At 43.9% G+C, this 122366-nt stretch overlaps 6 protein-coding genes across 12 annotated transcripts; 2 read left to right on the top strand and 4 right to left on the bottom strand.

Annotated features, from left to right (window-relative positions):
* Positions 1–17351: 17351 nt before the first annotated feature.
* Positions 17352–24332, bottom strand: PSMB1 (proteasome 20S subunit beta 1). The gene is made up of 6 exons (XM_010200202.2): positions 24042–24332; positions 22421–22528; positions 21081–21162; positions 20521–20650; positions 18983–19089; positions 17352–17628 (listed from the first exon to the last, which is right to left on the bottom strand). The coding sequence occupies exons 1-6, from the start codon at positions 24143–24145 to the stop codon at positions 17443–17445; spliced, it is 717 nt and encodes a 238-aa protein (XP_010198504.1). The 5' UTR covers positions 24146–24332; the 3' UTR covers positions 17352–17442.
* A 1439-nt stretch (positions 24333–25771) lies between these two features.
* TBP (TATA-box binding protein) lies at positions 25772–35964 on the top strand. 3 transcript variants are annotated; one of them, XM_061990920.1, is made up of 8 exons: positions 25772–25871; positions 27481–27722; positions 28364–28704; positions 30520–30607; positions 32620–32711; positions 33868–34035; positions 34305–34399; positions 34748–35964. In XM_061990920.1, exons 2-8 carry the CDS (start codon positions 27669–27671, stop codon positions 34825–34827), a joined length of 918 nt encoding a protein of 305 aa, XP_061846904.1. In that variant the 5' UTR covers positions 25772–25871; positions 27481–27668; the 3' UTR covers positions 34828–35964. The 3 variants fall into 3 exon arrangements, with proteins under 3 accessions (XP_061846904.1, XP_061846905.1, XP_061846907.1); XM_061990921.1 differs by lacking the exon at positions 25772–25871 and adding an exon at positions 26018–26149; XM_061990923.1 differs by lacking the exon at positions 25772–25871 and adding an exon at positions 26291–26415.
* Positions 35965–37212: 1248 nt separating this feature from the next.
* PDCD2 (programmed cell death 2) lies at positions 37213–43211 on the bottom strand. 2 transcript variants are annotated; one of them, XM_061990919.1, is made up of 6 exons: positions 42899–43211; positions 42553–42810; positions 41181–41318; positions 39632–39747; positions 38317–38433; positions 37213–37637 (listed from the first exon to the last, which is right to left on the bottom strand). In XM_061990919.1, the coding sequence occupies exons 1-6, from the start codon at positions 43194–43196 to the stop codon at positions 37458–37460; spliced, it is 1107 nt and encodes a 368-aa protein (XP_061846903.1). In that variant the 5' UTR covers positions 43197–43211; the 3' UTR covers positions 37213–37457. The 2 variants fall into 2 exon arrangements, with proteins under 2 accessions (XP_061846903.1, XP_061846902.1); XM_061990918.1 differs by having other exon boundaries at positions 41181–41366.
* Positions 43212–43404: 193 nt separating this feature from the next.
* Positions 43405–65366, bottom strand: GNPAT (glyceronephosphate O-acyltransferase). Of its 3 annotated transcripts, XM_061990926.1 has the most exons (16): positions 65023–65363; positions 61859–62050; positions 59137–59313; positions 58174–58303; positions 55556–55683; positions 55038–55113; positions 54294–54445; positions 54071–54201; positions 53199–53422; positions 50379–50624; positions 49596–49675; positions 47339–47479; positions 46391–46490; positions 46204–46297; positions 44936–44997; positions 43760–43895 (listed from the first exon to the last, which is right to left on the bottom strand). In XM_061990926.1, the coding sequence occupies exons 1-16, from the start codon at positions 65242–65244 to the stop codon at positions 43852–43854; spliced, it is 2199 nt and encodes a 732-aa protein (XP_061846910.1). In that variant the 5' UTR covers positions 65245–65363; the 3' UTR covers positions 43760–43851. The 3 variants fall into 3 exon arrangements, with proteins under 3 accessions (XP_061846908.1, XP_061846909.1, XP_061846910.1); XM_061990924.1 differs by lacking the exon at positions 44936–44997 and having other exon boundaries at positions 43405–43895; positions 65023–65366; XM_061990925.1 differs by lacking the exon at positions 44936–44997 and having other exon boundaries at positions 43405–43895; positions 61859–62047; positions 65023–65365.
* Positions 65177–72491, top strand: C2H1orf131 (chromosome 2 C1orf131 homolog). The gene is made up of 7 exons (XM_061990927.1): positions 65177–65384; positions 65559–65851; positions 67401–67457; positions 68572–68667; positions 69342–69428; positions 70408–70457; positions 71326–72491. The coding sequence occupies exons 1-7, from the start codon at positions 65231–65233 to the stop codon at positions 71453–71455; spliced, it is 867 nt and encodes a 288-aa protein (XP_061846911.1). The 5' UTR covers positions 65177–65230; the 3' UTR covers positions 71456–72491.
* An 8573-nt stretch (positions 72492–81064) lies between these two features.
* Positions 81065–115098, bottom strand: TRIM67 (tripartite motif containing 67). 2 transcript variants are annotated; one of them, XM_061989917.1, is made up of 10 exons: positions 114184–115098; positions 107631–107726; positions 103675–103797; positions 102275–102385; positions 99924–100077; positions 92452–92597; positions 89445–89583; positions 87655–87958; positions 81579–81741; positions 81065–81130 (listed from the first exon to the last, which is right to left on the bottom strand). In XM_061989917.1, the coding sequence occupies exons 1-10, from the start codon at positions 115096–115098 to the stop codon at positions 81065–81067; spliced, it is 2217 nt and encodes a 738-aa protein (XP_061845901.1). The 2 variants fall into 2 exon arrangements, with proteins under 2 accessions (XP_061845901.1, XP_061845900.1); XM_061989916.1 differs by having other exon boundaries at positions 99918–100077.
* Positions 115099–122366: the final 7268 nt, after the last annotated feature.

The raw sequence follows: 122366 nt of genomic DNA on the forward strand, positions 1-122366 counted from the left end.
TTAACTGGAAATCCTCACTAATTAATTGTTCTGCAAATCCTGCTCCTGCACATCATAAGTCTGAAGGGCTTGCACGTTTCTCCAGTGCTGACTGCATGTGTTCCTTGCCTTTGCTGTGCAAAGCCAAATAAAAAGTATTAAGGAGATAGATGAGTGAGAGAACTGGGGGATTTTATGAGATTTTTAAAAGCTCCTGCAATTCCAGTAAGTCAAAGTATAGGCCTATGTGCTACAGATAACCAAACAAAATGTCCAGTAAGAGTTATCCATTATTTATCCTATTTTTTAAAGCAATTCTAGGCTTTATCTTGAATTCATGTTAGCAAACTCAGCAACCTGGGGGCTTTTCATAGCACCTTAGGCAGACTAAAGCAGAGCTGATGAATAATCAGTGATGGAACAGCTGTTATCCAGAGATAACAGAGGACTTCAGGCTGCAGATGTGCATGGGGTCAAGGGAGACAATGTTCTGCATGAAAAAGTCATACAATGGAGTTCTGTGTATTTTCTTCAGATTTGAAGAACAAAGAAGCAATGACCTTTTGTCTGCTGCTGTCATTCTCTGATTCACCATTAAGGTAGTTTTCTTCTCTTGTCCTTTTTCCTTAATGGGAGGTATTTTGAAACACACCCCTGTCAATCATGCCCTGAAAAAGATGAGCCTGTCCATGAGCTGAATCCTTTTAAAGGAAAAGTTTAAATATTCTGGATGTCAAAACATGTGGTGATCAGGTTAACACAGCGCTTTGGCTACCTGTGATTTAGATATATTTGCTTCAAAGACAGGTTCTTTTTCAATCATTAAATATGATTGAAAGTTTCAAAGCACAAATGAAAAACAGAAGAAAACAAGACTGTACTTTTGGGTTCAGTAAAGAACTTAACAGCCTCCAACAGTGGCCAATAGTGCTGTGTAAGACTAGGGCTTAGCAAAGAGAGAGGATTCTTTTTGTGTATCCTCCTGATATCTGGCAGTCTGTGATTTAGGGACTTCTGAGCTGAGGTTATGTCTATGTCTTTGTATTGAATTGTATTTATGGACTGTTCTTATATAGATTTGGTTTGGATCTTTTTGTTGTTGTTGTTGTTGTTCATTCATTCATCATGTAATCAACTTATAATTGATACTTTATGAGAAGGAACTTTGTCTGTTTGCTTTGACCTTGCTGTCACATCATTTCAGGTGAAACCTGTTAATATTTTTATTGTGAGAAATGGCAAATAACCTTTCCCTTGATGCCTCTCCTTATCTCCATATCTGACTCCACTGGAGTCTTCATCTACTTAATCTCTCCTTCCTCAAAAATAACTTCTTGCTTTTACGTGTCTTTGTGCAACTGCCCCACCTCTCCCCAGCAGACTGCAACTTGTCCCACATGCCCACCACCCTGCCATGGGAGCATTATTTATTCCTAACCCAAGAGCCTTGATAAACTAATTATGTTCTAACTGTTAGGATTATTCTTTTTTTTTTTTTAAGGAAGGTGAGTGCTCCCAGATCCTTTCCCCAGGTTGGCAGGGGTGTACTCACCCTCTGTGGAGCATCTCTTGCCTTCAATAGAGAAAGTTGTGTTGGGTTTAGTTGAGAAATGTGAGTGAGAGCACACAGTGGTTACGTTCCCAGCCCAGCTTGTTATTTTTTATGGTTCCCACCCCCAACAGAGGACAATGGCTTCTGTTGCTTTTACAGTCCATGGGAAGCTGGTGTTTGACAGTACACTCCCAACACTTCTGGTTTGTTTTTCAGTTTGGGTTTTTATTTTACCATTGAAGTTAGGATTTTAGTTCTTTGTTGTTGTTGGGGGGAGGGGGTGTTTAATTGCTTTGTGCCCTCCTCCATGCCTCCATTCTTTTGGCACAGGACTGCCACTCACCAGCTGTTAACAATTCCTTCACCCCTTCTGTTTTTCAGTACCACACTACCAAAGGACTTGAGTCCTCCTTGCAGGAGGCTGCCCACACCCATTGAATACATTTAATAAAAATACTTTTCTCTCTCTTTCCTATATTGGAGGAAAGTTGTTGTATCTGTACTCCACACATAACTTAGACTGACCAAGCTATCATCCTCAAATTTCCTGAGTTTGATTTCTCGACTGTTTTTAGATCACCCACATGTGATGACACTGTGCATATTCAATAATTACTTTTCAACAAAAAGTTCATGCATCGCCTCATAAATCTGATCTCCTTTCCCTTGCCCTTTCCATTTCGTTTTATGCAATTGGCATTTTGTTTTGTAGGCCAAAACTTGACCAAAAATCAGTGCATTCCCACATAACAGCAAATGATACCCCAAAGGCAAACTGGAATGACATTGTGAAGCAATCGGTTACAGCAGAGTCACCTGCTGAAGGGAGAGAGAACAGCTATTGCTCCGTTGAGGTGCAGAGTAAGGCAGCTCCCTCCCACTGTTGCTAATGGGAGGAGAGGCTGCTGAGCTTCTCTCACAAATGCACTGCTTTAATTTCTAATTGAGTTATTTGTTCACTTGTTAAACGACTCATCTCTTAAGGCAGTGACTCTCAAAGACAATAATAGTGGCTGCACACAGTCACCGGGGAATTGATTGCAGCCACAAGACAAACACTTACTCTGCTTGTTCAGTTCTGTTTTGACTTAAACTGTCAAAACTGTGGCCACCGTTAATTTACTGTGATGGCACATGTCACAGCTGCTTGCCTGAGAGTCACTGGTTAGTCCCATCTCTCATTTAGGCACTTGGAGCAGGAGTTCCCAAGTTGCGATCTAATAGACTATATCAAGCAGCCTGCAAAGCTGTACTAACATCCCACATTGGCATTGTCTCTCTAATGTTTCAGTTTAAAAATGCTTTGAGAAGTGTAAGAGGCTGTAGGAAACACCAGGCACTCTGTGGCTCCAGAGAAAGTGGGGACCATCAAGCTGACAGGTGAGGTTTGCTCTCAGAACATGCCTCTGCCAGTCTTCACTCTTAGGTGACTAGTGCCTTCTGCTGGCTAGGCTCCCCACCCCTGGCTTACATCATCTAAATCCATCCTTTTCCAGTGGAGCAACCTCACAGACATCAAGGCAACACCAAAACCTGGTTTTCTAAGAAACCGGCCACCACGGACTTTGTGTGCAAAAAAAGACCCCTCCAAAGACTCCTCATCCAAGAGCCTCTCACAGATGGATTGACTCAAAATCAATATTCTCAAAAAAGAAAAGATCCTGCTGTTGACATGGCTTCTCTTTCATTGCTGCTAGACAAGGCCAAAATTAAGCCCATCAAACATACTTAAGTTTCTAAAAGCAAAGTTGCAACACATGGCATGAAAGATATATGTTTATCCACTAATTTTACTACCTTCCGTTCTTATTTTCTCCTTTGGTCTATATCCAGCTTCTGGAAGAGCCATTGTCCAGGGAGAATGAAGAGTAGATTTCTGTGACAGGAAGTAAAGGACAGTCTTCCCTGTTTTACTGCACAATGCACTATACTGTTCTCTTACTGTAAAACTTTTTATGAGGATACTTTCTCATATGAAACAATAACTGATCAGCTTTGTATTAATTTTTATTATTTATCCACGTAACTTCAAACCCCTTATTTGAACTCATCCTAAAGCCCAGCTTTATAGAAGTATTTGCTTTGTGTGCCATAGGATAGTAAATGCATGTGCTTTGAGGCTTGCAGAAAAAAAAAAAAAGCCCAAAATCTCAAAAGAGCAAAAGAAAAGTGCTTTGGCTTTAGGGAAAAACACTGACTATGGACAAATATTAGCAATATCCTAACTGTGAGATAAGAAGGTATTGATTTGCTATTGATGGCCTGTATGAGAACTGCTTACAAAAGGTAAACAGGAGACCCCTGAAATTCCTGAGACATGACCAAGCAGTCTGTTAGAAATTCTTCCTACAGAACACCGCAGCCCAGGCAGAGCAGAAAGGCTGCAGGTGAGCTGAGGAACCGCTGACCAAGGAAAGTCATAAACAACCCAGGTAGGTCAAGAGCAGCAGTGGGAAGGAGATTCTGCCCCTGGGTTTGGGTGCCTTCCCAGGGGAAGGCTGAGCTTGGTGCCCTGTAGCCCTGCAGAAAAGTTGGCAACTTGAGACTGGTGAAACTTGGATAAGGAGATGCCAAAGGCTGGTGTATGAGTTACTTTATTTTAGAAATTGAACTTTCTGGCCTTGTGAGCTCTTTCAATATGTGGAGAGACAGTCTGGATATGTGTGCATGATTTGTGTAGGACACATGAAGGGGGCTGGATATGGTCTCTGAGCACAGACCCGCAGTGTAGCATGTAGACTATGTCTGTAGCTGCTTGAATCTCTTTTTGTCTTCTCCATGAATCCTGGGGAGTCTCCAGGGGTATGTGTGGTGAAGGTACCTGGGTCTGCAGCATCTGCAGTGGCTGGTGGAAGTTATTGTCTTGCCTATGGGAAAAAGAGGTGCTGTGTCTATGGCAGATGCCCATGTTTGCCAGTGATGGAGGAACATATGCTCTTGGCACCAGGCAGCTGTGCCTGTCTCTGGCTGCTGACAGAGCCTCTCATTGCTGCCTCTTGTTCCTCCCAGGTGGATGATAATGTGAGCACAATACACAGGTGGCATAAGTCCCTTGAAGCCTCCCTGGCATGTAGAGGCCGAGTTCAAGAGGTCCAGGAAGCTACCTGTGGCCAGCTGGGACTGAGAGCCTAGGGCCTTTCCAGGAATGAGGAAGATAGTCCTTCCTTCAACTTCTCTCTCCCAAGCAAAACAAAAAACAAGGCTTACTCTTTTTTTCTTTTCAGGGTCATTCTGGAGCTCTGATTGAGGTGGTTGACCCAGTTGAGTCTGGCACCATAAATAAGGCAAAGGAAACCTAGGAACTTCTAAGATAAGGCAGCAGCTAAGTGTGTGTTTTGGGGTGGGTTTCTTTCAGTCATTACTTTTAGATTTTTTTAACACAGGTGTCTGCTTTCCATAAGACAAAACTGCTTCCAGTTCACATCCCTCCCTCACCCCAACACAATGGGATAAAATGAAGGTGGCTCAAAATAGCTGTGTGATACTCTCTAAAATGCCATTAAGACCCCATGTCTTCTATGGCAAGTCACTTTCAAGGCTGAGATGTGTATATGTTTTGCAGGATACTGTGGGCTGGCATTTGACTGACGGGTGCATCCATGGGCACAGAGCTGCAAGGTCAGAGTGAAAAATCTTCAACTAAGTGACTTCACCTTTATCCAGAAGCAGCTGAAAAACTGTTGAAGAAAATCCAAAACCTAAAGCTTTTCTTTTCCCTAATAAAACTTGAGTTTGAAAATGCACCAAGCCGACGGTGGCATAAGGGCATAGAGCAGCAGCACACAAATGCAACGCAGAGAGTTCTCAACTGTGAAATGATTCAGAGGACAGAAGCCTTCTCTTTCAGAGAGGATGAAGGTTTCTGATATTTTAAGCCTGAATCTGATTTTACTTAAACTGGTTCATCCCAAATTCACTCTTTCACATCTATTTCTAGCACATACATGACAGGCCAATCGGAAGAGACAGCTGTGCTGGAGAGGCCAAGCTGCAAAGGAACCATGTCCACCATCTAACACCGAGCACGAGGGAGAGGCATGGCAACTTGTTTCTGAGCTTATCCTAAACCCTTCACTCCCCTAGGAGTGTCAAGGGCTTGTGCATGAAGCCAGGCTCCCTGCAGATGAGGAGTGTGTCACGGGGCAGGGCTGGCTCTGCTAACTCCCCAGTGTTCACCCATGTGAGAGAAAGCTGTGTGGTGACTCTGCCCTTCCATGCCAGGGAGGGAGCTGGAGGGCCACAGCCTTGGTGCTTGTGAATCCCTAGCTGTGTACCAGTATTTCGTGCTTCTGTGACATGTCTGGTATCATTCGTTTTGTTTTCAAGTACTGCTGTGGAGTTTTGTCATCAATTTCTTCGTCACGTCATCTGCCGTCCTACTCCCCTCTCTTGTCCTCCACCCCCTTAGGGGTGCCTCCTTCACCTTCCTCCTGCTTGATCACTCTCAAGGCAGTCTGAATTTTCCATATCTACTTTTTTTTCTCCACCCCCCCCCTCCACCCTTTTGTCTTCTGGTAACAGCGTTTGGCATTTCCCGGACAGCCCGTACTCCATAAGGCCTCAGTGTCTGAATACGAGGACGGCTTGAACGTTGCCTGCTGAGACTGAAGAAGAACTTGAGTGAAAATAATCCTCTCTTTTGTTCCGCTTGGGTTGCTTTTTGTTTGCCTGACAGATGTTCGGCCCCTGTGTGTGTGCACAGAGCGGCTCCTCTGCCGGGCCCTCTGATCCGCCAGCTTATTGATTTCTGCCTATCTGTGCGGCTTGTCTCCGGCCCTTACAGATGCGAGGGCCGCGGCCCGCGCAGCAGCCCTTCTCCTTTGCACACTAATAGGGCAGCCCTCTATTGTGAGGGGGCCGGCAGAGGAGAGAAGGCCTCTCTCCCTCTTGAACCACCATGACGAAGTCAGGCAGGTTTTGAGGGGGCAGAGTGGGGACGTGCATCGAGCACCAGGCTGCAGTGCTGTGTTTTGATGTATCACAACACACCATTGCACAGGTGCCTGAGTAAAAAGGAAAGAAGAGGCTAGAGGCAGAGAGGCCTTGGAGCTTTGCGCGGTGCCTGTGTGTTATCTCAAGTTCATATTTCAGTCACTTGACTGATGGATGCAGGGATGAAAGCTGTCACCAGGGAAAGCCTTGTAAACTTGCTGTTTGGAACATCTCTGATATGAGGAACGACTGTGGGACCTGGGCCTTTTCAGCCTGGAGAAGACTGAGGGGTGACCTCATTAATACTTAACAAGTACTTAAAGGGTGGGTGTCAGGAGACATGGGGAGACATCTTTTTCTGTTGTCTCCAGGGAGAAGACTAGGGGTAACAGACATAAGCTGCAACACAAAAAGTTCCACTTGAACACAAGGAGAAACTTCTTTGGTGTTGAGGTGAGGGAGCCCTGGCACAGGCTGCCCAGGGAGGGTGTGGAGGCTGCTTCTCTGGAGGTTTCCAAACCCACCTAGACACGTTCCTGTGTGACCTGATGAAGGGGAACCTGCTTCAGCAGGGGATTGGACTGGATGATCTCTAGAGGTCCCTTCCAATCCCTACCATTCTGTGATTCTATTGCCCTGCTCCTCCTCCGTGACTTTGCTGTTTGGTGCTCCAGATTCCACTGACTGGCCTAACCATGCAGCCACTGTGGCTGAGACTACTTTCATGTTGCAACTAACAGACTTGCAAGCCACTTGTAAGGCTTTTTTCCCGTCTTGCTTTTTTTTGTTTGTCCTGATTTTCTGCTTCCTGAGTACTAGTGCAAAGACTTTGTCAGCATAGAGGTGTGGGAGTGCTCTGTGAGGGAGGCATACTGCAAACATGCATCCACATTTTGGTGTTCAGTTGTAGGTTTGCCTTGCTTTTGGGAGCAGTTTGGCTTTTGTTTAACCCATGTTAAACATCTGCAGAGGTCTGACTCACCACCGTCTCTAGTGCTTTGGGTGGAGTGTGGATGATGAGGTGGTTGTTTCAGCAAAATCGACTATCTCCTTTCCATAAGCCCATGTCTCTAGAAACCTGTTGTTGTGCATGCTGCCCACCCATATCCCTCTGATGGCAACTCTTTGGTGGTGTCTGTAACACATGTGTAGAGTGAACACACTCTCAAGGTGCATGCCTTTCTCTGGGGGCTGGGATAAGGGCTATAAGGACAGCTCTGGGAGTTTCTACAAACCCATTATGGACGTGAGTTAGTGGTGGGCTTGGCAGTGCTAGGTTAGCAGTTGGAATTCATGGTCTTAAAGGTCTTTTCCACCCAAAACAATTCTGTGATTCTGTGATTACATACCTTGCACCTGCAGTGAGCTCACTGTCTGCAGACCAGCTTTTCTGCTCTGTAATATGTGGACTTGCCTTATCTCCCCTCTCCCTGATGCATAACCTGTATTGCTGTGGATGTCAGAGCCTCCAGAGCCATGACTGCATAGTGGCTAGGAGTGGGATGTCCTTTGATTTTACTGATGCTGATAGATTGTCATTTACTACCACAGTGACTGGGCACCAATTTATTGAAAATGAGCTAGCTATTTGTTAATGAACCGTTGCTTTACGGAATATTTTACCCTACAGAAAAAAATACAATCACATCTGTAGTGCTACACAGTTCAGCTGTTCTCCTCTTGAAGTGTTGCTCTTTGCTTGGAAGGGTTGAGATAACTCAATTTGGACTTAAGGCAAAACTCCCATTGATGTATTGTAGTCTGTTGGATCTTCCTGAGAGACTGTGAGAGCTGGCAGTGATACTTCACATGGTGTCAAGTGATTTACACTGGCACGAAAAGCAGGAAGGGAGTTTGCAGCCTGTGGCGGCCTATGTTGCAGCTCCAGCTGTGTTACAGTTACTGGATCTGAGACTGAAACCACAGTATGGTGCCTCCTAGTCCTCAGTGGATGCTTCCCATCGACAGCTTACTGGGATGAGGCTCAGTAAGAGCTGATGGCAAAGGGGATGTCTCTGTGTAATGCTTCTTTGAATAATGACTAGCAGTAGGCCAGGAAGAGAGACTTGGACAGCATTTGTAGGGCACAGCAGATGTTCCACTCAGCCCCACTGCCTGCATCCCTCTCAGTGTGCTACGGCAGCACTGTAGGAGCCTCCTTCACTCTCATGGGTAAGATGAACAGATGCTCCCCTCAGCATCAGCTCAAGCAGTTCAAGCAGGGTGTGTGTATGGGGTCTTTAATTTAGGGAGAGTAACACTGACAAGCCACAGCATTATCAATAGCCAGCAACTTTCACTACTAGCTTTGTTAGTCTTGGATCCTCCGTGACACATATATAAAAATGAGGAAAAAGGGCACATTTGGAAAGACGAGCTTTGTAAAATGCTGTCTGGTTTTACTAGTGGGGCCTTGCCGATCCTTCTGCTTGGCCTCTCTTTTGGTCAACAGGAAAGGACTGTACCTGCTGAGAATTGCTCAATGCACACTCTGCAAAGGGAATTTTGTTCTGGGAGTGTCACCCAAACACTCCATTAGCTGGCTTGTGGCTTGGTAACATTTAAGTTGCTGGGTTCAACCTGCTACAAACAAGTGGTTTGGGGCTCAGCATTCACAGAACTTGCCTGTAGCAAGCTGTGAGGATGGCCAGTCTCCTAATTCAAACCAGGAAGGACAGCAGGTGAACAATTCCCCACTGGAGGATGAAGCAGAGAGAAAATGTCAAAATCCAGATCCATTGATCCTCGAAGTCAGGGGATGGAGTGATAAAAAACTTCCTCTGGCTTTTGGGTAGGAAATGCCGTGTGGGTGTGGGAGGATCAGTGAATACAGCCCTGTGCATCAGTCAGCAGCTGTAGGACAGCATAACGCGCTGCCTGGCACAAGTGGGTTTGTACACCTGTAGCTTGACAAAGGCCGTGTTATAACTTTCCACAGGCACCGTTAGATCACTGCAGTGTGAGTTATGTAAAGCAGTTAGTTATATTCCATAGATGGTACCTGCAATCCAAGCTGTGCCCATGGTGAGTGCTAGGAAGGGCAAATCAGTATTTGGGTTCATTCCTTTGACTTGTCTTGTTTCTGCTTTATACTCTCAGAGCCCTTCGTCTTACTCCCCACAGCCCCGTGGGTGATGTTGTTGTTTGCAGGGCTGTGTGCGAGCTGTTCTGTGACTTTCCTTTTAAAGCAGTGCTTTGAAATGCTGCCGCTTCTGTAGTGGGGCTTGAGACCGGTTGCGTCACTGTTGTGATGGTCTGTCACGCCATCTAATTGGGTTGTCTCATTAAACCTTACAATCAGTGCTTACAAGGCAGCAAGCTGTAGTCCAATACTTCAGCTAGAGACACGCCAGCTGACCAAGGTCCCGCATGTTGCTTCGGTTGTGGGTTCAGAGGCTGACGGGAAATGGGGTCTGCTGTGAATTTATTCCACTGCTTCTAAGATGAAGCTTAAATGTATCAGACCACCTCTGACTCTACCTTCTCTGTGATGTGACCTAACTGGAGCAATTTGGTTAAAATCAACAAATAGATGGCTTTTAGTCTCCAGTTTGGTGCCAAGACTAACCCCGGGATCTCAAACTGGACACTCAAGGACCATCCATTTGTCTCTCTTGGACAGCTTGGCCTCGACCTTCTTTTTGCCAGCAAGAGCGTGCAGAGGAAACGGTGCAGGAAAAGGGCAGGTTTGTGTAGTCTCTAACAGAAACTAAACTCTTGGAGCAGCTCCAAAATGCATTTTGGCTCTGAATGGAAACAGTTTATGTAGAAATAATAGCTAAACCACGGTGAGTGTATTCACTTATGAAAGTTCATTTTTTAAACTCTGTTTTAATCTGAGCCAACTAGGCAAAAGGACCTCACTTATTTCAGGAGTCTGATTCACTGTCCTTTGTAAATTTTAACCACAGTGATGATTCCTAGCACCATAGTTACATTTATCTGGGGACACGAGTTGGAGCCCAGATTCCCCAGGTTTATGCAGAGAGCAAAAAACGAGGACAACTTTTCTGCCAACACCAGGCTTAAACTAAAAACTGCCAGAAACCTCTCCTAAATATTTGTGCAGGAGTTTTATAGGTTAAATTAGGCATGTGAGCACCTGCATATAGATGCTGCTTTGACCATGGCGACTCTCCATCTGCTCAGAGTAGCTTGGCTGTTTGGTGCTTCGCTGAGTTTGGTGCAGAATGTCCCTTTGATAGTGACTTAACAGTAGTGAGAGGAAAGGCACTGCAGCCCCTGACTCCGAAGGCTGTAGAGAGAAAAAAAATACATTTGATGGTTTAGATGGAATAGCCTGTAGTAAATCGAGAGTGTGTCTGTTCAAGGCTGTAAGCTCAGCAACTCTGCACTGAGGGCCTGGAGAAATGAGGGGGAAAACAGGTCTTCGTGTTCCTGCAGGAATGCTTTCGGCTGTGATCAAGTGCATGCTCTGGTTGAAACAGGATAGCTGCCCAGGAGACACTGGCTGCCCAGTTGATGTCTTTGGAGAGTTAAGAAGTGTTGATAAGCTTTGTTATGCATCAGCCTAACATGTGGCCCAGGCTGAACCATGTGTCACGCTGGTCTTTGCAAGAGCTTGGGTGAAATCCGTTTGGCGTCGCGTGCCATGGGCTTTTCCTTCCCCTACATCCCAAGTGATACCCATGTGGGAGGCATAGGAGAAAAATCTAAGTGTCACTGCTGAAATCTTCTTGTTTGGTTGTGTTTTCTAAAGAGCAATTTAATGTAAAAACCCAGCTAAATACCAGCTGAAAACACTTTGTGTCACCCTTTAAAACGTTTTTACTTCAAACGTGGTGGGTTAGTTCAGGGTGAGCGCTTCTCTTGGCTTTTATGAAAAAAAGCCATAAAACCACGCACTTTGTGGGCTTTTATTTTTTTAAATCACAGGATGAAAACACACTGCATGGCTCTTCCAAAGACAAATCATCTCTCATTTTTAAAAAATCTCATCTAATTGTCATTAATCAAGCCATCCCCTGTGCTAATAAGATGGAGGCGGGGAATGGAATGCCATTCCGGCTCAGGCAGCTGCTGTGGGTGTCAGCCAGTTCCAAAACGCTTGGCAAAAGTTGTAAATGCAGTTCTAATGAGATCGACTTGTCTGCAGCTCGCAAACAAATACCAGCAGCACCAACATGTTTGTTTGCCACGGGACTTAGTGGAGATTGCGGTAACCATTCTGCAGTCCAGGGTACGTGTCAAGAAAAGTTCAGAGCCAGCATAAGGCAGTGACACTGGAATGCAGCTTTCTCCAAAACGCTCACTTATATAAACCCTGAGGAAAAGCCTGACCCTTTGCTTTTTATCTTCACCCCCTCCCCTGCACCATCCAGCCTTTTCACTCGCTGCTATCTCAGTGCATGAAGTTTTTTTGCAAAGGCTGCACAAGCAAGCTGCAAACAGAAATATGTTTTGTACTGGTACATTTGAGGACGTGCTCCTGGTAGGAGACAAACTCCCAAGCCACTCTATGGCATCTCTCAGGTGCCCCCAGCTGTGTACAGCTCCATGGGCAGCCCCGATGTCACAGAATCACAGAATGGTCAGAGTTGAAAGGGACCTCTAGAGATCATCCAGTCCCAACTCCCTACTAAATCAGGTTCCTCTCCATCAGGTCACACAGGAACATGTCCAGGCAGGTTTGGAAATCTCCAGAGAAGGAGACTTCACACCCTCCCTGGGCAGCCTGTGCCAGGGCTCCCTCACCTCAACACCAAAGAAGTTTCTCTTTGTGTTTAAGTGGAATTTTTTGTGTTCCGTCATGTGTCCATTACCCCTAGTACCACTGAACACTACAGAAAGAAAGTGTCTCTCCATCCTCCTGACATCCACCCTTTAGGCACTTAAAAGTATTGATGAGGTCCCCCCTCAGTCTTCTCCAGGCTGAACAGCCCCAGGTCCCGCAGACTTTCCTCATAAGGAAGATGTTCCCGTCCCCTGAGCATCTTGGTGGCCCTGCGCTGGACTCTCTCCAGAAGTTCTCCATCTCTCTTGAACCTTACTCCAGATGAAGCCTCACCAGAGCAGAGCAGAGGAAGAGAACTTCCCCTGACCTGTTGGCCACCCCAAGATACTACTGGTCTTCTTGTCCCCAAGGTCATGTTGCTGGCTCATGTTGGCAGTGTGCCCTCGTCACCAAGAACGCCAATATGTCATGTGCCCACATCCAGGTAGGCACCAAGATGAATCAGCACATCAGTGACTTCTTGTGTCACCACCAAGGAGATCATCAAACTTGTGTGGCTGGAGGAAGCTAAGCAATGAAAATACCTACATTTCAGAGAAGTCAGGTCTCAGGCAAGCCAAAAGCACTTTACCCTAACTATGGAGTATCTATAACACTGCAGTGCAACTTGCAGTCTCTCACATTTTGTTCCTCTTCCTCAGCAAAAATGGAAATCCCAGTTTTTTACTTTCCTTTTATGGTTCTTTTATCTGAAGTGCAAAGAACTGGTTGAATTTTCAGTTCCGTGACTACTCTCTTGCCAGTACCCCTTGGATATGTGTCTTGTGCCAAAGAATATTAATTGTCGTAGGTTACAGTGGAGTCCATTCCTACCCCCGTTTGAGCCTCTGAAATGAACAGTGAGGTTAAACTTTGCCAGCAACTGTTAGGAAAAGGGCCAAGAACAGCCTAACAGGAAAGATACTGAGGAGTTTTTCTTTGTTTTTCTGTTAAACCCTGTTTTTGTAATTGTGAATATTTTGTTGAAATTGCATAGAAAAGGAAGTGCACAGAAAATGGTCCATACAATTAAACCAACCACAGAGGAGAGCTGAAAGGATATAAAGCTGGTCTCACTCCGTTGCACTTACGGAGACAAAACCCCTTCTCAAAAAGAATTTGGCTCGAGGAGGCGGATCTGCAGGCAAATCTCAGTTAACTTCAGGCCCATGTGCCATATTGTCTTGCTTATGACTGCCCCAAATGGCCTAAAAGCAAAGGACACTCATACTGAACAAAAGCCATGGCTGAAAGAGAAAGAGGAATCTGGAAGCTGTCATTTCCAAATCTCTTCTACTCAAAAGTCGGTCCCTGACTCTGGATCAGTAACCCTGAGCAAGGTGGCTATTCCTTTATGCTCCTCAAACTATCTTCTACCAGACTGGAGAGAAACAGGACTGCTTTATTTTGTTCAGATTCACACAAATGCTGCTTTAATCAACCTCCACTTGCTCCTGCCACTGCTCCCCAAGCTAAGGTTTGTCAAATCCTGAATCACTGAACTGAGGTCACTGGCCAAGGCAGGTTTTCTCTTGCTTTCCAGGATAGATGATTCCATCAATAAAAAAACAGATTTTTGAGTGTCTACTATTTTGTCTCTGAAGTAAATAAAGAATGTAAAGGAGTAATTTGCAGTAGGAGCACTTCAAACTGCGGTACTTCAAATACTGTTTTAATAGTTTCCATCTAAATGTGTTTCTCTAAGAAATGGCATCTCTCCCTGTCAAAGGAAAAATGGCATCCTCGAGTGAGAAACCTCAGTATTTGGTTCATAGACCAACGTTTTATGAGTCAGGCTTAAGAAAGTCTTGGGTTTAGTTAACAGAAAAACTTATCCTTGACTGATCTAGTGAGCTGAACTTTCAGAAGCACGTATGCAATATTTATGTCCCGCCAAGCACCTCTCTTTCCATAGTAACAAACCCCCTCCCCATACACAAAATGGATTTGAGGCATAAACAACATTGCTGGAAACACACCCCAAAATAAATCAAGGTCTACTTTATTGCCAACTTACTTTTTGAAGGCTGATTCTGACCTTGTACAGCCCCTTACCTAAGAAACAGTGTGCTGCCATTTGGCTGAGATCAAAATAAAGCGGGCTCCCCCCACCCCCCCCATGTCCTCAATAAACTGCAAAGCACGTTAGAGTGGGAAACTGGTATAGCCCGCGTGACTATTTTTACCCATCCCCTGTGTTATCGTGTTGAAGCCTGTGATAGCAACTAACTACTGCCATCTTCAGCCGGCCCTCAGTACTACTGCGAGTGAAGCCCAGACGGCTGGTGTCCATACTCTGCACTGATCCCGGTACACATAACTTGCAAGTTCCAGAACAAGGTGGTTAGAAGAGCACACTTTGAGTCAGATTCTGTGGTACAGTGCTCTTCTGAAAGACACCTAAGAAAATACGTTGCAAGATAAACATTTTCCCTCTCGTTCCTTCCTCTTACCTAAAATTATATTGAAGACATCTAATCCCTGGCAGAGGGGTCTGCCAAACCCAGACTTGTTTCCAGCAACCCTGAGTGGTACTGTTGCCCTTGTTCTGCCTAGCTCTACCTCTACAGGTAGTTCTGTAACCAGGTAGTACTCAAAGTAAGTGCTTCACAAACTATTAATGTACATTGTGGACATGGGGGGAGATGACTAGTGACCCCATTTATACATAAGAGGTACAGGCACAGAACTAAAGAGAGTTGCAGACAAGTCAGGGCACTCCTACCTGCCAGCCCTGGCTGATGATGCTCTTCGCAAAGCTACATAACTTGGTGGATTAAAAGACAACTCTCTCAGTGCTTTTTATCTGTAAGACACAGCTGTGATTTTTTATTGTTTTAATATTGCATGCACGTTTGGACATGCATTCATTTTGGATATCAAGTTTACCCTTAAATATAAAAGCATCCAAATTTCTCAATTTTGTTTTTAAGAATAATCACTGCAATTCTACATGCCTGGCATCCTGTAGGAAACATTCATTCAGCTACAAATGAGAAAGTTTCGATCTTGCATATTGCAAACAGGCTTGTCCCAAAGGCAGGCATCTCAATAGACTTTTCTTTGCAACTTAAATACTATTTAGTTTCACCAGACCCCACTAACCTTGCATAAAGCTGTAACAAGCTATCATGAAACACTTTAGCAATTCAACACAATTCTAGTATGAAAGATAGCCAAATTTAAGGTGCTTTAATTGCATTTTTCAGATGGAACAGGGCACGTTCTAATTCAGGAATGATGATTTGTACTTCAAATAGACACAAGCTTTTTGTTCTTAGCATTACCACACAGCGTGCGGTTTGCTCGGTGCAGACAGCACAACAAACGTTGTCCCTTTCAGATGACTTTTGCAAATCACTTTAAACACTCTGCTCTGGAAGCTCTGGTTTGTGGGACCAAGTGGCTCCATCCCCAGTGTTCACCTGAGGGCAGTGTGGGGCATCCCTGCCTGACTCTGCCCAACAGTGGCACCCAGAGGGCAAGTGGAACCGCCAGCACTTTGGGAAATGGCTCTTACGTTTCCACTCACTGCGTTTCCTCAGTGCAGCCCGAATCAGTTTAAACACACCAGCTGTTTCATTGATGAGGTTCAAAATGCCACCCACTATTTAAATTGTCCACAAAGCCTGAGATGATCAGCGCTGGTGAAGACTGGCCAGAGCTAGGAAAGCTGCACACACAGAAGGCAGTCAGCCATGTCCAAACAGGAGACAAGGTCACTATACAGTTGGGTTATTTAGTCTGGAGGGAAGACATGATCAGTCTCTACAACTACCTGACAGGAGGTTGTAGCCAGGTGGTGGAGTCGGTCTCCTCTCCCCAGTAATGAACAACAGGACAAGAGGAAATGGCCTCAAGATGCACCAGAGGAGGTTTATATTGGAGATTAGGAAGAACTTTTCACGAAGAGAGTTAAACACAGAAGGGGCTGCTCAGGGAGGTAGTGGACTCACCCTCCCTGAAAATACGGAGATGAGGACCTGAGGGACGTGGTTTTGTGGTGAGCTTGGCAGTGTGAGACTAGGGGTTGGACTTCATGATCTTAAAGGTCTTTTCCAAATGAAATGATTCTATGCTTCTATAGAGTCTAGCACATCAGCAAAATATTCTTTTAAAAACCAAGCACACCATCTCAAGCATCTCATTTGTCCTTTTCTAAACAGCTACAGACTGAAAGGATTCCTAAGAGTAGACTCTTTTGCCCTTGATGATGCAGCTCAGCTCTTGTAATAGTCCTAGTACCCAAGCCAATTTCCAGGAGTGCAATACTGCACATCAGACAGACTGCACTGGATGCACTTTCCCAAAAATCAAAAGCAGTAGTGGGGCTAACAAAGCCCTCAACATCAAAAGGCATTCAGGAATCTCCATACCAAGGTAATTTCTTTCAGTAGCCAAAAAAGGATGAGGCTTCAGATTTTAGGCATTAACCAATCAGAAACATGCAGAGGTGAACTCAGATGCAGAGTCCAGGACTAAACTCTGAAAGATTCCATTTAACATTCTTCCCTCTTGCACAGTTAGAATCACAGAATGGTAGGGGTTGGAAGGGACCTTTAGAGATCATCTTGTCAAACCCCCCTGCAGAAGCAGGGTCACCTAGATCAGGTCGCATAAGACCCGCACAGTGAAATAGTTTTTCTTTTATTTAAGTGGAACTTTTTGTGTTCCAGCTTCATCCCATTACCCCTTGTCCTGTTACTAGCTACTATAGAAAAAAGGGATGGCCCAACCTCCAGTTGGTAAGTTATTTACAGACCATAAACATGAGTCACGAGAAAACAAGTACAGAGAGGTCAAGTGTCAGGATAGCATGCGAGAGAAAGGAAAGGGAGAGGAAAAGCAAGCAATGAAGTGCAGAGGAGGCAGCACAAACAGAACAAAGGATTTTTTCACTAAGCCAAGGCTGAACCAAAAGCATTACTGGAAAGGTCTGTGAACCTAAATGTTAAGAAGTTTAAAGTGCCCCACACTGTAGCACAAGGGATTGTGAACAAGGGATAAACTGCCATCGGAATTAGATTGATCAACAGATTGCGATGAATGAAACAGACCGGTAACTCTTAGCCACTTCCTCAGCATGAACTGCTCCGGCTTCTGAAAAACACTATCCCATCTATCTGAGAGAGAAAATATTCAGTGTTACAGTGGTTGAACTTCATGAAAAAGTTTAATAAGACAAATGTCTTCATAATACAGGTAAATGGTACATAACAGATTACGTGTTGACAAGTGAACTGAATTAATCTTTTCGTAACGGGATGGTTTCCTCTTTAATGCCCTCTTTTGTGACAATGCAAATCTGAAGTGCATCCCCAGTGTACACATCTCTCTCGGCAGCAGAAATAAAGACATCTTTAACCAGCTGCAAAGCCTTTTCCAGGGACAGAGGTACATGTTCCACATTTTGCATGTTCTTGAAGCCAATCTAAGAAAAGATGAAAACACATTTTAAGGGGAGCAAGATCCATGAAAGCTGTTTCAGTCTCTGTACTAGAACTAGCAGATTTGGACAACTTCAGAAATGGTCTGCGTTAGAAACCCAGAGCTGCCAAAAATATTCCTCCACACTGTTTACAGCTGCTGATGCTGATACTCTTACAAAACTAACGAGAAGCAGATGCAGCAAGCACAGCTCCTCCCGCACACTCAGTGTATCACAATCAACACTCGGATCTGAACACATCTAATTCTTCAGAAACTTCTCACTGGGTTAGCAGTATCAGAACTGCACACAAACCTCTTCTCTAGTCATTTGTAGGTAGGAACATTTCTTAAAAGCAACTATTCCTCAACATACCCAGAAATCAGAAGAAATAGTCTCTGTTGTAGCATAACCAGTCTGATCAAATAGTGTGTTTTAACTGGTAAGTGTCCACTTAAGCATCAGAATGGGAAAAGGAGGGGAAGAGTCACTTCATCTCAGACTCATAAGCAATAAGAAGGTACTTATAACAAGCGATTTTATTTTCTTTGTTTTCTGCAGAAGGTATTTTATTTTCTTCAGTTCAAAGCTAAGTCAAAGCTGAGAACCTTGAGTTGTTTATTTTTTTAAACAAAAGGAAAGATTCCGTTCCTTTCTCAGCTAATAGGAGAGCTTATTGGTTTTTTAAGCACAAAAGTTGTGTTGACATCAAGCTCAACTGACTAAATACCAATACCAATGCCAGAGAATAAAATGAGTAAAACATGCTCTGGCATTTTTCTCATTCAACAATTAACAGCTTCAATTACATATGAAAATATTCTCCAAGTATTTTTAGACAGATTTAACTGAATATGTTTACAGCTGGTTTATTTAATAACATTCTTAGAAAAGTGTCTGAGTTGTATAAAACTTAAGACTTTAAAACAAGTGTATGTGGAGTGATTACATGTGCTATACACACCTACTACCTCTATCTTCTTAATTTACTAATATTTCGTGCTGAGTAACAGGCATATTATGTTATCGGCTAGCTAAAAAAACCAGGAAAACCTCCCAAACATCTCCTGTGGGAAACACAACTCTTCAATTAAAACATTTACCTGTATTTTACACAAGCAGTCCACTGTTGGTAACACATTAAAAACCTAACAGATTCTAAAGCAAAACAGTGATTTCTCCTGGAGAAGGTAAAGTTGTACAACTTAGGAATGTATGGATTAACAGCCCTATCCGTGGTACATTAAAAACTTCTCTCAAAGAATAATATTCCCTGGAAGTGATGGTACATTAATTGGAATGTCACAAATGTTTACTGAGATCCTAGGAAGGGAAAAGAAACCAAACCCTGTATTACCTGATTATCAAGCAAAGGTTGCAGCATGGCACTTGCTGATCCACCTGCTTTGAAAGAATCTCTCTGGTATGAGCCCACTGGATCAAAGCTATACACTGCTCCTTTCCCTGAAGAGAAAGCATCCAAAAGTATGTAATCACAATCCAGAAAAAATTCTCAATGCTGCTAAGTATTTGAATCAGAAACTAGCTCTGCCCACAAGCAGTCTCAGCAAACTTTTACCAAATAGTACTGCAGTATGTCCAGACAATGCTTTATGCAGTAGGCTCACTACAGCTGTGGCTTGGTACTACACACAAGATTATTTTCAATAGTTAAGCTATAAACCATGCTCTAACAGACATCCTCTACAGTAATTACCACAAAAAAAGGGCTGATGCAGAATAACCAAAGCAGGAGAATGTGCTGCAGCACAGCGCTGCACAAAACGCACAAAGAGGCAGTTTAGCCACTGCTCCTGAATTACCCCCAGAGAACATGCTTGGGTGCCTCTGCACCAGGGATGATGCTCTGGCCTTGCAGGCACTCCCCCCTGGAGCCAGGCCAGGTTGTGCAAAGCTTATTTGCTGGCACTGCCACCAGAGGTGCAGACAAGCTGTAGCTCTGAAGCATCAGGGTCTACTGAGGATGTGCCAGTCCCAAGGCAGCAGCTGGCCAAGCTCAGCCTTTCTGTTCAGACAGGTTGCATCTGATATAATAAAGTGGCCATTTCACGTGGCAGCGCAGTACAGGCAGCTGAACAGCCCTGAGAAAGCTAGCAGGGATCCAGAAAGTAGCACTAAATCAAAACAAATCAAGCTTACTAGACCCAAATTAAGCCCACGTGCACAAACCTGCACTCTGGTTCTTAGCAATTGCTACAGCACTCTCATAATCTGAGATTTACCATTACACAGAGCAGACTGATCCCTGTCGACATCCCATGCAGACAAGTCTCAGCAAGACTGGGAAAGCAGTGTAACTTAATGGTAACAACAAACTGGGGAATGGCTGAAACTATCCAGAGGATATCACCTCTGAGCTCCTGCTCAAAGCCAGAGAACACCAAATCACTGGGCATGGGCCCAGCAAATCCTGAAATGTGTGTACCTTAAACAGCAGCTTCTCTGGAGAAGTTATGATTTTCATTAGTTAGTTAGCCTTTAAAAATATCTTTGAGGAACCTCTCTCTGTAGTAAATCTTTGTATCTAACAACCTCTACGATGGTCACAGTCCTAAGTAAAATTATACTGCTAACACCTCCTTTAAAGACACAATGAAGAACTCCAGCAAAGCTGTTATAAATTGTTCTAAAGAATGAGAGGTAAGCAATTCACTTGTAATCAAATAATTGTAACTCAGGTTTTAGACTTTCAGAGCTTCAGAAATGGATGATCACACTAGCAGTGGAAACTAGGAAACAAGACCCGTGTAACTACTGTAATGCCTAAAGGTAATTACTTTGTTATTCCATCAGTACACCCGAGATGTAAAAGGATAGCAATTCAGCCACAGAAATCGAGCCTCTCTTCCATTCTTTTCTGTTTTAAAGTCTTACCTTCTTCATCAAGTCCACCAATGATGTTGTAAACGTAGTAAGGAAAGAAGCGTCTAGAGTAGAGAATTGTGGACAGCATCGCTGCAATAGCCCCAGTGGTCATGGTCTTGTTGTTGGAATGCTTGTACATCTGCAAGTGGCACAGCATGGCCAAGAAGAAAGTCAATTGCTACATTTTACACTCATTCAGACTTACATTCAGAAGAATCTGATGCTAAGTAAGATTATTAACTATAGCATTATTACTGAAAACACACTGGTCTAAAAGTGAAGCCATCTCATAACCCAAAAATTAACATTTCTACAAAGTCTTGCAAAGAATCGATGGTGCTTCATGAAAACTATCCTCTCCAGCTCTTCCATTCTTTAAACTTGGGACCTTACGCTCAGTACGAACACAGCATCAAATTTCCCCTGCCTTATCTTTCACTAGCCATACAGTCACAATACAGACATTTGAAGAAAAACATCAAAATCCATATTTAAAATACACCATACTATTGCTCTTAAAAGTGATACTAATCATCTAAGTTTCTAAATACAGCAAGACTGTTTGTTACCTTTAATCTTGCCTCAATAATTTTAGTGAGGGTAAGGCAGTCCCCATGGAAACCACTGCATCCAATGACTGTTTGTTCTGTTCTATAAAACGGAAAATTTCAGATTTAGTACAAACTCTGCCACTTTCTGACACATTAGTTTATTATGAAAACACCAAAGGTATCTTCAAGTTTCCCTAATGCTACCAGAAACGGTTGTCTAAAATGCAGTAACAGGTATTTTGTGTATAAAAGGTAACTGCAACCTGCATCTTGGAGAGGATTCACTAAGGGCTGGGCCACGCAGGCATAAACCAGGAAATAAATTCCATTGATGCAGGAAATTTCTGTTTACATAGGAAATAAATGTAGGAAATAACTAGGAAATCCTAGTATAATACAGGAACGTTTAAATCCCAGCTTGACATTTAAATCCCAGTAAATTGTTGAGAGTCTGCAAACATCCCCACACACTTTACAGACTAACACAAAGCAGATATTCGGAAAACAGCTTAAATTGACATTTTCTCCCAGCCTGTCACTAAGAATGACACAAGGTCATCACGTGCTGTGTGCAGCCTGTATCACAGCAATTTCCATTTAGACAGTATCAAATATATAGTAGGGAGTTAGCCAGGAGAAACAGAAGTTCATATGAACTTCTGTTATCAATAAAATGGAAAAAAACCCACCCAAACAAAAAATTGTTTACATAGCTGAGGGAAGCCTCCTAGCTAAGCACCTGTCAAAAGAATGTAAACACTGTATTTCTAACCCAAGGGATTGCTACCTAGGTGAGTCAAGGTAAGCATAAAACAAGCATAAAAAGTTCAATAATGGAACTACTGACAGGTTCAACTCTCCTAAAACAAACATCTCTTTGAAGTGACAGATGGTTGACTAGAGAGACACAGCCCAACTGGCAGCAGTAGGCACACTTTTGTACCAACACGGGGTGTCCTCATGAAAACCAGAATGAGTTACCACACGATTAAGTTTTGCTACAGTCAAGACAAAAAATCTTCTAATTATCTAGCAAAGGATGAAAACAAACAAAACCAACCACCCAGCTTACTTTAAAGCCTTGTATCATGCTAAAAATGTTCTGTTATTAGATAACTGAAAGAGCAACAAGAAATCCAGTAGTATTTAACAACAGCACATCTTGCTTTACAGCAAGATACCAACAACTCCAAAATCATTTTTGTTACTATCCTGTATTTTTCTCTGAGAATTCTGCTTAAAGAAAGTGACAGATCATTCCAGGCAGGTGATACGCTCAGCAAGAGAAAAGACCTTTCATCTGTTTTCAATAGAAAAGATCTTTCATCTTTTTCAATTCTTACAAGATCTGTACTTACAGTTTGTGGCATTTTGGACTGTTCCGGGAGTGAATTTTAAAATCTTCACTCAGTCGTGTGTCAGAGGCAACGATGGAAAAGTCCTCTCCAGCAATGGCCAACACAGTCCTTAAAGAACAGTATTCATATAATCACGACTTTTAGCACAAAGATTTTATTAGGCAATAGAGAAACAGACTAGATAACAGCTCTACCTCCAGATTCACATTCTGTCAAGCATCTCACATTCCTTGTTATATTTCCCACTATGCACATCCTGAGATATTAGATACGCTGAAGAAAGTGTATATTTAATTAATTATTAATCTCATTAACATTTACAAATATCTAAAGGGTGGGATGTCAGGAGGTTGGGACATCCCTTTTTCTATGGTATCTAGCAACAGGACAAGGGATAATGGGATGAAGCTGGAACACAAAAAGTTCCATTTAAACATAAGAAAAAACTATTTCACTCTTCAGGTGAGGGAGCCCTGGCACAGGCTGCACAGGGAGGGTGTGGAGTCTCCTTCCTTGGAGGTCTTCAAGACCCGCCTAGACATGTTCCTATGCGAACTGATCTAGGTGGACCTGCTTCTGCAGGGGGGATGGACTAGATGATCTCTAAAGGTCCCTTCCAGCCCCTACCATTCTATGATTCTACAAATTCTCTGCTTGGACTAAAAACTACATGGGAACTTGGTTAAACAGCTTCTCTGCAGTGCAAGAACCAGACTCACCACGCCAGCAATTTCAGAGGCCTGTTAACAAAACATTCACCCTTCTAAAACAGTTTGGCTCTCCAAGTAAAAACACTCCAGCCAAGCACTAAACATCAGTCTCATTACATTGAAATTATCACCACTTTTAAAATCTAGCATTATCCCACGTTATTTATTTCCAAACAACTGGTTTTGCAACTGTCACATGTGTGCTACTGTTAAGTAACAAAGATGTGTCCTTTAAAAAACACAGTTCAATAAAATCCTGGCCAGATCCTGTCACCAACTCAGAGCACGTACCTGTAAAACACCACCTCTCTTTAACAGTTATGACAAGGCAGCTTTCCACAAAAAGTTCCAGTTAAACGTAAGGAAAAATTACCGTTCAGGTGAGGGAGCCCTGGCACAGGCTGCCCATGGAGGTTTCCAAACCCACCTGGACACGTTCCTGCGTGACCTGATCTAGGTGGACCTGCTTTAGCTGGGGCTTTTGACTGGATGGCCTTTAGAAGTCCCTTCCAGCCCTCACCGTTCTGTGATTCTATGACCCAGTGACAGGCTTAAAAGCCCGTAATATGACTGTTACACGGGTTTCCTGAGCCGCTATAAACAACGCTGCGGGAAACAGAAGGTGCTTATTTTGGCCTGCAAAAGTTCAGGGAGGCCGAGTGTGCCATAAGCCACACACGGTCATGGTAAAATCACCCCTAAGAGCAGCTAGGAGCGGCGGGACGCTCAGACCAGGACAAGTCCGAGCCCCGAGCCCTGCTCCCCCTTCTCTCGCCAGGGGACATAAATCTTCACAGAATCCTGGGGTGAAGAACAAGCCGAGGAAGACCCATCCCCACCGCCGCTCTCCTCAGGGCCTTCTCCCCTAAGGGTGCCTCAACCCACCCCACTACCCGCCTGCACTTCCTCACCCTCCGTTGAAGGTGTAGGGTGAGAAGCGGTGCTGCGCGGGGGCGTCGAGCTCGTAGTCCCTCTCCGGCCTGAAGCCCGCGTAACCAGCGGCGGCGGACAGCATCGCTGCGGCGCAGCTCCCTGCTGTCTCACGGCAAGATGGCGGCACCGGAGCCGGAAGCGGCGTTGCGCCGCGGTAGGAGGGCGGCGGCTCGTCTCGGCTGCTCCGGAGGGCGCCGGCGGGCGCTCGCCGCTCCGCGCCCGCCCTCACCTCCGCCGTCCGCCGCCTCCCCCGCCGGCCCCTCGGGCAGCGCTTTGCGCCCAGTGTCGGCGCTGTCGGCCCCCGAGCACACTGATCTGTACGCAGTGGGGAGCCGTGGGCTGAGGGGCTCAGAGCGCCCCTGGCGTTGCGGCGGACCAGGAGCGCGGTGGCTCCTGCGGCGGCGAAGCGGGGAGCGCCTCGGGGAGGCCTGAGGAGTAAGGGTCGGGAAGCACGCAGCGTCTTTGCAGGGGGTGTCGGGCGCGGTGCTAGGCACCGCGGAACGAGTACATGCCAGCGGGAAGGCTGTGTTGCCTTTCGGCGAGGTCTGGGCAGGCTGGAGAGTTGGGCAGAGAGGATCCTCATGAGTTCAACAAGGACCGGTGCAGAGTCCTTGCATCTGGGGAGGAACAACCCCATGCACCAGTACAGGCTGGGGATTGAACTGCTGGAGAGCAGCTCTGCAGAGAGACCTGGGAGTCCTGATTGACAGTAAACTAACCATGAGCCAGCAATGTGCCCTCGAGGCCAAGAAGGCCAATGGCATCCTGGGATGCATCAAGAGTGTGGGCAATAGGTCGAGGGAGGTTCTGCTCCCCCTCTACTCTGCCCTGGTGAGGCCTCATCTGGAGCCCTGTGTCCAGTTCTGGGCTCCTCAGCTCAAGAGGGACAGGGAACTGCTGGAGAGAGTCCAGCACAGGGCCACCAAGATCATCAGGGGACTGGAACATCTTTCATACGAGAAAAGGCTGCAGGAACTGGGGCTTCTTAGCCTGGGGAAAACTGAGGGGGGATCTCATTAACATTTATCAGTACCTAAAGGGTGAGTGTCAAGAGGATGGGGAGACACTTCTTTTCTGTAGCGCCCAGTGACAAGGAGTAATGGACATCAAATGGAACACAAGAAGTTCCACTTAAACACAAGCAGAAACTTCTTTGGTGTTGAGGTGAGGGAGCTCTGGCACAGGCTGCCCAGGGAGGGTGTGGAGGCTCCTTCTCTGGAGATTTCCAAACCCACCTGGACACGTTCCTGTGTGACCTGATGGAGGGGAACCTGCTTTAGCATGGGCTTGGACTAGATGGTCCCTAGACGTCCCTTCCAACTGCCACCGTTCTGTGATTTTATGAAGGGCTGGAGTAGTAGCACAAAGAGGTGCCAGGGCAGAAGGACGGGGAGCAGGGCCGTGAACAGAGTGCATTTCAGGAGAAGCGGCACATTCTCCCACTCGGGAGGGGCCGCTGATGCTGAAATGTCCGCAGGAGCTGTGGGTAGCGGCGAGGCCTTGGCACTGCGGCTGCGCCGCTGCAACCGGTAAGCGGAGGTGATTTGCACGGACGGAAAACGGGGAGCAAGCTTGCAGCGCAGTGCCAACGCTGAGCGCTGCCGGGGGAGCGACGGCGCCAGCCCGCTGAGGCGAGGCGCCGGGCTCCCGGCTGCGGGCGCCGAGGACCCCGCCGCCCCTCCCCGTCACGCAGGATGGCGGCGCGCGCGTGGCGGAAGTGACGAGCTCGGGCCGCGCCGGTGGCGCGGGGCGCACCTCGGGTCCCGCGGGCGCTGTGCAGCGGCGGCGGGCGGCGCCGGGAGCTGCAGGTACCGTCCCCTCCGCACCGCGGCCGCCGCGCCTCTCCGCGCCCGGGCGGGCGGCGGCGACAGCCAGCGCCAGCGGGACCGCCAGGGCGCGGGCCGGGACGGGCTTGGAGGGCGGGGGCGGTGCGCGAGGCCGCGCTCGCTCTGCGCTTCCCCGCTGCCGGGACTGGGGCCCTCCGGGCCGGCCGGAGCTGCGGGGAAAGGGGTGCTGCGGCGGGGAGGTGGCGCCCACCCCTTCTTTCCCCTTCGTTCGGGGGCGAGCGGCGGCCGTCGGTGCCAAGGTGGGATGGGCGCGGGCAGCGGCGTGACTGCAACGGTCACCGCCATCGCCTGTGACGGCGGGCGGGCGGGATAGGCGGCGGCTGCGCGCTACTGGGGCCCGTCTGCGGGAGGAGGCGAGTTCTCACGCCGAAACTGGCTACTGTGTGCTCTGAGGGAGATTCTGAAAGGCGGCTGGGCCTCGTCGTTCTCTGAGTGTCTCTCGCCTCGGGACTCTTGTTTCCCCCACAGAAACGCTGCCCGGCCCTCGTGGTGCGGGCAGGCCACGGTGAGGTGGTTACAAGATGGACCTCTGCGTAGGAGGTGTCCACAGCGCGGGTTCTGGCATGCCCGGGACCTAGGCTTATTACTGAGCAGCTGGGCTGTTGGGGAGTTTACTTTGTTTCTTCTAGAGTAATGTTGAGGCTTCTGATTTACTACCGTGTCCAGGTTGTACAGCCTGGATGCTCGTGTTCAATACCTTTGGTGAAGGTAAAGATGGTAGTATCTTGTGATGAAGGGATAGAAAAGCGTGCCTTTTCCATTGCAGCATAAATATTAGTGTAATTCTGGGCTCTTACACCTGAAAAAAAAAAGGCTGAATAGGCTTTCTTCAGATTTTGAGGTGGTTTATCTCTGGCCTAAAAATAACCTTGTGTATTTCAGGCAATGTAAATTAATGGAAGAATATTTGATGCCAAGGTGTAGCACTTAAATATTCTGCCTGTGTTGTTTATTTCTATAATACAGCAACAGAGGTCTTGTTAAAAAAACCATAAACTGACTTAAACATCACACATACATTTCTTTTGTCTGCCTGAAACTGGCTTTGATTCATTTTCCTCATAAAGCAAATGTTGCTGTTGTTTGGGATCTGTTAGTGCTTTATTTTGTGGAAGAGGCTTTCTGAGTTCTGATTTGACCAGTGATGCTTTAAAAAAATATTTTTAGAAGCCCGAACCTTAAAATTACCAGGAAGAGACTTCCAAACAATCTGTCAGTAAGCTGGTTAGCAGTCAGGGGAAAACTGAATTCTAAAGCAGAAAAAGAAATCAATGCTTTTCCAGCTAAAGCAAAGCTTGGAGAAGAATGAACATGAGCAGCTTGAGCTGTTTGTGCAGCAGGCTTCAGTTAGACAGAGGCCTGCTCATGTGAGCCAGGCTGCCTGCCAGGGACTTCAGCAGCAGCACACTGCAAAGTTTCTACAGAATGTGCCTGGAAAAGGTTATTTTTATGGTGTGTGTGTTTCAACGTTCTTATATTTGCACGTAGGTGTCTCTGACTCAGCAGCTGATAGTTTTGCGGTTGGTTTTGTGTTTAGATATTATTCTCAAGATGTTTTTTCTCTTTTCAGGCTTTGATTAGTATTTTAGACTCAAAACACATTCTTCTGGAGCTGATGTTTTCCTAACGCTTTCAATTTGGCTTAAGAAGCTGCTTGGCTGGAATGTTTTAAAGGGTTAAAAGCCCCATAGGATTTGAAGTTAATTTGAATTAATTGAAGGAAATACTTCTGGCCTCACCAAAGAGATAACTGGAATCATGGATCAGAACAACAGCTTGCCACCCTACGCTCAAGGCTTAGCCTCCCCTCAGGTAAAACCAAATGATGTAACATGCAACTATGATCTGGATTTCTTTGTGAAAATGTTTTCTTACGTGTAACTTCAGGATTTTTTGTTTGCAGACTTGAAAAATTCCACAAGGTATTGAATAATACTAACACAAAGCAGATTTTTAAACCCATCCATTTGTATATCCAGAAGTATAAGAAATATGCCAGATCTGTGGGGTTCCTTTTGGTTTGAAACGTGACTGACAAGTTGGAACTAAGAATGTTGATGGTGCCTTTTTAAAAGTAACATTGGTCCTGGGCTGTCGCTGTGCTGGAATGCATCTGGTGCGACGGGAACAGTCTTTGTTCAGACAATTGCAGGTTAAATCCTGGGTCAAAGCTGAGACATGCTTGCAAGGCAGTATGAGAATTGTGTCAGCATCAGCGGCTGCAGGTGAATAACGCTAGAGCTGACAGATCCCTAGAGATAGTATTTTGTTCAGTAGAAGAACTGCATTTCCAAGAGCTGTCTGTATTTAGTGAGTGACTACTGTATGCCTCAGGTTGGATGTTTGTTGCTTATGTTGATGTGTTTTTAGACTCTTCCAGAAAACTTTTTTTTCTTAAAAAGAAATTCATGACCATGAGATCTGTGGTTTCTGTTCCATCCTTTCTTCTGTAGGGTGCAATGACTCCAGGAATTCCAATTTTTAGCCCAATGATGCCGTATGGCACAGGACTGACACCACAGCCTGTCCAGAGCACCAACAGCCTGTCCATCCTAGAGGAGCAGCAGCGGCAGCAGCAGCAGCAGCAGCAGCAACAAGCAGCTCAACAATCAACGTCACAGCAGGCGACACAGGGAACATCTGGGCAAACTCCTCAGCTCTTCCACTCACAGACTCTTACCACAGCCCCTTTACCTGGAACCACACCTCTCTACCCCTCTCCCATGACTCCGATGACTCCAATAACTCCAGCAACGCCGGCATCTGAGAGCTCTGGGATAGTGCCACAGCTGCAGTGAGTGTCCCGTGTGTTAGTGCAGCATGTCCTTTCTCAGGGAGCCCTTTAAAGACTCAGGACCAAAGCCAGTTCAGGAATTGGGTACTGAATTTTGGTGGGAAGGGAGATCCTGAGAATTTATGGGCCTTCTCTAGCAATGTGAATAATTTTTGCTTTTATTTTAAGCTTGGCTTCGTTACTAAACCACTTAGTAATATAAACAGTTTCTTAGTGATCTGTCAACCATACTAGTGGAGGACGTTGCACCTGTCTTTATTTAGCACCGTTGTAACGTTTGACCCTACGCACTTTAGGAGACAGTCATGCTTTAGCTGTGAAGTAGTCTGGGTTGACAGTCTGATATTTCAAAATATATACACCTGGGAACATATTCTTCTTTGGAGAATATTCATTCTCATTTGGAGAATATTCATCACTGTAGACTTGTGACCCATTCACAGAAAAGGAAATAGCTCCACTTTGAGCTTTGAGCAAAGCAGAATACAAGAATTATCACAGCTGAAGGGGAATTAGAAGGGGTAGGGAGGAAGAAACTAGTTGCTAGTCTGGGAGCTAGAGCTGAGTTGTACTTAATAGTCAGTGTTCCCTTTTCTAGTTCATGTCTACAGGTAAGCTTATAATGAAAAAAATATTCCCAGGTCTAGAAGTTAAAGTATTTTCACTGAACTTTAAAGAGACTTTTAAGCAATTTGTGGAAGGCACAAAGAGAATTGATTGATAACATGAATTATTCCCTGAAAGAGTAGTTCCTCTCATTTCATTTTTTCCCCACTGAGGATCTTTTAGATTTCGGGATTTTCCCAGAAAACAGGTTTCCAAGGAAATTTTGCATCTAGGAACTTCTTTCTTTTAAACTTTCTAGAGACCTGGTATCCCATTCTCTGGCAGTGGGTTTACCTCCTGGATTATTTCCACTTAGCCCTGCACCCCTTCTTCCTCCTTGAAGGGCATACCAAGGAAAATTTCAGGTAGTACTATTGCTGCCTCCTTTTCTTCTGTTTGCAGCAGCTTCCCTGATTGTGATTGGGGCTCTCAGCATCAAGATTTTTTTCTGCCAAACTGAGATAGAGATTTTTCTCATGGAACATTGTGTCCAGTTCTGGGCCCCTCAGTTCAAGAAGGACAGGGAGCTGCTGGAGAGAGTTCAGTGCAGGGCCACAAGGATGATGGAGTGGAGCGTCTCTCTTATGATGAAAGGCTGAGGGAACCAGGGCTCTTCAGGTTGGAGAAGAGGAGACTGAGGGGTCACCTCATTAATGTTTACAAATACGTAAAGGGCGGATGTCGGGAGGATGGAGCCAGGCTGTTTTCAGTGATGTCCAATGGGGCAGTGGGTACAAGCTGGAACATAAGAGGTTCCAAAGAAATACAAGATAAAACTTCACTGTGAGGGTGATGAGGCACTGGAACAGGCTGCCCAGATGGGTTGTGGAGTCTCCTTCTCTGGAGACATTCCAAACCCACCTGGATGAGTTCCTGTATGACCTACTGTAGGTGGTCCTGCTCTGGCAGGGGGGTTGGACTGGATGATCTTTTGAGGTCCCTTCCAGCCCTTGAGATTCTGTGATTCTGTGGAACAGCTGGCAGAGAAGGAGGAATGAGCAATCACGCCTTAGCAGCTACTGCCCTACAAAAAGAGGTTCCAGAGCCAAACCACACTGCTCAGTGCTCCTGTCGGTAGAAAGAGGGTCATTCAAACTCACTTGGAGAAATAAATTATTAAAAAAAAAGTAGAATGAATCAAGCTTGGTTAAGAATGAAGAAGACACAGGAATTATCATATTTTTAATGTGTTTCCTTGACTGTCTCCAGGAATATTGTCTCTACGGTGAATCTCGGTTGCAAGCTTGACCTGAAAACTATCGCGCTTCGTGCCCGAAATGCTGAATATAATCCCAAGGTAAGAGGAATTAATGTATTGGAGTTGATCCTGTAACACATATGTCAGATGCACAGCTTCTGCACAGGGTGTAGTTTGCTGAAACACGCTGAAAAAACAACCTTCCTGCTGCAGGTTTTATACCATAGTTAAAAAAGAACTCTTTAATAAACTGGAACATTCCAACAAATTAGTAAAAAGCATTTTTGTGCTGATGTGGCTGTGTTTTATTTTGGCAGATTTAGGAAGAATACAGCAGGTTTAGGAAGAACCTAACCAACAGTGTAATACATTGGCCAAGTTGTTTGCTGTAGAGCTGACCTCTGATGCTATTTGTATGGACACGTTTGTTCGTGGTGCTCAGAAAGTTCCTTTTTCATATTACGGTGAAATACCTGATGATCAACTCTTCTTCCTCATCTCCCAGTGAGGTGAAAGGAAGGAAGGAAGGATTCAACTCCTGGGTTCCTGCCAGAGTCACGGTTATTCTGTAAATGTAGTGGCTTTCTCCACCTCTCTGCTCCCTTGAAATTCTGGTGGTTGCAGCGCAGTCACTCATTCTTCTGCAGTCTCACTGTTCTTTCCTATTGTCCCCAAATACTCCTTGCTCCTGAAGTCCGGGTTTGGTGGCACAGCAAAATGAAATGGAGGTTTTGGGGGAGGTTTTTTGCATGTTGACTTATAAGTTGCCTGCTGCATCTAAATAGCAACGTGTTAAATTCTGTGTGGGATGGAATTAGCTCAGGAAACTTTAAACAGTGGTAGAAAACCTGGGGTGCTGAATCAAGAGAATGATGTCCATTTTTCTTTCAGGTGGCCACTCTTGGAAATGTTATCTTTGCAGCCACAGTAGCTGTTTCCAATAAATGCTTAGGTGTTGTGTAGTTGAATTGACTTGCCTTGGGAAGGCCTCAGGTTTCTTGGGGTGCAGGGCTTTGTTTGGTTTAATATTTGGGATTTTGCTTTTGTTTACCTGAACTCTGCTCTCAAAGGTAAAGCACATGTGCAGACACATGTGGTATATGCTACTGTAAGGTCGTATCAGTGATGCTGTTATGTAATAGCACGTGAATAAGGTATTAGTGCAGCCAAGAATGGAGCAGGCTGTGGTAACTCTTAAAATAGGGGTAGGTGGCTGTGTAAAACTTGGAGGCTAGAATAACCAATACAAATGCTGTTCTCCACAGCTGAGAGAAGGGTTACATAACACACTCCTGACTTTTCATCATTACACTCATCTGTCAGAAAAGGCTGTTGCTTGGCTGTATTATTGAAGACATATTTTGACAAATGTGCTGTTAGGTAAAACCCACGCTACTGCCTTGGTTTTGTCAGCAGAACAGTTTATGGGACTGCTTGGTGAGCTGGTCCAAGTTAAAAATAGTAGACAAACGGGTGAGTGTGTGAGTAGGTATGCCTACATCAGCCTCCCGTATCTCTTGCTTCAAAGAGTTTAAGAATATATGGCATTGCAGGCAGAGATGTTACGGTACTTCAAATAAAAAGCTAGAGCTAACTGGGCTGCTGTGCTCTTCTGTGGTAGTTGAGGTGACTTGTGTTTACACAGAACTTTAATCCCCAGCTGTTCTATTTGCTGGTACACTAACACTGTCCAGTTTTTTAAGACACAGAAACAAACCAGATAAAATATTTGCAGAGTCTTTCATCCTGCTTAAAACAAATTTCAAGATGTGTGGAGGACCTTTTCTTTTTAAAAAAATGTTATTTTTAGGATTGTTGCTGTGTTGCAAATGTTATTAGCATTATTTCTGTATTGCATACATGGCACTGAGAGGTGATCTTATTCAAACAGGAATGTGGTGGTAAATATCCTTCCTGTCTGACTCTCCCTCTCGGGGCATGTGTTTGAAACTGCCTATGATTTAAGCATTTCAAGTAAATTTTGAGTGATCCCTCAGTATGTTTGAACTTAGTATTTCTTTGCAGTGCAATGTAACTCAGTTATGCAGATGTGGTTTTCATGTAATGATGACAGCACTATGTCACTAAGAGTCTCCCTGCTCACATTTCAGCGTTTTGCTGCTGTTATTATGAGAATAAGAGAGCCACGTACCACTGCACTTATCTTCAGCTCTGGAAAAATGGTGTGCACGGGAGCAAAAAGGTATGTCTATGCTTTAAAAGCAAACTGATTCAGGCTGTCTTTTGTGTTGTACTGTGGTGCTGTAGAAGTACCATTATTTGTATATATACAACAGAGTTGTACAGGTACAACTAAGATTGCTTCCTAGTTCTTTCCAGTAGATCAACAGACATTTCTACACCAAATGTCTTTTCACAACTGAAAGGATTTCCTCACAGGAGTGAAAGGGGTCCTTCTGTTTCTGAAGCCATTTCATGCAGCCTAATGAACTGGTTTGCACATGTTACTATATTCTTTTTGGCTTTGGCTTTGCAGTTATCTGGGTTTTTTTTCTTAATATGTTAAGATTTTCATTGACTATGTGGTGGAACCGCTTCAACTGTAGGGGCAGCGGAAGAGCGATTGTTGAACAGTTTCATTCATCACAGGCCAAGAGCTCCAAGTCTTTGCTCCCTGTAGTCTGATATGTTCTTAACACTATCATTGAAGCGTAAGGATTGAAAACTCAACATAACTCCAGTTAACTCCAGTAGGCAGGAGAGAAATTCTACTCTGAAGAAGTCTGTTAGGAGTCCAGAAGGAATATGCTAATGAGTGGAGTGATACAGGAAATGTTTTCTCTGCATGGTGATGCTTAAGTTCAAGTTGTCTTCCTCTGCATTAGGAGCAACAAAATCCTCAACTGGTTTACAGAACTAAAGCAAACAGTTCTGCAACAGGGTGTGAGGCCGTGCAGTTGTGTTAAACCCAGGTTTGAATGCCTGGGCTGAATCAAGCAGAGGATTTGAGCAGTTCACAGATTTTTTTTTTTTTTTAATAGGGAAATATATATTTTTGTAGGAGTTCAAAGTTGTTCTACACTGAAAACTTCAGTTTTCACATCCCATTAGGGGGACTCGGGTTGATGTTTTAAGAGTGTGAAGTACGTGAATTTTTACTGTTTTCTGCCTCATGAACAACGAGTACAACATTGACAGTGTTCAGGATCCTAGTACCAAAATCAGCATGCAATCCAGTGCTGGTTGTTAATTTTGGATGTCAGAATTTTGCATGTGACTGTCCCCTCCCCCTCAACACAGACTTTTTTCTCCCTAGTGACATATTTGCGGTTTAATGCTATTTGCTTCAAGTAATACTTTACTGAGGAAATCACATGGATGTCATTTTCTCACTTCAGTGAGGAACAATCCAGACTGGCAGCAAGGAAGTATGCAAGAGTTGTTCAGAAACTGGGTTTTCCTGCAAAATTTTTGGATTTTAAAATTCAGAACATGGTGGGCAGCTGTGATGTGAAATTTCCCATCAGATTAGAAGGATTGGTGCTCACACATCAGCAGTTCAGCAGGTAAGAAACGGCTTGCTTATGTTTATTCTTGCTGCATCCACTTTGATCATTCCTTTGTACCAGAGGGAAACCTGCATCTTTGTTCCCATCATTGCACTTCCTGGGTTGTAACTGTGGTTGCCCAATATGAACCCATCAGAACGATCTTCCCTGCTCCTCTCTCCAAGTTTCAGTGAGGTCCACATCTGCTCTGCCCTTTCCTGCAGATGAAAGACTGGACTGTGTGTCTGCAAGGACATTCAAACACTGTCACTCCCTTTCTGTTACAGCTACGAGCCAGAATTGTTCCCTGGTTTAATCTACAGAATGATCAAGCCAAGAATTGTTCTGCTGATTTTTGTTTCTGGAAAAGTAGTTTTAACTGGTAAGTGAAGACAGTACTTTACTCCAGTGGGTTAGACTGAGACTGTATGACAGGGAACACACACAGACACCAGACGTATGTCAGCTTCTGCAGAAATGATGTCTAGAAGAATACCATTTGCAAGTATAGCATGAGCACAAAGAGCCTTAAGAAAGCTTTACCAGTTACCAGAATAAACAGAAGGCTGGTAACGTATGCTCTATACAAGATATGTATTAAGAAAAGAGAGAGAAGAGGCATTTATGGATATGCATAGGTTTTATATGGAGCCACATTCAAATAAACAGTCTGAGAGCTAAAATGATTTGGCAAAAGGTTACAAACTAACCAATTTCCCTGTTTTTCTAGGTGCTAAAGTAAGGGCAGAAATCTACGAAGCATTTGAAAACATCTATCCTATTTTAAAGGGATTCAGAAAGACCACGTAACAGTTTGTACATCTTTCAGAGAAAGCAGGGGGATATTTTAAAAGGTATTGTGTATGGCACAGCGTTAGCAAGAGATGGACTTTAGTGAAACTGCAACATCAAGACTCGGACTATTTCCCATTTAGTGCCTACTTCCCTGATGCTCAAGGGGAACTGTACTCTTGAGTATGTCTACTGAGTTACTGTGAGTTGCTTTACTGGGCTGTTCCTGGAGCAGTCCCCTCCAAGTTTTATTTATATTCTAGCTTTTAAATAGTTTTAATGCCAGTTGTATTAATAGAAAATCTGTAAGTCATTTTAAAAGACAAATGCAACTGTGTCAGTGTATAAACCACTTAAATTGCCATGTATATATATGTTTTAACTTCCTTCCATAAGACCATTGTTTTTGTAATTTCTCAGAACTTTTAAATTGTTTCCATTTTTAATTTCTTTGATGCCAGACACATTCCCTTCTTCCAGTATTAAAGCAGGATACATTTACTAATGAAAACGGCTCCCTGTATATATATATAATATATACCTCCCTTCTCTTTCCTCCTTCAGCTCCACGTGTACAATAAACCCTGTTTATACAATTATGGGAACTGTCTTAATGAATTTTAAAATCACCCAGATGGTGTAGAGTGAAATAGGTTGAAAACTTACTCTTTTTTTGTTTGTTTTCCTTGGGTTTCATTGGATTTTTCACTAGCTTGTGCACTACTGTGACTTGTCATTTTGAGAGAGACCCTTAACAATGCTCTGGGTGGCTTACCAGCAGTCACAGCCTCAGCAACGTTCTAGCTTGGTTATTTCTAGCGTGTTACAGCACAAGAGCTGACTGGTTAAAGAAGTTTGCGTTGGAAGTTGTATCTGTTGCCTTACGTTCCAGAGGTGGATTTATGCAAGTCTTCAATAGTGACACTTGACTGAATTGGAACAAAAGATCCTTCTTAGCTTCTAGAATTTCTTTAATACTTTTGTATTTTACCAATATGCCAGTCTCACTATATTAGTGTTCCTGTAAAATGTCAAAGCCCTTGCGACTAGAGTCAGTATGTACATAATCTTTCCTCTGAACTGTGCTTGAAGCTTAATGGGCTGAGAATTCAAAATAAACTTTTTTTCTCCTGTAAATTTCCAGTAATAGTAACCTCCTTTCTATGACTTGCACGTTCTTTCACACAGCTTTTACCTCACACTAACCTAAATGTAACCATGGTCTTTACAAAGTTGGTATTCCATTCCAGATAAAATGAAGTCTTGTCTCCCCCATAGTGGTGGAATGAAACTGGTGTTTCTCTGGGCATTTTAATGATTGATTTCATGGATTTTTGTCAGAAAGCTGCTGTTTAGTGATATAGCTGTGCCAGGATAAGTTTAAGATAGGAAACACTACTCACCTTCAGTGCCACGCACTCTGTGCTGGGCACTAGTGAACACTCCTGAGTGCTCCTGAACATACCTGAATTACTGCCCATGCTTTTACTACCAACTTAGCTACAAAACTCCCAGCTCCACAGGAAAACTTGGAGCTTGAAGTAACTGTGGGATGGTTTTCAATAAACTCAGTCAAGTTGTACTATAGTGACTTAAGATAAGTTTACTGTTCCAGTCCATGTACCAAGCCTTAAACTTATCCCTTTAGAAATGAAGTTTTGTGGTGACAAACCAGCTTCCACCTACAGCATTCCCTGCCTCCTCATTTGAGTATTTCCAACACCTAACAATACAAACCAAAACCCAACAAAATCCTAAAAATCACTTTCAGAATCACTAGTAAGCAGACAATGGATGGTTTGAACAGGGTAAGGGAATAAATAACTGAAGTAAATGCTATACTGAGACAAAAGAAAAAAAAGCGCCTCCTCTTTCCTGCAAATGTAGCTGTAGCCCCAGGAGTGGTTGAACAACTACCACAGTGTATTGACAGAAGCAGCCCTGCAGAGGGCAGGTATTTTTAAACTTCACCAAAGATGGCAGACCAGCTTAAAAATCTGCTGCTTAAGGCAGTGAGTAACAAGACAAATCCATTCTGGTACTTACTTCGACCCTGTAGAAATAGTTTATCTCAGCTAACAGTTCTGTCAGTTAAAATACTGACATTCTTGTGCATTTTATCTCGAATGAGAACATATTAACAACCTCCAGGTTAGATCCAGTGAATCTTTTAAGAAAGATAAGCAGATTTCCGTTCCACAGGGAAAGGCTACACAGCTTTGTCTTAGTTATGACTTCTGTACACCTCCTGAGCATGAGCAGTCAAGGGATCTTAGAGTAGAAGGTCCCTTCCAACCTCTACCATTCTATGATTCCATGATCTGATGTTATTTTTGAGTAGCACAAAGAAAATCCTGACAAGAATCTTAAGTTCTTGGAAGTTTAGACAACAACAAAAGATACTTTTCCCAAACCAAAAATATTTTGTCTTTATTTATTATGTGAAATCCACTGAAGAGATGGATCTGTCTTCACTACCACGTTGAAGTAAAGGCTCCAGTGGAGCACAAGAGAGAGGCTGTCAAGGTCTGCTTTTGTAGTTCTGTCATTGTCACAAGATGCCCAGGTATCAGTGAGTTTAGTTCCATCTGCCTGTTTGCACAGTGCAGAGATGCCCTGAAACAAGGCAAGTATTCCATTTAGGTAATTTAGTAACCTGGTGGAAGTGAATTGGAGCCCGCAGAGAAGTCTTGTTTCCATATGAACTCTTCCAGGTACTTGTTTCCCTCACCACAGTTGTCAGCACAAGTGTACACCACCAGCGTTCCCCAGTCAATGCTCTCTCCAAGGCTGTCAACCTTAAGGTGGTTCAGGAGCTGTGGCATAATCTTCAAGAAAAAAAAAACAGGTTTAGAGGCAGGCCACAGCTCTCTACCCTCTCCCCCTGCATCTCTTGCCAAAGAAGGAGTCCTGCCGTCATTTGCATTCTCTTAACACCAAAATCCCAATCAAAGCCGCTAAGTAACACAGCAGCTCCAATAAAACACGTGGAATTCCCCAAGCAGTGTAGTAGATACACGAGGAATCAAAGGCACGGCCCTACTTCAACCAAAACAGTTTTGACTAAATGCTGCCTGATTTGCAAGCCTCCTTCCACTTCAAATCACCTGCATAACTGTTTTGCTTTTGCACGATAGCAACTGCATTCACCACATCCACACTTCCTGCATTCAACGTCCTGCAGCTGAACACTTCCAGCCAGACACCCTTCCAATTCCCATCATGGAACCTTTCTTTATTAGATACACAATATCAGACTCTTCTTATTTAAGAGATGGCCCCAATTCACAAGTGCAGCATTGTATGGATGGTGCAAATTACCAGAAGGGATTATCATATGTGAAAGTCTTTACAGGAAAAAGCAGTTGTAACAGTAAATAAGGGCTCTGTACCACTGAGTGTTTATTTTGCAGCAACTTCAACTACTTTGTTCTTGTAATTAACGAGCCAACACTCAGTTAAGTCTGAACTGCATTATCTGTATTACTTTTAAATGAATGTACATACCTGGAATTCAAAAATCCTTTTGGCACCACATGAACAATGTGGGATATCTTTTTCTTCAGGAATATTTTCACCTGATACCCAGACTGGGCCTTCTCCTCCTCTGCAGTACCTAATAACCTGAAATAGAGCAGAAGTTCTCAAGATTTGTCTTTTCATCTCAGTACAAAACTGGTATTTACTGATACAGACAAAAGCTGTGAGATGGTCCAGAAAAAAGGTCAGTTCCTTCAAGTGATACCCACGGCAAAGTCTATCAGTTGCAAACACGACAATCTAAATAAAACTTTTCTTTATGTAAATCTTCTTATCTATTTAGACCATAAAAGTAGTCATACAGCATTTTTCAATCATCCAGGGATGGATTGCAATTGCAATTATTTGTATTTCTCTAATTAAAGGACCCCAAAATGCCATCTCAGACAAGCGTACAGACAACTCAGGAATGCAGCCCAGCTCTATTTGCAGTTCTGCATCTAAAAGCAAAGGGTGCATCCTGATGCCCACGGAGGGAGGTACTTTTCAGGCATCCATACACTTTAGTTGTTCTCTTACCACCTAAACATTTGTGTAGCAAACTGGGCATCATCAAGAGGACACTCAAATTAGTCAGTACAGGGATGTTCAGAAAGGGGGGTGATACACCTACCCCAAGCTGATGCTGACAGGGAACAAACTCAGTCCTGTACTCTCTGGGTGTGCACCTTAACCCCTCAGCTAACATGGAAAGATTTTCTTCTTCCTCCACCACCTGCATGGATTTAGGCCTGTGTTTCCCCGAGTGGAACCAGGAACCATGTTTTTGTTTGACAATGTGCCATTTTTCAGCCTCATATGTTAGCACGAAATCACATGGGGGGAGATTTCTGTCCTAAAACCTGCAATTCTAAACCCATCACTAACTTCTTCAACTTTAAACAAAAAAAAAAGCCAAAACAGCTTTGGATGACAGTGGTAGAGATCCTCTCCATAACTTTGGTTCTGCTGAGGAAAGCTGACAGGGCCAAAGACTGCGGAAGGGTGCAATGATTCACCATATCCTTCGGTTAGAACTCCCTCCTGGTTTCAGCATTTCTGAGCCTTCTCATTCCAACTAACTACTGCTAGAGATAGATGAGCAGGTGTTAAACTCTGACCAGCATGAATTAATCTCTGCATGTAAGGAAGATCAAGTATGTTGGTTAAGGTGTGTGGAGGACAAGGAGGGGCCCCCACTGCCATTTCCAATCATAGGTCCAAAAGGCAGTGAAACACTGCAGGTGCAGCAGGGTGCAGAGTGCCAGAACCCGTAAGTTTTAAGGCTGCCTCACGTTCTGACCTGCTCTGGTTCTGCAGCTACTCGTTCTTTAAACATCTGGAAGATCTTGTCTTCTTCCGTCTCGTGTTTCGCCATTGCTTCCAATGTCTCTTCATCTAAGGACTGAAATGCTTCACCTAAGCAAAGACAAAAAACCCCAAAGGTTACAGGCTAATGCACCCCCTAAGTGCATTTTGCTCTCAGGAATCATTCCCACAGTAAATTGCTCAAACATTTCTTATTTCCTTTCTGTGACATAAGATTCAGTCACACACAGATCTATTTACTAGTTCTAGTTGCATTTTAAACATAAATGTCAGTCCTGGAACGCTGGAAAGAGAAGGAGTTCATCTACCAACATTTGGCTCCCAGTAGGTATTGCTGAGGCTGCTGAGCCTTCAAAAAGGGACATCTGGAAAAGGCCACCCATGCCGCAGTGCATGTGCCACCCTTCCAGTTTCTAGCAGTGAGGAGTGTATGTGTCTCACCCCAACACCCACACTAACGTGGGGCACCCAGTAGTCTCAGGACTAGTAGTCTCAGCTTTGGAGCAGTCAAGGACAGCTGGGAACCCAGCAACCCTCCCTTGTCAAACCACAAACTCTCACCCTGGGCACATGCAAAGCTGATGTGGTGAGCTGCAAACACAAGATGATCAGGGGACTGGAGCATCTTTCTTACGAGGAAAGGCTGTAAGACCTGGCACTGTTCAGCGTGAAGAAGACTGAGGGTTGGACCTCACCTAAAGGGTGGATGTCAGGAGGATGGGGTGACTCTTTTTTCTGTAGTGTCCAGTGACAGGACAAGAGGTAATGGACATAAGCTGGAACACAAAAAGTTCCACTTAAACACAAGGAGAAACTTCTTTGTTGTTCAGGTGAGGGAGCCCTGGCACAGGCTGCCCAGGGAGGGTGTGGAGCCTCCTTCTCTGGAGGTTTCCAAACCCGCCTGGACATGTGTCTGGGTGATCTGATGGAGGGGAACCTGCTTTAGCAGGGGGTTGAACTGGACAGTCTCAAGATGTTCCTTCCAACCCTGACTGTTCTGTGATTCTATGACTGGTGGGACTGGGGGAAGGGGCCTGCACTGCAACTGCTTCATTCAAGGTCAATTAAAACAGCCTCAGAACACTCGTCTTCTAGCTCGGATAAGGAGGTTTTCTTAATTTTATCCATAAATTAAGACAAATTTAAGCAAGTGAAGCCAAGACCATCTAACTCCATCTCCTCATTCCAACAGCAACCAGAATCCTGTTTTCTCAGCAGAGTTGTCCCTTACCCACGGGAAGCACATAGGGACACAGTGTGACTCTCAGCCATCTGGAGCTTCACTGCAGCCACAGACACTTCAACAGCTCCTGGACTCAGGAGGCTTAGTGAGTCCCTCCCCTAAAAGCAATTTCTATTACATGATGTCTACAAAAAACTTGCATCACAAGTGACTGTGGATGTTATCCTTTTGTCATACAATGAACACTTAAAAAATCACAGTATTTTAGATCTTGAAGACGTGACACAAGCTTCACGAGGAAGACTTACAAACAGCATACAGACAGCATCTTATTTCTTACCTGCATTGCCTGTAGCTCGGAGTTCCTCTTGTTCTTTCAGGTCCTTTGATCTGTCTGCAGCTCCTTTTTCACCATTGGGATCAACGCTGCTGTCAGCAGGAGATTCTGGTTCCTCAGGCTCTATCAAGATTTCATATTCTGGAAAAAGGAATTCATTGTGCTCTGGAATTGCATCTGCTGATTCATCTACGAAACAGAAAACAGACATCATGCCACAAGAGCATCATGGCCTCCTCCCTGAAAGCTACACAGCATATCACCCAGCAAAAATGCAGCATTGGAATGATTTATGTCCCTGCTAAACCCGATGGAAAGATCAGAAAGATTTTATATTAAGGACAGCAGAAAACTACAAGAAGTGGCATGTTGCTTTGAATTCCTGTAAATCCAAAATACACAGGAGACAAGCTGAACAGCATCCACAGCTCCACTTCAAAAACCAAACCCTGTGCTTTGGCAGCTCTGGGTGTACCTCCTCCAAACCATACCACAGGCACACAGGATCAGCGTGCATCGGGTGCCCTGAGGCCATCCCATTTTTCTTACTTTTCCATTGCATATCATGAGTATGCAAAGTTTCCACAAGCACACCAAGCAAACCTTCTGTAACAGCAGCACTGACTACGTGCTTTGAAATGTCTCAGGTTTCTGCTGTTTCAATTCAGTGTTTCAAATACTGATTTGCACAAATGGATTCCTTATACGCCGCTTTCCACTACCTACAAAGTCTTCAGGATAAGCACCCCACAATGTGCAATGGGAGATACATTGCACACACTGAGCTTCTTTGTCCCATTGTTGATGGGATGCTTTTGAAGACTAAAAAACCCCACTTTAAATACTCTGTACTTGTCTCTCTAACAACCAGCAAATAAACCAGGGTACGAATGAGTCAAGAGACATGGAAAGAGCATAGATTAAGAAAATGGTTTCTAATCCAGCACACTCATGGGAACTACACTTTTCACCTACTGAGTGTCATCCTGAGAAGGCATCACCTTTACAATTTATGAACATCTTAAAAGTGGCCTGCAAATAAGAAGCAAATAGGCTACATCATTTCAGCTATTTGTCACCTGAGGCAGGTAGGTAAACAGGTCTTTGGAAGAGACCAAAGATACACCTTACATTTATTGGCTTCCCAGAAACAACCAAGGCCCCACATTCTTACGTCACATTAAGCAAACGTGCAACAGAAAGAAACGCACTGGAAGAATTACTGTTTCCTCCCAAAATCACCCAAGACACGACTTTCTTTTTCCTCTGCAAGCGCTCACCCCGCAAAACAAGCCGGTCCGGCTTAGTCACAGCAACGTTTGCGGGCGAGCACCGCCACCGCTCAGAGGCGACGGAGCCACCGGCCGTCACCCACCTCCGGCGGCGCAGCGCTCGCAGGCCCGGCGATGCCCCCGCCGCCAGTCCAGCGCCTGGTGCTCGGGGCCGCAGTAGGCGGCGCGGCGGCAGCGGCCGCAGGCGCGGGGCCCCGGGCAGCCGCAGACGCGGCACAGAGCGGCGCCGCCGCGGAGCCGGAGAGGGGGCGCGGCGGCGGCGGCGGGGTCCGGCGGCGGCTCCTCGGAGGGCGGCTCCTCGGGGTAGGTGTCGTTCCGCCGCGGCAGCTGGTTCCGGAACACTGCGGACGAGAGGCGGCGCTCAGCTGGGCAGCAGCGGCGGCCCGCGCCCCGTTCTCGCCCACCACCGCACTCCCCCTCCCGCCTTACCGCGGAGGGGCCCCTGCGGGCCCGGCAGACGGTAGCAGGCGGCGTCGCGGCAGGCGAAGACGAAGAGGGTGCGATGGAAGGCATCGGGGCGGTCGGGCAGCGGCGCGTACACCTGCAGCAGGAAGGCGCAGGGCCGCTGGCAGCGGCCGCAGCGCAGGGCGGCGGGGCCCGGCAGCCCGGCCTCGCCCAGCCACGCCGGCCGCCCCCCGATCTTGCTGGGGAAATGAGCGCTGCGCAGCCGCCAGGCCTCGTCCGCGCCCGCCGCGGACGCGAAGCCCAGCTCCACGCCGCCCGCCATGCTGCCGCCGGAACCGCGCCGCCCGCCCCGGAAGCGCCCGCCCGCCCTCAGGCAGCGCCCGCCCTCAGGCGCGACGGGCCGGGCCGAGTCGCGCCGCCTGAGCGGGCAGCGCCCAGCGCAGGGAACATGGGTTATAATACACTGATACCCATCTGCCGAAAAAAATAAACTCACCAACCCAGAGAACACAACCCGACACGAGGAGCAGTTCGCATCCCGGCCCGAGACTGGCACAGTCCATTTAGCCAGCCTGGAACGCCTCTTTCTAAAGTTTAATAGCAAGTCTTTTAATTCCCTGTTACATTTTCATATCCATGAAACGTTTGAAACCGATCACAGTCCTTGTTACAAGTCTAGAAAAACATTTAAGTAGCAGTTACTGTGTACATCTCCTTTAAATAGTTATAAAAAAAAAAACCAACCCATGTTTAATCTCCTTTTAAAAAACAAAACACGGTGAGGTGAGGATACAAACACAACTCTAACCCTCAGCAGCAACAGTTCCTAAGTGGTAAAGGAGAGCTGGCCTGATGAAGAACATGTCTCTGCCTCCCCTGCTTGAGGCTGGACGGGCAGGTGCGGGTCTGTGCTCCGGCTGCAGGGCGGCCAGTGTTCTCAGCCAGCGCTTGCATCCAGCCACGGCACCAGGAACCACTCAGAGTCGTGCAGCCACAGGTTTCTGTACAGGTATCCTGGCATCTAACAGAACAAAGAAAGGGAAAAATAAACCCAACAGTAAACACTATAAAAATAGTGTAAATACCCCTCCATTGAACTACTTTTTGCATTGTTTTCTTTGGTCACTGGGTTGCACGGTGTTTCCAATGAAGAAGGGAGATTCAAAGCTGCAGTCAATGACACCAGAAGATGTGTAAAAAACCCCATATCATGAGGACTTTTATACAGATAAATCTAAGGAACTACTTGGGGAAAAAGCACGCATCTAATATAACGTGCATCATCAAAAGTAGTTACAGAACCACAGAATCACAGGATGGTTGGGGTTGGAAAGGACTTCTAGAACTTCTAAATCCAACTCCCTGCTAAAGCAGGTTCCCCTCCATCAGGTCACACAGGAACGTGTCCACGTGGGTTTGGAAACCTCCAGAGAAGGAGCCTCCACATCCTCCCTGGGCAGCCTGTGCCAGGGCTTCCTCACCTCAACACCAAAGAAGTTTTTCCCTGTGTTTAAGTGGAGCTTTTTGTGTTCTCACTTATGTCCGTTACTCCTTGTCCTGTCACTGGACACTACAGAAAAAAGAGTCACCCCATCTTCCTGACACCCACCCTTTAGGTACTTATAAGTGTTGATGAGGTCCCTCCTCAGTCTTCTCCAAGCTAAACAGTCCCAAGTCCCGCAGCCTTTCCTTGTAAGAGAGACACATGTTCCAGTCCCCTGATGATCTTGGTAGCCCTCCACTGGACTCTGGAAGTTCCCTCTTCTCTCTTGAGATGGGGAGCCCAAAACTGGACACAGGACTCCAGATGAGGCCTCAGCAGGGCAGAGTAGAGGGGGAGCAAAAAGTCCCTTTGACCTGCCCACACTCTGCTTGATGCATCCCAGGATGCCATTGGGCCGCCTTGGCTGTGCAAGTACACTGCTGGCCCATGTTTCATAGAATCACAGAACGGTAGGGGTTCTCCCTCTGCAGAGCTGCTTTCAGGCAGGTCAGTAATTTATATTAGCATACTATAATTTCTAACTTGAGAGGCTGTGTTCAAAATTAGAGAACACTTACCAAACATGTCCAGGATTTTATCAACAGCCTCTTGATTTACATTGTAAGTGAATCCATTGGACCTACAGTTAAAATTAAAAAAAACAACCCAAACTGTTTCTTCAATGTATATTTCTTATTCCAGTCATTTCTATACAAATCATTTGACTTAACGTTTTTATAATCACATCACATTTTTCATCCTATCAGCATATATATTAATTTTAAGGACACGGTAGGACTTCTAAGCAGGTTGTACTCAAAGATAGTTATAGTTTCCTTAACCTTCTTCTAGATCACAGTCTCCATGTTTCTCTCTTCCCTTGATTTTTATTAGTGGCAACTACAGGTACAGAACATATGTTTGGTTTCACTTATGTCACTTTCAAGACTATCTCTCTGAAACTGAACCAAATCTTGACATCATGTCAAAGTCTCTTGCACTCATCTGATTTATTCCTTTTACTCACAAGAGGAATTTAGCTAAAGACATGCATTTAGCACAGTGACATGGCAGGGGACGTTACAAACACAGTACTTCCAGTGCTTTCCAAGAGCACTAAAAACCTTAACTGATTTCCTGAACAGAGGCATAAGAAAGTAGCTCAGGGTCATGAGCTGCCAACTGTGTTCTGTAAAGCACACCAGACAACGTGAGGACTTCTTGTATCAGGGATTTCCACAGTTATGCTTTTAAACACAGTGAGAAGCACCGTAACGGAAATTAATTTGTTAACAGGAAATGCACATCACCCTATTTTTGTGTAACAGTAGCATGTCTATAAGACATGAACTGCATTACAAGACTTTAATGACTAAGCTTTCATTTAAATTGCTTTGAGATGTCAGTGTCAAACTCCTCCAAAAAAAATTAGTAGTATTCCTGAGTATCACTTATATTGCCTAATGAGGCTTTATTGTAACACAGAGAGTCATTCCTGCATTAAAAATCAGCAAGGCTGTTCTCTTTGCTTATCACAGCCTTGGAAGAAACTTTAAAAAAATCAAAAGGTAAAAGGAGTCAGAAGCAGCCTGCTAGTGAGTTAAAGGATGTTGCTGGTGGGTGCCACAGGAGTGTTTTCGCTATGGCAGAGTGCCATTCTGCTTCTACAATGTGTACAGAAAGGAACCACCTGGGTCTTCAGTAAATCCAATCCACCATCAGTTGATTGGTGCTCAGGCAGTAAGGGTTCTGCTGTTCTGATTCATCCTAATAGCTCAATCATCAAGAATTGCCAGTAAGATCACACACTGGTTTCTGCACACCAAAAAAAGCCACCGCTACTTACGTTTTCTTCTTCTTCACCGCACCTAGGTGCACGAGAGCTGCTAAGGCATTTTTCTGCATGTCAGAGGACAGAGCTTCGTAACACTGTGTGTTCCCTACAGAGAAAGCAGAAACACAATTAAAAGTTTTATCACTGTCCTTCAACAGACTGGGCTCATAAAATCATATTGCACCCAGGCTGTACACACCCTTCTCAAGAAGATGAAAAACAAAGTTGCGGACTCCAGGTATAAACTGCTTCTCGGTAAAGGCTTCTTTTGTTTCCTTTGAGAGGTACCTGAAAATTAACTAAGATTTAAAAAATAGATTAGCACTTCTTTCCTTTTTGTCGTCAGCTTATGGGCTACAGACAGACATATCCTCCTAAGTAACACTGTTACACTTTGAAAAGCATAGGTGAAGGACTCAAAAGGTATCATTACACAGAGCACCTGAGAATTTTATTACTGTTTAAAAGGCATGAGAATCCTAACATTGGAATATGATTAAGTATTGCTATAATAGTCACCTTAGACATGAATTTAACGTTCCTGTTTTCACAATCAAGGACAGTATGATTTTTTTAAGCAATAACTGTTTTACAGATGGGAAAAACTGGGCAAACTGGTACAGCTCAGCCCAAGCCATACACCAGGTCATTAACACATTCCACTAGGCTCAAACTTCTACGGTCCCACCAATCTTACGCTGACATACCTGAGATTTTAGCCTCCTGGGTTTGTATTCATTGCTTATTACAGTAATTACTAATTAGTAATTAGTTTTATTAAAAACTTTGGAAAACCAAAAGAATTTCAAGAGATATGGATGCAATTAATGACTCTCCCAAAAGCTATAAAATATGAGACACAAACTCATTTCCACACCTGGCAGGACAGCCCACATAAAAGGAACTAAGCAAGAGCTCCTTGTAAGAAAGAACAATGAACCTGACAGCAGCATGCTCCCTATGAAAAGCTACAATCAGGATCCTGGGAAAAAGAGTGTTTAAGATATTTATTACTGCTATTTCCCAACTCCTGCTCTCCCCAGCCATGAAACAGTCCTTTCATATACTGTAGAAGTACCACAGCTCTCCTAATTTCCCTATAAAACAATGAAGAGAAAAGAAGACAGTTTTCTGCAGAACAACATACCTGATAACCTTCCAGAAAAGGTCTGAACATAGCTGACAAGAAAGATATTATAACACTTCCTTTGTCAGTAGGGTAGATTTCCTGTTGACTTGTTTGAATGGCATCACATTTTGTGAGTAGAAAACATCCCTCCTCAAAATCCTGTGAGATGGAAGCATGAGTGAAACCTTAACATCTACGGTAAGCACAGCTACCTTTCACCACAAAATCAACAACAAAAAACACACAACAGGACACCACTTCATTTCTGAACGCCATTCTCATGAGACTCCAACCAAAATTATCCTGTATGCCAGAAATACCTTTATAAAAAAGCAGTAGGAACATCTTTTTAAACACAGCAGTATCTCGATACACACCAGGCAGAGCAGCAAAGACAGGCAGCCTGAGCTGCCTCAGGATTTTGTCAGACTAGTGTCAGATTGTCTGGTTTAGGGTTTTTTACTGTGAGTAGTTTTGGGTTTTTAAGTCAGGGTTTGCTTTTACCTCCTGCCCACTCTTTGCCACAAATGATAACATGGTTCACCCACCTGCCCTCTACAAAAGGAACCATGGCCAAAAGTTACAAATTACAGAGATGTCAATGACAAAACCCTTTCACTGCCAATATCAGTGTGATACTGCCAATATCAACCCTGGACAGAGAACACGAGGGGAAGGGACACAGACCATGATGGACACATGGACAACTAGAGGAGTGGGTTGTTAAGAGATCCTTTAACATTCATAGCAAGTCTTTCATTTGACTCCAGTAAAATCAGTCATGGCCTATCATCTTTCTGTTTCCTGCTCAGTTTTGGCATTTTAAAAGAGCTGCAGGAGGTAACAATTGCTAACAATGAAAACTAACCACAAGACTGCCAATTGGCCCAATTCCCTTCCATGTAAAAATCCATTAGTTTTTAATACAGTCCCAAGTCTTGAATATTCTTATGAAAATTATACTTACCTCTTTTTTTTTAACATGGGAAGGAGCACAAATGTCACCATCAGATATCTGGCCTTATCGCTGATGAAAACATCAGTCTTAAATCCAAACAAAAACTACACATGGACTCAGCACTTGATATTGGGTATGATGCTGAACCAGTTTTTTGACTAATGAACTGGTGCTCACCTGCATCGTGAGCCAGCTCTGCCCCAGCAGGCTGTCTGCAAACCCACATGGTGCTTGTCTCTGTGCGTCCAACTGTGTTAGGGGAGCAGGCAGCCATTCTGAGCCTTCTAACACCCAGTACTGGCTTTGTCTTAGTGAGGATTCTATGGGGTAAGGGGGTCCTGAAATGAAGGGAAACTTTTCAGGCAAAGAGGATGCAACTAAAGGTTCCATAAGACTCTACCAGGAACACTGCTGGGCCATTAGGAAAGGTCTCACTTCAGAAAAAAAACCAGGAACATCAAAACCTTTAGAGTTCAAGAAGGTCATTAGCCACTGTTTAAACACTACAGTGCCATGCTGTGCAGTCAGGGAGAGGTGGAGGCATGCTGTTAACAGATGAGCCACTGGCTGTTGGCAGAGCTACCACAGGACTGTGCCACCACTGACACACACATGGAACTACAAGAAACAACCAGTCAGAGCTGCACTAGCAGGAATATAATCACCCAAAGGAATTAAATTTAGAACTGCATACTCTGTTTGTTAAAGGGCATAAAGGTTGCTCATTAATTGGTATAATGCCTATAGTTTAACTTTCTGAAAGAGCAGTGGTGCCCCTCTGCTACACAGTCTGCAAGAGCTTTTAGCAAAAGTTATCCTCGTGCAGCCGCTGTTTAGTTCCTGTGTTGACAAAACATACTCACTCTGTGATAAAATTCAATTCAAACTACATTAACACTTTTTTTCTTCACAGTCTAAGGTCTCCTTCATAACTGTAGAGCAAGAGGACAGTATTTACACTCCATTTAAAAGACTGCTTTATTTTTGTATCTGTGCTGGAAGACTGATAGCTTTATGCCAAAAAAACCAAAAAGCTTAATTTCTGCTACAGTTCATTTTAATAGTTCAGAACTGGGCCTTTTACTGCAAGTAGAGGGAAAAAAAAAAGCTTGCATATGCAACCTTGTGGTTTCAGGTAATATTTTGCAACTAACCAAATGACCCCCTTGTAATTTCTTCCTCCTACGAACAGATCAAGTTGATATGACTGTAGGCGTTTATCACAAAGCACTTGTTTGGCAGAGCCCTGAAATTGGGCGCTATTTTATTTGGCTACATTACTATGAGGGGGTTTTTTTGTATAAAGGATGTTTTTACCTTCAGTGAAATGCCAGGAAAGAAGATGAACTCATCAGAAAAAACACCTCTCAAGAAGCTGAAGCAGCTATAGACTTCCTCTGAAAAATATATTGTGAAGTACCGTTGTTTAAAAACATAATTCAAAGCATGCAAATGAAAAGCCATTTATTCCTTATTTTAGAAAGAGTTCCTACCTCAAAGAAAATTTGGACTTGACATTAAAAGCATACATACATGTCATACGTATGTGTACAGCTGAACCCACCACCACAGAACAGCAAGTGCTGAAAGCTCTTGATTCAGTTGTTACCAAAAGGAAAGAGCAGAGGGTTGTAGCTTCTCAGAACATGCATTAAATGCTACATAACGAGACGTTGCACAAAACTAAGGTATGTGTTCTGAGAAGTTTCTCAAAGTGCCAAGTCCTGGAAACAGTAGTGAGAAGAGAAGGAAGACCGAGAGCTGGCTGCCGTGTATGCAAGTTTGAGCTATGTGTCATTTGTAACCTAAGAAACCGGTCTGCTAAACATCAACAAACTAACATACTTAGGACATGGGATCAGCTCATCTTATCTCCACCTTCTCAGTAGAATAAACCTCCTTCCAACAAGTAAACAAACAGGAAAGGAAAGCAAAATACCCTCATCCCCTCCCAACACATCCACCTTACGCCGTAGGACCTTACCCAGAGGAAGCTGGTGTCTGCCAGCTCCCACTAGCAACGCAGGAACCTCGTGCTCCTCTCCCAGCTGACAGTGTAAGGAGCAGAGCCAGCGACTCTCCGAGCCATCCTAAACATACCTTTCCTGAAGCTGCGTGTCATCTGCAAGGCCATTGCCACCAGGGAGGGACGCACAAACACATTCAGCAGCTGGTTTCTGTAGGTGGCACACGTGAGGACAGCCAGAGCTCGCTTAAAGACGACTTCCCCTATGGCTCCATCTTCCACTCCTTTGTCATGGAGGACCACGTGGCCATCGACCAGACAGGCAATGTTGGAATGCAGGGCGAGGCCAGACAAGACTGCTTTTTTGGCACACAGGTTATCTGGCAGGAAAACACAAGACTTAGGGATGTGCAGAAAGGAACAGAACTCGATTGAAATGGCTTACAGCATTTCATTAAGTTTTATCACTGAAGACCAATTATTACCCCAAACATTATGTTAGAAGTATGTTCTAAAATAATCCATGCCAGGAACTGGCAGCCTAGGCACAGTATGAGATAGAGAGAATAAATTCCAGACATTTCAATCATTAAATGCTATATTTTTTAATATTTTAGTATTAAATATCTTTAATATTATTTTAAAAATAAAACCTAATGCTAACAATGACAACTACTACTTGTTCCAGAGACAAAGGAATTCCGAGCCTTCAAATAAAAGAGGATAGATCTGTTTGATGGATACATACATCAGTAACGAAATGGAGACCATACTTTTGCTTAGGCATTTCTGACACTACAAATTCTGAATCAGATGCACAAGTCTTCATAATGTTTTCCTCAACTCTCCTATACAAGGAAGGCTTCATACCAAATTAAGTTTAAAGAAATCCTGACATAAGTATCATTGCATAATATTCCTGCTTGAAGAGAAATCATACTGTGCTTAAAACAAAATTTCCTCCTGTTTCCCAAGATAATCCTTTTAAAATGCCTAAAGCAAGGAAGTGTGTGGTTTGTGGTTTGTTTTGGTTTTTTAAGCAAGAATGTTCTTCGAAGGCAGGCATGAGTTTCACAAACCTGTGGGTTTTGGTCAAGCCTTTTTGTTAGTGTGACGCACCACGAACTCTCTCCAGATAAGAGCAGAGTTAACTGTTGAACACACACTCACCTTTACAGAACACCTGACACTTTAAACGCTACCGAACATTCCTTGCATCAAATGTGAACTCTTTGGCAAAGCAAGGAAGAAGCAATAAAAACTTAGTGAACATTAAAACACACTTAACATGTTCACAGCACCAGAAGCACACCAAATCCATATAGCTTCTGAGATTAAAACAATTAAATTAAAAATACCCCACATTCTTTCTCCCTTCACACAGAATCTCCCTGCATCTTAATTTGCTCCTTCAGCCTACTGTGCACCAGTTTTGCTAAAGTGCCCAAGTTTCTAAATACAGTAAGAAGCAGAAGTCTAAACAAGTCATTTTGCAGTTCCTGTTTTTAATGTAAAATTAGTAATATCCAAGCAAATGCTTTGCCTGTAAAAGCAACCAGCAGGACAAAAGCAGAAACAACTAGCTGTTTAGAGACAGAAGAATGGACAGGGTACACTTAGTTGCTGACACTGCCAAATTAGCTTTCAAAATTTATTTATTCTTCAAATTATTGACAGAATATTGTCAATAACCAATCATCATCGTCAAATGACTGTTTGCTACTGACAACAAACCCTGTTTCTATGCAAGTGACACCTACAGCGAGGCCAGCACATGCCAACAAATTCTGCTTAGTTGGTGTCATTCTGCCTTCATTACAATGGCTTATTTGCTATTCCCTGACTACATCACAACTCTACTAAAGCAAAAGCTTGTTCATTGTTGCTAAGAAATAAATAAAAACAAAATAAATAAGCATACCCAAATGTGGTATGTTTTTCAGTTTCCTGTACAGTAAGATTCTAAATTATTGTTTAAATAATTCCATGAAGTTCTTCCTTTTACCAGCCTGGCAGGAGCAGCCCTTGTCTGCATTCACTGCAGTGCAGACCCCTGAAAAGAGAAGTGATTTTCTTCCAGAAATGACAGAGTTCTGTTCCAAGTGTAGCCTGTTCCCATTTCTTTATTGCAGTAGCGAGAGGGATCCTTGATTTCACACGTGACTACAAAAGTGGTTTAAGTCTATTTGCAGTGCAAAGGTCAATGTACCTGCATTACATGTTATTTTTCTTAGCTAGTTTTACCACTTATATCCCGAGGCTCCAAAATCACTTATCTGTGTCACTTTGGCTCACAGAGAGAAGTTTAAAACAACTGGTCAGAAAGTTTGAAGGGAGAACCAGTCTCTCCTCAGCCAATATGCACATACACATTAAATATAGAAAAGAATATGTGTATGTGTATAAATATGTAAATAAAAATCACCAAAAAAGCCTTCTCCCCAAAAGTCATCACTGTTTCTAGGGATAAAGTGAAACTTAAAAACACATACACAACTTACAGTTTTGATTTTCTCTCACCCATTTGTTTCTGCTAGTTGGTTGCCACGAGGGGGACAGACTATGGTTGATATCAAGCAATAAACGTAGCATTATACTAAGTTAACTGCAGCAGAGCAGGTAACTGCCTTTGTCTTACATAGGGTTCAGAAAGACAAACATTGTGCTAATCTCAGTACTCTAATACAAGCAGCTTACAATTTCCCCCTTGTTCCACACTTCAGGATGTAACAGTATAATATCTGTTCTGCTTCCACCTAGCTGTTTTTCAAAGTATTATATTCTACAGGCTAAGCCAAAACCTGCCACTTTTTAGCATCATTTTCAGCATATTCTAAAACTCATCTACAACTCGGAGGAAAACATTCTGTGACTTGGTCACCATACACTGTTTCTACAGAAATTTATCCTTCATAAACAACAAAAGGAACAGAAACAACACTTTCTCTCCATACCAGGCCATTCAATGAATCCTCCAAAAGTCTGTGTTAAGCCTTTAAGCCACAGGGTCTTTTCTATTAGAAGTTCAGACTCCATGGCTGGCAAATTCTGGAGCAGGACAGCAGCAACTAGCACCCAGGGTCTCAAAACCATGTTTTCTATTTGCAGGAGCTCCATTTTGTAAGCTACGTCAGTGACAAATTCTTGGATATCCTCAGATGGCTTTTGGGGAAGATGCCTGAAAAGAACAAACCAGTTCAAGGTAAAGAGCTCCAAAATCTGGAATATAAATCACAGCCCTCCTTACTTCTTCTGTATTGGTCCCAAATCTGTACTTTCTGGAGGGTGATTTATCTACATGCTATGTAGAATGGAAGTAGAGAGCAAAACATGAGCAGCTTCTTGACAGGAGTTGAAACACTCTGTATTGATGCTGTAGGCTTGCTATCTTCAAATAAAATTCAGAAGGATCATGTTTGAGACAACAAATTGCAAAAGCCACCCAATCCAGTCACAGCTACAGCTTCCTGGCACACGAGCATGTAACAGTTTGCAAGAAGGGAGAGAAAGGTGGAATTTTTAAATCAAAACCACCAAATTCTCAGAAAACACAGCTTTGCCTGGCTCATGTCTCATCATAAAATATTACAGTGGCAACTTCTTGACATAGTGTAAAGCTACACACGTTAACAACTCATTTCGGAAACAACCATGAGCATGATAAACCTCTGCTCAGATAGAACAGGTTCAACAGTCTAAAGATTCAGATGGAAGGGACATGAGAGAAGTTGCAAACAAAGTACAAGGGGAACATCTTAATTATTTTACACAGGTGAGGATTAAACAAATGCTTTTCCTGTGAGTACACCATGGAAAGAGGTGGTACCTGGGAACCAAATTGTATGGGCACCGATTGATTCTCCCAGATGCCAAGGTTCTAAGTGACACCGGCTGGCCAACGTAGATGTGTATGGTACCGAAATTGTCACTGAGGATTCTTCTGGCTTTCAACAACCCCTACAGAGACGGGAAGAGCAAACCTCAAGTTTTGATGTTACAGGGTGTGTATATATATCCACTTCTGTTCTGTTCTGAAGGAATTTACATACAGATGTAGACTCTTTGGGCTTTGGGACTCCTAGGAGTTCATAGGCATAGAGAGATTCTTCTAATATCTTCTCATAACTGATGCTGATGGGAACAAGGTATGTGTCAAAGACTTCACGTTTAAAAAAGGGCTCCATCACAATGCTGAGAAGACCTGCAAATTCAAAAATAAAAGAAAAAAAAATCACTAATCTTTTTTGAGGAGGGAAAAGAGGCTGCAGTTTAACTTTGAAAAAGATGTCTTCAAATTTTAGAAATTGCTAATAGGTATGCACTGTGCCTGTTCTTTCTTCAAGAAAGCAGAAGCACAAGACAGTGGACAAGCTTTAAAATAGAAGGCAAGTGTGAGCAATGCATCTGGGCAGTTATTTGTGCTCTTTTCAGCAGCACTGCTCTGCCCTAGTACAGCATCTTCCTTCTAAGGATTCCCCATCACTTTCACAGTTAGCTTACAATACTTCTCTGCTGGTCAGGGGATGCCTATTTTCTAGAAAGAGAAGAGTGAAGAGTTATGCAGTTAAATAACTACACAATGGGGGCAAAGAAAGAGAAAGCAGTAGAGTGCAAGAGAAGTATGACTTGAAACTCCAATTGTTTGTCAGTCCAGTGTTTTCCACTACTCTGACAGACCTCCCCAGTATCCCACTGCTTTAACATCCCTTCCTGTCTGAAGAACTTCCAAAGCACATGGCCACTAACAAAAACACTAGTAATCATTAAAAGTTCCAAGTTTTCATCAAACCTACCAAATTTTGGAGTCAGAGTCTTGGCAGTGCGGCTTCTAGTTCCTTCAAGAAAAAATTCAATTGGGGCATAGCCACTCTTCAAAAGTAAAACAAAAATAAGAGCTGGTCAGAAAAGGAAAAACGTTCTCTCTTTACTGCTCAGAAATAAGTACTTAAGCACTTGAAATGTGATTTTTCTTTAATGGAATCTACATACATCTAAATTCAGTGATCTCTAAGCCTATATTCATCCATTTTATTTCCCACACCATATAGTTAAATTAATGAACATATTGTATCTGTCACATGGGCACACGATTCAAAGCAACTGATGAGCAGCAATTTGTATACCACCTACTGCTGAACAATAATAACAACAAAGCTCTTCACCTACAGCAATTCAGAAGTAAAACGCATTTAAATCAGATGACAGTGAAGACTTTCAATCACGCAGCTGTAACAGTGTGCATATTTCACAGAAATCTTTCCAACAGAGTATTTCTGAAGCATACATTTTGAAGGTTCAGGAATTGACTTACCCTTATCATCGTTTTTACGTATTCAGCAAACACTGCCCAGTAGAGTCTGTTCCCACCAAAGGAACGTCGCATAAAAAAGGCACCTGCCCTTCGTAGCAGCTCACCAACTATTTTCATACCAAGGAAATCTGAAAAACAATCAAAACCAACCACACACACACAATTTATTGAGTAATATCAGCCAGCAGAATTAATCCCTTTCTCTAACACACTGATTCAAGTACCAGAATAAAGGATTCTGCTGTTGCAGATACCTTTCTTTGCTTTCACATTGTCTAGCAAAACTTACGTAAACATGAATGGCATATTATAACGTGCTTTCAATTTGGTTTTTTTTGTAAGCAGCATTCACCTACAGGAATTCATTTTCACAATTTAGACCACCAGATTTCAACCATAATAAAGCCTAAGTTTTTGAAGTACATTGTCTCACTCATCTTCAGAAAGATCAGTTACCCCTGAACTTATCCTAGAAGACATTGAAATTCACTGACCCATTACAGTATATCATTTATGATCCTGACTCATCACTCTGGGAGATGCACACCAAACCAGAGAAAACATTATATATGTTTTCCAGTTCCAAGCAATGCCGGTCAATGCTTAACTTGTCAAATCCAGGAAACACTTATGAACACATTTTTCAGGGAAAACAAGTCTACACAGTCTACACAGAAGCTGGCCTCGTACCACCTCAACCTCCTGGTTGCTTCAGTCTGTGCAACATTTGAGAACAGGTATTTACTTGGTAATAAATAAATTCACAATTCCAGCTGCAACACAGACAATAACTACCTTGAAGTTGTCATGTATGTCAACACATTGGTGAAATGTGAAAGAGAAAAAAATAGATAAAAATAAATTGGCTGCAGGCCCCTGGGCAGCAACAGAGCTTCCCACATGCAGAGGTTCACCTTTTTCCCTTCTCTCCTACTACCCTCCCTCTCACCACAACATAGATTCTATCCCCCTCTTTTCCTGCACCATCCTGCTACGTCATCTCCCAGCCTGGATGCTAGCTGCATGGCCACACACACTGCCACCCCACAAACTGGGATGAAACGCATCCTTTCATATACCTCAAGCCCACACCAACTCTGCACCTCTAATCTGACTTGCACCCAAGGCCTGAGACAGAAACAGAATCCCACTCATGTACTCAAATGGTGTTACTGGCAACCATTTACCCTTCCGCCTCAGGCAGTACCCAAACATCTATCCATATGCTACCTGAAGACAAGTGATAACTAACAAAGCAGAGGCATTTACCTCCTATATCAGGAAAACATCTGTCCACTCAGCACAGGTACCACTTTGAAAGCGAGTTTGTAAACCACATCTTGTGAACCTCAACACAATATGCATTAAATGCAACTACAACCATAGAGAACTCTGTTTTCCTCAGAGGTGTTTAAAATAATACACAGATGCATCATTATAATCAAACTGCAAGCCTCTAATTCTGAAGAATTTTGAACCCAAAACACTTTAAAAGATGTTAATCACCAAATAAATCCCTCTAAGCTAAACTAATGGTATTTTAAGATACTGTTTTGAGCCTCAAAACTCAAAAAGGCTGTAATCCAAAAGTCAGCAAAGGACTATTCCAATATTATGACAGCATGTGAGCAAATTCTGGACTATACATGACAGGTAAGCAGCTACCACACCTTGATCAAAGCAGCCATGAGACATCAACTTCCGAATTCACCAGAATCTAACCTGCATCACCCTGAGGCAAGACACCACTAACTCAAAGCCCAGCAGAATCTCATCTTTCAGCATATGCTCCCAGCTTCTGCTTATTTTCTACTGATCTTCCCAATCTCTTGATTGGAAAAATAGGCCACTACAGTCTAGGTTCCCAGATCTTTGCTAGCTTGCCTGTGCACACTACAGTGCCGCACCAGACCCATGGTTGTTGTCTGCCTGTTTAGAAGACCTGGTTGATACTCAAGAATTCCAAGAGCAGGTTTCTCAGTTAAGTATTGCCACAGTCTGGATTGTCAAAAAGCACATCAACTTGGAAGATATTTGCTGTTCAAGTCTTTGAGAATTGTTTCCCGCAAATATACTGGCTTCATCTGCTTTAGGATTAAGTATGGCCAAAAAATGATGACCTCTGATGGGAAATTTCATTTCCCAGCCAGCTCTGCTCTTAGCACTTCACATAACTGAGTTCTGCCAATGCTTTGAGAGAATCAACTCTTATCAGGAACAAGCACGAGTTGGCTGGCACTTCATAAGTGGCTACTACAACTGCACTTTAAACTGTATGAGGTATCACAAAAGCTTCTGCACACACAGTAGCTCTTGGGCAAGTTTTTGCCTGTTCACAGGCCAAAAAAAAGCAATATGGAAGTCGTCTTCACATCATCCATCTTTGCCTCAGTCTTGGCTCTACAGGTGGGGTACTTCTGGACAATGAAATAAAACAACTTTGACTGGACTTGGCACTGATGAAAAGTCTTCAGATACTGTACACATCTCACCCAATGAAGTTTTAACAAGACATATTTGGAACATAAGTTAAACACCACCACTTACAGCAGCAGCTACCAGATTTCTTGTTATTGATTCTCTGAATCCTGAAGACACTGTTAAAAGAACATACTTGCCTATTCCTGCAGCAATGACAGGCAAAGCCAAGTCATACGTATATAGCAAGTAAGACAGCATCAAAAAGTCTACGTAGCTTCGGTGGCTGGGCAGCAATACAACTGGATGCTCCTGAATGGCATGTTGCAACTGAAAAAAAAAAACAGAGCAAACAATATTGTTCCAATATTTACAGACTGCTGAAGTTTGCAAACACAGACCTTCACACTGCTTAAAGCAAATAGAAGCTAATTTATTTGAGGGTGGTTTCTCTGTCTCTGTACTCTGTACCTTTTTAAGGATGGAAACATGGGAAATTTTGAGCAGTAATTTTCAGACTAGCAACCTGTGGCTCACAAGCCCCACAGGACTTAAAAGTCACGGCCACCTTATTATGTGACAGTCTAATTCAAATCCCCTTGGATGGTGATGGGAAACCCAACAGGGGCTGTCAGGACTGACATTACTGTCTTCCAGGGAAACACGCTGCACCCTCCAGAACAGCAGCATCCTGCAATGAAACAGGAGGATAAGAGCACCTCAGGGAACTGGGACAAACTTCAAGTTTCCCCTGCCTCAGAAGTGCACAATGTCTCACCACTCTTAGCTGTATAAAGGTTTTGCAGAACAGCCAACCCACTCAGCCACATAATTAGTTTTCAGCATAGTTCAGCTAAATTTATAACATCAGATAGAAAAACTCTCTCAGAGTTCTGACTAGCAGAATAACTGACACGTGACTGCAAGTATTCTTTACCACAGGAAGTATTTGGAAAATGTACAAAAAGTCCTTGCCTCTAAAATACTGATATATCATTTGTCTTTTCTCCCCCTTATTGAGAAGTGCAGTAACAAACACAAGTCCATTCTTTTTTCTAAGGGTATTTTTCTTACTTATTACTTGGAGCAGAGAGAGATTAGAGTCTTTATCCAAGTGATTGCTAAGGAAATATAGGGTCTTCTTCCCCCTCAGCACTACTCACTCTCTGCATTCCTTCTTCATTTACACAAACTCTCCGGAAAAGACGTTTAAATATTTTGCTCAGGGTAAAGGCAAAAAATCTGACAGCTCCTAATTGCATGCTGTGACCCATCTCATCCAGGATCTCCACGGCTTCTTCTTGAATAATATCAGGTGATTCTCCCATCTCTTTTGCTAACTACAGAGAAACAAAACAAAATAGAACAAGCAGTCAGATGTTGATCCACTTCTCCTTGCCCACTCACACCATTTTACAGGGCATGACAATTATGGCAGAACTACTGCAACAGTCAGCAAGATCTTGTTTCAGGTGATCTAATCATACAGAACCTATTTCATGTCAGTCAGCAAGAGAAAGCCAAGTTAAAGTTGCGCAAAATCAAGGATAAGCTTAGATGTCAATGGCAGGGCGAGGAAGGTGTGCAACAATCCCCCACCTCCCCAGTCACACCATCTGAATGTTTTAACCTGTAGCATCTTCAGAGGAGATTTAAGCTCAAAGAAGGTTTCCTGTATTACTGGTCTGAAGAAGGCAGTGCACCATTATCTCTGACTAGTAAAATAAAACCGACGTTTGCAGAAATATTCACAATGTAAATTTTTTAAGTGTATTTGAGATTGATTTTAAGACTTGGCTGAAGAACCTCAGCCCTATCACACTTTAATTTCTTTGTAATTTATTACTTTGGCAATGGCTAGCTGAAATGCATACAAAGCACTGTGGCTACCAACTCTGCGTATCTTCTGCTGCTATGCATGTTCCTTGTTGAAGTTTCTATAACAGACTTAAGTAATGATCATCCCTCCTATTTGAAACCTTGACTCTAGAAATATTTAATTGAAAAGTTAGTTGCTTACTATTATGGAATGAAGAGAAAAGAGGAGGAATGGCAGCAGAAAATGCCTCCAAAACAGCATGGCTCTGTTTAAAGGTCAGCACTGCTTACTAATTATTTCTATTTTGTGATATGAGGAATTCACCTCCTCCAATCTACCTCCATATAACACTTGACTATCTTCAAAAAATGCCTTAACCTTCATCCTGCATATTTGCACATGCAGCTATAAGTGACTATTTTAACCACTTAAGCCAAAAACTGCTTCCATTTGAGCCTGAGAAAAATCAATCTCTCTTTGGAAGACAAAAAATTATTCTCGTTATTCACTAAATGAAGAGACACTGTTCTCCTGCACCAGTAAAAGGCTTACCACACAGTTGATCCTGTGTGAATCAAGTGCACATCTACCACAGAGCTAGGCACTTATTCCCTAAAATCAGGAATCAAAAAAATAGACCTGCCAAACTCAAAAAACCACAGTTTCACACACTGAACATGAGTAATCTCAGCAATTTATCACTAGCACAAAACCTAGTATGCCTGAGTAAAGCTGAGTAAACTCTGCCCAGACAGGAGGCACACTAATTGTAAAGGGTTGGGTATACTGCCTGAGGTAGTCTCAATCAGTTCCTCCAGTAATCTCCAGTTCAAAGTTGAGTGTTAGGTTGCAATGGCAGATCTTCTAACCTCCTACAACCACTTGGCACTAATCAGGAAAATATCAATCAAAATTAATCTCTTCTCTCCAGTATGAATGATAGGACAGCAGTAAATCGTCACAAGCTGCGCCAGGAGAGGTTTAGACTGGAGGTTAGGAGAAACTTTTTCACTGACAGGGCTGTCAAGCATTGGAATGGGCTGCCCAGAGAGGTGGTGGAGTCATCATCCCTGGAGATACTGAAATGATGCAAAGCTGAGGTGCTGAGGGACATGGTTTAGTGGTGGACTTGGCAGTGTGAAGTTAGTAGTTGGACTTAAGATCTTAAAAGTCTTTTCCAACCAAAATGATTCTATGAAAATAATTTTCCATCAAGAAAGCTGCACTTCAGAAGAAAACATGCAAGAAAACTCTTCTGTAGGACATGGTTTAGTTTGTCACATCATAACAGGTTTTGATATATCATAGGTAACGTTGACCACTATAAAAAAAAATGTATGGTAGCCACTCACTAAGGACTAACCAAAACATCTTAAATACTTCAATTGGTCTAGAATTATTTTTCATGAATACTGAATATAGTTATTCTGCTAACTAGCATACTCTTATTTCAGTCATTTCAACACAGTTTAAAACACAAGCCAGACTGCAATGAGTAAAATATTTTATAGCCAAAGTAGTAGCTGTCCTTCCTCGTAACATGAAAATACAGTCACATCTTTGACAGTGTTTTTAATTCAAAGAATTCCTGTGAAACTTAAATCCCATTTTAGGGAAAGTAGCATTTATGACTGATTCATAAATACATCACTAGCCTGCAAAATCCTTACAAGGTATCCTCAAAGCACAAAAACATCTCCTTTGGAGAAGGGTGCACACATCTTTCACAATGCTGCTCTGTGGTGAGGACAGCGGAGGAGGTGGAGGCAAAAAAGAAAGTCAAGCACATTGGACAAGTGAGATGGTGAAGGCTCACATATGCAAAATCAAAACACTATTTAATGAATGAGCTATCTAACAGCTTTAGTGGCAACTCCATGGTAAATCAGTGTTTGCTTTTCTTGACAAAAGAGTATAGCTGTCAGGTTTCTGATCTATTGGACCACCTTTCAAAGCATAGCTATTGTGTTTGACAAGGTCGGCACTAAGCATTTTTTTCCCTGCTGTTACACAAAGCTTGCCTGGGTTCAGTCTGCCTCGTCTTACAGCTCAGTGTCCAGACTCACCTGCTTGATAACATATTGAACTTGCTCCGACTGAAGAACAGCACTTTTAATAGCATTTGGCTTGCAAGGTGAAAGTCCTTTGTAGATCACAGGAGTGTAACACTTCATTGCATATCTCAAGTCACTGGACAATCTTCTTTCCTCCAAGATATCTTCAAACTCATCTCTTTTCTTTGATGTGAGATCTTTCTGCTGGGAACATACAAATAAAGAATGAGACACTGTCTCGAGCCATTCAGTGGTCTGCTTGGCTACAGTACCAAAATAATGGCATGCAACACTTCTGCAATGTTTGGGATTTCTTTTCAGCTTTCTATGGTGTCTGTACTCCACACTCTGAGTGCAGGAACAAGTGTTATCTGCTTGGAACAATGCTGCAGAGAGAAACTAAAACAGAAATGAAAAAACAAACAACAAAGCACCCCCAACCCTTTCCAGCTCCAAGGATCCTCAAATCCCCCTATGCCACATGTTACTTTATTCTGCCCAACAGGAAGAAGTTGAGAGAACACCTGGGGTTTGAAAGCTAAAGTGCCTTATCTCCAGCCTCTCCACGGTTGATAGGTATTAAATAAAAACCCTTTGATTCCAGCTCTATCACCTGCAGGAAGACAATGCCATTTATGACATTATAAAAGCAGAATCAACTCTAAAAAAATGTAACTCCTGATACTACAATCTCAGTTGCATCTGGAACTTTGCTGATTTGTGCTAGTTTTCACCAGACTTAGACATAAGGTACATAAAACACAGCCAAGCAGGAACAAAAACAAACAAACCCCAAAACCCTAAACCCACATTATCAGCCATGTGAAGATCAAAATGCAATATGGTGCACACATAAGTAAAATGAGAGCACAGCCTTCAGCACCACTGCTGATCAGAAAAACAAATGGTACATCAAGAACTAACTGTGGATCTGTCCCATTGCAGAACTCCAAGTGATGAAACTCTTCCCTTTGAGTCAGTAGGCATCTCCCACACTGCAGAGAGATGTCTCCATTATCTCCTGTAATCACAGTTCATATCAATGACCCCTCAGTCTTTCCAGAACTGAAACTTCAAAACAGCAGCAACAGCCACTAGACAAGCAACACAACTGGAGCAAGCCTCTGTGAAACACAAACATGAAAGTATTGATTATGACCAAGTATATTTATTAGAAAATTATGCTAAAAATAAAAATGCTCATATCTTCCTCTACAGCACCACCTGAAGAATTGCACAGGCATTTCTTTCATCCATTCTGCCTCCTCTCCCTACATGCAGCCCTTGCAGAACCACTCTGATAACGAAGGCTCTTTTAAGGTGACTTTTTCTGGTGTTGAGAGGAAATCCCAGGCAGCAAACACACAGCACAGCAGTGGCAGTTGACTTTCAGCCTTGGGAGAGGGAATCAGGTTTCACTGCCAGCTGACCACAGCCACATCAGCAACATGATCAAAGCAGCTGACATTTAAAGTAAGTGGAGAGCAAACATTTAGCTCCTGTCCATTCACCACGGCGAGACAATCTGGCAAAACTAAAATGCCAAAAACACCCACTTAAATTGAGAATATCTCCACAAAACCACAAAAAAACCCGTCTTTCTAAGCCTCAACTGTATCGAAAGCCAACTTCATTTTATCAGAGAATACAAAACCTACAGTAACATTTTACTTCCTCATTTTCTTTTCCCTACACAGTACAGTCAAACTGGGATACCATCCTTTTACTGCCACAGCATTTGGTAGATCATCTAACTTTTCTTTCCACTACTGCAGTTTAGAGAACTATCTCACATTAACCGTGGAACAAAGTCTTCTGGGACTGTTAAACAATTCTAGATAAGGTATTAAAACCCAGCACTGAATTCATTTATATCGTCTAGGTTTAGGGGATTTTTTAACTGTGTGGTTTAGCATTACAGTTTTCAATCTTTCTTGTTCCACAGCTTTCAACTAGTTGGGTGTTTTCCAAGAGCCAAGTAATGTTAAAGACAACTGGAAATAGTTTTTATTAGCCAACTGTTGCCTTTGACACCTCATATCAACCCCTTTCATTAAAGATAAAGCAGTATAAAACCCAACTTACTCTGTAATGGCAAGAAAGATAGCTCAGAATAGCATCAGAAAATATTAGTTGGCTCTGACTATACATCTACATAGACCAGTATGTGACAAGCCATTGCACAGAACATTTATGTTCAACTACCAAGGTTTAAATCCTACAATGTGCAACGCATGAAAGTCAGACCAACGGAGCCAGCAGGCAACTCGGGTGCCATGGGCCACATCAGCTGTCACTGCGCTGCCACAGGCAGCTGTTCCCCAACACGGCTCTGCTGAGCTGAGCTTTGCAAAGGCTGCAGCCAACCAGAAAGTCTCCTCTCTGCTACTGCTCTTCACCTGACATTTCCAGATTTGTTGTGCAACCGATTTCTCTCCATAGCAACAGTCCATTTTCACGCCCTGTCCTGAAGTAGCACCAAAGGAGACAAAAACCACTAAAGAGGAATAACACTGCTTTCACACATTACAGCTAAGCTGTTGTTCCAGCTTCCGTTGACGACTGATAGAGAACACAGAAAACACGCTGTGGAAACCTCGACATCACTCAGTTCCATGCACTCCTACTGCCGCACTGGTGATGTACAAAAGTGAAACAGCAGGGACCTGGAACCGCTCTGCTTCCCTACAACCCCTGAAAGCGGCAAAGTGAGGGTGCTCGCGATGTGCTTGGGGTACCCGCATACAGCCAAGGAGGCACAGAAGAGACGTTTGGGAATCTCAGACGAAGCCGCGAGCTGTTTCACTCTCTCCCCAGCCCCCTCCTCCAAACGCAGGTACCGGGGATGCAGCCAGGAAGGGGATGCGGGCTCTGGGCCCGCGGCGACGGGAGAGTAAGGTGAACTTGTGAGGGGAAAGGTCCGCCTGCCTCTTGGCCGGCACCTGCCCGCGCCGGAGCGCAGGGGAGGCCTCGTCCCCTCCCCAGCCCCAGAGCGCGCAGGTCCCGCGCCGGGGAAGCTGTGTGCGACACTACCGCAATCCCGGAAAGCCCCGCAAATCCCCCTCCGAAGCGCGGTGCCACAAACAGGGAGAAGAGGGAGGAGGGGGTTGAGCCAAGAACCGTCACTCCGCTTCAGAGTGAACGGCGCCGCGCTGCTCCCCGCCGCCGCTGCCTACCGAGTACATGGGTGCCCCTCGCCGCGCCCGCCCGGCCGCTGCCGCCGCCGCCGCCGCCATGGTTCTGCGAGCTCCGCCGCGCCGCCCCGCGCCCCGCTCGCCCGCCCTACCCCGTCGCAGCGGCCTCAGGCCCGCGGCCGCCTCCCATGGCCCCACGCCGACCCGGCCCGGCCGCCCGGCGCGCGGCGGAGGGCGGGGGGACCGCGCGATGGGCGGCGCCATCTTGGGGGCGACGGGAACCGCGGGGGACCAAAGCTCGCTCGCTCCTTCTTTCCTTCCTTCTTCCCGCCCGCCCGCAGCTATGGGCGCCCGGGAGCCGTGCCGCCGGCTGGAGGCGGTGCTCGGCGCCCTCTACGACCTGGGTGGGTGCGCGGGGACGCGGGCCGCTGGCGGGGCACGGGGTGGGGGCCGGGCGCGGGCCTTCCCTTGCAGCCGCCGAAGCGGGGGGCCGGGGCCGGGGCCGGGCGTGCGTTCACCCTGAAGCGAGCGACGGCGGCCGGGCATAGCTGACCGGCGCCATGCGTTCTGCCACGCAGGTGAAGAGCCCCGGGTTCGGGCCGCCGCAGAGGACAGCGAGGCGAGAGCAGGGGCGGCGGCGGCGGAGGAGGAGAAGCAGAGCCGGGGACCGCAGCCGGTGGCAGGCGGTGCCGGGCGGCGCGCAGCCCGCGACTTCTTCGGGGAGCTCCGGGCCGAGCTGAGCACCGCCGCCACTGCAGCCCCGCCGGCCCCCGCCGCGCCGCCGGCCGTGGAGGTCGTAGTGTTCCACGGGAGGAAGAGGAAGGGGAAGGGGCTGCCCGTTCCCTCGGCAGCAGCCGCCGGCCGTGCGCAGGTAGGGCCGGGGTGGCCCAGCGGGCCCCTCGCAGCGGCCGCCTCCGGAGCGCGGTGCGCCACCAGTAGCAGCGGCTGTCTTGCTGGTTCTTTAAAGCATAGGTGTGTTTGTTAAAGCCACGCTGGAGACTTGACGTTGAGCAGATGCTGGCCTGGGATGCCCTTTCGTGGTGACAGTTAAACACACCGGGAGTCCTGGTTGTTTGGGGTTTTTTTTATAGAATCATAGAATGGTAGGGGTTGGAAGGGACCTTTAGAGATCACCTAGTCCAACCCCCCTGCAGAAGCAGGTTCACCTAGATCAGGTTGCATAGGAATGTGTCCAGGCGGGTCTTGAAGACCTCCAAGGAAGGAGATTCCACAACCCCTCTGGGCAGCCTGTGCCAGGGCTCCCTCACCTGAACAGTGAAATAGTTTTTTCTTATATTTAAGTAATTTGAATCAAGAATTGAATGAAATAGAAAGCAAAGCTTCTTGGCTACTTGTGTGCATGTGCACTTTGTGTTCTTGTCCATAGGTATGGATAAGTGTTGTGTGGGGAGTGGGGAAAGGCATGACAGCATGAGGTCTCTTAATTTGGTTTGTTGGTGCTAAATTCCCTTGTGCTACTGAAAACTGTAGCTGAGTTGCTTCAACAGAGAGGCCTGGATAGGCTTGGCTGGAAGTTGAGCTGCTTTCCATACCAAGGTTCATTAGTTTCCAGATTTTACAGCTTTTCTGGTTGTTTTGGGTTTTTTGGTTTTTTTTTCTGTCCTACTTATGTCCATAACATCAGAAGCCCAATTTTAAAATAAACTCTGATGAGACAACATACAGCGATCCTGAATTCAGGGAGACTTACTGGTATCTGGGGTTTGACTGCTTGGAACTGAGAAGTTCAAGAGACTGACCAAGCAGTTGGTTGAATCCATTAGCTTTTGTGCTTTTTCCAGCATGTTTTCCTCTGAAAAGTGCCCTACATATTTATTTTCTTATGCTTTTTTTTTTTCCTGCCTGAAAAGGCTGTTGTTAGGCTTGTTAGTAAAATGCTCTGAAAATAACTAAGTTTATTGGTGGTTGAAAAGGACATTTTTATATAGAAGCTTTTACAGAGTTGAGGGAAGTTTGGGTTTGGCTCTGGTAGATGCAGAGGGAAGCCCCTGATATATCCCTGGCATCTGAACCTGTGACTCAATGGGATTTCACATCTGAAACGTAAAAAGGAAATGCATTAAAAGCATTCAGGTTCAGTTTTAATACATCTGTAGTACTTCTTCCTCAGAGGGGATAATGCCTTAAGAGAAAATGGGGAAAGATGAGCAGATGCTGCTCTTGAACCTTATGAGTTGTGCAAGGTCTTTCCAGTAAGACCTTCTAACACCTACGTATTAAAAATGTGGTTGAGACTGTGAACTTTAATAAATCCCGGTAATAAAAAAAAGAAGATGCTACTGGAGAGCTGTATACTCTCCTCTACAACTCCTTCTCTGCTTTCCAAAAAGCTACCACAATCAGCATTAAAACTGGTGTTGCTTTGTATATTAATTAGAACTGGTTTATTTTGTTTGTAGACCAAAGTAATGGATGAAGAGAAAAACGTGAAGGAACAAGAATTTAACTTTGAAAAAGTAAGTCCAGCAAGATCTATCTAATCTCACTCTTTTAGTCTGCAGGTATGTGCATTCATGTCCTTGGGAAAGGTACAGTGGGACCAATGGGAAATGCTTTCAGAAAAGACCATCTCTTGTAGGTGAAGATTTCCTAAGAGGTAATTTTGGCTGCATGCCTTGCCAGAGGAGGAGTATCCTGGCTGTTTGTCAACTGCTTTGTGTGAAGAGAGGCGTGTCACCACTTTGTGACCTTTCTATCTGATTGTTTTCAATGATAATTTGAGGAGGATTGCTGTTAGCTGTGTAAAGCTATGTGAGTACCCAGAATGTTTAGCGTAAGTCTTTCAGGCCCATGGTTTTAGTCCTGGATTTCTGATCTCACGTGGAGGAGGGGGGGGAAAGGGTATTTACATCTATTTTTGAAACAGCAGATGACTTTTTTCCCATTTGTCTTTTTATTCTCATCTGTTCTTATATGGACGTATCTAGCACTGGCCTTTGTAGATACTGATTCATTTACAGATCTGTGCAAGCTGTTTTATATGCCTGATCTCTGCTTGGGGCCGTACTGTGATCCAGTGAAATTTCTCTCTGGAGAGTCTGGGTGCAGCTCTGTACTGAGAGCAGTGGGGATTTAACCACTGACTTTAAATAGGTCATGAATTCACCACTGGTTTTGCCAGAGTGTTCTTGTATCATGTCAACTGTACGTACATGTCTAGTCAAACCACTTCACCATCTGCCCATCTTTGTTTCTCAATGGTTTAAGTGCTCTGCAGACAAGGAATGAGGACACTGTAAATATCGGGTGCTGTGAGATGCATGTTTTGTTCTTCTCTCTGTAGCACGTGATTCACTTTAAATGGGGATCCATTCCATATGTTGACTTATGTAAAATGAGGGGAACCAAAAACTGTCCACCTGACGGTCCTCACCATCCAGAGATTAGATGGACAGTGGTTAACTGTTCTGCAGTATAGATCTAAACTCATTAGTTTGATTTTGTAGCACACTGATTTCAGGTATTGGGCAGGCTTTCTTTGGGAGTATGATTTTATTGTGGTCTGTCAAGCCCTGTTGTACAGCAGGTTAACAAATAATGAAGCGCTTGCTGTTTTCTGTAACATTCCAGGCTCGTCTGGAAGTGCACAAGTTTGGAATCACGGGCTACAAGAAGCAGGATCAACGCCTGTGGGAACAGGAGCGTGCTATCATGCTGGGAGCCAAGGTAACGCCACTTGGTTTGTCACCTAGTCACACTGGGCAGTCACGTAGCTGTTACAGTGCAGGAAAGCAGTGAAAAGTGCTGGAGGGGTTTGGCACTTCTTTTTTGAAACACAAGATCTCCAGCCCTGACCATTCTCTCACTTCATCTTTACTTTTACATTTTCTGTTCTGTCTTGTCTGTTTTCTGTAGCTGTTTGGGAAATGACTGCGTTATCAGAGATGCTGTATAGGTGAAATGCAACTGATTGGAGTGGAAAACGACATTTTCACTCAAAACTAGATTGTTGGAGTGAGTGGCTTGCTTTTTGAAGCTTCACTGTCCCCAATGAGTTAAAGATGACCAATAAAACTGAAGAGTTTTCTCCATCAGTAGTGTGAAAGAAAACTATAATTTTGTATGTCTTTTTTGGGGGATGGGGAAGGGTATGGGTTTTCTTTCTAGCTCAATGTGTGTGTGGAAACCTTGTAGGACTGATACAGACCATAATCCCTCTCCACTAAGAGAGATACAGTCTTTATGTGGCTACCTTAAAATCCTGAAGTCCCTTTCACTCACCCAGAAGGAAATGAACAGTTTCTAACGTTTTGCTGCCATCACCTGAAACATATTGTCCATGCAAAGGTGTGAATATTTGAAAGTTTCATCAGTAGTATCCCTCCCAATCTTTATTGCAGCCCCCCAAAAAGGAACACGTGAACTACAAGACTTACCAAGAGAAAATGAAAGAGGAAAAATCAGCGAAGGATGATGACAAAGGAAAGGTTTGTGCCAAATTTTATACATAAAAAGGCAGCATATAAGAGCTATCCCAAGAGCCTGACAGGTAGTGCCTCAGGTGCAGGAGGAGTGCCTAAGCTGGACACCCTCTGCTCCCCATGGAGTGGGTTCCTGGCTCCAGCAGGACTAGTCATGTTGGGACAAGCTGATTGTGTGCAGTATGAAGGGTACAGAGTTGGGCTTCTCTTGTGGTGGTTTTTATTGCCTTATCCTTTGAAGCTGACAGACCAATGGCACAAAATTAGCAGGTTGGTGTTTTTTCCTTACCTCTAAAAGGGAGAAAAAATGACCTCTAAATCAAGTTTGTGGCATGTTGTCTAATTATGGAGCAGCATATCTTCAGCTGCGTTTGTATCAGCACAAGTCCACTTAGGACCTTGCTCATTTAAAGTAAGGGTGAGGTTTCTGTTGCATCCATCTTCCAGCATGGTCCATCTGGCTCTCAGCCTACTCCTGCCTCCTCATGGAGTCATCTTGTGTAGGTGGGAGCAGGCTGTGGGGCAGGTAGTTGTTCTATCAGCCTGTTCCCCTGCCACCTTCTTTATCAGGGGACCTACTTCTCCTCGCATCCTGTGGGTCAAAGTGCATCCAGTGCATGAGCAGACACGGTTGAACCCTGTGTGATTAGGCACACCTGCCTGCTAGCAGGTCCACCTTTGGGCAGACCCAAGGATCTGTCACATGCCTGAGAAGCAAGCCTCTCTCTCTCCTCATGTGGCTGGATTTGTGCCTCCTTACATGGCAGGGGCAGCGTGTCACGACAGGGCTGTACTTTCCCTCAGGTGAGAGGAAGGAGTTTGGGCACTGCTAGCATGTTGCATCACTTGACCTGTCAGAAGGTCTCACAGCCTACTTGAAACTCCTGCTTCTCCCAGAAGGAAAGGCTGTCTTGTGTTATGTGTGCAGATGGTTGTTGAGCCAAAGCCATTCTTTTTCCATTAAAACATATGTCTTTAAAAACAGGAACATAAAGGGGATTCTCTTAAGAAGAAGAGGAAAGAACAGAAGGAGAGGTGAGCAATTTTTAACAAGGTTAAAATGGACTTGCTTTTGCAGTCTTCCCAGTGTACTTCCCTTGCCTAAAAACTATGCACAGTCTTATACCAGAAGTCATGCAGTGGAAGGAACTTCTGCAGAAGAGCTTGGTCACAAAATGCTCTGTAGCTAACAGGTCTTTATAGAATCATGGAACCGTTTGGGTTGGAAGGGACCTTTAGAAGTCATCTAGTCCAACCCTCTGGCAATGAGCAGGGACATCTTCAACGAGATCAAGTTGTTTGGAGCCTCATTAAGCTGACTTTGAATATTTCGAGGGAGGGGGCATCTCAGGGCAACCTGTTCCAGTGTTTCACCACCTCCATTGTAAAAAATTTCTTCCTTAAATCCAATCTGAATCTACCTTCTTCTTAGCTACACAGCTTAGCTGACAATTTGTCAGTTCTGCCCCAAGGCCACAGCTAGAGGTGAGATGGATGGAAGTCCAGGATATGCCACTTAGGACATTTGCCCTGAGAATTAATTTCTGCAAAACATAAACTACAGTATACAGAGGTTTGAAAGGTGAAGTGGCATCTTGAATCATAGTGTAGCAGATTCACAGAGGTGTACTCTTTAATTTCTTTCTCTCTTTATCTTTCTTTATCCAAAAATCTTTGCATTTCTAAATTTTTTTAAATGGAAATTATTCTCTTAATGTGCTGCAAATTTTGAATGGCTATGCAGGTAATAAATGTTCTGGGATGATTACCTGCTGTGATTTTATACTCCATAGTACCAAACACTGACTGCAAAAACAGGTGACATTTTTCACCGTATTGAGCATTTTCATGAGTTTCTGTTGTTTCTCTTCATTTATTTTTCCCCCTCCCTATCCTATTTCAGGAAGGCCAAAAGGAAGAAATCAGTGCCTAGCATTTGGCCTGCAGGACAAGTTGGAAAATTCAGAGATGGGACTTTGATTCTGCAAAGCCGTGACATAAAGAAAATTAAATCCTCTAAAGTTGCCAAATGATCTTGTGCTACAGAGTGAAATGGACAATACACCTGAGACAGAATTCATGTTTTTCTACCAACACAGGCTTACAAAGCCTCTCACCTTCCCACTATATCCTGATATTTTTTTACCTTATTTGTTGTTGCAGGATTTTCTATATTCCACTCTGCCCTGGGAAGAATATGAGAATTAACCACTTTATAAATAAAAGTAAGACTTCTTACTAAGAACATTACACAGGCTATTTGTATTAGCCATTATGTCCTAAAGGAAGCATTTCACTGTCTAGAATCAGCTTATTGGCTAGAAGTAAAATATCCATTTAATCCATTGATTAATGGATTAAAATGTGTAGCTCTTCACTTTCATCTGGAAGGAACATGGAAGAAATAATACCTTACTCGCTCTGAACCTTGAAGTAGATATTCTCGAGCACTTATCAGGTATACACCTGTTTGTATCTTGATGAATTGTTAGTGGATAGTGGAACTGCACAACAGTTTTGCTGTTGAACAAAAACCTCTTCAAGTTTCTAAACTATCTGCTTTGGAATGAAATGAGGTTTTTTCTAGTGCCAAGTAAGAGTTACAGCGTTATAGTTGCGTATCTCTGCAGAGATCTCCAAGTAAGCATTGTTTCAAATAGTGGTTTGGTGGCTTGCTTGGTTTGTTTTTAAAAACAAAACCACATAAAACTGAGCAAAATTAATAATAGATAGCCATGAACAACCAGAAGCACGGGGTAGCTCCTATGTAGCTCATGTTTGTTTTGATCCTGTGCCTCATACGGCTTTTCTATGAAATCTTTCTCAGAACTGAAGTTTTGGTGCTATTTGGACTTGAGCAGTTTGGGTGTTTCTGAAATAAAAGGTCTGTCCTCTATAGCTTAATACCTTTTTGTTGCTGTTGTTTTTAAGGTTGTATTTTCATAAGAAATGGCAATGATTAGTAACCTCCCCAAATGTCTTCTCCATTCTACCTTAAGCTAAAGAAACTTGAAGATTTTAGGGGGAGGCAAAAATAAAGTCAACTGTTAAATGACAGAGGAAAAGGTTCATGCTGTGTCCTTTATATGTAAGATTACCTGGAACTTGTTTGAACTCTCTTGGCAGTGAAGCAGGGGGATAAGAGAAGGAAAACAGCCCTTGGTAGAGAAACTTCTGGGTGTATTGGTAAAATTCAGCATACCCCTGAGGGCTGGGGAAGCAAAGCATCTGGGAGTCTGAGCATGGTGATCTCTAACCGTGAGCCAGCAGCAAGGTCTGTGGCAGTTTGCAGTTTGCAGCGAGAACAGCAGCACAGTCCTCTCCCCACACAGCAGTATCAGAGACCTTCACAGGATAGGGAGAGTCACACTATGAAAAGGGAATGCTTTCTGATGCACTCCTTACCCCACACCTTCCACCTTACTTCCAGGTCTTGAATAAGTGAAGAGAGAGGAGATAAGAGAGGATAAGAGACAGAAGGGAGTGTTCTCGGAGCCATGTGGGAAGAGGAGGGGTGTGCAGAGTTTGGTTGTTAAATACTGTTATCACATTTCATAACTGTGTAATTTGATTTCTTATCCAGTATTGGTTGTAGATTCAAACCGGAATTAACCATCTTATCTGCGTACAGACTTTGAGAAATGTCAAATGACGATGGCGTGTGAAGGTGTGATCACTAAGCAGAATTGAGTTCGGAGCATCAAGACTTGTTGAGGCAACAGATGGGCTTTGAATGTTGTAAGATAACCTGTATCTTTTAATTCCTGGTTAATCCTTGAGCTCAGGTTTTTCAGTGCTCACTTCTACATAAAAGTTTCGTTCAGCTGACTTGGTGCATAATGCATCGTGGGAATCTATGTCCTCAATCAGCTTTGGTAATGTAAAGGATTTCTACCTCCAAAAGATATTTAGGTCAGAATGGAGTGTCTAATTTTGCAGTCCTGGTCTCAATCTTGTAAGCTCTGTTAAAGACGACTTGAAAAACATTGAGTTCTTAAGTTTGAAAACTGGAATGCCAAGCTTACAATGGAACAGGGGAAAAAAACCCTACCTAAAAATAAAAGCTGATTCAAAATTTTGCATTTCCTCACTTATTTAACACTGGTGTGTATGCATTATGAAATATTTCTGTTATGTGAAGATAGGTTGCTTTTTTATATCAAATCTCCAAGGTGATTTGAGCTGATTGAACATGCTGTGTCCTTGCAGGATGCTGTTCTTGGGTAAACATGGTACCTTCAGTCCTGTTCTGTTACTGAGATTTGTCATCTGTTGAGAACCTGTTATGCACCTAGTGACTCTCTGGACTGGTGTGTGTCATCAGTTAACAGAGTATGTAAGTGTATGTTCAGGCAACAAGCTGTGTTGCTTTTAGAGCATGTATACACGAAAGCCAGCGTTGACCAAATAACTGATTGATGATGGACAAGGGAAAGCCGAGACCATCTTATTTTGCCCTCTTCCTGCAGTCAAATAGAGGAACAAGGGATAAAGGAAGAATGCAAGGGTTTCTCCTCATCTGCTCCATTTTGTGTGCCTTTTCTGTGACAGCTACCTTTATTCCCCTTTTCCCCATATGCTAAAACAGTTGTGATTATCTTTCCTTCCAGTCAAACCCTTTGACACGAAGGAGTTGACACCTAGTTGTTGTCTATTGCAGAAAGAAAGAAAAAACAAATGCCATGATAGATGATGTGTCGGTGCTGTTCTTTGGGGAGAGCTTTTTCACTGAGAGGGTTGTTAAGTACTGTAACAGGCTGCTCAGGGAGGTGGAGTCACCATCCCCAGAGATATTTAAAAAGCCTTGTAGCTGAGGTGCTGAGGGACATGGTTTAGTGGTGGGCTTGGCAGGGTGAGGTGAGTGAGTGGTTGGACTTGATCCTAAAGGTCTCTTCCAACCAAAATAATTCTATGATAGGCTTTTGTCTGTACTTTCTCCTGATAGTTTTCGGTGGGTTTCTGTTTGTTACCCTGGCACTGCAGTTAGTGTGTCAGCATGCTTTATTCTGCTTTATTAACAGACACTGGTGAAGATTGCAAAGCTTCAACGAGTGTCTTTTTGCAGGAATTGAGTATGCTGACTCTGTAGCATTGCAAAGTCCCTCACAGGCATCTGCTTGATAGAGGTGTGCAGCTCAAAGATGATACATCATTTAAAACTATCACACCAAGTTTTGTCTTTGCTGTTATGAAAATGCTTTCTGCCCTGTCTGGCTTTTACACTTCCCCAGTCAGATCTTACTGGTGCCAGTTATTTCCAGGCTCTGCTTACTTTACTGTCAGAAATTTTTGGAGACTTGGAAATGACTCGCTCTCTAAAATGGGTTGGGACTAAATAACACATCCCCACAAAATCTACAGCCCACATGAGCCAGAGCTAACTGAGTGGTGTTGAGAAAGAGGGATTTCATGCCACTGATTCCAGGGTATGTCTGAAGTTGAGGTGCCGATGATTGCTCTGAGGAGGGACTCTGGACTTTCTCCAGCTACTGGATTAATCTTGAATGTGGTAACAAAGCAAGTATAATCAGTGACAGGAGTGCATCCTGTGCCAGTGCATCATCTGCATAATATGACATAATATTTTACAAGAATAATTAATAAGTAAGGCACTGATGTTGAATTTGTTGGCAATGTTTTAAGAATTTATTTAGAAACTGTAAAACAGCATAAACTCATACGTCAGGTTTTCCAAAAGGGTGGTAATAATAACAATACACAAAGGTTTAGTCAGACCAAAAGACAAAAAGCAGTTTTGTTTCCAATTCAAAAAATACAAACATTTGCTACAGGTACAAAATTATAAAAGGTTTGTATTTTCCTCTTGATCTGGTGACAGACACATACAGCAGAGATGTATATTTCACCAGCTCCAAATTCATTTAAGCTATGGGAAATGGCAATAAAGTAAAAAAAAAAAGTGGTTAAGAAGAAAACACAGAAACAACTTTTCTTCTTTCGTTTAACCAGAAGTGAACACCGTTATCATATTCCTTTGCACTTTTTTGGTTGCCAACATTTAAATTAGTGTTATTCATGCTTCATATAACAATCAGTAATAACAGCAGGTTTACCTCATGCATTTATTTTTCATTTTCATCACAGAATGTTCTCATCATGCTACCTAGAAAGGTTAGTGTTTTTATTGACAACATTTAAGGGAGGTGGAGGATGAAGGAATGCAATCAGGATCCAGGAATATTTCTATCTACCGCTTCACCAGAAATATGTTAGAAATCCTCCAATTAGCTTAAAAAAATAATCTTGCAATTAAATCTCCTTGGATCTGTTTGCAACAACAAATGTAACAGAAAGGGAAAGTGCTGCTGTATGCCTCTGTCAGCAAAACACACTTCTGTCTCCTCTAGTGTGCAAAGATGCAGAAGCCCCACGCATCCTGTGGCTTCTGCACGTGAGAAGACCAAGTGTGTCTTCTTTATGATGCATTTGTGCTTTCAGGCTACCAGTGCAGTGGGTGTGTCTATGCAGATTTCAGTAGTGCTGGGCAGAGGAATTGCCAGAAATGTTGTCAGTAAAAACCAGAAGCAGCTTTTCTTAAAAAAAAAAAAACACAAACCAAACAATAAAAACAATAACAAAGACTCTCCATCTTTGTTTGGTAATTTTTAGTGACAAGTGCTCTTTACATTCACAATGTGGTCGATTTGTTACCGTAACCTGTTGAAGGACTTGAAACTGTAACCTCCCTTCCAAAGTTAATCTAGCCAAGATGTTTGGGGTTTTCATATTTTGTTGTCTGGTTCAAAGTCACATTCTTGACTTTGCTATTTAAACTGAATACATCAAAGCTGGTGAGGCCTGAGATTAGGTCTAACAATTCTCTTTCCTCATCTTTCTGTGAGCAAAGGAGGTACCGGAGAGCTGCAACGACCAGGTTGTTAGTACTTTGCATCCTTTTCTCACAGAACAGGTGACTGAATCGTGGTCCAAAAGTGCAACACCTCTGTTGGCAGCTGCAAACACAGTGTTTTACATATAGTGGTAGTGGCAGCTTAGCCTGGATCTCACCTCTCTCTTACCTTGTTTAAGAAATATTATGTAAGAAAGAAAAACAAAAAGCTGCATCTCACATTTCTTCCTGCTCTAGAACAGCTTGGAAACCAGAGTATTGTCTGCTCTCTGCTACCTTTTACTAGCTACACTTTGGAAAAAACCTAACATAATACAAATAAAAGCTTACACAGCACTATGACAGAACTCTATCACCAGCCAAGAACAAACTATGGCAATACACTATCATGGCATTATTTACAACACAATGAAACATTATGCGTACAATAAACTACATTTAATACTTTTCCTCTTAAACTCTGGTACATATGTAAGTTTGTGCTTTTTAACATTTTACTTCTTTTGTTCAGTCCCAATATATTTTCCTCTACATATCTTAACTGAATAGGCAAGTATAGGAAGTGACAACGCTGTTTGCCTCTCTCCTGTGTTTTTAGAAGCCAAATTGCTTTCCAAATTGATGATATATCACAGTGCTCTCCTGTCCTCACTGACATTTGTAACACATACCTTTCCACAGCAGAAGTAGGAAGGGATTGTCAACTAGGCCTGTGCTCGTATTGAGTCTTAGTAAGAGATGATCTTGTGAACTCTTTTTCATGAGTTCCCACCCAAGGGGAAGTCTGGCAATGCTCATGGTACACTTCTGTTTGTTCCCACTAAACTTAAGTGGGAAACTCGCAGAGGAAAGGAGCAGAAAGAAGGTTCACAAAGGCTGAGGTTGGGTTCACTGGGACAGATGAAAACAAAGAGTCCCTGATTGCTCTGCAGGACACAAAGTTTGCCTGCTGTATTTTAGTGGCTGTGCAGAGGTTCCAAATTGGTGCATGCAGAAGTCATGCTTTGTTATTTTTGTTTGAGGAGGGCTCGTTTGTTTGTGGGTTTGGTTTTTTTAAACATTAAATCAATTTTACAACTACCTTGTGTGGGTTCTGTACCACAGGGAATATGATTCATCCCAATGCAAAAGGCTCTGCTCCCTTGCTTCTAAGGAGCACCCTGGGCTCCAGAGCAGAAGAGTCCCATGAAAGGCAGCTCTGTGCTTGGAGTCCCAGAGAGCTGCATAAATCCCTCAAAGAATCAAAAGGAAGCAAGAACATCCAAGGTGGTCTCCTTGGGTATCTATGGTACTCTTCAGATCCCTGGGTTCTCCCTGGACAGACAGCAACACATTTTTTTTGCAAGGACTATAGTACTAAAGGCAGATACCCTCCTAAAGACGAGACTTAGAGGAAACAAAAACTGGCATTAAGAGATGCTGTAGATTAAAAACATACAAACTGCTGGGTTTATAAGAAGACAGACCTCAGGGGAGTTACCTGCAGAGAAGCAAACTACCTCCAGCTGGAGCAGAGAGGTGGAAGTGCCCTTCTTCTTCCCACCTGATGCTGCTCTGAGAGGGGAAAGTCCTGCTTTGCCTATGTTGAGATGGCGACTGCCATCTGGATGCTCTGTATAAATATTCATGTGTGGAGTAATTAGTTTCTTAGCATAATTCTAACTACTTAAGCATTATTTCTGTTAATCAAACTACCAAAATGTATCCATCTGTAGTGATGGGATTACACTTCATTGGGGTAATCGGTTTATTGCTATGGGCTGTGCCAAACCCAAGTCTTTGAATGCATATACAACCAACACATACAACCACTTTGTTTAGTTTTTGACCTAGGCTAAAGTACTCTTACTAATGCAGATTACCTACTTCTAACTGTATTTATTTTACTTTATTAGCATTTCTTCTAGGGTAAAAGGAGACTGTAACGATAGCTAGTCTGTACCCGACTTTTATGAACATTAGGATGTGTAGAGGATAACAAACGAGCATCTCTACAGCTCTGAAGCATGCCCCTACGAACTGTCCATATTCCCATTAGGAATTAGAAACCTGTATCACTCACTGTGTTCTCCCCAAGATATAACACACCAGGAACCAGTACCAAAGCAACTATAAAAACCAAAACTGAGTACTGCAAACACTTCTAAAACCCACTCAGAATTAATCTTAAACATCTGGCAATGGTTGAAGATTGGAAAGTTGTAAATTCATTTGGGTTTCCTTCACAGAAGCGAGGATTAAAGACAAAGGTTCAATCCCAAAACAGTGTCCTTTTGTTTTCAATACAAGTGAAAGTGGAGTGCCTTCTGTATTAAAATTATCACGGGATGTTTCCCAATATAAAAAAACCCTATGTGCAACTTATGTACAGTATTCCCATACACTGCTCTGACTGACAATACTCAAAGCCAATGCTGTGATTACAACTGTTGGGCTCGTAGAAGAGCACACTCAAAAGGAAATTCAGGTCTGATAGCATTGTAGCTGAGGTAGGTTAAAACAGACCCACTAATTTGAAAATCCTGCATGAGTTCATACAGTATTAAATGAAACCAGAAACTACACACAGTTGGTCTCTGCTATTTTTTTTAAGAAACCAAGATGAGCATAGCACAGTTATTCCAATGTCTACAAGTTTACTGATACAACCCATTCCAGACTTTGAAGAAAGTACTGTTGCTTTCCCACTTCGAAGTTTATGTTTTCCCGTCGGTTTTGTTTCCTATTTCAGTCTTGACATCACCGAAGGTGCACTGCTGCTGCTCTGCAGGAAAGGTGGGCTACAGGATGCTTGCTTGGTTAAAGGCAGCTTGATGGCAAACTGCTTTTTGTCCGTGAAGTAGCCCAGGACTGTTTCATTCTGGGCTGTCTCCCACTCCCCACATTGGCTGCGACGTGAGACAACCCCAAAGAGCATCCTGGCTGCTCTACCACAGCAAAGCCTGGCCGTGGCTCAGCACTACCTGAGTGATGTGCTCTGGCCAGAGACCAGAAGTTGACCTGCAGCAAGATGCCTTGGGGCTGGCAGGCTGTCCTGTGGCTCTTGTTTAATGCAAGGCAGGAAGCTGGATTTTGGTTAGAATATTCATTTTCATGTTCAATAAACTGCATGTCTGATAACAATATGTGTGTGCGTATACGTATGCTTGGAGAGGGAAATTTGTATAGGCAGCAGGACTTAAAAAAGGAAATAGTACATTGATGGGACTTCAGAATTTATGCTTTCCTTGTTTGGTAGCACCACATTTCTGTAGGATTAGAGTGACAGAGTCCATGATATCATAGGCTCACACAGACTGCTGCATCCTGTCCTAATGCATTGTCGCTATACACACACACACACTTGCATCCATTAACTGGGCTCAGAGGAAAAACAGCACACACAAATCAATGTGTTTTCTGACAATAGCACACAGGTGACAGTGCCATGACTGTGGGAAAAGTTCCCCATCAGTCAGACTCCATTTTTCAGGGGCAGCACCTGAAACAGCTGCTCGTTTTCATGGGAGATGCCAGACGTCTTGCAAAAGGTTTATGTCCCAATCCACAAAAATTTATAGGGATGGGTTTCACATTAATGCTATGAATCTCTCTTGCTCAAGTGCATCATTAGGATCAAGACATTAATGAGCTCACACTAATCTAATAGAAAATTAAGGCTTCTGATTTCAAAGCTACATTAGAACTACAGCTGCCCAGGGCTTATCAGGATCAAGGCATGAAAGCAGCATTTCTCTACATGGGATACTTTTCCCATGCCGTATTTAAACAAATCTCTCACTAATTCAGTTCTCCCCTGCACCATTTATTTGAGAGGTGTGCTTGATAACCACAACCAGATCTTCTGTATGTGACAGTCTCCACAATCACACCTAAACAACAAATGTTAAAATGCATGGATATTTTTCTCTCTACTTTTTGTATCTGAATTCTGTTTGTACCAGGCATTAGATAAAGTGTGTGCAACTGTAACACCAAAACCCACCTGGACAAGTTCCTGTGTGACCTACTCTAGGTGGTCCTGCTGTGGCAGGGGGAATTGGATGAGATGATCTTTCAAGGTCCCTTCCAACCCTTGAGATTCTGTGATTCTGTGATGGCAGTGTTTGTCAACTAATCTTATTCCCATTGAAGATAACAAGATAAATTCTGTCACTGAATTCTAGGGAGACATTATCCCACAGTTTACTGCAGTCTAGAGCCAGAAGGAATAACTAATAGCCATTTGAGCCCCAGAATGTAAAGAACAACCAGGATTCTTGAGCACACAGACTCCACTTCATCTGTCTAAACATATGTTTTCTTGATTTAAGGACTTCAAGTGGCAAGGGAATCCACCTACTGGTTAAAGTGCACCAACAGCCATTGTCCCCCAGTCTTAATCGTACCCTTTTTTTTAGTTTTCCCAGCATCCCTAATATCTTTTAAGCACAAATCCAGCCATGAGCAAGAAAATACACTCATTTCACCTTTTGCTTTATAAATGTCTCTGTGTGTGTGTGTGCACGTGTGTACATATGTATTCAGTGCAGTGTAGATATGTTCAGATACCCATCTGCAACTGAGTGCCAGTTCAGTGGGTATGCTTACTATGGCTGTTAAATCAAAAATGGAGTGGGCTAGCTGTAACCAGCAGATTATTGGGTGAGCAACATGCTGTACAATGTTTTCAGTCAGGGAAGAGAATGGGTTTTTTACTGACTTAATGCAAACTGCTAAATCACGCTGAGAAAGCTTACAGAATCCAGCACGGAGTTGGGCTGGGGCTTCACTAGTTGTTGGGCAGCTTGGGTTGTTTTACACATTGTGGCACCTCCAGTCCTGTGTGCAGGGTCACCTGCACAAAGAAGAAATAACATATAGATTCAAAACTGGGACATCCTCAGCAGAAAGCATTTGTGAGGGCCAAGAGCAAGTAAATGACAGGAGAAGGGCTGTGGGACTTGAACTCCAAACACAGGATCTAAGAGGAATCAGGACCTTTGGTCAAAATGGCAGAAGAAGGCTTAGCACTGCTGCAGTAAAACAAGCACAGAAATTAGTGTGTGCAGGTACTTTTACTTGTTTTTTGCTGCATTAGTTCTCGCATCTGTAAAGCAAAGCTGAAAGTCAAATGCGGTTTTCCAAGCAGTGCTAGTATCCTAAGTGTCAGTCTGAGAAGGAAACAGCCCCTGTCCATACTGACCACCTACAGATGACGCTATCAGCCCCAGCAGCAATGGCCAGGAGTGTACATTCTCCTTCAGAGGAGAAGGGTGAGTGGGACTGAACTGCAGAAGACTTACCTGGACATTTCGATTGAGGCTCAATGCAGGCATGAAGACACCCTCAACGTTTTCAAATGCTGGAGGCCCTTGCTGCTGCCCATTTATGTAAAAGGTGAGGTTGTGCTTGTTCAGATCCAGAAGAACACCAACGGTGGCACCTTTAGAAACTCCTCCTTCAGTCCTAAGGTACAAAGGAACCATACTGTTAATGAAGGCACAGGGATACTCTGCTGCTCTCTCTAGGACAAGGCAGCCATACTAAGCAAAGGTGAGTAGAGTGGAGCAGCACAGTGAAATGATTATGTCCACAGCATTTGGCAATGACTGATCCACACCTTTATCTGAAGTTTATGTACCACATTCATGGGAGATTAATGGGAGAATCCTAAAGAGAAATTATGTCCATCTCTCCTCCAGTTGCAACCCAAAGAGCTGAAAATGGGATCCAGAGATAGCAGGTCCCCTCAGATGACAAGAGGCAAGGAGATGAGCAAGTCAGGTCAGTATTGAGCATGTGGTACAGGAGTCCTGGAGACACAGCTCCTCAGAGCATCCCTGCTACAGTGAAGTAATGTGCAGCAGAGAATGAAAAAGCAGAAAACTGGTTTCCCAGGTGTTCATTTCTAACCATTTACCCCTGTACTTGGCGCTGTTGAGGCCTCACCTCATGCACCGTGTTCAGTTCTGGGCCCCTCACTACAAGAAAGACACTGAGGTGCTGGAGTGTGTCCAGAGATGGACAACGAAGCTGGTGAAGGCTCTGGAGCACAAGTCTGATGAGGAGCAGCTAAGGGACATGGGGGTGTTCAGCCTGGAGAAGAGGAGGCTGAGGGGAGACACGATCACTCTCTACAGCTATTTGAAAGGAGGCTGTACTGAGGTGGGGGTTGGTGTCTTCTCTTAAGTGATGAATAACAGGAGAAGAGGAAATGGCCTCAAGTTGTGCCAGAGGAGATTTAGATTGGAGATTAGGAAGAACTTTTTAATCGAGAAGGTTGTCAAGTGCTGTAACAGGCTGCCCAGAGAAGTGGTAGAGTTACCATCCCTGCAGGTATTGAAAAGCCATGTAGCTGAGATGCTGAGGCCATGGTTTAGTTTTGGGCTTGGCGGTGTGAGGTGAATGGTTGGACTTGATGATCTTCTCCAATCGCAATGATTCTACGATACTATCATGCCTGCAAACAGCTTGAGACTTGGACTTCCAGTTGGAGTACTCACTTTGGCAACCTATAATGGGGCCCAGCTTCCCAGAGACCAGGGAGCCAGCACAGGTACAGCAGAGAATAATTTTGGAGAGGAAGGGAAGGTGGGGCTGATTAAGGATAAGCTTAGCTCCCTGACTGACAAGGTGCTCAGCTACAGGGCTGGGAGCTGTTTGAAGTGCGTAGGCACGATTAATAATACCAGTAATAATTGGTGGTGTCAGGAGCAGCTGCTGAGAGCTACCGTGATATCAGAGCTTGCCAGGACAGGCTCAGCCAGCCATTACACGCTTGAGCAATTTGACATTAATGTACTTTGATTTGGGGGTTAGTCAAACCCAGTATTGCTTTTAAAGAGCACTGAGCAAAGAAAAAAATCTACTAGATATGCAGATTGGCCACAGGCACTGCTACTCTGCTGCTCACAGCAGGGCTGCGATGGATTTCCAGCCTGACACAATTTGTTCAGGGTAAATCAGATTTCAAATAATTTGCAGTAGGAAAAGAAGCAGCTGTCTTTTGTCCCACGCACTCCCCTCAGGCACACAACATTCACGAGATTAATGCAATTTTAACATAACATTTTATCACAAGAGGTAGGCAATACATGAAAAAAAAACCCAAAAAAGAGAGGGGGTGTATGTCAACACACGGCTAGGAAGAATGAAGAGCAGGGTAAGGAATTTTCATCTTGTCCACTAGATGTCATAAACTGGTTTCCTTTAGACTAAATGTGGCACATGCACATTTCCTCTTTTATCAGCAGCACAATAGTATAGAATACTACTCTGACCTCTCCATTTAAAGCCCTTCAAACACTAATAGTATGACTGAGAATCACAAATTGGCCCAGATGTGTTAGGATTCAGGTTCCATTGATTTCCTTTCTGGTCCTATAAGCATTCCTAGGTTTCTCTTTGAGCTTTTCCCCAAAACCATAAGCAAATTATTTTCCACCTTAAGATGTCTACCTGTGTGTATCTCAGTATCTAGACAGGTTTTATTAAAAGCACTCTATCATAAAACTCATTATGAGACTGTGGGAAGCAACAGTACTATGATCTAAAGCTAGTTACACTTAGATTTTTTTTCTTTGTTTAGGAACAGCTTTGATTGTAGGGCACCATGTTTTATATCCTGCAGTGTTTTAAAATAGATTTTATGACATCCTTTTAAAGTGACAATTATTCTCTTTGGGAAATAGAAACAGCAACTTTGCCTTTTTGTGATTATTATGCTCTTTCCTATGTGATAAGCTAATTTGCTTCTTGTGGGCTAATTAGCTGTGTGCTGCACAGTGACATTGAGTGACTCCTCTGCAGCCCCTGGCGACAGTCCCGCTGAAGAGGAGATAGATGCTGCCCGTGGAATCCAACTGAGGCGAGAGCAGGACCCAACTGAGGCCCCTCCAGGAGTCGTGGGGCTCAGGGGCAGAGCAGAGGGATGGGGACACTCTACCACCCTTGCTGCCACAATTCGTGCAGGACTTCAGCAGGTAGACTGCCCCATTCCTCAGCCCCCACCTCCCCATAGTGAGCAACCAGCTCTGGCAGGACGATGCCACACCAAAGGCAAGCAGAGGCACTTTGCTATGCTGCTACCAGAAAGGCTGGACTGTTTTTCTGGGGCTGAACAGTTGCTCTTCCTGAGCATCCCATGATTTCCTTGAGAACAGTACTTTGAGGGCTCTGGTATTTTTTTTGACTACTGTCATGGTCACTTCCTTTAGGAGGAGAGGTGGGAGAGTCAAAGCTTCATGAGCAAACATGCAAGTAAGACATTTCCTCATTATTCTGTGCATCATTTAGACAGTGTGATAGGTATTTGTTTTCTAATACATGCCTTAGTTGCAATAGAATAAGCGAGACAGCTCAAGAAACTCAAGCTGATGTTGCTGTCTCCCAGTAGACTTCCGTGGCAGCATATAAAAAAGCTGTTGCTTTACTGCAATGCATTTTTTAAACTACCTAATGATAGTTATGCCCTAGGCCCTAAATTGCAGGCCAAGGGAAATGCAACTGTCTGTTACAATACTTCTTCAATAAATACTTAGCATCCATTAAATGACAATCCAGTTTTGAAGATATGCACCACTCTGTCATTATTACGAGTAAATTCCACTCCTCACACCTCTTTTCTCATAGTCCCGGCACATTTTTATTTCTGTGTGCAACAATAAGCCCCAGGTGTGGAAGAGCTGTGCATAAGCCTGAAAGGTCAGAGTACAGAGGGGATTTTGGCTACCTGAAAAATGCCATTGCCTGTGGCAGTGGAGCCAGTCACTCTGGCTTGGACAATGGAAGTACTCCCACTCTTGAGGACTTAGACAAGAAATGGATCAATTGCAATGAATGTCAGTGCCCCTTAGAAACTGGCTTACAACATCTCTGCTGTGAACTGATTATTTCCAGGAACGAGACTGAAAAGTACCTCACAAAGCTACATCTATGTCCTAAAGTGTTTTCTTAACCAGCTTGCTCAATCTATTCTCAAAGGCTCCTTCTGGTTTTGACAGCATTAGTGTCTCCTGTTCTTGCATCCTCTTCTAGCATCAGGGAAGTCATGCTAGTTTTTAAGGATGTAGACAGGTCCAGTTTTGCATGCTGTGAATGAAAGCAACGGGAAAGTACTCCAAATGTGACAGGTCCCATGAATAGGTCTTTCAAGCTCCACCTCAGCTGATACTTGAAGCTAGTCATTTCTTTATTGCCCCAATTTATTCTCTTGAAAATTAGAAAGCACAAAATGATTACTATGATGTAACCTCCATCACAACATCCAAGAGGCAAAAAGCTGATTTTCCTTTGGACTCTGACACTGTGCTTTGTCCCCAGTGGGGAAAAACAAGTAGGCAGCAATAAATGTTTCCAGAAGACTATTAGAGCTAATGAGTTAAAAGATTGACCTACTTGACTATGATGGTTAAAAATATAATGCCTAGACCTAATTTCATTGAAGCGCGTGTGATTTCATAAGACTGCGTGCCCTTTACTAGTGTACTTCCCTTGAATAGATATTCCACGGGTCTACCCATGCCTTACATGTGCCTGCAAAGCCTTTGTGTTTTATCTAGCAAAACCTGGGAAAATCCCATCAACAGAAAGCACTTTGGTCTCCTGTTTCACCAGGATGATTGAAAATCCAAAGTGTTTCCATTGTTTGTGCTTCTCAGAAAAAAAAAGCGCTTTTGCTTTAGCATGTGTGTTGCTCACCAGGAAGAGCATGCTGAGGACCAATCCCATAAAATAGGTTTCTGGGACAGTAGTACACAGAATGGTTGCCAGCTTTTTCCAGAAAACATAAGCTGTTTCACAGAGCATTAAAATTAATACAGCTTAACATTACTTCTGCCCTAAATCGATTCAAGATGTTAAAGGGACACGGAACCTTTCAATATGTTTATTGTACTGGTGTTATCTTACTCTATATTGTCTTAGGATGTGACCTAAGGTCTTTGGAGCCATGGGGGCTTTTCCAATTGACTTCAGGTAGCTTTTGATTGAGCTGCAAGATTCTCCCACCCATCACTTCAAACAAAAATCCCCAGCAATTGCAGTACACTTAAAATGCAATAAATGACTATTCGACAGGAGATGTTACAAGCAGCTTTAGGATACAGTGCATGTTGGCATGAACATACCTCTTTAATGTTGCATTTGAGCATTTTAAAAATTACTGCAAGCTTTTCTTTTAATCATTTGATGTAACAGAAGCAACACCTGTGCTAGTGAGTTGGGGCAATCAGTAGTAAGTAAATATAAATAGATTTCTGCTCTGCCACAGGGTTGCTAGATATCCTTGGTCAGTCACTCTATTTGTAACTCAAATCTCTGTTGTGACAGAGTAGGTTTACAAGTTCACCATCTTCCAAAACAGGATGAGACTTGGGATCCTGAATCACACTCTTCAGTGTATGTCTTCTCAAGGGTCTCAGTAGTCAGATGACCTTCAGCTAGGGCTGACTCTCAACGGGACAGTTCTGCTCTGCTGATACCCCAACGAGCTTCAAGCAGTGTTGACCATGTGCCCCCTACAACAGTCCAGCATTGTGTCAAGGCAACACAGGTAGCACTAGACAGAGGTAACTGCCATAGTTTTCAGTGTTACTGAAAACTATGCAATTATATGTCAGTGCAACACAAGCTCCACGCTGATACATGTGGTCTCCATGTGATCTGCCCCTGGAGGCAGCTTCAGTTAGAGCATGTCTCCCCACCACTCTGTTGCACAGAGCAGAGCTCCAAACACAGCTCCATTCTCTCCTGTGGGAGAAAGAGGGGTTTGGTAGCGATGGCTCAGGGACACTCTGAAGTCCTCCTTTGTACAAGCTGGTTGTACTTGTTGAGACGCTTTTCAGTGTAATGGCTCAGTTGGATGGAAGCTGTCACTCAGCCCTCACTGCCAAAGTCTCTTGTGTCCAGATCACCCTAGGTGTGACCTACAGCACTACCTTTAATCAGCAAACACCTGTATTTTGTACAGGCGATCACCAGTGCGTTGCCTAATTACTATGCAACCTGCAGCCGAGCTTCTTCCTAAGGAAGAGAATTGATCACCTTTCTCCCTCTGCTCCTCCAGCAATGGGAGAGAAATCCCAGTGTGCTGTGCTCCTGTCTGCTGATGCCATGGGTAGAATATGTACTAACAGGCTTAAATCACAGCAGGGGGAGGGGATTTAGGCTAGACATCAGGAAAAAACCGCTAAACAGTGAGGATAACAAACAGTAGCACAGATTGCTAAGGTGCAATTGCTGCCACTAGCGATTTTTAAGAAGGAATAAAATAACTGCATTTAGCAAGGAGATGGACTAGATGGCTTGCTGAGACCCCTTCCTCTGGTACAAAGCAGAAAAGCAGCTCAGTGATGAGAAAAGCATGCAAGCAGTGCTTACCGATTGGTGTGAGAATTGCAATGCATGAACCAGCTGCGGTTGTTGTCAACGTACATGGCCCATGCCTTGTCGTCCTTGCCCAACATCATGTCCTTGACAACATTAATCCTGGCAATGCCAAAGGCTGGGTCTGGGTGGTTGTCATAGCGGTCCACGTGAAGCTCCCAGTAATGCACCCCCTTGGAGAAGGCTGCAGTGCCAAGGACAACCCGGTCATCGTAGCTGTTGCAGGTGGCAGTCTGATTGTCATTCGACAGCACTATGTCTCTGTGAGCTGAGGAGGGGTCAAAAGTGAACCATGCCACTGTGGAAGGGGAGAAGGAAAGGCAGGATTATGGCAGAACACTCTGTGTTCAAATGTCAGAGAATCACAGAATTGTTTCAGTTGGAAAAGACCTTTAAGATCACCACTAACCTCACACTGTCAAGCCCACCACTAAATCATATCCCTCAGCACCTCAGCTACACATCTTTTAAATATGTCCAGGGATGGTGACTCCACCACCTCCCTGGGCAGCCTGTGCCAGTGAAAAAGTTCCTTCTCATCTCCAGTCTAAACCTCCCCTGGTGCAAGTGCAGGCCATTTCCTCTTATCCTATCCCTCATTACTGGGGAGAAGAGACTGACCTCCACCTCGCTACAACCTCCTGTCAGGTAGTCATAGAGAGTGATCATGTCTCCCCTCAGTCTCTTCCAGGCTAAAGACTCCCAGCTCCCTCAGCCGCTCCTCATCAGACTTGTGCTCCAGACCCTTCACCAGCTTCGTTGTCCTTCTCTGGACACGCTCCAACACCTCAGTGTCTTTCTTTTAGTCATTGTCTTTACTTCAATAAGGAGAATGAGATTCTGCCTTTCTAAAGACCCCACTGCACTTTCAGGTAATAAAGACAAGCTTTCCTCGTTACTGTAGGCAGTTATACAATATTGCTTTGAGACAGTACTGTGATGTTTTTCAGCTCAGAAGTGCCTTGTATTACCAGTGCTTGTTTCTCTGAATGTAAGCTGCTAAGGGCAGTGACTTTCTGTTCTCGCACAATAATAAGAAATTCATTGAAGACACAATGAGGTTTCTCCATAATATGGATACTGCTCACATTGGTGAATTGGTTCAGGATTGCATTTAATGGAAATGTAGTTCTACTGTGTCTGTGCTGGTTAGGACTGACTTCACTAGTTTATCAAAGGGGGGAAAAAAAAGGAAAATTTAAAAAAAACACATATAAAGCTCTTAAAGTTTAAATATTTTATACTGGCCTATTTTGGCAACACAGCATAAAAGCAGAAGTGATAATAGCATGCACTTCTTGATTCATTGCAATATCATTAATGAAGATGAACTTCTTGTAATGCCCAAATGGATGTCAAGTGTAATTACAGAGGGCCAAACATGAATTCCCATCTCTGTATAACCAAACCTTGCTGTGAAATTGAAGCAGTAGTGAAGAAAAAGGCAAATTACAGAGATATATGAGGAAAAGGAAACAGAGCAGCACAAAAATATCCCTTGTGTTGCATAAGTGCTTCTGTATGCTAAAGCAAATAAGAGTCTTGAACTTTTAAAGTCAAATAAAATTGCATTATTTCAAATTTGAAGTGTTAATGGGTAATCCCCAATGTACTAGGAGGAGAGCTCAGTCCCTGTCCATGCATAGTTCCTGGCTTCTTCACTCAGAATCCAAAATCTCCATATCAGTAAGTGCCAAAGATGTTAGTGGGTATAAAGTGATGCAAGTGTCCTGCCGCCAAGACCTGGAGCTTTTTGCTTAGAAACCATCAAAAACTCAACTCACCATCTGATGTCTGTAAAATAACCGTCTTGCTGTAAGGACCAACTCCCGAGGAGTTGAAAGCTTTGACTCTTGCATTATAGGTACTGTTGAAATGAAGGCCATCGATGGTGCAGAGAGTCTCCTTGCCCACATATACTTCCTTAACATTCAAAAAACAACCAAAAAGGAGAGAGAAAAAGAGGGACATAGTTTAATTGTTTCACTGTACCTTGTGATTACATCTTAAGACTTCCAAGTATAAGCCACAAGTGAATAGCTTCTCATTGCTTCCCAGGATGTAGAAGTTGTAACAGAGACAGCCATAGTAGTGGAGACATCAAGGATAGTTAGCAGTGGAGATGCTAAGGTGAAGATGATGCTGGAAGGGTACAGCAGTAAAGGGTAAGGCAGGAAGATTTTAATTTTTATCCTCTTTTCCTAAACATCTATTCTGAAACACTATTTTGGATAGCAGTCTCAGAGTGTCTGACCCACTGTGGCCATGCTTTTATTTATGTAGGACCAAAATAGGGGGATGTGAAAGAATAAAGAAACCAAGTAAGCACAGTTTTATTCTGTTGGAAAGGTTGTCTCATGCCCATGATAAAACACAACTTTGAAATCTGCAAACACAGAGCCAGAAGAAACTAATCTCCTAAAGATTAGGATCACGTGCATCACGGAATGAAACAGCAGCTAGACAACAAAGACACAATAGAAGTCTGCAAAGGTTTATTAGATAGCAAGCACTTGTGTAATGTGAAATATTTCAGGAGGAGGAACATCTAGGCAGACTAAGAAAGAGGATCAGTCAGATTATACAGTCTATGATGAGCTGAAAGAAGCCTGGGAGCATGATGTTTGTTGGAAAACTGAACAGATAACAGAAGAAAAGGAAAAAATCCCGTCTTGGCAGCAGACTGAAAGCCACAACTCCTTTCCACCTCTCATTTCTCAAGTTCTGTGAAATCCATAGATTTATGGTAGCAAAGGCCCTAAAAAGCTTAAGGCAGTAATTAAGGAGACTGCTCAGGACCCAGTTCAGTTAAGACACTTAAGTATACGCCTAAGAGTAGTCCTGTTGCTTAAAGCTCTTTGAGATGAAACTAAAGTGAATTAAGTATGTGATGAATAAGAAAGGGATTACTTAAGTTTACAGCTGGCCATGTTGGTCCACTACCACAGTGGCTGCTACAAATGACAAAATCTCTTGGGTCCTGACTTAGCTGATGATCTTTAATGAATAGAAAGAAGAGTTTTAATCAAATTGCTTAGTTTATCTCAATGTTATAACTTATGCTGTCTGGGACAATAGTCATATTTGTAGGACAGCTCTCAGATTTTCTAAACCATCTTGTATTTTTACCACCATTCACTGCTTGTGTTTATTCAGGTGGACACTCTCTGCTATGATGGGAGACAAAAAGCATTCTTTAAGTCCACTCATCGAATACTGATAAAACGCAGTCAGTGTTTCTGCTTTCAGATATGTATTCCTTCACAAAAAGGATCAGCAAACTTACTCAAATGGCATTGATGAGAAGCCTGCAGTTTCTCTTTCAACAGGTAAAACTAAGGGTGTTTCTACCACAGCAAGGAAAGCGTTCCCTGAGAAGTTGTCACCCTAGATTTTTAATGGTTGAGACGGTTTTGTACATTTTTCAACCAAAATTCTTGACATGGCGCTGCTGGCAGTCCTGAAACTTTTGCCAGTTACAAAAACCCATGCACAAATGGGCTTGGATATGTACCAGCCTGAAATCTTGCTTATTCACAAGTATTTGTTTAAATGTGAATAACACTTGAACAGATTGATCCAAGACACTGGAATTCCTAACATCCTGTTCCCAATTCTTCATTCATTACACACTGGTAACACTCTTACCTACTAACATTATCTACATTGGCAGCTCCCAGTAGCCATCTGAAAAGGCATCTTCTCACACTGTCAGTATTGGAGACCAGCCTCCTCAAACCTATGTGAAACATTGTCCTCTTCAAATTTCTCTGCCAGTATCACTCTCTCTTCTAATGAGAGGCATCCAAATCAGGTGCCTTTTAACAGTTTGGCACAAGGAGGCACTTCCTTAGGTGGGCCCATGCCAAGCCATTTTCTGCCTGAGAAACATAGGTTTCCAGTAACAAACCAGTTTGCAGCTCCTGAAGAAATGCCATCACATGTTTTTGGCAAAATTTCCCATTTGTGAAGACAGCAGCTGTACTCCACAATGATCTCCAGAGGTTTTCAAGGCAGTAACCCTTAGGGAACGAATGCACTGGGCTAAACTGGTCCTGGAGCAAGAGGAGCATGAAGCCTGCCTGAGGAAGGAGGACCACAGCTTCCACCAGGACAAAGATGGCAGAAAGCTGATTGATCCTTTTCTGTAGTGTGTTTATCAGGATGTGTCGAGAAGGGATAGGAGCCTATAAGTACCTTGTACCTGCAGCCAGGAGGAAGCAGTTGAGGCATCACCCTGAGGGGCTGGAAGGCACTGGGGATGCCTTTCTGTCCTTATCAACCCCATCACAGCAGAAAGCTTCTCCAGCCTTGTCTGACACACTCCCAGAGAAAATATTTAGAAATCCTGTAGTTTTATGCAGGATCCCACTTTTTACTCAGAAAAATAGGAAAAATTGAGTTGCATTTCTGGACCAGGAATCTCAGCTGTTGAAACTGGGTGCTATTGACAGACGAGAGTAAGGGCTTCAAAGAAATCTGTTTTGTGGAATGAACCACTCTCAGTTCCTGTAGGCTAGTACAGGATTATCTGCTCTGCTACACTCCAGGGGAGACCTCAAGGGCCTCTTTGCCAGAGCCCTGAGAATAACCAAACTTCCTACCCAAGCTGGGTGTCCTAATTAGGAGCATCTGCACCGCCTTCTACATCCACACGGCACAGTAGAGATTGTTTTTTGACAATCTGTATCTTCCCTACCCCCTCTCCCCACCCTCAGACAGACACAAATCCATATCCTGAAGAAACTCACATACAAAGAAAAACAAATAAATGCTGAATGAAATTCTCACTCGAAATTGGCCACCATCTCCATCATCAAGTTCCAAGATATAACCATCCACGGGGTTGTGGCTCAAAGGTGGCATCCTCCAGGCCAATGTCACACTGTTGTTTCTGGTGCAACACTTCTCCAGCTGTAGTAACGGGACGGGTGGCACTGTAACAGGAACTGGGTACAGATTAGTGTAACTCTGCCCAACCCCATTAGTCTGTGCCACGAGCAGTATGGAGCCCGCTCACCTCCCTCCCCTCACAGGGGAGTTGACACTCGTTAGGAAGAGGCTCTGTTCCCTGCCTTGAAACATAAGGCAAATATAAAAATGGTATCACAAAATGTCATTACTTGCTTAGGCAAATCATTTGGCTGAAATACGTAAACAGAAACATATCTGGACGTGCTTCTGGTGCCCCACAAGAACTACAGTCTGGAGATCTCATGTCTGATTTCCTTCCCGGGGGTCACTGCCTGGAAGAGCTTTGTTCTAACACTAAAGCACTTTGCCCCCACTGTCCCCAAAAGGAGAGATGGAGCAGCAGTGGCAGGGGATGCCACGGGACAGCACAGGAAACACAGTGCTGCCAGGAAGCCCAGCTCCTTCATGAAGATTTGGGTCATTAACCAGGAGAGCAGGCACTCCTCCTGGCATGGCAGATACAGCCTGAACTCCACCAACAGCAGGAAAACAATTCTTCACAATAGGGTTATGTTTTTAAAAATCTAATCTAACACAACACCACTAGCCCAGTTTTTCACCAAAACTACCTTGGATATGTTATCTTCATGGAGGCCTTATACCTAAAAGAAACTGCTGAAGAAAATGGTTCCATTTACAAATTCTAAGTCCCTTGGTTCAGATAGAAAAAGGAACTTCTGTACTGCTGAAATCACACAGGTTAAGCGAGATGTAGGTGATGCATAGACCCTGCCTGGTCTTCTGCCCAAGGCTGAATTTCATCATTCAGGATCATTTCTGCAGAGCTCAACCGTGCCTTACAAGGAGCCAAGCGCTCTGAGCATTCATTGACTTAGCTCTTAACAATCTCAGTTTGCTCCTCTTTTACCTACTCAGCTTTGAGCCTCTAGTTTATTTTCCTCCCTCCATCTGCATGAAAGCTAGGCCCTTGAGCTGTTTCTTTCGTCCTACTTTACCTCTCTGAATAAAAGAGGATTGTTCACATTCTGTGAGCCAAGCAGTCTGTGGGAAAATGGACCATACTGCATGACAGGGCTATAGCTTCACCCCTACTTTGGAAGAGACGGGAAAGTCAACATCACACTTGTGATAAACTGTGTAGAAGCTACCGTGGCTTTCTGCTGGCATCATCTATCACTGCAGTGAACACGGATGGTTGGTAGCCCAGAAGAATGACTGTGGTCTGAAACAAAGAAGCTTTATAAATTAGCTCTGGAAGGTTTTTTACTGTGAAAAGAGAAAAAAAGAAGAAAAAAAAAGCCTTGTTCCTATTCCTTGATATTTAAAGATGATTCAGAGAGCGTCATAAATAAAAACCTGCTTGTTTTTTCACATGGGAAGTTCAGACTTTTCTCTAGGAGACACAGTGTCTGCAGAGTAACAGAAATGAGACAAGAGTCAAAAACCTGAAAATGAGGAAATCAGAGTTAATGACATTTTTAAGTGAACCACTTTAGAGTTTTGTCTCTGTCTGTTAGCCTGTGTATTTCCAGGGACTGATGAGCCTGAGAGAAGATGGGGTTGAATCAGCTATTACCACACTCCTGCCACTTGCTAACCAGTTAACCTTCTCAGAAGGCATTCGCTGGGTCCTTCTCACTTCTGAGACCTCCCCTGGCAAAACTGGATGAAAACCTAATTCCTGAAGTTTGTAAAGTGCAAAATAGACAGTATCCTCTCACCTCTGAATAAACCACTAACCTCTGCAAAAATCTCCTAGGAATACTAGGAAAGGGAGGCTTTCAGGGACTGTCCATGTGATACATAATGCTGAAAAAGAGCAGAATCTTTTGGGTAGGGTAAATGTTTTATGAGAACCTCTTAATCATGGACACATGAATGATGTCTAGGATTATAATATGTTTTTATACAGCCAAGTACTGTTGTTTTAACTTCCCAGGGACAGTATAAATTTTGGTTTGACATGTAAGAGTCACATGTACTACAGGGAACCACCTGAGCTACTTCACCGTAAGTTTTTGTGAGTAATCCTGATCAGCTTCCTGCCCATCTTGGGCCAGCCCATGGCCTGAACCGCACAGCCTACAGTAGCTGAAAGAGAGGTAAGAGGCTCCCACCAAGCAGTTGTACTGGACATTGATGGGCAGAGATTTGCCTTGATCTCAGCGTTCCTCTGGGAGGAGAAAAGGTGAACAGTTGTAAAAGTCACAGGAAGGTGCAAAGTGAGTTGAACAATCAGGACGCTGGGGTATACTTCATAGTGAAGAGCAATGGGACAGGACAAAGAAAAGAAAAATATAGGCTAAGTATCAGAAAAAAAAAAGACTCAGATGTTAAATTACAGTGCTGTCCCACTTCTTGTTCAACTTTTAAGTCCTCTAGAGAGCTGAAGATTAAAAATATAAAGAAAGAAATGATACTGTCTTGGCACAGCAGGACGTACTAAAGAGTCTAAATGATGTCCTGCTATTTTAGAAGTGCTTCATGCAGGTCACACTTAGCTAAAAAATGAGATACTGATGTCTCACATCAGCAGTTTCAAATCCACATTGCTCAACGTATCTTACAGCTGATCTTTTCTCAGGAGAGAGAAGGGCTACTCTAAGATGTTGTCTGTTATATATTCTCTTGACAAGCAAGATGTGCAATGATGCCCTACTCCTTCCCAGAATTATTTTTAAAGGACTAAATGGGGTGAAGGAACAGGAACCTTGGAAATATGCAAACTTTGACCTCCTCAAAAACTGCAGTACAGCCCTGCAATAGCCTGAGCCACTGATGTAGCAAGTGCCCTACAAACATTATCTTTGAGAGAGAAGGAAAGACCACAGCCAAAGACTCCAGTCCATGATGCAGAGCAGACAGAACAAGGGATAAAGCCAACAATGAAATGGTTACTCTTTCATTATCAGGGCTGGAACAGCCCACAAATGGAGAAGCAGAGGTTTGTGGCAGGAGATATGTCTGGGCGATCTTCATGGATTGGTTTACTGAAGAGGGAAGGAGTTACTCCTAACGAGGAGAAGGAACATGAGTGTGAGTATTCAGAACACATAATATGCGTATTTGCCTGTGCCCATCACTTGAACTAAGGAAATATGACATATGCCTTGAGCCAGTCATCAAAGAGGACCAGAAATTTCTGCCAAGATACCGAGAAAAACTTATGGAGAGAAGAAAACACGGATGGAGGAAAAGTGGTCTGGGAAAGCTCAAAATGCCCAGCAATTACTAGAGTTATGCACATGTTTCAGCAGGTCACCTAACCTGGGGAGCATGGGGCTCACCAGTGAGCTGTCAGACATTTTGGTCAACACGACTGTTTAAGCATTACTTCTGCACTCATCACATTTCTGCACATTTACTTTGTTACCAAATTGCTTTTTCTTTCTGTAAAAAGAAAGAACACCCCCTAATCTTTACTTATTGAGATGAGCTTTAGATCTAGGCTTATAGAGAGTCCACCACTAAGGTCCACGAACAAGTCAGCAAAGCAAATGTAATGTGATTTGTTCTCGTTTTCATTCTTCTTTGTCTAACACAGTGAATCGATGTTTACTTACAAGCACGCTTTCACTCTAAATGACCCATGTAAGCTCACTGAGGTTGAATGAGGCCAGAGTTTGAAAAAAAAAACCCAGAAATTCAGTCATGCACTAAGCATCAATAATAGCAGTATAAACCTTATACTGCAAAGCTTTTGGAACAAAACAACTTGCAATTGGAAAAAAATACACTGCCCTATTGTCCTAGGCTTCCCCAAAACCTCCTTTACAGATCATCTCTGATGTCTTTAATGCACCTGCTCTTGTCAGATCAACCTGTATAGTGACTTGATAACACGCTCTCAACACTAACATTTGGCAAAGATTGATGAGTTGTTGGTGTGCTGGGGTAGGCAGGATTGAAGAGGAATAGATGTGAAGAGACATGTAAACTTTTCTTTGCGAAATCAGAGGCTCAGAAATACACAAGCCTTGATGGTGATAAATAGCAAAATGTTCACTGCAACACCAGCTTCTCCTCAGAGTCATCAAAGCGACGTTCCCAGCAAGCCTAGGTGCTCACTGCTGAAATGCTGATTTGCCTACTCTTGTGGTACCTGTATTTCTCGATGCAAGATCACTGTGCATGAGAAGATAACACAGAGCTGGTTGAGTTCATAAAGTTTCAGAAAAAGAAAAAAAAAAGTCAAAGTTGTAGACTGAGCAGTTCAAACACAAATAGATTTGCAGTCATAAACTGAGAAACATAAATATGGGTAATGGACACAAGATGGAACACAAAAAGTTCCACTTAAACACAAGGAGAAACTTCTTTGGTGTTGAGGTGAAGGAGCCCTGGCACAGGCTGCCCAGGGAGGGTTTGGAGGCTCCTTCTCTGGAGGTTTTCAAAACCTGCCTGGACATGTTCCTGTGTGATAGGAGGAGGGGAACCTGCTTTAGCAGGGGGTTAGACTAGATGAACTCTAGAGGTCCCTTCCAACCCCCTCCCCCCCATTCTATGCTAAATATACCTCTACATATCAAACAATCCTCAGTATCTATGAATGTTAGCTTGGGACCAGACAGTTGCTTGCTCTGCTTGGGCACACAGAGGTGTGAGGAGGAGTAACACCATCCTTATGCACTCTCAGGAATGGTGGCCAGGTTAAATGCCATTTCCACCATTCTTTGCATAGTGTGTACACAGTTGTGCTGACCAACCTGTGATGGGCCACAGGTAGTCCCTTGTCAAGGCTAAGACAGCTCAAGGTAAAGCCCTTTTTGAGGGTTAACTGTCAATATGCACCTGGGGAGCAAAAGCAAAGCCCAGGGGTGTTCATAAGCTCTGTGTAAGTTTGGGCAGAAGCAAGTCCTGTCTTCTTCTCTGCTTCACAGACTGAGCTTCACTGCGAACCTATGATAAATGAGAGTGTAGCAGGTATGACCATCTCTCATAAAGCTCCAGTGAATCTGGCTCAATTAAAGCCCTGTAAGTCTTCAAGCTTAAAGTCAGATGAATGTCCAAAAAATATCTAATCTGCCCTCACCTAAAGTGATCCGTGGTTACTTACCAATCTAAGTGGATAGCTTAACTAAATTTTTTTAAATGTTTGGGAAGAGAGTGGTGGAATATTGGTATTAAATATATTTAACAATAAATTTGGCCAGTGTAAAACATAAATTGATGATAAAAAACAAGCACAGATAGTATTTAGAGAATTTTTACCAGTGATACTCTTCCTCTGCTGACTCTGCTTTCCTGGCTGTCAGCATTTCAAAGGAGCAGCTCATGGATGCTTTTTGGATAACTTTAACACAGCATGTTTATGCCAAGATGCAAACCATTCTTGGTGGGCAGACTTTGGCCTTTTTTATCCATTGTTTCCCCACATATTTATCTGCCAAATTATCCACTCTAATTACATCATCTTAGGTCTCTTAGGTTCAGGATTAGGCCCAGAGAGAACAGATAAACTGAACAGAAATCTTTCTGCTTGCCTGGAGTCAAAAAAAAGCATATCCGACATCATGACATGATTATCCTTAACTCATTCATTGACTTCTGGCAGTCTCTACCCTGTCACCCATATGTATAATTAAGGATTAAATCACCACCGAGGGAAGCTAATGGCATCATTCCCAGCAACCACAATGGCCTTCAAACCTAGCCAATCTACAGATCTATCTAATTCTGATGCAGCTCTCATCCTTCTCCATATAAACCAAGCTCATTACACGCACATGATGTTTTAGGGTTTTGGATGGGTTGTGTTTTTTTTGATAAAGGCATCTACTGTTCATGAGCTTCTGCTTTTAAATATTCTTTTCAACCTTTTCTTCCCTTTAGTGTGTCCCTCAGAATCATTCAGATACCTGGAATCAAGAAAGGGTATAGCCATGGGAGCTCTTTTCCCCGTGTGAATCTTTGGCTCACAATTGTGAAGTTTCTTAAGCTGGACATTATTGGCAGCACAGTCCAGATTTAAACCAAAGTGTTGTGGGTTTTCTTTTCGTTATTCAAGCACATGTTTGTGGGAGGGAAGTATTTATTTACTACTTAGAATTATAGAATCATAGAATGGTAGGGTTGGAAGGGACCTTCAGAGAAAATCTAGTCTAACTCCCCTGCAGAAGCAGGTTCACCTAGATCAGGTTGCATAGGAACATGTTCAGGGAGGTCCTGAAGACCTCTAAGGAAGGAGACTCCACAACCCCTCTGTGCAGCCTGTGCCAGGGCTCCTCACCTGAACAGTGAAATAGTTTTTTCTTATGTTGAAGTGGAATTTTTTGTGTTCCAGCTTCTTTCCATTACCCCTTGTCCTGTTGCTAGCTACAATAGAAAAAAGGGATGCCCCAACCTCCTGACACCCACCATTTAGATATTTGTAAACATTAATAAGATCCCCCTGCAGTCTCCCCTTCTCCAGACTAAACAGCCCCAGTTCCTGCAGCTTTTTCTCATATGAAGGACGATCCAGTCCCCTGATCATTGTGGTGGCCCTGTGCTGGACTCTCTCCAGAAGTTCTCTGTCCCTCTTGAGCTGAGGAGCCCAGAACTGGACACAGAACTCCAGATGAGGCCTCACTAGGGCAGAGTAGAGGGGGAGAAGAACCTCCCTTGACCTGCTGGCCACACTCTTCTTGATGCATCCCAGGATGTCATTGGCCTTCTTGGCCACAAGGGCACATTGCTGGCTCATGGTTAGCTTATTATCAATCAGGACTCTCAGGTCTCTCTCTGCAGAGCTGCTCTCCAGCAGGTCAATCCCCAGCCTGTACTGGTGCATGAAGTTGCTCCTTCCCAGATATAGAACTGTGCACTTGTCCTTGTTGAACCTCATGAGGTTCCTCTCTGCCCAACTCTCAAGCCAGTCAAGATCCCGCTGGATGGCAGCACAGCCTTCTGGGGAATCAGCCAGTCCTCCCAGTTTGGTGTCATCAGCCAACTTGCTGAGGGCTGTTTCTGACAAGATGGGGGTGACTCGTACTTCGAACTAATCGTGTTAAATCTAAGAATGCTGTAAAATGGCATAAAGCTTTAGGCAGCTAATGTCTTTTTAATCTTCAGAGACGATAGATAGCCCTTTGCTGAAGAATTGATCTTCTTAAAAATTTAACTGCACCTAGTCTATCTGAGCTTGTTGAGGATGCTGTACGTGAGGTGAGCACACCTTTCTAGGAAACACTCAGTAATCCGAAAATCTTATAAAGCTGTCCAGCAATTTCAAGTCATTCCTCTTTCCTCCCTCCACACCCCAGTCCCTCCCAAGACTGTTTCAACACATGCATGAAAAAGAGAAAAAAAACAACAAAAAAAAGAAAATCATAAAAGCTCACCCCTACATTTCATCTGAATAAAATCCAGCTGGTGAATGGACTGCAGTAAAGGTTCACTATCCAGGGTCAAGTCAAACTCGGCAGACACTTTTGGCTCCAAAGCTCCTTTCACCCACTGTTCCTGAGATATCTGAACACGCTTGATTAATGCATCCGAAATCTGAAAGAGAGTATCAGGCTTATCATGAAATGGCAGATGTACATATTAGAAGTGACAGAATGCCTGTGAGACAGAGCAGAAAGTAAGTAGGAATATGACAGCATGACAGCTGAGAGAGGATCTGGTCGTTTTGGGGTGAAGTCCATTTATGTTGCATCCCTTCATCTCTTCTTTTCAAAACAATTCTCAACTTACAGCAGGAAAGTAAAAAACCTCATTTTAAAACCTGTAAAGATTATTTTACACATTGTGCCTCTGAATGCCACATATACTTCTGCACTCTGTTCTCTGATCTGTACAGTGGAGTTTTGCTCTCTTGTTTAAAAAGCAGTTGCACAAAGAGAGGTGTGAATGTTAGAGATTCTCTCCATTCAGCAGAGATGTTTCACTGGATGAAAGCTGAAAGACTTTAAAAAACCAAATAGGAAGGAAGGTGTATATTTTTCAGGGTGAGGGTGCTAAGCTGACAGATTTTTGAAGACTATGATGGATTTTCTATCACTACATCAAAACTTGATTCCATTTTTAAAGCTTTGCTATAGGTCAGCCCACAGATAATTAGACCACAAGTCAGACTAAGATGATCTCAACAGACCCTTCTGGAAATTAAATCCCATCTCTGTGAAAATCAATGAACTCAACTGTCCTTGAGTTCAGGGAAGCTGCCATTTGGAAATCTGCAGTCCCTCCCAGTGAGCTTCCTGTAAGACACAAGGAGCATTTTTTTTTTCTGACACGTCAGAGAAAGCTTTTCTTTATTGAAGGAGCTCAGATACCTTTCCTCATTACTGTTACTGGAAGACACTCCTGCCTGAGCCCCAACGTTGACAGCTCCTAATCAGTCTGTGTAGGAAGTGGAGGAGTATCTCATAGCCTTCCTACAACTTTGAAGCCACTTACTGGGATGCTGGATCCCTTGGCTGTGTTTCAGTTTCCCATCTCCAGAAGTAGCTGCTCTAAGTAATGCATTGCCTTAGTGTTTGCTGGTTCCCTTGAAAACCTCACTAGATATACCAAGAAAGGGTAAAAATAGAAAGTTTTTTTTATAAAAGGTGACTGCAAAGAATGAAGCCCCAAATGTTACAGGAAATGTAAGCTGAAATGAAAATAAAGCACGTATGTAACTAACATGTAGACAAGATCTAAAGGTTCCATTTGTCCTGCAGTATCCAACCAACAGCCTGCTAAAATCTGTGAAGTAAGTCTAGAGATTAATATACATCACACATTCTTGCTTGAGACCAGGCGTGATGGGAACAATCAATCTGGTGCTAATAGGTTTAAGTTGGCTAATTCTCATCCTGGTTTTTGGGATGCTGTAGCAGCTCCCTGACATGCATGCATTCATGTGTGCAGCGAGCCCTGTTCAGCTGACAGCCACATGAAAGACCATTCTGTTTGATGTGCCTTTCTTCTTAGGCACATAAGGCAACAAGATTAATGGAGTAAAAGGAAATAATTAGTAAAAATAATATAATTAATTAGTAAAAATAAAGAATTTGAAAATAAAACTGGAAACGTTTTCTCTCTTTCAACGCTTGCACCTAAGAAACAATATCCTGCAAATTAAGGCAATAGCTGGCTAGGCCATATTTTGCAAAGAGGAAGTATCTGGATTCTCCAGCTACAGGACAGGTCTTGTAGCCCTGTGAGGTGCAACAACCTGAGTGAAGCCAAGCTTACATGCAAGCCCTTAAGGCTAGGTTTCCTTGGAGGGGAGGTATTGAAAGGACTCTTTCGTATGGGTAGGAGCAATGTAAATGGGAGAAGCAAAAAAGCAAGACCTACTGCTTTGATGAATCACAGACCTCTCCAAATTGATCACAGAGCTCTGTGAGACCCTGTATGGAGTTTTAACATGAGAATAAAAGAATGTTCTGCAGAAAGACATCATTAGCTGCACAGCATCTTTCATCCCAGAAGGAATCGCTGGCAAAAGGAAAGGCATCAGCAGTTGGGGATGTGATGTTACTGCTGTCTGCACGCCTCGGTCAGAGTGTGGCTGTCCAAAGCTGTCCTTTCACTGGGACACTCATGCAGTCACCAGCCTAACTGAGCTTTTAGACAGCACTACCAGGAGTTAAGGTGAACCTGCCTCAAAGGTGGAAGAGGCTAATAAGCAAAGCTGATAATTTTTAGTTTAACTTCACCTGTTCTTTATTTTTTTTTTACCCCATAACATCAGAAAGAAAAATACCTGTAAAAACCCAGAGGGATCATTTTCTTTGATAACTTCTAGACAGTACTCCATAAGCCCTGTTGACTGGCGTAGCTTCAGTGTACAGTGATTTATCTGGTCCCAAACAACCTGGAAAACAAGCATCAGTACAGTTCTGATGACTGCCTCAGCTTACATTGAATTGTATAGGATTATTTTGGAAGAGACAAAGAATGAAAGAGCATGTTAAAGCTATGCTTAATTTAGCTGCCATATGGCCATTGCCATATCTCCATCAGTTACACTCACATTTTCTGTACTGTAAATACTGATAATTAGCTTGGCAGAATGTTGTTCACAGGGAATCTCAATTTTCAGAGCAGATTAATTGCTTAAAGATTCAGTTTGCTCAGAGCAGAAAGAGCACAGAACATGTTTCTGCAATGGAAGCATTCGCATTTACAATCACACTGTCACTAAACTCTGAGCTTTTAAAAAATCCTTCACTTAAAAGGCAAATACTATAGAGCATAACTGCAGGAGTGGTTTCTTGCAGCTCATACTCTACCGTTCTCTTTACAATTCACCATTGATCCTGCTATGCTTAAGAACACATAGTTGAGTTTAAGAAATAAAAAAGCTGCACCTCACTTCTCCAGTTTTGGACTTGATTCTGCAGCCACATGGCTGTAGACTAGGGCTAGTAGCACTATGTTTGATAGCACAGATCCTGAGAAAAACATCCTAACAGGAAAAAAACTGCAGGATTAGCTGTTCTGTAAGCAGTATGTCCTAAGTGCCGGTCCTCGTTAAGCACATGGGTTTTCAAATGTTGATCTCAGGCAGATTTTCTTCACTGTTTGCCATGACAGATATTTCACTTCAGTTTTTCCTTCTGTCTTAGACACTATTACTGGCACTCCAATACCTCAAAATCACGTATGCAGTTTAACATTTCAAGAAATATATTTATTTAGACACTTCTTGACTGCCACTTTGTCCAACTATTTACAGCTTTCTTCTCCCCATCTCCCTTTACTGCATGTCTTTGATATCTTTTGAGTGGCAGATGGAATTCTGGAGCTGGCTTGCTTGAATTTCAGAGATTTGAAAAGACACTGAAATCCCACCATTTTATTTGGATGGGTCTCAGAATCCAAACCACACACAGGGCTTCACCATTAAGCACCTCTCAAAAGATACCTCCAAACCATCAGATGAATAAAGACTGATGGCCCAATTTCACTAAATGCTGAAGTATATGCCTCACGTTAAGTGTATAAGCACAGTTCCACTAAACTGCTGAACTGAGACCTGATAGAGGACTTTAGCATCTGGTCACTGAAAATTTTCACAGTTTAATGAGCTGGAGGCTTGCCTAAATGCACACTAACACCAGATATCAGCAGTTGTGCTCAGCTGAGGGGAGTTGTGCTCACCTTCAGCTTGTGCTCACGTTCTTTGGTCACCTTTGTGAGCAGTTTTGCCTTCTGCCGCGTTAACGCATCAACCAAAGCATCACACTGAGCGACGAGGCAGGCTTCATAATCCAACCCATTCTCCTAGGAAAAGGCAAGAGTCATACTCATCAAAAGCAAGCACATCTTACAGCTTAAGCTATTCCTCATTCCTATCTGGTTTTCTATTCAGAAAAGAACTCCTTTCAAGACCTTGGCATTCCTGTTGCCTTTCTGATTACATTATAGCTGTACCAGCAATAGCTGTGTGCTACAAAACAAAACAGTAAGGTGTTCTGCCACAAGTGAGCTTATTTAAAATCTTGATTTACTGGCACTTTCTGGACAATAGATTTAGCACAACATAAGGTAAAAGCTAAAGCTAAGATGCACGGTGCATACATGTACATTAGAGGACTCTGCCCTATTCTCCATTAATCACTCCACTGTAGCAACTTTGGAATCACTGGCTCTACACCATGGCAATTAGGAAAGAATTATGGACCAGAACTGATCCATGGGCTTATTACAAGGAAATTAATCATGTACAAAGCCCTCAGATTTGTATATTGCTTCAAGTACTTTTCTTCTTTTTTTAAAAGCTAGCACTTGGCAGTGGAGAGATGCATGATTAGCTTAAGAAAAACCCAAAAACATGTGGCGGGGTTTTTTATTCACACTGTGGTAAAAATCTCCTCTCTGCTGGGCAGAGGACAGTCTTTGGTATACAGCACTCAGCCTTGAGAAGGGCCTGGGTATCACTTTGTGTTACATAAACCTCTGTCCTATCAAGGGGGAACAAACCATGCTACCACAGAATCCTATGCAGCAGTAGAAAGCTGAGCAGATGGTATTACAAGGTCCAGAGCTGCCCTTTCTCCTGAGGATGGCTTTCTCTGGCTGTGGAACTGATGCTGCAGCACCCATTCAAAGGGAGGCTCTCTCTCACTTCCTCTGTTGGTGAGAACAGAAGAAGGAGAAAGCTTCCACGATCCTCTTTTGAGGAGATGCTCAACTGCCCTATCAGCTTTCCTCCCAAATACTCAAATGGAAAAATAAAAAAACCCCACATTAAATGTGAGAAGATTTTAAACACATGCAGATGGAGAAGCATCTCTGTGGTCTTTCGTTTATGTTTTTTTCTCCTTTTCTGTTCATTTGCTTTGTCTTCACTCTTTTGAGAACAAAATTTTCAGCACTGTATTCCTTCCCTCTCCATTCTCCAGCTGAGGGATGCAGGGCTACTCTTCTTTAAGAGGCCTCTGCTGCAGTCCCAGACCTGCCAGCAAGACAGGTCGGGGGAGAGACACCAGACAGCTGAGTTACTGTTCACAGGTTTGTCTTAGACTTTTCCTGTTTGCATCTCTCCCTCCTCTGCTTGTATCACACCCGACTCCTCCTTAAGCCTATTTGCATTGAGCTACTAGCAAAGTGCTGGTGTGTGTACAGAGCCTGAATCAGTCAATGGCCGTAGTGCATCATTTCTCTCCTCGTTTTCTGTTCACACATCAAGCAGAGTGTTTGGCGATGTGCCTCTTTCGAGTGAGAAAGGATGAAATTGTGACAGCAGATGGGAAAACGTGAAATAATGATAATGACGGCAACAAGGAGGAGCAAGGAAGCAACAGGGGCAATGAGGAACAGGCAGTTTCTGGAAAGAAGAGACTGAGAGACTTGAGAGCAACCTCAGAAAGGAGAAAGGATGGAAAACAGAAGGGAGACCCATCAGATCTGCAAAGCAGAGAAAAGAATAAAGTAGATTATGAATTTGCGAATTGCCCCAGGCAAGATAAAAGCATAGCTCTGGGTAGCTCTGGCAAACTCAGAGAGGGTATAAAGAGTGCAGATGGTTGACTGGCTTGCTGTGCATTGAGAAAGGGTAGTAAAATGTACATATTGTTCACTCCTTTGTGTAAACATACATTTTAAAGATACTTCTGCTGAGGGCTAAATGTCTGTACGTGTGCGCAGCCACCATCACAAGGCTATTAGAAATAACTTGCTCTGGGTATAAATCTACACATGGAAGCTCCCTCTATTCTTCCTAAACAACAATCTGAGAATTAGGGTTTTGGTCCAGATGCCAAAAGACACGTTCATGACTCATCTCAATCCTTTCCCATAAACTAGCATGGCTGTGGCAAACCTGCCTACCAGGAGTATTCCCTTGTATGTGCTATCATCAAATGCTGCTTGAGTATCATCTGGGATGAGTGCAATTTCTACTGGGAGAAAAACACACCAGGAAGCTCATTAGGGGTTGAAGTCTAGGGGTGATCATTTCAGACCTTTAGTCCTGCTGGTTTGGTTTGCTGAAATAGGATGTCTTCACTCAGACTTACAATAGAGACTGGCTCAACACATGAGGGTCAGATCCAGCTGCATGCCCAGGCACCTCTAAATGTCAGAGGGTGACTGCTGGATACTATTTCATCTTCTGAGTTCTCCTCTAGCATTTTAAGCAATGGGCAGTATCAAATAAATGGCTTGGAGTTTTGATCTAATTGTAGCAGTTCCCTTCTGCAGAGCAATTTGGCAGTGATTTTATTGAAACACATTACAGGATTTTACAGCATAGTCATAAATAGAGGTAATAGGGCTACCTTTAGGTTTCAGGAGGGAAAAATACATTTTTAATGGAGCTAGGTGACTCAAAAAAAGATTGGTGATAAAATACTGTTCTGGATGACTTACCCATCCTAAAATAAGTGTTCATATCTATAGAAAGAACTGCTCTCTAGAGTTTCCTGTCCTTCTCTTTGGACAATAAAAGAGGTCTAAATGACTAGATTAGATGAGGTACATAACTTTTAAATAGGTGAAGTCCACTGAGAGAAACCTCACACTGTCTCCAAAAGATGGCACATGACAGTCAATGGCTTCACACTGGTTTCTTTCAGTTATTCATGACTTCTTTTTTTACCAGTTTCTCAGTCTTAGTTTGTTCCCTCCCCTATATGGTCACAGAAGGCTGTGAGGCTGGGTAACTATGCTGCCCTGTGGCAGCCTAAGAGTTTCGGCAGCATTTGTGGTTTAAATTCATCATCTGGAGTGGAAAGTGGAATACTTCAGTGATTAAATTCTAAACTAAATACAGCTTTTTGAACTTCTGCTTTGGCTTTCTGGTTACTAGCAGGCACAGGTCTGACCTGTTGACAGAAGATGAGGAAGGAGTAGAGTGGACATATCGTAGACTAGATGATGTATATCCACCAGAAAACCTGCTGCTGTGGTAACAAGTGTCCCCTCCTGGGCACTGTACGGTTCAAACTACAGCGGCACATTCCCAGCCACACTCTGCGGGGTGACAACCTTGAGGACCATCTGACCTCCAACACTGACGAGTCTAAATGTGGCTCAAAATGGACTTGTTCTGTTTTGGGTTTGTGCCCTCCATTGCTGCATTCACAATGAGCCCTTTTCTGACTCTGAAAGCTGTGCGGTTACAGACATGAGAATATCTCGTGCTTCATTAAACAATCACATTGACTTAGAAGCGCTTGTTTCTTCTGATTTTTTACTTCCTACAAATACTCTAATAAACAGGTTGACTGGATTTTGTCCAGAAATGAGTACAGTTTTAGAACATGTAAGATGGAAAACAAGTAGTAAATTGTGAGTGTGTCGGATCGAGAACTTCTCCTAAATGCCCAATCCAAGCAATAGCAGACAGGAAGGAGCCTAGAAGCATGGATTCAATCAAATACTAATCAACACAGCTCAGATGTCCAGTATTGAGTCTCAGCTTCTTGCAACAAACAGCAAACAATCTAGAAGCTAAGAGAGGGTTGCAGGCATTATGTATATAATCCATTCAAGAAAGGTTAGATGATTCCAGGAAAGACTGGAATAGCACAGGAGACAAAGTTATCAAATAAATTATTCACTCTGTTCTATTGATTACTGTATTAGCAAAACAGCTATTATTCTACAGTTACCTGAATCTGCTGCAATAAATTTTTCAGCTGAACCAAAAATTCTTTTGCTTCCTTTGCTTTATCTGAAACACCATTTAAAGCCTGAGACAGCTGTGCCTGCAAGGAAAAAAGAAGGAGAAGAAAAAAAAAAGGAAAAAATTAGAGATAAAATTCAAATGTGTTTCTTACTAATCCCTGGATTTGGTGATTAAAAATGTGCTAAAAGGCTTACTTGCTGCCTCATGTATTCTTACACACACAGAGTGTTTGTGCTAGAAAAGAATAGTTAAGATTTTTAATTGTAATAAGATTTAATAAAGGTGAAATATGCATGTGGGGGCAGTTAAACATTGTGCCTGCATATTCTGCTACATTGCAGTGACTTGTGAAGTCAAAATACCCTTTTATAAAACAGCTACCCACGTATATAAGGAGATAATAGTCTTACACTTACACAGCAGCATCTGTCATGCTGAAAAATCCCCAAGAGCTTCCCAAAATGGCATTTTTTTCCCATCAAAGTCTGAATTCTTTATAAATGTGGTAGATCTTACCAAACCTGAAATACACTAAGACTTGAAAGACAAATCTGCATTTTCAGACTTCATAGTAATGTCCCTTTAGGGCTCCAGTTTCCCACGTTCTAACCCATAAAAATGGTGAACATTTCTGGAAAAGTTGGGAAAAAAACCCTTCCCCTAAATTTTGACTGCTGAGACAGATGGAGTATGGTTTTTGTAAATCCACACTGAAGAGCTAATCTTGCCTTTCTTCAGCTGCCACCTGAGATTTCTAAACCAAACCAGAGGCTTCCTGATGGACTTCCAGGATAGGAAGGAAACACTGCCCCTGGCAGACTTAGAACTGCCAAGGTCTGACCAGAGCAGACCAGGTGCAGTTTCCCTGGAAGCCTGGCTGGGATTAGAGAAACCATGCTGCTCTGCTTCTCAGCCCATGGGAAGCCCAGATCCAGCATTTTGCCTCTGTGCAGACATAATGCGGAGTGACCAGATAGGTCCTATCATGACTGTCCTGCAGATTAGACACTCTCTTCACGGCTCAACCCCTCAGGCTGCCTTGGCAACTACCAGATTGCCAATGCCCAGTTAATTATCCTCACCAAACAGATACGACAACTGACATCAGGATACGGAAGATGAAGCATTTTTGCTAAGGTCGGGCTTTCAGAAGGTTTCCATCTCTTGTTTCCTAAGGACTAGAGTATGCCTAGAGACACTGTCTTGTATGTAGGAAGGCGCAAAGGTCACGAGCCTCTGAGACGGGACCTAATAGAAAGTCAGTAAGTCACCACTCATGCTCTGCTTCCCTCTTGCTCCTGGAGGGAAGTAAATCACTCCATCCCTGAAAAGGGCACAGCTCACTTCTTCAGGGTGATAAAGTTTTGAGCTTATTTCCCGACAGAATGACTCCTACTCACCCTCCCCATGCTCTCACTCACTCACACAGGATAGCAAAGAGCAGTCTGGCAGCTCCCTGAGCGCAGGCAGCCTAATGCAGGCAGAGGCACTGCCTGACTCCACACAGCTCTGTGGAAAGCGGGTACAAACCCTGACCAGAAGCTGTGAAAGAAACAATTCTAGGTTTTTTTCCCTCGTATTCACACTTTTTTTTATCCTTTTAGCCCACTTGTAGGTATTATATTAGTGCTAAATTTGAATATAAGATACATTTTACTGAAACTCATTTGTAACAAATGTAATGGGAAGACAAATTATAGTGTATGTTTCTCCATATTTCAATGTTTAGCAGTCACTCACACAAACTCCTGTCATCTCACAAAAAAATTAAGGTGATGATGTTTGATATGAACACTATTTGAGGTCACAGAAGCAAATTCCAGGTCCTTAAAAGGGGGGGGAAAAAAAAAGTCAGGACTTCAGACCAGCTCTCTATGAGTTGATCATGGTTGTCAGAGTTTAAAGGCCACCCTTTTTTACTGCACTTTCTGCTCCACTTACAACGCACATCAGAGCCTTTGGTTTTCCAAGCTGATGCAGGACAAAGTAGAAGCAGCATTTGAGCAAGTGCCTGGGGAGAAAGTGAGAAGGAAACAGGCGACAAAAGCATGGCATGCTGTGCCATTGACTGGCCTAACTAAATTGTCCCAGGAAGGCAAGGAGTCCTTTCTTTCCCATCAAAACTAATAGTTGGTCCCAGCAAAAGTAAAACTTTCACTTTTCCAACATTTGCCCTAGCTCTAAAATCATCTCAAAGTGCATTTCACCAGGTAAGAACAGACAAAAGCTACAAGTGGGCACCGTGGCAGCCATAGGAAACTGAATCATCACAGAGCAATTGTAAGCAGCGTATGTACTGATGGCAATTAGCACAGTCACTCCTGGCTCCTGGCACGCCCCCATTGCAAAGAGCCACAATAGAAAACAACGTCATTGTTCAAAGGCCTCGTGAGCAAATTGCTGTGTTCATTAAAACCCGTGGCTGCATTAACGCAAGTGCAGCATGAACCCAAAGAGGAGACCAGATCCCCATTTGTGAAACCCACTCAGAGCTAATTGCCTTGTTTTTCCAAGCATTTGTAAAAGATATATTACAAAGCAGTGTGATTCAGTTATGCACTTCCCATTAAAATCACATGGAGGTACATGACTCAGTAAACCAACCAAGCCATAAAAAGATGCCCTGTACACTGAAAGCAATCTTTCCTGATGCAGAAATACTTACTGGAAGCCAAACTGAAATGTTACAAGCTCCATTGACTGTGACAATTAATAACTCCTGACAAACAGTATTCTACTTGGCGTTATCTTTAATACCTGGTCTTGCAACCAATAATGTGGATGCTGGAGACGGATACCAAGTCTCTATTTCTATCAAACACAGGAACAGAGATAACAAGGGTGAGTAATTAATCCCAGATGGGCATGAAAGGCCGATGCTTCCTTTGATTTTAGAAAATGAACCAGATAATGCCCATGTCCTTTTTCAAAGGAACAGTTCATGCTCATTTAACCTGCATTCCCTCCATCTCTCTTTAGCAGCAGATTAACTATTGATTAGATAAGCTTGCCCTGGTGCTGAATCGTGAAACAGCTCGCATGGGTTTGGGAACACAATTCTTTAGGCTGGCAAATAAAAGCAGAGGTTTGGAATCCAACACTTGCCTTCAAGTGCCTGCCTGCCTGCCTGCCCTTCACAGACCTATCCAGCTGTTTCTGTAGAGAGATATATATACATAAAATCAGTTAGAATGGGCATTGATTAAATGTGTCCATCATCGTTCCCCATTTTGGTAGGTCAAGAAGCCTACCAACTTTGATTTGACAACAATGCCAATGTTCTTGCTACATGAAAGGAGTTGGGCAGAAGACTTACACGGTTTTACCTAATAACTTTCAACTGCTGATCCAGATGCACTGAAAGTCAATGTCCAGCTAAAGCGGTGGATTTTCACAGATTTCTGCCACTGGCGCCCTGTTGCTATTTTGCAATGTTTCTAATTTCTCTGTAGGAGAGGTTATATACAGCAGTATTAATGGGGAACCTGCACCATTAACAGGGGTCAGCCAGTCTAGTATGGCTTTCATGCCAGCAGTAGAGCTGAGGGTAAATGCACATTTCATTGCATGACCTGCAGCACTGTAATTTGCCATCAAATTGCTATATAAGGCTTGGCAAAGGAAAAGTCAAACAGCATGAGCAAAAGGCTAATACAGAAGTGGAACGGGGATCGACACTGAAGGTGGGCAGGACCTCTGGAAAAGCAGTTCCACAGGCAGCAGAGAAAGTGTTTGAAGTTTGCTGCTGTGGGATGAAACCGTGTCCCGAGAGGTGGGGAAATGGTTCTAACAACCCTTCTTAGGTGAAGAACACCAGCCACTGGCTTTAGTTGCTTATCAGCTGATGGTGAACAAATATTGGTCTGCTAAAGGTACTGGGCTGAGAAGACTAATGAGTCCTTCCAGTTGCCTCTACCAGCTACGCCTGGAGCATCTGAAAGGAACACATAAAACTTAAATTATGGTACCACTCAATGTAAGTAATTTATGGCTTGGCCAGAGTAACCAGAGGTAATAAACTTGTAGGAATTGCTGTATCTGAGAACTCTGTCTAAGGAAAAGTATCTGATTCCAAACCCATTTATCTGAATGAATGGGGGCTGATGATTTAGGCTACCAGGCCATATATGATTCCATGATATTTATTTTCTGCCAAGCACATTGTTCTTAGAAAAATAACATTCCCAAGAGCACTACTTTAAAGTCCTCAAATTAGTTTATTTTGACTACTTTTTTTTGCTAGAATATTTGCATTGATGGAGTCTGTAAATCAGGAGAAAAATCACATTCTGTGACACCTTGAAAAAGTGCAGTAAAAATACAAACAACCAGGATACTGTTCATTCTTTTGAAAATATTTGACAGTAGGAAAGAAAGAGTCAGAGACTGACTCTGAACTTTGAATATACCAGAGTTTATCACATTGTTCCAAAAGGCATCAAACAGTTTTAGCTTAAGGTAGACCACAATACAGCACAAGCTGGTCTCTCACACTCTCCAAAATATCAGCCACACTTGAAGATTGAACTCAGTCCCTGCTCATTAAAACAATTCTGCTCAGAAGTGGATTCTGCCATTGATATAAGCAGCATCTTATCATCTGTTGCTGGGCCAAGGGAACTTCTTTGCACAAACACTGATCACGTTAGGGAGGAGGTGGCTGAGCCCTGAGCAGAGCATTCAAACTGAAAACACGAGCTGAAGAAGTTTGTCTTTCTCAGCTGGAGAAGTTATGCAGATGGATCACTCCAAGGGGCATCATTTTGGAATCTTAAAATCAAAAGTAACTTTTCTGTCTTGCCAAACGTCTTAGCCTAGCTTGTGCTCACCCACTCCACGGCTGAGGGATGATGAGACCAGTCTTGATTTTGTGCCCTCCCGCAGTGTCTGAAAGGATGTCTCTGTGCTTCACTCTACTGCCAACTGCAGCAGGGAGTGAGAAGAAGGGAATCCTGCGGCCAAAGGAGCTGGCCAAGTGTTCCCTGCACAGCTGTGGGAGCAGTCCTTTCCCTCAGAAGTTGCACAGGACTGATCTCAGCACTCAGGTATTCAAATCTCCTCTGTACTTTCATATATATTAACTAATCATTTTTCCCGGGCCCACTGTTCTTAGCCATAAGGAGCTAACTTTGTTCTTTCAGCTTCTAAGGTCATGTCTCGCTCTTTATTCAAATGGTTGCAAAGTCTTATTTTTACCAAGGAAAGCACGGTGACCCAGCAGCTCTACCAGACCTGGGCAAATCCCCTGTGCAACAAAGCAGCTGGCTTGGATTTCTCCTCAGGGAGCTCCAGGGAGGACTGAGGAGCATCACTTGCAGGGAAGCATGAATCATACCGTGATGCTATGTGAATCAGAAAAAGCTTTACTTGCTCCCAGACCCTATCCATCCTATGATTCCTTACTCATCCTTGTGTCATGAAAGTCCCTTGAGCTATTCCTCTGGGTGTCTTTGGGAACTGAGTGGAAGGGGAGACCTCTTTGAGGCCCAGGAGACAACGTGACGTCCCATTCTCCTCATCATGTTTCCCCATCTAAGCCATTTAGGTTGCTCTGGGCCACTCTCCCTCATTGACAGGTAGCGGGAAATGGTTGTGGCAGTTTGCATCGAGTTCCAGAGGAAAGGGAGGTGGGAAAGGAAGGAATAACCATTTCTGTCTCCTCACAGGCAGCTGCTGCCACCCATGAGAGGATGGGATGGCCAAGGACCTTGTGGAAAGCAAACAAGTTAGTAAGAACTCACTCATCCCAAGTGTCTGCCTGAGGCCTGGCTGAGCCTGAGATTTGCTGGCTAAGGTGAGGCCAACATGTGAGGGCATCTGTGGGTTTTCTAGCCCTGATCAGAGGCTGCAGGGTTGCTGGGCATAGATTGAGGGCCATAGACCTAAGAGCACCTTGCCATGAGTGAAAGAATCTGTGAAGATGCTGGGTATGAAGTAGAACCATAGAATTGTTTTGGTTGGAGAAAATCTTTAAGATCATCAAGTCCAACCACTCACTTCACACTGCCAAATCCACTGCTAAACCACGTCCCTCAACACCTCAGCTCACGTGGCTTTCCTCCAGAGTTGACAACTCCACCACCTCCCTGGGCAGCCCATTCCAGTGCTTAACAACCCTCTCGGTGAAAAAGTTCTTCCTAATCTGGAATCTAAACCTCCCCTGGTGTAACATGAGGCCATTTCCTCTTGTCCTATCATTCACTACTGGAAAGAAGAGATTGACTCCCACCTCGCTACCACCTCCTGTCAGGTAGTTGTAGGCAGTGATCGTGTCTCCCCTCACAGCCTCCTCCAGACTAAACGCTCCCAGATCCCTCAGCCGCTTCTCATCAGATTTGTGCTCCAGACCCTTCACCAGCTTTGTTGCCTGTCTCTGGACATGCACCAGCACCTCAGTGTCTGTCTTGTAGTGAGAGGCCCAAAACTGAACACAGTAGCCCCACAGCCCAAAACTCCAACCCAATGCCTGTGCATTGGGACGAACAAATCCCAGCGCCGAGTACCGCCCCAGCTGCGGGCCAGCCGGAGAGACTCACCTTGTGCTGCTTCCACACGGCGCCCAGGGCCTTCACGTCGTGCTTGCCGTGCTTGCCCTCCTCCAGGCACTGGTAGCAGACGGGGCTGCGACAGCTCACGCAGTACATGCTGTAGTTCTCCAGGTCGTGCTCGGCGCACGTCGGTAGCTTGCGGCCGCCGCCCGCCCCCTTCCCGCCGTCGCCACCGCCGCCGCCGCCGCTGCCGCCGGGGTGTGCGGGCGGCGGGACCAGGCGGTGCCTGGCGAAGGGCCCGCGGGCCGGGTGGCAGCGGAGCTGGCATGAGGCGCAGTACAGCACCTCGCACTGCTCGCACAGCACGGCGGCCGGCTCGGGCGGGCTGCGGTCGCACAGCTGGCACTTGGCGGCGGCGGCGGCGGCGGCGCGGCCCTGCTGGTACCGCTGCACGATGGCCTCCAGCAGCCGGTTGCGCGGGAAGCCGCGGAGGCCGCGCTGGTCCAGGGACGCGCTCCGGTGGCACTGCGGGCAGGTGAGGGAGGAGCTGGCAGGGCCGGCGCCCCGCGGAGCCGCCGCCGCTGCCGAGCCTGGGGGCGCGGGCACCAGCGGCAGCACCCGCACGCCGTTGGGGGACTTCAGGCTGGGGGTGTAGGAGCCGTAGCCGCTGTCGGTCTCGCTGTGCAGGCTCAGCTTGTCCGCGTGGTCCCCGCCGCCGCCCGCCGCGTACTCCGAGTCCAGGCAGGCGGCGGAGCCCGCGGCCGCTCCCGGCCCCGGCGCGGCGGCGGCGGCCGGCGGTGCGGGGCCCCGCGGGTGGAGCAGGGGTGGCAAGTGCTGCTCGCTCTCCGGGGTCTGCACGGCGATGGTGCGGGCGCAGGGCAGGCAGACATTGTGCGAGCAGGGCAGGATGATGGGCTCCCGGAAGAGCGAGCCGCACACCGGGCACTTCAGCTCCTCTTCCATGGCCGCAGCGCGGCTTTGTGCGCGGGGCTCAGGCGGGCGGCGCGGGGTCGCCGCCGGCTCCCCTCATCTCCCGCACAGCCTTTCGTCCCCTACCTCCCCTCCGGGCGCTGGGCTGAGGCCGGCGGGGCTCCGGCCGCGCTCCCGCTCCCGTGCCGGGCGGTTCAGCACCCGCCGGGGCTCGACAGCTCCGCGGGGCCGGGCCGGGCCAGGGCCCGTGCTGGAGTCGGACAGGGACCAGCAGCCGCCCGGAGGCTTGGAGGCGGCTCGGGACGAGGAAGAGGCTCCCTCACGCCCGTGTCTGTGACTCGGGCAGCGACCGCGGTGGGGCTGTTTTAACGTTGGTGGCATAGAGTAATAATATATGGGGAAGGGAGGCGGGGGAGGAGGGAGGGCAGGAGTAGGAGGGGGCGGGAGGAGCCCTTTCCCAGCAAATAAGTGGACGCTGTCTCTACGGCTGGAGACAGTGAAAACATTTTTTAAAGGATCTCTGTACAGCTATATCTTTATACGTTTAAATAACGCCATTGTTTGGGCAGCGGATTGAAGGCAGGCGGGGTTTCGTTATGCCGAGTAGCCCTTGCTCCCCTCCCCCAAAGCAAGGTGGAAGGGAAGAGGCTCTCCCACAAACTAAGAGCATGTATCCCCTTCATACAGACCTCGGCCCGCTGGAGTCCAACCCAGCTGCACAAAATGTCAGGCCTTAGTCGAGAGAAGAAGGAAAAAGGGGTTAAAGGAGAAACTGGTACCCTGGCGACCAGTGCCGTGGCTGTAAGGGCAGGCAGAGCTTGGGGAGAGGGGCCACATCGCCCCGGCAGAACCCCGGCAGAAATGTGATATGAAGACAAATGGGGGATGACAGCTGAGAGTTTATGAACTGAAAATAATCGTCCTTAGAAGAAAGAAACCAGCAGTGGGAAAACCCCCATCTGTTTTGTTTACTCTACATACGCTTAGCGTGGATGTAGCGGTGGTTTATTTTCATAGTGAAGAGATTACACATGAGTGATTTCGCTGCTTTTTCCTCCCCTCCCCTTCTCTATCATTATTCTCCTGTCTTGTTTAAAAGCCACATCTCTGTTAACTTCAGTTCCATAAGCATTTGTTTGTTTCAAAATGTGAGCTGGTTGTTTCAGAGCAGCTATTTTAAAAAATGCAGAACTAACTGGGGTCAAATGAAAAGAGAAAAGAAAGAACATATTAAAAGCATCCCCTCTCATAATATTTCTCAGGACGTGACAAGCATTTTGTGACTCTGGCTAGGACAGGATTTTCTAGTTTTAGGGTTTGCGTTTGCCAGATTATTAAAACTGTTGATGCATAGAGGAGGAAGAATGGGGACAGAGAGCAGGAATATATTAAAGGTTCCAGCTTTTTTGTCATTTCTCTGCCGTTTTCCTTCTTATATCTTGCCTATCCGTTCTCATGTCAAGCTGAGAGGCAAAAATAGTCCCAAGGGGTTTAAAGCTTTGAAGTTCCCCAGTTCAAATTGGAAAGGGGCAGGTTTGTCCCCTAGCACATAAAAGAAACAGTCCTGACCCACATAAACCTGACTGTCTTCTGGCTAGGTGTCTTTTTCTTTCATGTGACCTCTGTGCTGAGATTTTACAGACTCTGTATTTGGGCTACCTCCAGAGAGAAACCTCAGCAGTGCAAGATGTTCTGAAACACCACTGATTTCACATCTATCTTATGCTACTACATCACCAGAAAAGAAAACAAACAAAAAAAACCCAACCAAAAAAGATGTGGGTTAAATGCTGTTATCTTCATAGTCTCTGCTCTCTGCTCTACAATCTGTCAGCACCGAGAGTTGATGTATGCTAAAGATTTCTCACATATCTATAGGGGAATCCAAGGCACAAATTTCAAATCTCTATTGGAAGTCATAATCCTAAAGGTAATTAGGAAGGCACAGTAACTTTTTTCATGGCCATTTGCTTTCTTTTTTCATGTGTCATATGTAAGGTGACAGTGATCATGATGTCTGTAATGGTAGTATTTGCTCCGGGACATCTAAGGGAAACTGGACATATCAGAAATGAAGAAGTGGAAATAAAAAAGTTTGAACACCAAACTCAAGCAGCTCCCCTTTATAGCTGCTCTTTAGCTGGGGCTTACAAATTCCACAGTTCTCCTATAGTGAATTTTACGTTTCCAGTTTGATCATTACTCTAGAGTTTATCTAAAATCTTGAGACTGTTTGTACTTGACTACAGAGGGAAAGGGCAAGAGAGAAACCATCTCTGAAGTACAACCACTCTACTTCAAACTGCCCTTTACTTCTCTCCACAAACCTGATCTGGCCTTAGAGCACACTTCTATAACAGATGACATTTGAAATGTGGTGTGACTTGTACTTAATTCAACATCTTTTTACACCTACTTTAGAAGTTTGTCTGAGGGATTTATGCCCAGGAGAGCTGTGGTTTGGAGAGAAGGGAGAGCTGCGTGGTCCGGTGTGCTTGTTTACCTATCCTAGTGATCCCAGAATAGCTCTAGTTTCCAAGGAATTGTAGAGTTTGAATGCAGAAGTCTTCATCCTCATGGCACCAAAGACGGCACCTCCTGTAATGATACTTAGTGCTCTGATGGGTTTAGGTTGCATAGATTTTTCTCCTTATGGCAGGTGTTTATCTATACAGCTCTAAATATGCTACTGATGATGGAGATGAACAGTCAAAACATTGCTGTCATCCTTTACTGCTCCAGAGGCCAGAACAGAAACCAATCCAAGCGTTAGAAAGTGGCAGTGAGCGTGGGCAGACTCTTGCTGACGAACAGATCACAGGGAGTCGATCCTGTTAATTTTAATGGAGCTATTCACAAAGCACTGTTTGGGCTGAGCTGATAGAATCAGGCCTTTACTATGTTTTGTAATCAAGCCTTCTTTATAATGGAGATGATCCCATCTTTTTATGTTCAAATGAGTCTTTAATCTGTTAGAGCTGTAACAGTGTATGGATAACCCAGAAACCCTATTCTGGCAATCCTGGCTTTGATCTTTATTTTAGTGCTTCAGTATCACCAGTATCATCCCCATAAACTATTTACCCTCTGTAAGAACTATTAGCATCTTTTGTATACCCCTGTCAGGAAAAACAAAAAAAGCTAATGAAGTTTATTTATAAATTTGTGTTTAAAAAAAGACACATCAGGTTGCAGTACAATCCCCCAGTAAGGAGAGAGATTTGATTCATCTTTTTGCCTATCTTGTTTTATTGCTTTTGCCTTCTCTTTCAGTTTGTTGTTCCAGGTTTTGGAGGTTTTTTGAGTTGTTTCCCCCTTCATTTTCTTCTACCTTTTTTATATTTCACATTCCCCTTACACATTAACCCCTTTCCAATTAGTTTTCCTTCTTTATTTTCCCATTTTTTTACCTCAATAGCTGTCCACAAAGGTTACTTCACTTTCTTCAGTTTTCTGCTTTTACCACCGCTGCTTCCTCACAGGGAACTTTTTTTATTCCAGTGTTCCAGCATCCCTCATGCTAACTGCTAACGGGCATCACTCCAAGCACACATGCTCTCATTTGATGGGTAACAGAGAAGGCAAAAAAGGATCTTATCTCCACAGGTATTTATTCCATTGCAAAAAGGGCAGAGAGGACAGAATGCACCTGGGCTAATGCCAGCATCTTGTGTAGTGGTGTAAGGTGAAGAATCTCTCTGCCTCAATATAAATGTGTGATGCTCAGTTTTCCGTGGAGGATGCCCTCAGCAACCACTGCAGACAACACAGCTGCAGCTGCTGGTCATCTCTCAGTCTTAGTCTGAAGTACTAACCAGTGGCTGTGTGTTTTGATACACATCTTACACACACCTTGGCGTGGCTGGAGTGCATAATGAACAACACACCACTCTGTAATCTCTCCTCTCTGCTTGTTCTTTGTTCTTTGTTCATATTCTCTCCCCAGATTCTTCTTCCAAACATTCCCATCTCCAGCTGATGCTGGTGTTGCAAGTTCTGTTTGAGGGGTGATGTGGCAAAGAGGCACAAGAGGGTAGGCTTCCACTGTGGCTTAGAGGAAGAGTTGATGTATGCAGTCTGTGAGGCAGGGAAGCTTTGGAAATGGTAGCCATGTGCTGTCCGTCTCCCTTCTTTCCATGGTTTTGTAAATTTGCATTAGGTTTATTATGTAGGTGTAACAGTTTTGGAATTGGTTGGTTCTGAGATTTTCTTTCTGAGCGTGCATTCAAGTAGCTATTATGTTATTTAGGGTTTTCAAATGTTTGCACATTGATCTGTTCATGAAAGAAATGAAAGCAGAGCTTGGCAGGAGCCCAGAAGAGTGCCACAGAAGCATGGCTGCTGATAAAAAGCTTATCTGTTGGCTAGCAGAAGACTGTATCTGTAATAGAAATGCAGTTACATATTGAATTTTCTCTGTCAGTGGAGTAAATCTGCCATAAAAATTATAATTCACAAGAGAGGACAAGTCTATACAATGGAATTTTATTCAGACTGTCTGCTGAGTATATGCTTGTTATGATGGTTAAATGGCAAAAAAAGATGCTTGATCCTAAACATTGCTTGACAAATACTCATGGTTTTGAATCTATTTCAGCAATCTGTGAAGGAAATTCAATACAGGGGAAAATAGTGCTTTAAATATATGTGCCAATAAAAAGCAGCGGGTTGGCACACACAAATTTCAGTAAGAGATCAGTTTCAACACTTCTTAACAAATCTGTATTGAAAAGAAAGCGCAAAGGAAGCCCTGAAGGCACTAACCTACCATCTGGACTCTTCAAAAATAAGATCTCATCTTTCTGTGATGTTGTAAAAATACCTTGGCCTGCAAGCCTCCAGAATTACTCCAGGGACATCTTGGCTCTTCTGTTGTGCAAGGAGCCCTCTCTTTGTTGCTCTCCCTGCAGTGGAGTGAGAACATTTCCTTTGCTGCTACAGTTGAACCCACAGGTAGCATCCTCAAAAGGGTGCTTGCTCTTTTGAGTGCCTGTCTGGTCAGAAGAGCATGAAATTATGCCCTGTTTTGGACCTGTTTCAGAGCACATTGACAACTGGACCATGGCCAGCATCTTCACAGTACAATTATTATGGAGAGCTCTTGTCATGTTTGTTGCCCTTTGTTTTTTTAAAGTAAGTATGCAAACTTCTCACAGAGGTGATTTGTTTTCAGTGGTATTATGGCAGAGATTGGGTTATAGCTCCTCGTTTTGTTCCCTTTGCCCACCTGAGAAGTGGGTCATAGGAAGATGTCCTGAGCATGAATTTGCAGTCCGTCTGTCTCAACCCTCTGCACCCATTCTGCCATGGTTCCCTGCTCTCCTCAGCTGTCCCCATGGTCATCCTATTCATGCTTGTAAGGAAAAGAAGTTTATCTGTTTTTTTAAGAAGATATTTTTGGCTTTTTATAAGAATCCTTTTATCCAAGGATTATGTCCTATCCAAACCTGTCCTGGTATTCTCTTTTGGTAGGAAGACTGGAAAGAGGCAGGACAAATTTATGACATCCTAAGCATTAGGGGTGGGAGAGAAGAGAAGACATCTCCAACAAAACCAAAGGAAAAGCAACTAATCTTAACACTGAAGTGCTAGTGTTTCCTAAGAGCACAGAATGGGCTGAAAGTAAACAGACATTTGAAAAAGAAGCTAGACTGGGTTAGGTACTTGTATATACCAACTGTAAAGTGGAGGTGAATTGCCACCATGTGGCAATCTCGCCACATGTAAAGAAAATTCATACATAAAGAGGATGGTGAATTTTTGTTCCTGAGGGGGCAGGCAGTATTCTGTGAACTAGGCTAGGGAACTGATCCTGTTTGTGACTCACTGAGAGGGGTCTTTTATCAAGAAGAGATACCCAAGTAGCTTTTCTACAGCTTTAGAAAAGTTAAAAAATGTTATCATTGTTAGCAAGAGACAACCAATGAGGAAATTTCCCTGAGCCACGGTGGATCTGTAAATACCCCAAATACCCATTGCTTTTCTATTCTACAAGCAGCTCAAGATCAGAATCTCCCACAAAGTCTCCAGAAACTGTGCCCTGAAGGCTTGTTTGAAAGACCAGGAGATCTGTGAGATCTGCGTTAGCTGTAGCTACTGGGACAACACTTACAGGCAGTTCTAGGGGGTTTGACCAAAGCCTCCTCTGTTTATTGCAGTGTCACCCAAAAGCATAAAAAATCAAGAGACTCGGAAGATACATGGAGAAACAAGGGGCAGGAGCCAAGGAAACAGGATCACTGGGGAGAAATGTAGGAGATGATAATTGAAAGTGAGGATGGGTCGACAGGTTGCAGTAACTGGGGCTGCCTCGGGCTTCCCCATCTCATTTCAGCTTGATTTCAGTAAATAAGGACTCCCACATTTTCATGTAGCAGAGAGTCAAGATAGGAGAGGCCTTTTATACACGTGGGGACTCGTGTGCTGCCAGCTGGTGATGAGACAAGCACTGTAATCCAGCATAAATCTCTGTCACCACTGTAAAGGGAGGTCCTTTCTGCCTCAAGACCTAGCTGCCCATTCTTATATCTCCTATGCTCATGGTAGCTTTCACACAGCCACAAGGATTAATACAGCCTAGGATAGTTAGTTTTCAGCATCAGCATCTTGATTCAGAGATACTCGTGCCTACACATGGACGGGAGCAGGGAGGAGTGGCCCTTTGCAGCACTACTGAGAATTTGAGCCAGATTCAAAGAGCAACACCCGTGGCATCAATCAGGTGGGAAGGCAAGTCAACAAGATACCAAGTTTTATATTCCCTTTTTCATCAACAGAACTCCTCACCTACCCAAGATTTATGTGCCCCTCTCTTCAGCAGCTTGTTGAGCTGCCCAATAGGAAGGAGAAAATAAGATGTCAGACAAATCAATCACACTCACACCAGCAATGTATTTTATTGCTTTGTTTAGCTGATTCGAAAAACAACTTCTGCCTTTGTCCTCTCTTTCCCTTTGCTATGTTTTCCTTTCATCTATGATAGTATCTTTTAATATTCTTAAATAAATACAGAGATTCTGCTTCCCTCTTCCTTATGTTGCTGTCCTTCACTGTTCTTCACGCTCTTCTTGCTGCAGAGAAACTCTCTTGCTCTTTCACCCTTCTCTCATGACACCTATCACAGCCTTTCTGCCTCTCTCCCTCCACTCATCTCATAGACAGGCAGACAACCCTCCCTGGGGACAGCCACTCACATCAGAGATTTTATTTGTCAGTGTGCGTTGCCTAATGCCAGCAACCCCAAACAGAAGCATAGCAGAGAGGTTTGCATGAAAAAAGTGGCATCACCCAACTCCTGTGCA

The sequence above is a fragment of the Colius striatus genome, chromosome 2 (assembly GCF_028858725.1).
Source record: "Colius striatus isolate bColStr4 chromosome 2, bColStr4.1.hap1, whole genome shotgun sequence".
In the NCBI taxonomy this organism is placed as follows: domain Eukaryota; kingdom Metazoa; phylum Chordata; class Aves; order Coliiformes; family Coliidae; genus Colius; species Colius striatus.

Coding starts and splice junctions, on each gene's coding strand:
- PSMB1 (XM_010200202.2), bottom strand. CDS start 24,145: ATGCTGTCCGCCGCCGCTGGTTACGCGGGCTTCAGGCCGGAGAGGGAC. Junction 22,529..24,041: donor CCCTACACCTTCAACGGAGG/GTGAGGAAGTGC, acceptor CTGTTCTTTAAG/GACTGTGTTGGCCATTGCTG. Junction 17,629..18,982: donor AACCTTTGCTTGATAATCAG/GTAATACAGGGT, acceptor ATCTTTTCTTAG/ATTGGCTTCAAGAACATGCA.
- TBP (XM_061990920.1), top strand. CDS start 27,669: ATGGATCAGAACAACAGCTTGCCACCCTACGCTCAAGGCTTAGCCTCC. Junction 28,705..30,519: donor GGGATAGTGCCACAGCTGCA/GTGAGTGTCCCG, acceptor GACTGTCTCCAG/GAATATTGTCTCTACGGTGA. Junction 34,036..34,304: donor ACACATCAGCAGTTCAGCAG/GTAAGAAACGGC, acceptor TTTCTGTTACAG/CTACGAGCCAGAATTGTTCC.
- PDCD2 (XM_061990918.1), bottom strand. CDS start 43,196: ATGGCGGGCGGCGTGGAGCTGGGCTTCGCGTCCGCGGCGGGCGCGGAC. Junction 38,434..39,631: donor TAGCTGCAGAACCAGAGCAG/GTCAGAACGTGA, acceptor GCTCTATTTCAG/GTTATTAGGTACTGCAGAGG. Junction 37,638..38,316: donor AAAGGATTTTTGAATTCCAG/GTATGTACATTC, acceptor TTTTTCTTGAAG/ATTATGCCACAGCTCCTGAA.
- C2H1orf131 (XM_061990927.1), top strand. CDS start 65,231: ATGGGCGGCGCCATCTTGGGGGCGACGGGAACCGCGGGGGACCAAAGC. Junction 65,385..65,558: donor CGGCGCCCTCTACGACCTGG/GTGGGTGCGCGG, acceptor TCTGCCACGCAG/GTGAAGAGCCCCGGGTTCGG. Junction 68,668..69,341: donor CTATCATGCTGGGAGCCAAG/GTAACGCCACTT, acceptor TCTTTATTGCAG/CCCCCCAAAAAGGAACACGT.
- GNPAT (XM_061990924.1), bottom strand. CDS start 65,244: ATGGCGCCGCCCATCGCGCGGTCCCCCCGCCCTCCGCCGCGCGCCGGG. Junction 58,304..59,136: donor ATGAAGAAGGAATGCAGAGA/GTGAGTAGTGCT, acceptor TTTTTTTTTCAG/TTGCAACATGCCATTCAGGA. Junction 46,491..47,338: donor CTTTTCTGGAAGGTTATCAG/GTATGTTGTTCT, acceptor TTTAAATCTTAG/TTAATTTTCAGGTACCTCTC.
- TRIM67 (XM_061989916.1), bottom strand. CDS start 115,098: ATGGAAGAGGAGCTGAAGTGCCCGGTGTGCGGCTCGCTCTTCCGGGAG. Junction 89,584..92,451: donor GAGATGGTGGCCAATTTCGA/GTGAGAATTTCA, acceptor TTGAATGTTAAG/GAAGTATATGTGGGCAAGGA. Junction 81,742..87,654: donor TGCAATTCTCACACCAATCG/GTAAGCACTGCT, acceptor TTTGTACCTTAG/GACTGAAGGAGGAGTTTCTA.